Source organism: Cannabis sativa, chromosome 5 (genome assembly GCF_029168945.1).
Source record: "Cannabis sativa cultivar Pink pepper isolate KNU-18-1 chromosome 5, ASM2916894v1, whole genome shotgun sequence".
In the NCBI taxonomy this organism is placed as follows: domain Eukaryota; kingdom Viridiplantae; phylum Streptophyta; class Magnoliopsida; order Rosales; family Cannabaceae; genus Cannabis; species Cannabis sativa.
This window is the reverse complement of record NC_083605.1, coordinates 65,380,261-65,524,439: the sequence shown is the minus strand read 5'-3', so window position 1 is coordinate 65,524,439 and position 144,179 is coordinate 65,380,261. Positions and strand designations below refer to the sequence as shown.

General features: G+C 32.3%; 5 protein-coding genes, 2 long non-coding RNA genes and 1 pseudogene across 7 annotated transcripts; 4 read left to right on the top strand and 4 right to left on the bottom strand.

Annotated features, from left to right (window-relative positions):
• The first annotated feature begins 31,100 nt into the window (after window positions 1–31,100).
• Window positions 31,101–32,704, top strand: LOC133037984 (uncharacterized). The gene is made up of 3 exons (XR_009687947.1): window positions 31,101–31,531; window positions 32,001–32,086; window positions 32,598–32,704. It is a non-coding gene; the product is annotated as an uncharacterized LOC133037984 (long non-coding RNA).
• A 647-nt stretch (window positions 32,705–33,351) lies between these two features.
• Window positions 33,352–34,550, top strand: LOC133037985 (uncharacterized). The gene is made up of 2 exons (XR_009687948.1): window positions 33,352–33,619; window positions 34,336–34,550. It is a non-coding gene; the product is annotated as an uncharacterized LOC133037985 (long non-coding RNA).
• A 20,279-nt stretch (window positions 34,551–54,829) lies between these two features.
• Window positions 54,830–57,385, bottom strand: LOC115715702 (flavonoid 3'-monooxygenase CYP75B137). Its single transcript, XM_061116595.1, has 3 exons — window positions 56,573–57,385; window positions 56,088–56,420; window positions 54,830–55,617 (listed from the first exon to the last, which is right to left on the bottom strand). The coding sequence occupies exons 1-3, from the start codon at window positions 57,341–57,343 to the stop codon at window positions 54,973–54,975; spliced, it is 1,749 nt and encodes a 582-aa protein (XP_060972578.1). The 5' UTR covers window positions 57,344–57,385; the 3' UTR covers window positions 54,830–54,972.
• A 14,144-nt stretch (window positions 57,386–71,529) lies between these two features.
• On the bottom strand, window positions 71,530–74,366 carry LOC115715965 (amine oxidase [copper-containing] gamma 2). The gene is made up of 5 exons (XM_030644643.2): window positions 72,897–74,366; window positions 72,665–72,778; window positions 72,102–72,554; window positions 71,907–72,004; window positions 71,530–71,798 (listed from the first exon to the last, which is right to left on the bottom strand). The coding sequence occupies exons 1-5, from the start codon at window positions 74,211–74,213 to the stop codon at window positions 71,573–71,575; spliced, it is 2,208 nt and encodes a 735-aa protein (XP_030500503.2). The 5' UTR covers window positions 74,214–74,366; the 3' UTR covers window positions 71,530–71,572.
• Window positions 74,367–76,581: 2,215 nt separating this feature from the next.
• On the top strand, window positions 76,582–91,747 carry LOC115717978 (uncharacterized). The gene is made up of 2 exons (XM_061116594.1): window positions 76,582–77,181; window positions 90,068–91,747. Exons 1-2 carry the CDS (start codon window positions 76,582–76,584, stop codon window positions 91,745–91,747), a joined length of 2,280 nt encoding a protein of 759 aa, XP_060972577.1.
• Window positions 91,748–115,871: 24,124 nt separating this feature from the next.
• On the top strand, window positions 115,872–118,047 carry LOC115716429 (UDP-glucuronate 4-epimerase 2). Its single transcript, XM_030645219.2, has one exon. The coding sequence runs from the start codon at window positions 116,305–116,307 to the stop codon at window positions 117,613–117,615; it is 1,311 nt and encodes a 436-aa protein (XP_030501079.1). The 5' UTR covers window positions 115,872–116,304; the 3' UTR covers window positions 117,616–118,047.
• Window positions 118,048–122,071: 4,024 nt separating this feature from the next.
• On the bottom strand, window positions 122,072–123,193 carry LOC133037670 (mitochondrial import inner membrane translocase subunit TIM22-1-like; annotated as a pseudogene).
• Window positions 123,194–130,383: 7,190 nt separating this feature from the next.
• LOC115716597 (probable calcium-binding protein CML13) lies at window positions 130,384–131,378 on the bottom strand. The gene has a single exon (XM_030645427.2). The coding sequence runs from the start codon at window positions 131,160–131,162 to the stop codon at window positions 130,719–130,721; it is 444 nt and encodes a 147-aa protein (XP_030501287.1). The 5' UTR covers window positions 131,163–131,378; the 3' UTR covers window positions 130,384–130,718.
• Between the last annotated feature and the right edge of the window lie 12,801 nt (window positions 131,379–144,179).

Sequence of the window (144,179 nt, the reverse complement as noted above, 5' to 3'; positions counted from 1 at the left end):
TGTTTGATGTTTTGGATTGTATCATGTTGTATTAAGTGTTATTTGATGATTGATTGATGTTTGTGAATTTTCGTGAAAAATAATTGAATATCTGTTTCTGGAATTATTTTTATTGGATAGTATGGAAAAAATTAAGCAAGTTACTTTTTTACAGAACTCAATTTCGATTTAATTTGAATTAGTTATGATTTTTTAAAGTTTCGAAAAAAAAATCAGGGTCGAGCAACGGGGACATGCGCGCGGAACAGGCTGCATGCAGCCTCCTGCACCCACATCCCTCGCCCATGCAGCCCCTTGCGCGCCCATGGACAGTATGCTCAGCATAATGTCCGTACAACTCGCATTTTTTTTTTTCGTTTTTCTTCGATTTTTCATGCTTTTTGATGGATTTAACTTCCGATTTTTTGTGTAGTTCTGTATTTATACATTTACTATTCCTAATTCAATTCTAATTATCATAATTAAATTAATTAATATTTTTTAAATTTAATTCATGATATTAGTGTAATTTAAATTTGAAAAATAGTAAATATTTATCTTTTTTGCTTAATTATCTATCTTATTTTTAAATTTGATTATATCTTATCTTATTTTTAAATTTAAGGTCAGATATTAAATTTTTTAAATTAATTTTTTTTAAAATAATTTGACCTTATTTAAATTTAAAATAAGATAACTATAATCATGTAATTTTAAATAGATGTAAGATATTTTGCTAACTTTAAAATTTTGTTATTTTATTTATTTAAATTATATTTAAAATCTGAAAAAGATATTCATTTATCTTTTTTAATTTTTTATTTAATTTTTATTTATAAAATAACATTTAATTTTTAAAAGTAGTTAGCAAATTTTGAAATGATATTTAGGTTGGTTGAAACCTAATTTCTCAAAATTGTAGGTTTAATTTTAATTTTTTTAAAAAAATATTTCGAAATTTTTTTAAATTTTTTTTAAATTTTTGTAATTTTTTTTTATTTTTCGAAATTATTTATTTAAAATTAAATAAATCCTACATCCAAATATCCAGCTAACCTTGTTGCAGGAGTATATGTTTTAGCTTGTTTGTAAGTTTTTAAAACCTATTATTGCTTGATTGCAAATAGCCATGGTTAACTTGTTGACAGATCCAATGATCTGATTTTAACTCATGGCTCCCTTGGTCAAGTAAATAATTTGTAACAGGTATATTTACAATCTTCTTTCATCTGTGTATGACCTAGCAACATGATAGGACCCATCCAAAGTGTGCCTGTGTGAGCCTATGTGTTTAATTTCATTATAGATGCATATAGGTTGTTCTTGCTAAATAAACATCATAGTTTTTGATATATTTTATTTAGACCCATTTAGTTTTGGGCCTATTCAATTAATAATAGTTGTTCATTTTAAGGTTAAATTCCTCTCTTTTGGGCCTTGTGTGAGAGTTGGGAGCCATAGTAGTGGGTACGACATACTGAACCCAGCACCCCCTCACATGAACTACCCCAATTGTGAAGGCCCATTTGCCTGATTTGAATAACTGTACTAGGTTAATTAAACTAGTTTAACCTAATAAAATTGATTAGCAACATAATTAATTTCATTTATTTTGAAATTAATTTAAGAAAACCATAGTTTAAAGAATTTTATATTCTAAGCTAAACTATGTGTATTTTCTTGTATTTAATTAAATATAGAATTATAACCATCTAGATTCTTTCTGAAGCTTAATTTAAATTTTTCATTAAACATTCCTATTTAAGTTGATATTTAGTTATCTCTAACTAATCAACTTAAATCTGAATATCTTTTGGATTTAAAATTTCAAAATTAAGTTGAGGAATTTTAGGAATTGGTTATTAAGATTCTTTAGATATTTTTTTTAAGTTAATATCTTTTCGAATATTAACTTAAAATGGAATATTTTCAAATTAAGTGGTTACAACTTAATTTTTGATATTTAATTAAATTTGAATTTGAAAATATTTAAGTTCTAGATTTTTTCTAATACAACTTAAATTAGATATTTTTTCAAATTTTGTGGAAAAGATACTTAGTCAAATAAGATATTTTCTAGATAGTTATTTCTAGACTACTTATTATTTCTAATATTAAATAGGAAAATATTATACATTGTGCAATTAATTATTTAAATAATTAATTTTGGTACAATTTAATTTAAGTATATTTTTTCCTAGTATTAAACTAGAGATTAATAATTAAGCCTTCCCTACACTTAATTATTTATTTCTTGAATTTAATACATTTAATTAATTTGAAAATTAAATATCTAAGTTGATTTTCATCATGATACTTAAATATTTCTTTTTCATGACACTTAATTAAATAGAAAATTATTTTTAGTTGAAATTTATTTTTTCAACTAAATTTAAATAATTTTGAAAATATATTTTTTCTTTATTTTATTAATCAAATTTCAAAATTGCATTTCTTAAATGCTGGAATTTCAAATTTTATTTGAAAAATAGATTAAAGTTGTAAATTATTTATTTTAATTTTGGACCAACTTAAATCAATGATTTTTTCATTAAATGATTAATTTAAAATAAATGAATTAAAATATATTATTAGAAATTGAATTAATTACTCCATAAAAATCTAGATAGATATTATCTGTTTTTGCTTGAATTATTTTTCTAGTGTATTTAATTAAATAGAAAATTAATATTTAAGTTGATTTTCATCATCATACTTAAATATTTGAAAATTTTCTTATATATTTAATTAAATAGGAAAATTATATTTTTTGTTGTAAATTAATTTTATTAATTAATTTTGGGCCAACATTAAATTAGAATAATTTTTCCAAGATTTATTTTTTTTATTTTAACATGCATTTTCGAAAATTGTATTCTTAAATACTTTAATTTTTCGAAATGCAATATATATTTATAGAAAATTAAATTTGAGTTGTAAATTAATTTAAATTAATTTTGTAACAACTTAAATTGAATATTTTTCTAAATATTTATTTGAAATTATTACTAAGATGGAAGAAATTCATGTTATTTTCATATCCATCTAAGTAAAATTTATAAATATTAAATTAAAATTTATATTTAGAATTTTTCATTCTAAATTGCAAATTTTAATTAAATAAATATATATATATTTAAAATAAATAGATTAAAATAAGTATCAAAGAAAATACAACTCTCTTTAAATAATGAGCTTTATTATTATTAAGATATTCGATCTCCATTGTTGGTTTTACATCGCGTTTGTTTTAGTGAGTAATCCTCCCTAATGGAGGAACGTTCATTAGCAATTTCGCACTGTTTAATCTCGAAAGATAAGTAGTTTGTAAGTGTTTTATATGGTATGGATCACCCTAATGGTGGCGACCATATTTGACTTGCAAATTATGAAACAATGGTGGAAGCTCATAAGATAGAATTGCCTTGACTCTCGCCTAAACGAGACAACGCTGAATTCAAATCTTGATCGAATAAAAGGTTGCTAGAATGTTTAACATTTTAGATGAGCTGACAACTCTATTCAATGAATGGTAGCTTTGACTCTCGCCTAAACGGGACACTGATATCAGTTTGTTGAAAACTTTGGAAATTATTTAGGATTGTATGTTTTAGTATTTTCACTTGTCATTCCTGCTTGCTATATGTTTAATAATTTCTGAATTGTGTATGAATTTATATTGAACCATGATATTTTCTGTTATTAAATTGTAGTTTAATTTCGAATCTTCATTGTTGGTCTAACTTGGTTTGTTTATCTAATGAGATAAATCCCTAATGGATTTTCACCATTAAACATACATAATAGTGTTAGATCTCGAAAGATAAATATTGTATATGCGATATCTAGCTGTTCATCAATTGATGACACCTTAGACTAGTATTTTTACGATATGAAATAAGAAGATTATATAAATAAGATTACTTTGACTTTCGCTAATCGAAGCATCGTTGGATTCTTATTTAAACAACGAAATTATCGTAATTCCTCTTAGCTTATTCATTGCGAATTAGCTCAATAACATATCATTGGATGAAGGGTCTATAAATCATTTCATGTCATTCTATATTTTCTCTTAAGAAATTAAATGACGCATATGATTATAATCCTGAAATTCTATTTCCAATTGATATAAATCCTCAATCTTAGAAATCTCCTACTTGTATGGGCAAATCAAACTTAGAGTTAAATTAGTAGTGGTGGTCCAAGAAAGAATTACTCATTATATTTGGTATAAATTTAAGTCTTTGACTTTCATTTTAGAATCCAAACAGAAATTTTCTTATATTTCTATTTCTAGGAAGCAATACAGTTACACTTTCCAAGTGTTTAATAACCATTTTCTATCAATGGATTCAAACTGTATGGAATATGAGTTTGGTATTCTGTGACCATGATCCACTTGCACTATTCTAAGAACTCTTTGATGTAACTATACCTAAGTCATCAAAAAGACACAACCACATTTTTATTAATCTATGGCATTTGTATCTTGTTCATAGTGGATTTGACAAGATCAATCTCTGCAAAGAGTTAATATGCATATATCCACTGAAAATAGTTCATCTCATTCGCAGATGGATGTACATTCAGGGGTGGATATGAGTTTTTCGTTGTATTCTTAAAACGATCACTCTTGATTATACCTTATGCAAAGAAATTTGAAATGTTTGAAAAATTTTCATTAATTTCTAGCAATGGTTAACACCATTAAGGTAAGTGGTTATAGATCTTGCGAACGGATAGGGGTGGGGAAATAGTTAATAGATATGCAGTTCAAAGATCATTAAATTGATTTTTGAATTATATCCAAACTTACCTCCCCAGAAATTTCGATTTGCATATTGATGATTAGTTACTAGTCGTTGCCTAAATCCTTCTATGGTAATACAATTTCAGAATGATGCAATGGTTGTATACTTAATGTAAATCATTACTAGATTCATGGATGACCTAATCAAAATCTTAAGAAAAGCTAGAACTGTTTACCATGGTTTGTTAGCTATTCTAAGTGATTATGGGTGGACCATCCCATAGTCAATAGATAAGAAAATGTTTGTTCAAACAAATACTACTTTTCTAAGATAATGACTAAGTCTGAAAATAAAGTAGAAAATAAAGGAGATATTTTTCTTGATTCCAAAAGTGTTCTATCATCTTATATGACATATGATGATCCCACTGCCTCTGTTGTCTTGTCACAACCGAAGAGGTCAATACCATTTAGTTTTCTTAGACATAATTCACGGTACCTTGTCGTAGTGGGAGAGTTTCTAGGAACTCACCTTCTTATGACTTGGGAGACACTAGTGATTAAAATCCATTGTGAGTTTAAACAATTAATGGATTGTCAAGATAAGAAACTAAGAAGAAAAGCCAATAGAACTATGGTTTAATCCATTCACATGGAATAACCTAAATTTTTCTATTACAAGGACATAAAAGGAAATTTTCGTTTATAAGTCTATTCAATGGACTTAACAAAACTTCCTGTTCCTAGTATTATAGGTTTGAGTTTATCTAAACCTATGGCTTGTGGTATACCTGGTAATTACTTACTCTAATGCAAGCAACTTACTTTAGTAAGATGCTGAAGCATTTTCTTTCTAATGGTAATCTATAGAAGCTTCACAACTTCTTAAACATAGATTTTATTTATCTAAGGAAAAGTCTCAACTATTCCAGAAAAGATAAAGCCATTCTTAAATCAACAGTGAGAGGTCTTAGATATGCTTTTGTATGCCTTAGACCAGAAACCTGCTGTTGAGTGGGAGTAATGAGTAGGTATCAGATTAATCCAGGAGAAGAACATTGGAAGACAATCAAGTAAATCTTAAGATAAAGAAGAGGAACTATATGTTAGTCTATAAGGGTGTGTTTAAAACTCTTAGACTACACCACATCAGATTTCGAGACTTGCCTTTGTGCTAGAAAATCTTTCTGATAAGATGGTGATTACTCTAAGGGTGGAATAGTGATTTTGAAGAAGTATAAAAACCTATCTGAAGTCTCTAGGTCTACCAGGATGGGACTGAATGTTAAAGTTGCAGGAAAGGTACTTATTCACTCTAAGGAAAGTTCTATACATTTTTGGCACCATTCCAAATTGACTTAACTACTAGTGTTATTTCCTGATTAACCAAAAGTAGTTGCCAAAGGTATAGAATCTGGAATCCCAAGAGAGTAGACATATAGAGAGGAATTTCACATTATCAATGATTTTGTGATTAAGGAAGAGTAATAGTGGAGGAAAGGTTGTGTTTAATTCAACCTTTCAGATCCTATTACGAGGAGTTTACTACTACTACACTTGATTTGTATATCAAGGTGTTGAGATTATTTGAAACACACTTTTTGTTTTATATTAGTGCAAGTGGGGGTTTGTTGGGTTTTATGCCCTAAATAAAACCCATTTCAATATAATCAGATTTACTTATTAATATAGATCAGAAATAACATTTAATGTTGCATGGTTCACATGATTTATTTCATGATTATATGTACATAATGTATGAATTCATCTGAAACCCTTTTCACATACTTGATCTTGTTTATTGTGTCGTCAACACATTGGAAAGTAAACATGACTATGTGAATAAAGTTTCCTAGATTTATCAGACATAGGGTTTTACTGATATGATAATCTACAACAAGAGTTTACTTGCATTTGGAGAAATGCTATGTTCTTTCCAGAGCATTTGTTAAAGTAAAGCTCAGGTTGGATGCATGGAGTATGCAACGGAAGGGACCGATATTGAACTTTGACTTAGATTTATTAAACTTACCGTAATATCTATTCAAGTCAATATCGCCTAGTTGATCCTAGATCAAATGATCTTAATCCTGTTATGATTAGGCTCAATCTCAAGAGGCTATTCGTGTTCTTTGATTTGTTAGTTCAGCCTACTTTTAGGTCAGGGTGATACGTACATTTTGGGAACACGGTAGTGCAATTGAGTGGGAGCGCTAACATGAACATAGAATCTATAGCTTCTATCTGGCGAATAGTAAGTAAAGGATGATCTCCTTCGAGCTTGACCAAACGAAAATAAATGGTGGAGATCTCATTTCACATAAGCTGAAATATCATTTATACGGGGTTAAGTGTTTTAAGGATTAAATACATTGTAGGGTGTAACGGTAATCTAATCCCTTTACAGTGTAGATCATTCATATGGAGGATCATTGATCATATTAGGATTATAACAATGGATAACTAATGATGTGTCTATATGGTGGAACATATAGAGCATTCTATATACTGAGAGTGCAATTCTAAGTTCTATGCGTGGATTCAACGTAGAATTAATAAGTTAGTAAATTTTAGTAATAAATTCTTGATCTACTTATTGGAAGGTCGGTTATATAGACCCATGGTCCCCGCACTAGTTGAGATAATATTGCTTGTAAGACTCATATAATTGGTTTTTATTAATCAATTATAATTCTCAAATTAGACTATGTCTATTTGTGAATTTTTCACTAAGTAAGGGCGAAATCGTAAAGAAAGAGTTTTAGGGGCATATTTGTTAATTATGATACTTTGTATGGTTCAGTTAATAAATATGATAAATGAAAATATTATTTAATAATTATTTATTGTTATCAAATAGTTAGAATTGGCATTTAAATGGTTGAATTTGAAAATTGGCGTTTTTGAGAAAATCAGATAGAGAAAAGATAAAACTGCAAAATTGCAAAAAGTGAGGCCCAAATCCACATGTATAGGGCCTGCCACTTTTGTAGGGTTTTCCCTCTAATATTTTTATTATTTTAATGCCAAATAATTCAAACCTAACCCTAGTGGATGTTAGGTTTTATGCCCTAAATAAAACTCTTTACAATCTGATTAGTTATCAATATAAGAAATTTGAAGTGATTGATGTTTGCATGAATTTTACATGCTAATGGTTTAATATGTTTAATATGTTTATTACATTCATACACACAAAATCAGTTAAATCCAGATCATATGTTTATTCACAATTACAGTATCGTCAACACAGTGGAATGTGATTGTGATCATATGAATCAAAAGTTTTGGTCCCTGTTTCATCAGTGTTATTGGATTTACACTAATGTGATAATCAGCGATGATGTGTACTTACACTTGGAGTAAGTGTTATGTTCTTTCCAGGACATTAGCAAAGTATACTAGTTTCGAATGTATGGAGTATACATTGGACTGGACCGATATTGCAACTAAGTTAAGATATTACAAACTTACCGTTATACATATCTTTCCAAGTCAATATCAGTAGTTGATCTTAAGATTGAAAAGAATCTAAATCCTGATATGCTTGGGCTCAACTCAGGAGTGCTATTCATGTTCTTTGATTTATTAGTTAAGCCTACTTTTGGGTCAGGGTGATACGTATATTTTGGGAACATGATAGTATGATTGAGTGGGAGTGCTGAACATAAATATGGAATCTATAGCTTCTACTGGTGTATAGAAGTTAAGTGATGATTCCCTTCGAGCTTAGCAAATAGAAGTAAATGGATGAGCTCTTGTTTAACTGACTAATTATTAGATCATTAAACACCATTTACAGGTAGCTAAGTGTTTTAAGGGGCAAAATACATTGAGGGGTGAGAACGGTAAAGAAATCCCATCTCGATGTAAATCATCTATATAGAGGATCTTTAAATCACAATAAGATTATAACAATGGTTAAATGAGATAGTATATTGGTATCGTGAAACATACAATATGCTCTATATAAGTCTGAGAGTGCAATTCTAAGTTCTAAGAGTGGATTCAACGAAGAATTAATAAGTAGGAATTTACTTGGTAAATTTGGTTCACTTATTGGAAGCTCAGCATATAGATCCATGGTCCCCATTCTAGTTGAGAACATTCTGCTTGTAAGACTCATTAATTGATTCGTGATTGATCAATTATAATTCTAAAGTTAGACTATGTCTAATTTTATGAATTTTCACTAAGCAGGGGTGAAATTGTAAGGAAAAGAGTTTCTAGGTTTATTTATTTATTAATGGACTTTATATGTCTAATTAATAATTAAATTAAATGACAATATTATTTAATAATCTATTTTAGTTATTAAATAATTAGTTTTGGCATTTAAAAGGTTAGAATTGGAAAATTGGCATTTTTGAGAAAATAGAGATAAAATTTGATAAAATTGCAAAATTAAGTGGGGCCCATTACAACACCTATGGCCGGCCACTTATAAGGCTTTTTCAAATTATTATTTTCATTATTTTAATGCCAAATAATTCTAAACTTAAACCTAGTAAGTTGCCTATAAATAGAAAGTGATGGCTCAGTCAAAATACAAGTTTTCAATAAGCCTTTCTGACAGAAATTTCTCTCTTCAGAAAAACTGAGCCTTCCCTCACTCTCTACCTTGGCCGAAACCTCTCTCCCTCTTTTCCTTCATCTTTTTCGTGACCCTAGTGAAAGAGTAAGTGCCCACACACAGTAAGCAGTAACTCAATCATAGATTGGAAGGCTCGTGAAGGATCAAAGCTTGAAGAAGAAGGAGATTCGGGCTCAGATCTTGATTATACTCTGCTACAGAAAGGAATCAAGGGTTAGAGATCTGAGTGGAAGGAGACATTTATTCCGCTGCATCAATGTAAGGTTTTCTTAACTTTATATGTGTTTATTTTATCGTTTTAGAAAGTTCATATTTAGGATGTTAATAAACATACTTGTGAGTAGATCTAAGATCCTGGTAAAATAATTCCCAACAACTGGCCTCAGAGCCATGGTAATTGATTTACTTGCATGTAATTTGGACTTTAAAACGATTGTTTGTATGTTCTTTGGATGGTATTATGTTGTATTGAGTGTTATTTGATGATTGATTGATGATTATGAAATTTTCGTGAAAAATAATTGTTATTTCGGTTCTGGAATTATTTTTATTGGATAGTATGGAAAAAATTAAGCAAGTTAGCCTTTTACAGAACTCAATTTGGATTTTATTTGAATTAGTTATGATTTTTTGAAGATTTGACAAAATCGGAATAGGGGCAGTGATTATAGTTTCCTGCGATCGCAGAACTGTCCGTACAGTTTCGAATTTTTTCAATTTTCTTCAATTTTTCATACCTTTTCATGGAATTAACTTCCAATTTTTTGTATGGTTTTATATATATACTATTACTATTCCTAATTCAATTCTAATTATCATTTTGAATTAATTTAATATTTTTTAAATTTAATTCAAGATATTAGTGTAATTTGAATTTGAATAGAACTAGTATTTATCCTTTTGCTTAAAAATTTATCTTATTTTTAAATTTGATTATATTTTTTTTAAATTTAAGGTCAGATTTTTTTTGGATATTTAAAATATCTTTTAAGATATTTATAATATCTTTTAAGATATTTAAAAATATCTTATCTTTTAAGATATTTATAATATCTTTTAAGATATTTATAATATCTTTTAAGATATTTAAAAATATCTTATCTTTTAAGATATTTTAAAAATATCTTATCTATTAAGATTTTTTAAATCTTTTTAGATATTTTGATCTTATTTAAATTTAAAATAAGATATTTATAATCATGTAATTTTAAATAGATATAAGATATTTTGCTAACTTTTAAATTTTGTTATTTTATTTATTTAAATTAAATTTAAAAATCTGAAAAGATATTTTATTTATCTTTTCTAATTTTTATTTAATTTTTATTTTTAAAATAACATTTAATTTTTAAAAAGTAGTTAGCAAATTTTGAAATGATATTTAGGTTGGTTGAAACCTAATTTTTCAAATAGTAGGTTTAATTTTAAATTTTTTTTAAAATAATTTCGAAATTTTAAATACTTTTTTATTATTTTATTTTATTTTTTCGAAATTAATTTTTTTTTATTTTTTCGAAATTAATTAAAATATTTTATTTAATTATTTATTTTTCGAAATTATTTATTTAAAATTAAATAAATCCTACTTCCAACTATCCAGCTAACCTTGTTGCAGGAGTATGTGTTTTTAGCTTGTATGTAAGTTTTAAAAACCTATTATTACTTGATTGCAAATAGCCATGGTTACTTTTTGCTGCATCTAATGATCCGATGGCTCCCTTGGTCGAAGTAAATAATTTGTAACGAGTAAATTTTACAATCTTCTTTCATCTGTGTATGACCTAGCAACATGATAGGATCCATCCAAAGTGTGCCTGTGTGAGCCTATATGTTTATTTTATTATATAGATGCATATAGGTTGTTGCTAAATAAAATGTCACACCATGATAGATTTTATTTAGGTCCATTTAGTTATTGAACCTATTCAATTAATAACAGTTATTCATTTTAAGGTTAAATTCCTCTCTTTTGGGCCTTGTGTGAGAGTTGGGTGCCATAGAAGTGGGTACGACATACTGAACCCAGCACCCCCTCACATGAACTACCCCAATTGTGAAGGCCCATTTGCTCGATTTGAATAACTGTACTAGGTTAATTATAATAGTTTGACCTAATAAAATTGAATTAGCAACATAATTAACTTTTAAAATATATGAAAATTTATTTTCATTTTAATATTTTAAAGTTAATTTTAAGAAAAACACTTTTAGTTTAGATATTATTTCTAGATAAACTATTTGTATTTTTCTTGTATTTAATTAAATATAGAATTTTAACTAACTAAGATTCTTTCTGGAGCTTATTTAATTAAATATTCCTATTTAAGTTATAAATTAGTTGTATCAACTGATTTTTCTTAACTAACTTAAATTTGAATATTTGATTTAAATTTTAAATCAAGTTGAGGAATCTTAGGCATTAGTTATTAAAGATTCTTAAGATATTTTTTAAGTTAATATCTTTTCAAATATTAACTTGAAATGGAATATCTTAGATATTTTTTTTGTTAATATCTTTTCAAATATTAACTTTAAAAGATATCTTCAAATTAAGTGGTTACAACTTAATTTGTGATATTTAATTAAATCTAGATTTGAAATTATTTAAGTTTTAGATTTTTTCTATACAACTTAAATTAGATATTTTTCAAATTTTGAAAAGATACTTAGTCAAATAAGATATTTTCTAGATAGTAATTTCTAGACTACTTATTATTTCTAATATTTAAATAGGAAAATATTATACTTTTGTGAAATTAATTATTTAAATAATTAATTTTGGTACAATTTTATTAAGTATATTTTTCCTAGTATTAAATAGAAATATATAATTAAGCCTCCTTTACACTTAATTATTATTTCTTGAATTTAATACATTTAATTAAGTTGAAAAATCTAAATATCTAAGTTGATTTTAATAATGATACTTAAATATTTATTGATTTTTCATGACACTTAATTAAAAAGAAAATTATTTTTAGGTTGAAATTTAATTTTTCAACTTAAATTTAAATAATTTTCAATATATATATTTTTCTTTATTTTATTAATCAATTTCGAAATTTGCATTTTAATTATGCAATATTTTCGAATTTTTTTTTGAAAAATAGATTGAGTTGTAAATTAATTATTTATTTTAATTAATTCTTGGACCAACTCAAGTCAATGATTTTTTCATTTAATTGATTAATTTAAAAATAAATGAATTTAAAATATATATATATATATATTATTAGAAATTGAATTAACTAGTCAAAAGAAAATCTAGATAGGTGATATTTTTGCTTGAAGTATTTCTTTTCTATTTTTATTATTTTCGAAAATTGTATTTTTATATACTTTAATTTTTCGAAACCCAATAAATATATTCTCAAAGGAAATTTTTAAGTTGCTAATTATTTATTTAATTCAACTTAAATTAATTTCCTTAATATTTATATTTAAGATTATTACTAAGATGGAAATAATTAATTTTATTTCAATCACCATCTAGTATAATTTTATAAATATTATATTAAATTCTTATTTTTGAATTTTAATTCTTAAATAGAATTTAATGAGATTTATTTATTAGAATAATAAGAAAATACATTTTAAACAATGAGCTTTATTATTATTAAGATATTCGATCTCCATTGTGGGTTTTACACCGCGTTTGTTTTAGTGAGTAATCCTCCCTAATGGAGGAACGTTCATTAGCAATTTCGCACCGTTTAATCTCGCATGATAAGTGGTTTGTAAGTGTTTTATATGGTATAGATCACCCTAATGGTGGCGACCATATTTGACTTGCAAATTGCGAAACAATGGTAGAAGCTCATAAGATAGAATAGCCTTGACTCTCGCCTAAACGGGACAACGCTGGATTCTGATCTTGATCGAATAAAAGGTTGCTAGAATGTTTAACATTTTAGATGAGCTGACAACTCTATTCAATGGATGATAGCTTTGACTCTCGCCTAAACGGGACACTGATATCAGTTTGTTGAAAACCTTGGAAATTATTTAGGATTGATTTTTTTTTTTTTAAGTATTTTCTCATATCATTCCTACTTGCTATGTGCTTATAATTTCTGAATTGATTTTGTATGTTAAACCATTATTAATTTCTATTTGTTGATTTCTATTATTTTGTAGTATCCTGTTTGTCAAAATGAATCCCATGTTATCACTGTTGACTGAAAATAAGCTGAATGGATCTAACTTTAATAAATGGAATGAGAACATTAATATTGCTCTCATAGGAGAAAGTGCCTTGTTTGTTTTAACTGAGCCGTCACCTGAAGTGCCTGGGGATAATGCATCCAAAGCTATGAAAGAAAAGTATGAGCGTTGGCAGAAGGCAAATGACAAAGCTCTATACTTTATGCTTTCTAGCATGGTTGACACCCTCAAAACTCGTTTTTCTAAAAATGAGAAGGCTGCTGAAGTTATGACGAAGTTAAATGAGCTATTCGGTAAGGCATCACTTCAGTCACGCTTTGACGCGACTAAGAAGTACATTAACGCACGGATGGAACCTCATCAAAACGTGCGTGATCATGTTCTCCTCATGTCCAGTTATTTCCAAGAAGCCCAGGATCATGGTGCTGAAATGGACAGTGCTACTCAAGTAAGTCTTATCTTGAACAGCCTGACTCCAGCATTTCTACCATACACATCAAATTATGTCATGAATAAGAAGGAAATTGACTTTCATGAATTAGTCAATGACCTTCAAACTTATGAAAATTTGATTGGAGGACCCAAGAAGAAAGGGAGTAAACCTCATCCTGGTAATGGTAATGGGACGATGAAACCTGAAGCAAATGTCGCCTCTGCTTCAAAGCCCAAATCGAAGAAGAAGTGGAAGAACACCAAGAAGCGAACAAAAGTCATGAAAAAGGCTGCTTCTTCTGGTGATGCTACACTTAAAGGAAAATGTTTCCACTGCAATGAAAAAGGTCATTGGAAACCCCAGTGTCCTAAACTTCTTGCAAGGAAACAAGGTATTTCCTTTCATAAACTTTAAGAGTTTTAATGAATTATTATCCAATTGGATTTATGATTCTGGACTAGCTTTGTTTATTTTCTTCTTCTAGGCCAAGCTACTTGAACTCATATGAGTTCGATCAGAAAGCTGGACCAAAGGGTGAAATCGTCCAGATGAAGATGAAGCTCTTCAATTTATTTTTTGAATTAATTGTTTTAGTTTAAAGACAATTTGGATTTCAAATTTTAGTTAGGGATATTTATCCCTGTTTCTCTCATATTGTTGCAATACTTTTTTATTATTAATAAAGTTTTATTTTTTTTCGAAATTCACTATTGCAATTTATGAGATTGAGCTTCATTTAATTTTATCTTCATCAATTATTACCACATTATATTTGTATGTTTGTATGTGTAAGTGTTTTTATTATTGATGCAAATTCTATAATATATACAACTCTTCATAGAGTTATATTATATAAACACTAGAAATTATTTCTATGTTTATTAATAATTGTTAATTCTCATACAATTATTAAGAATTTGTTTAATAAAAGGATCTTATGATCTGATAGGGGTGGAGAAAAGTTAAGAAAACTATGCAGTTCAACGATCTTTTATATCTAATGAACTCTGGATAGTATTCAACTCCACATAAACTTTATCACACAGAGAATCATGATCTTTACAACCTTTAGGGGTGGATCATAATCTCTATATACTTAGGGGTGGAGATTTTCCATAGTACCCTATATGTATATTCTTAGGGGTGGAGTCTATTCCACAATTCCCTATGAAACACATATCTTGTTTAAACATAGAAGTAATATAATGAGTCAGCTATTGTCAATATAAATTCTTGATCTTGATTGTATGTTCCATTTCGTTTTTACTGTTGTAAGTAAAAGTATGATACCTTTGAAAGTTCTTTGTTAAAGTTTCACACTACCTTAATTGAGTGGGAGAATTTTAAAGTTCTATACCCATCTTCATTAGGTTGATAATTGTGATAGGTACTTAAGAACACTACTGAAAAGCAAATCTAACCATTCACATGGATAGGTATAGCTTATCAGAATTATGAGAATAAGATAAAGAACTCTAGTTCAGTCCATTCGAATGACTTGAACCAAGAATTCTTAATCCTCATAAAATTTGATGGTATCTTAATTTTGACTACTTTATCTCTGGCATGTATTTTTCACTTCAAATACTAGTCTGCTATGTTGATGACTTAGTCTTAACTTAAAGTTTCAGACTAACACAAAAGTCACAACTAGGTAACTCTACAAACAATCAGAGGTTAAAAGTATTATTTAACCAGACATCTGCTATTGAGTGGGAGCTATCTGAGATGTAATCAAATAGGGAACATTAGAAGATATTCAAGAAGGATTTATGAAAGTGATCTATATGTCAGATATTAAGGAACTGTGTATCAGTTGTCTTTGTATCACACCATCTAATTTCGAAATTCTTAAGATGGTGCTTACTTTGGGGGTGGAGGAATTATTGTATAATAATTCAAGCTCTACCAGAGAAGAACTATAACTTGGTCTATTCGAAAATACCAGAAAGTTATATCACTGAAGAAAAGTCTACACTGTATTATCTCAATTACATATTTTAAAATATGAGAGATATGTCCTCTCGTTAATTCGGATGTACTTTTAAAACGAGTAAAGATTTCGGTATCCCTTGATGAGTAAAGCATATAGTAAAGGATGTTTCATAAGAGTATTTATGAACTTGTTTCCAGAAGTTTGGGTGGATTCAAATATACTACACTTGATCTAAAGATCAAGACATCAGATTGACCTATTTGCACAGTTTGTTTTATATTAGTGCAAGTGGGAGTTTGTTAGGTTTTATGCCCTAAATAAAACTCTTTACAATCTGATTAGTTATCAATATAAGAAATTTGAAGTGATTGATGTTTGCATGAATTTTACATGCTAATGGTTTAATATGTTTAATATGTTTATTACATTCATACACACAAAATCAGTTAAATCCAGATCATATGTTTATTCACAATTACAGTATCGTCAACACAGTGGAATGTGATTGTGATCATATGAATCAAAAGTTTTGGTCCTGTTTCATCGGTTGTTATTGGATTTACACTAATGTGATAATCAGCGATGATGTGTACTTACACTTGGAGTAAGTGTTATGTTCTTTCCAGGACATTAGCAAAGTATACTAGTTTCGAATGTATGGAGTATACATTGGACTGGACCGATATTGCAACTAAGTTAAGATATTACAAACTTACCGTTATACATATCTTTCCAAGTCAATATCAGTAGTTGATCTTAAGATTGAAAAGAATCTAAATCCTGATATGCTTGGGCTCAACTCAGGAGTGCTATTCATGTTCTTTGATTTATTAGTTAAGCCTACTTTTGGGTCAGGGTGATACGTATATTTTGGGAACATGATAGTATGATTGAGTGGGAGTGCTGAACATAAATATGGAATCTATAGCTTCTACGGGTGTATAGAAGTTAAGTGATGATTCCCTTCGAGCTTAGCAAATAGAAGTAAATGGATGAGCTCTTGTTTAACTGACTAATTATTAGATCACTAAACACAATTTACGGGTAGCTAAGTGTTTTAAGGGGCAAAATACATTGAGGGGTGAGAACGGTAAAGAAATCCCATCTCGATGTAAATCATCTATATAGAGGATCTTTAAATCACAATAAGATTATAACAATGGTTAAATGAGATAGTATATTGGTATCGTGAAACATACAATATGCTCTATATAAGTCTGAGAGTGCAATTCTAAGTTCTAAGAGTGGATTCAACGAAGAATTAATAAGTAGGAATTTACTTGGTAAATTTGGTTCACTTATTGGAAGCTCAGCATATAGATCCATGGTCCCCATTCTAGTTGAGAACATTCTGCTTGTAAGACTCATTAATTGATTCGTGATTGATCAATTATAATTCTAAAGTTAGACTATGTCTAATTTTATGAATTTTCACTAAGCAGGGGTGAAATTGTAAGGAAAAGAGTTTCTAGGTTTATTTATTTATTAATGGACTTTATATGTCTAATTAATAATTAAATTAAATGACAATATTATTTAATAATCTATTTTAGTTATTAAATAATTAGTTTTGGCATTTAAAAGGTTAGAATTGGAAAATTGGCATTTTTGAGAAAATAGAGATAAAATTTGATAAAATTGCAAAATTAAGTGGGGCCCATTACAACACCTATGGCCGGCCACTTATAAGGCTTTTTCAAATTATTATTTTCATTATTTTAATGCCAAATAATTCTAAACTTAAACCTAGTAAGTTGCCTATAAATAGAAAGTGATGGCTCAGTCAAAATACAAGTTTTCAATAAGCCTTTCTGACAGAAATTTCTCTCTTCAGAAAAACTGAGCCTTCCCTCACTCTCTACCTTGGCCGAAACCTCTCTCCCTCTTTTCCTTCATCTTTTTCGTGACCCTAGTGAAAGAGTAAGTGCCCACACACAGCAAGCAGTAACTCAATCATAGATTGGAAGACTGTGAAGGATCAAAGCTTGAAGAAGAAGGAGATTCGGGCTCAGATCTTGATTATACTCTGCTACAGAAAGGAATCAAGGGTTAGAGATCTGAGTGGAAGGAGACATTTATTCCGCTGCATCAATGTAAGGTTTTCTTAACTTTATATGTGTTTATTTTATCGTTTTAGAAAGTTCATATTTAGGATGTTAATAAACATACTTGTGAGTAGATCTAAGATCCTGGTAAAATAATTCCCAACAGTGGAATGCTATAAATAGATAGTGAAGGCTTCAGGAAAATTACACTTAAATTTTCTACTTTTTCATTTAGAAAAAATTGAGCCTTTCTCTCTCCCTATCTTTAGCCGCCACTTCTTCTCTCTCTTCCCTCTTGAATTTCGAAATTCTTAGTGTGAGAATAGTGCCCACACACAGCAAGTGATACCTCAATCATAGTAAGGAAGATCGTGAAGAAAGACTTTCAGCAAGAAGGAGTTTCAGCATCAAAGGTTCAAAGAAAGAGATCCAGGTTCAGATATTGATAATGCTCTGCTACATAAAGGAATCAAGGGCTAGATATCTGAACGGAAGGAGTCATTATATTCCGCTGCACCCAATGTAAGGTTTCCTAAACTTTATATGTGTTTATTTTATCGTTTTAGAAAGTTCATATTTAGGGTGTTAATCAACATACTTGTGAGTAGATCTAAGATCCTGGTAAAATAATTTCCAACAGCTATGTCCTCTTTGTGGCTTTTGTAATGTGAGGTGATCTTTTCGCTATATGTAATGCGAGACAGTTTATGTTGATACATTTATTCTGCTCGGGTGGATGAATATCCCCTTCTTGTTTGTATATTCTGAGGCATGCATACGTCTCGTAAATCTCATATAAGTAGTTATTATTCTTGTCTCGTTTTTGATTCTAAAGCCAACAAGTTTTGAATATCATCTATTTATCCTTTAAATAATAACGAGTTATTCAATATGCATTTAATGATGTCATTATATCACTTAGAATCGATTCATATTCCATATATTGGACACGTGTCAACTTCTGAAGAGTAGCTAAATTTCGAGTATAACAATTGCCCCTTAAAAAGTATTTTTTAATTAATAAGAACTTTTTAAATGATTAAGAGGGTATTTTTGTCTTAATCAAATTTTGAAAAAAAAATGCATGCTTTGGGTTTTGGCAGTTTGATCAAACGATTATGAGTGTTTAGGTATAAAAAGTAGAAGTTGTTAGCCCAAGATATGTTTCCAAGAGGGGGGTGAATTGGAAATTTATACTAATTTCGGTAAATTAAAACTTTTAACACAAAATTAAGCAATTAGCCACTTAATCAAATAAAAGCAAGTAATATGGCAAGCAATATATTATGACAAATAATCAAACTTGTAAAGTAAAGAGTTTAAGGATTAGAAAATGCAAACTCTCGATTTTTACAAGGTTCGGTAGAACTATGCCACCTACGTCCTTGGTATTCAAAGCTATGGACCTAGCTTTGAGTTCCAATATCGAGCCAAGTTAACGGGCTTGACTAACCCTTACAACCGGGGAATTTTTCACCAAGGTTTTTCCCAAACCTCTCACAATAGTTTTCTTCCAAGGACTATCAACCTCGCCGGATTGTTGAAGTGCCAATCTCACTTTTCTCGGGTTGTTTACAAAATCGGTGTCAACCTCACCTACAACCGAGTTGTTTTTCTACCGGTGCCAACCTCACCTCTCAATACAATGAATATGTAATTTTGAAATACAAAGCAAACTCTCTTTAATAAGATGGAAAATAATGTAAAATCCTAGAGAGAATTGCAAGCACACTAGAGAAGATAAGAACAAGTTTGGCTCAAGTGTGTGTAGTTGGTGTGTTTATGAAAAGATGATAACTCTTTAGTTTAGAACACTTAGAATGATGTTACATGATGAATAGAAGCTCAACCAACCTGCATTTTTGAGAGAAAAACGAGTTTATATAGTGTAGGAATGAAAACTAGCCGTTTATAGCCGTTAGCATATTTTTCGAGGCCAATTCAGCCGTGATCCAGAATTCCGGATTGGTTACAACCGGAATTCCGGTTGGCAACCGAAATTCCGGATGGGAACCGGAATTCCAGATGCAAAAGGTCATTTTTTCCGAACTAAAACGTGCATAACTTTTTACTCGTTAATTCGATTTTAAAAATTCCAGTTGCGTTCTCTTAGTTAAATGATATGTGATCTTAAAAATAAATATAGAAAATTTAGATATCATTTTTGGTGAAATAACTTGTCGCACAAGTTAGTGAGCCAAACTTTTGAACTTATAAATCCTAGTGTACTTATGCAAATCACTTTAACAAGACTAAAGCAAATTTATACCATTTGATTGTTTTTAGTCTTGATGTAGATGAGCTTCCTAGCTTGATTTGCATGTTTTGATCCAAAGTTGACTTTTCTTGAGAGTTGACTTTGACTTTGACTTTGACTTTGACTTCAGGTTGACTTTTGACTTTGGACTTTTGAAGACCTCTTTTGAATAGGGTCTTGGGTTGTTGATCCCTTGATGAATCTTTTGCTCTTATGAAGTATGAAGTAGTTGATATACTTGTTGAATCTACTTCTTTGATTATGTTTGACTTTATCGAGCAAATATTGATACTTTGTGAACTTTGCTTGCAAAATGATCAAGAAAAGATTAGTAACAAATAATAATCAAATATTTGTTTATCATCAAAATAAATGAGTGATTGACTTTTGGTCAACATTCTCCCCCTTTTTGATGATATCAAAATATTTGATTATTTTAAAGGAAAGAAAAAGTAAATTGAAACATGTTGAGTTTAGCTCCTCTTTAATATATGCATATATTGTTTATACCGTTTTACCTTTGCATATTTATTGTTATCTTTTCTTAACATGACAAAGCTCCCCCTTAATCATATACTCAATAAACTTGTTAATACTTGAAAACATAATATGATTAATGCCAAAATAATCAATTCTAATATTTCTCCCCCTTTTGATATCATCAAAAAGGGTGGCATAGGAAGCAAGGTCAAGCTATTTCTCCCCCTTAATCATACAGGAGATGAATTATATCAATGAAGCACAATAGGTAAAGAGAAATTTCAAAATGCATAAAAAGATGAAAGTTCATATAGTCAAAACAAGTTTAAACATTCAATCTACAAAAAAAAATATGTCAAAAACCTTGAAAGTAAGAGATGCAGGTAAATAATGGCATGGTTATGATTTCAAACCTTTTCTCATACCTCAAGTATGATAAAACAAATGTGTTCATGCACTTAAATCAATTAGATGACAAGAATTGAGACTTTTTGGTAAGTTTTTCAAAAATTTAAGCAAAAACAACATATGTACCAAAAAATAGTTTTATGCATCCTTTTTGAAAAATTCTTTTTGTATTAGCTTAAACATGATTAATACTGAAGTGTACAAGCTGGAAAAATAGAAAAAGCTTCAAAAATGAGAGATTTTGACAAGTTTTTGCTCGTTTTGGTCATATAAGGTCATTTTAAGCAACTTACTTACTAAAAATTGATTTTATGCAAAATTTTCATGCAAAATCTTTTTTGACAGCTGATATATGATAAAACAAACATGCTCAAACAAGAAAATCAGAAAAAAGTCAAAAATCCTAACTTTTCGGTAAGCTTTTCGATTTGCTCAAAAACTAGAAATCTACCAAAAATGAGTTCTATGCAACCAAATTGAAAAATTCTTTTTCCAGTAGTTTGATGATGCAAAATGTGAGGTGTACAAACTTACGGAATTGAAAAATAATGAAAATTGAGCACGTTTGGAGAAAAATACTTTTTTAGGTCTTAAAAAGTCAAAATTATGCAAAATAGTACCAAAATCAAGATTTGGGCATTATTTTTGAAAAATTCTTTTTGAGACAGTTTATATATGAGTATTTAGAGATGTAAAAGCTTTCAAAACAACAATTTTCTCAACAATATGAAATTTTGGCTAATTTCACCCATTATGGCCTTAAAAAGTTGAAAATAAGCAAATGACATACCAAAATTTTGTTAAAGTATATTTCAATCAAGAAAAACCTTTAGGCGTGCTAAATACACTCATTTGGACATGTTCAAACATATAAACACATATACTAGCCAAATATGTAAAAATTCACATATTCACTAGTTCAAAGGTATGTCCAAAGTTCACCAAAAATTTGCATAATGACCTATAATGTGAATTTTTCACCATGTATAGTTCAAGAATGTCAAAACTCAACTAATCAAAAATTTTATTCATAGAAATAGTATTTGACATACCAATTAAGCATGTATGCATAAGAGAGTGAACAAGAAGGATCAAAAGCAAGTCAATTAGCCAAACACTTCAAATTTCATTTTCTTTTCATCTAGGCATCTTAATCTCATCAAAATAAGCAGAATGAATAAGAATGATATTAACGATTCCCAAATTTGTTAATTTAGGTTGTGTTCAAGATTTGACACGCTATTTTTCTATGCTTTTTGAGACTTGTTGGTAATGTAGGAACTTGGCATTCTTCTTTAAGCATCAACACCCAAGAGCCAACTTTGGTTCCTCTTTATTGATACCTATAAAACAAACTTATGTCTTTCTTTTTGGTACCCACATGACTTTGGGTCCTTTGATGTTAGTCTTTAAAACCTTTGGTATCCAAATAGCCTTACCAAAATAGGCATTCTTTTTCACATGGCAATAGGATTTAGTGTGACCATCTTGGTTACAATAAGTGCAAGTTAAGTTCAAATTACTAGATGATTTGACAAAGAAATTCCTAAGAAATTTTTGTTTCACACTAGTGTTATATCCTATACCACTTTTTGAAAAAGCACATTTTTGACTCCCAAGCATCATTTCGAAATTCTCTTTTCCTTTTGTAAAATTGTAAACCACCTTGTTTAAATCATCAATTTTAGCTTTCAAGTTTACAAGATCTTTTTCAAATAAGGAACAATTATTGCATTGGGTTTCAATCAAAAACTCATTTTCTTTGACTTTCAAAGCCTCAACTTCTTCAAGCAATAAACTTATTTTCTTTCTTTGAGTTGAGTTCTTAGCAAGCAATTTTTCAAAATCAACAAACAAATTATTGAAGGATTTTGATAATTCATCATAAGACATATCAAGTGCATCATCACCACTTTCACTTTCAAAATCACTTGTATGGTTAGGATTACTTACCTTATCATCAATGGCCATAAAGCAAGTGTTGGCTATCTCATGTTGTTCATCTTCGGAACTTTCTTTCTCGCTTTCACTCCAAGTAGCCATCATTTCCCTTCTTCTACTCCTCTTTCTCAAAGGACAATCCGTTTTCATATGACCGGGCTTTTTGCATTCATAGCAAATAATTTGATCATCTTTTCTTGAGCTCTCCCTTGAGTTACTCCCTATGTAAAATCTATTTGCATTCTTCTTGAACTTCAAAAACTTCTTAAAGTTCTTTGTGAGTAGGGTTATATCCTCCATATCACTATCACCATCCTCACTAGCTTCACTATCATCATGTGAAGTGGATTTGAATGCAATTGTGTTCTTCTTCTTTTTATCAACTTCCTCTTCTTCTTAAGCATTCATGAAAATCTCATGATTCATGAGAGAACCAATGAGCTCTTCCAATGGTAGAGTTGAGAAGTCCTTGGCTTCTTGGATGGCAACTACTTTGCCTTGGTAGGCCTTGGTGAGACTTCTCAAAATTTTGGTCACCATATCCTTTTGTGTAAGTACCTTGCCAAGAGAGTTCAAACCATTAGTAATAGTTGTGAAACGAGTATACATGTTAGCAATGGTATCATGTTGTAACATCTTGAAATTTTCATATTGAGTAACTAAAAGTTGAATTTTAGTTTCTTTCATGGCACTAGTTCCTTGATGAGTTACTTCTAACATTTTCCACATGTCATGAGCCGAGGAGGCATGCTCAATATTTTTAAATATATCTCTATCTAGTCCACATATTAAAGCATACTTAGCCTTAGCATTCTTAGACATAATCTTCTTATCATTTTCATTATATGCATCATATTTCCTTATAGTTTCTACACCATCTACAACATGCATAGGAATGTAAGGACCATAACATACAATATGCCACAAATCATAATCAACGGATTGAAGATACGTTTCCATTCTAATTTTCCAATAAGGAAAGTCTACCCCATAAAAGAATGGTGCTCTACTTGTGCTTAAACCTTCTAGCATGTTATTGTGAGAATCGCTTGGAAACGCCATGCTCTAGATTGTGAAATCTAATCAAATAATTTGAACCCTTGTTCTGATACCAATTGTTAGCCCAAGATATGTTTCCAAGAGGGGGTGAATTGGAAATTTATACTAATTTCGGTAAATTAAAACTTTTAACACAAAATTAAGCAATTAGCCACTTAATCAAATAAAAGCAAGTAATATGGCAAGCAATATATTATGACAAATAATCAAACTTGTAAAGTAAAGAGTTTAAGGATTAGAAAATGGAAACTCTCGATTTTTACAAGGTTCGGTAGAACTATGCCACCTACGTCCTTGGTCTTCAAAGCTATGGACCTAGCTTTGAGTTCCAATATTGAGCCAAGTTAACGGGCTTGACTAACCCTTACAACCGGGGAATTTTTCACCAAGGTTTTTCCCAAACCTCTCACAATAGTTTTCTTCCAAGGACTATCAACCTCGCCGGATTGTTGAAGTGCCAATCTCACTTTTCTCGGGTTGTTTACAAAACCGGTGTCAACCTCACCTACAACCGAGTTGTTTTTCTACCGGTGCCAACCTCACCTCTCAATACAATGAATATGTAATTTTGAAATACAAAGCAAACTCTCTTTAATAAGATGGAAAATAATGTAAAATCCTAGAGAGAATTGCAAGCACACTAGAGAAGATAAGAACAAGTTTGGCTCAAGTGTGTGTGGTTGGTGTGTTTATGAAAAGATGATAACCCTTTAGTTTAGAACACTTAGAATGATGTTACATGATAAATAGAAGCTCAACCAACCTACATTTTTGAGAGAAAAACGAGTTTATATAGTGTAGGAATGAAAACTAGCCGTTTATAGCCGTTAGCACATTTTTCGAGGCCAATTCAGCCGTGATCTGGAATTTCGAATTGGTTACAACCGGAATTCCGGTTGGCAACCAGAATTCCGGATGGGAACCGGAATTCCAGATGCAAAAGGTTCATTTTTTTCGAACTAAAACGTGCATAACTTTTTACTCGTTAATCCGATTTCAAAAATTCCAGTTGCGTTCTCTTAGTTAAATGATATGTGATCTTAAAAATCAATTTAGAAAATTTAGATATCATTTTTTGTGAAATAACTTGTCGCACAAGTTAGTGAGCCAAACTTTTGAACTTATAAATCCTAGTGTACTTATGCAAATCACTTTAACAAGACTAAAGCAAATTTATACCATTTGATTGTTTGTAGTCTTGATGTAGATGAGCTTCCTAGCTTGATTTGCATGTTTTGATCCAAAGTTGACTTTTCCCGAGAGTTGACTTTGAGTTTGACTTCAGGTTGACTTTTGACTTTGGACTTTTGAAGACCTCTTTTGAATAGGGTCTTGGGTTGTTGATCCCTTGATGAATCTTTTGCTCTTATGAAGTATGAAGTAGTTGATATACTTGTTGAATCTACTTCTTTGATTATGTTTGACTTTATCGAGCAAATATTGATACTTTGTGAACTTGCTTGCAAAATGATCAAGAAAAGATTAGTAACAAATAATAATCAAATATTTGTTTATCATCAAAATAAATGAGTGATTGACTTTTGGTCAAAAGAAGTGATAGCTCATTTTGCTATTTTCGCTTTTCAAACCTTCAAATTTTTCTGCAAAAGGTTTTTCCGATTGCTTTTCTCCTCCATATTAGCATGCCCTCATTATCTTTGACTTACTTCATGCGTAGTTCAACGGATGATCACCTTCAATCTTAAAGATTATCGGAACACATTAATTCACTCATCACAATCTCAATCACGAAGTTCTTCTTTGTCTAAAAATCTTCATCAGAACAGTGAGTGGTTCATCTCCTTCTCCTTTATACCTTTTTTTATATTTGCAATCTGATTTTTGTAGTTGATTGTCTTCTTTTGTCCACTTTGTTTGGTTATTTCTCTTTAGGTAATTTTTATTCTGTTAGTTTGGATAATTTTAGGGTTAAGTAAAATTTCTAGGTTATTAGGTTCTTAGATTTTTGGGTTAAGTTGAATTTATCTTTTTCAAAAATTAGGATTATACTAGTCTATAAGTAAGACCCAATTTTTTTTCTGAAACTACAACCCCAGAATTTTTTCATTATAATCTACCTTCCGTAAAGGAATTTTGTGCGCAAAATTTACTTACTAGAGAATAACTCGGGGTACTGCTTCCACATGTCCGTCTCCAACTCCCATGTTGATTCTCTATTAGAACTATCACTGCACAGGATTTTGACTAAGGGTATAGTCTTATTTCGTTAGACTTTTGTTCCCTTTTCTATCATGCGCACAGGGCATGCCATATAACTCATGTCATGCTCGAAGTTCAAGTTCTCGTACTTAAGCACATGTATCGGATTAGGTACATACTTTCGTAACATGAAAATATGGAAAATATTGTGTGTTTCTACTAATGTTGACAGTAAGGCCAAGCGGTAAGCTACATGACCTACTCTGTCTATTATCTCAAAAGGACCTATAAATCTTGGGGTTAACTTTTCCCTTTTTCAAACGCATAATCCCCTTCATTGATGTACCTTTAAGAACATTAAGTCCCTTACAAAAACTCAACCTCCCGTCTCTTTAGATTTTGCATAACTAGTCTGTCTACTTCGGGCAGTGAGTATTTCTTGTCGTATCTTTTCAACTGCTTCTAAAGCTTCTCTTACTACTTTTGGACCATTTATAACATCTCCGCTTCAAGCCTCCATTGGGCCTTCTCCCACAGACTAATGGCTCTTATACACGGGTATGTCACTTTTGGTTGCTTTTTGGATCTAAATACTATTTTTCTCCAACTTTATCCTAGTGAATCGGTGATCTTCATTTTCTCCCATACAACATCTCATATGGTGCCACTCCGATTGTGGCTTGATAACTATTGTTGTAAGAGAATTCCATTAGTGGTAAATACTTACTCCACAAGCCAGTGAAGTCTAGCGCACATGCTCGAAGCATATCCTCGAGTATTTGGATGGTGCATTTAGATTGTCCACCTATTTGGGGATGAAATTTCGTACTAAGTTTTAATCACGCCCCCATTGCTTTATGTAGACCATCCCAAAACCTATGGAAATTTGTAACGTCCGCACTTCAAGCGTCCATTGGACCCTTATACCCATGGAATGATGGCTCTTATACACGAGTACATCACTCTAGCTACCTCATGGAACACCAATATCTCTTGAACATAGACGTCAACGTATTGCTCTGTGCTATAAGTAGACTTTATCAAAATAAAGTGAGTTGACTTTGTGAGTCTTTCTATAATTACCCAAACTGAGTCATCTTGCTTGGTTATTCGGGGTAATCCTATCACAAAGTCCATGGACATATCTTTCCACTTCTATTCCATGATTTCCAAGGGTTGCAACATTCCTACTGGTCTTTGATGTTCATCCTTAACTTGTTGACATGTGAGGCACCAGGCTTCAATTAAGCTAACTCCTTCTTCATTCTTTTAAGTTCTAAGTCGTTTGCTAGACACACTCTTCCTTTATACCTCAGCAAGTTGCTTGAACTTTGGAGAAATTATTCGCCTCCTTCTCCAACAAGCGGAGTTCCCATTGAAGTGGCTTTTCCATTTGTGCTAGTATTGCAAAGTTAGCATAACTGCGTCTACTTAGCGCATCTGCTACTATGTTGGCCTTCCCCAGGTTGTAGTAGATTTCAAAATCATAGTCCTTAACAAGCTCTAGCCATCATCTCTTCCTCATGTTGAGTACTTCAGACTCTTATTGTTTAGGCATTGGCCATCTCTTGCCTGTTTTGATATTTCTTTAGAAACTATATGGCCTAGAAATGCCACCTTCTCTAACCATAACTCACATTACCTAAATTTGGGCTATAGTTAGGTCTCCTTAAGTCGGTTCAAAGTCAACTTCAGATGTTCCTCATGTTCCTCCACAGTTTTAGAGTAGATAAAAATGTCATCAATGAGAACGACAACAAACTTATCCAAGCACTCCTTAAACAATATGTTCATCACATCCATGAAGTTTTTACATGAATGTTGTTGAGGCAATGGTCAGTCTGAAAGATATTACCAGAATATCATTGTGTCCATAGTGTGTTACAAATATCATCTTGGGTCTGTCTTCCTTTTGTACCCTCCCCGGGTGATACACAGATCTTAGATCTATCTTTGCAATTGGTCGAAGGGATCATTAATTTGAGGGAAATGTACTTATTATTTATTGTTGCCTTGTTAATCTCGTGGTAGTCTATGCACATCCTTATGATTTTGTCTCTCCTCTTAATGAAGAGTATCGTTGCACCCCAAGGTGAGTAACTTGATCTGATCTTCCATTTGTCTAGGAACTCTAGTAGATATACCTTAATTTCCTTCAACTCATTAGGTGCTATTTTGTATAACGCCTTAGAAATTGAAGCGGTCTGGGAGCTAACTTGATGATGAACTCTACATCTTTGTCTGGGGGTATTCCCGTTAGTTCTTCTTGAAGAACCCCTTGGAATTCATAGACTATGTGCATGTTCTCCACTGTTAGTTGCGTCCCACTTCCTGGTCCACTACTCCATAGATGGCTACCTTTTAAGGAGGGGATTAATAAAGTCTATATTGGTAGCTTATCTTCTTTAAAAGTAAACTGGTCTCTAACCTTTGTTTCCAAAAGCTACCAAATACTTTCTGCAATTGATGAAAAGCTAGCCAATCCATATCAAGTGCAGCACTATGATTCCTCGTTTTTAGCTCTATAAGGTCATTAGTCAATTTTTTTTGATATTGAGTTCCATATATTCCAATATGGGTGCTACAATCCTTGGCCATATCTCCCCATTCAATGGGGTAGAGCCTCCTTCAAATGTCAGTAGTTTGTTATCAGTTGAGCTGAATTCCTTGTTCTTTGCTGCTTATTGTGATGACCTTAGAGTTGTTCCCTAAGTTTGGTGTTCTTTTGCCCCAACTACTCGCGAAATGATCTTCCTCTCAAATCATGAGCTAATGCATTATTAGCTGTTAGAGATTTTATAACAATGGAAGAAAATCAAGATTTATTACAACTCTATTGTAAAATAATACAAGGACTAAAATAAGAGATTGATTAAATATATGGTACAATACATATATATACACTATATATTACATATATATATATGAAAGGTAGAAGAGAAGATTACAACACATGTAATATAATATATGTATATATATAACAAGAGAATAATATATATATAAACACTCACTCACAACCTTGAGTGTAGATTAGTGGGGATCACCATGACTTGAACAAGGTATTACACCTTTGTCCAAAAGCTTATTTCCCCCTATCTCTAAGCACTAAGGGAACTCTCTAGGAAATAGCTTTGGGAATTATTAAGCCTTTTAGGGTTTTCTAGCAAAGTACTTTCTTGATAGAAACTTCATCTCTTAAATGAGCACCTTAGACCTCTTTATATAGTGTTTAGGATATCATCACCATTTGAAATTCAAACTCATAACCCCATAGATGTTGTGGACTCAAATGTAACTCCTACACACACCATAACTCCTATAGCATTAAGAATTTCAAATTAAGAGGTGTAACATCTTTTTACACTCTTAATGTTGGTGATGATGGTGGAGGTTACTCATAGTAACAAGTAACTCCCAAATGTTACAAAAAGATGACAACTAATATACATTGTCATATGTTACATATTATTAGTTTATTACACATATTTAATCTATATATTATATTATTATAAATAATATAACAATCCCCCACTAGATTAAATATTATCTCTTTAGTAACAAACTTGTAACTTTTGTAACATTTATTTAATCAATCAAAAATATTATATCAAAATATAACATTCCCCCACTTTGATTGACTAAATACACACTTTTAAGAAGTCTTGCTTAGGTGCATTAGATAAAATGTCTTTCGACTTGAATTTTATTTTAGTGTAATTACCACAAAGTTTGATGAAATTTTGGTTGCCGTAGCATTGAACCATTATTCCTTTAATACAAACCGGTGATAACACACACACCCTCGCTAATGCTCACTTGAGACCGCATGTCTCGCTCTTGCACCGTTAATGGCCATGTGCAAAATTCCAATTCATGGACTCTCTAGAGATTAACTCCCAATTCTCATAAGAGGCGACACCACCTCTAGTCCATATAGGTGGATTTTTAGTGTCTCACCACTGTTTAGACACTTCTTAAGCTTAAGTGAGTTTTCTTAAGCTTAAGCTCCATTAAAAAACCTTTCGGTTTTAACCCTCAATTTTCACCACATGTACTCATTCATAGATGAGACAATTGAGTACCATATTTACTCTATTGACTTGTTATTACCTATTGAACTTAAGACTAGATGTTTACAAGTGTTAAGATAGGTTACCATCAATGAGCAAAACACTAAGGGAGTTTAGGTCTCATCCCTCAAAAATTCATGCTTTAATCTTGTACGGAGATTAAGCAATTTGTTATAACCTCTCACTATTGATTCCATGTGAATCATGCATGCCAAAATATAGTGTTCACTTTGTGACCACTTTTCTCCTTAAGTACTTAAGCTTTGAAAATTCAATCATAAAAGATTAATTTTCACACAACTCAAATTCTCGATAATTTTGATACCAAACATATCAAAAATACACCAATTTAGACACCAAACATGTCTAAATTTTCATATTTTATTTTTAGACACCAAGTATGTCTAAACTTTCTCATATTAGAGTATACACCCCCACACTTTCACATTTCATTATCAAGACAATATCTTGATTTTAAAATATAGAAGACCACTTTGTCTCTATAATTCTTTTAATTAACTTCCTTCTTGAAATTATTTTCACTTAACTTTCACTACTACAAATTATACTATTTATGTCGGTCAACGCTACTGTTCATGGCGTTGATCGACGTGAATAGTACCCAAATTATTAGACGCGTCGTTTTAAAAACGACACTAATAATATATAATTAGCGTCATTTCTTAAATGACAATAAAAAGTAAACCGACGAAAAAACTAAAAAATTGTTGAAAACTTCTTTTATTTTGCGTCTGTTATTAACTGTGGAGTATTATGTTTGCGAGGGTTTAAAAGTGACGCAAAATAAAAATGTGAGAGATATAAACAGACGAAAATTTAATAAATATCCTAAAACTCTTCGACCCTAAATTATTCACATCCAACCCTAATCTCTTCGACTACACACAGCGAAACCCCAGGGGGTGGGCAGTTCTTCTGCTTCTCGGTTGTTCTGCTTCCGTTAATGGCAGCTCTCGTTTTCGATTTCCTGCCTTTCGTTGCTTCTCCTCCTCCGTAGATTCCCAATCGTTCCCCAATCAAACCCCTAATCAACACCAACACCACCATCACCATAAGTTTCAAAACACTAGCTCTTCAGATTTAGCTTCGTCCACGTCCTCGTCTTCGGATTGGATTGTTGAGGATGCTTCCCACCATCGCAGCCAAAACCAGATACCGGACTACCAAGAGGAGCAAGCTAGGGTGCTTCGTGCTTCCCTTTGCTGTTTATCTGCTCTTCATAGCTATTAAGGTATCTTAGTTTAGTTACTGTTTATTTTTCATTTCTATATGTGTTCCGATTAGAAATTTTAAAAATGTAAGTACTGAGCAGATTCGTGAAAATGAAATCATGGTCACCATTCTTTAATTTCTTATCGAATCTCAATTATTTGTTTTCTTCCAATACCATGTATTATTTTGCTCTTCTCATTTTCGAAAGTATTATGTATATAAATGTAAACAATTTAGCCAAAGCCCCGACACATAGCTTCGCCCCTGTTTGCTTGAGAAGTTTCTTTCTGAAAATTGAGGAGAACATGGTTTCTTGATTATTTGTTATTTTTATGATAACGGGATAACCATTTTAATTTATTGTTGAAGTTTTTGTTTGAAATCTTTAAGATTTGGTTCTATATGTTTTTGGAATATATATAATGTATATGTAAAGTCAAAATTGGGGGTGAATTTTTAATTGTAGCGTTTGTGATGAGTTGGTGCAGCTGCAATGGTTGCAGGTGCCAGAGACGCCGATGTGTCTCCCACTATAATTGGGTCACTTCCCAGGAAAGAGGCTGCTCTAGTGGAGGTATTTATAAATATTTATTTGTGTATGTATGTATGTATATTGTATAGCATCCACGCTTCCCATTTGTCCAATTTCATTGTATGTTACTTTATTGGTTGAATTCAATATCATTCAGTTAATATATATTCTTGATGGTTTTGTATTCATTTTCAGTCTACAATAGATTAATATAATAAATTTTATTAGGATTATTGGATTGGATTTAATCTATATAGATTTAATCATCAAGAGCTGACAAAATGTGAACCATAAAAATGGCAGGCATGCATATACTAAAATTTTGTATAACCTGATTTTGGTTCTCTGAATTAATGGTTGATTTTCTGCAATTATAATTTTGCTTATGTGTTTGTGAAATCTTAAACTTGTTTGGGGAAAAAAATATACTGATTTTTGCTTGATGTCAAACAAATGATTTTTCAAAAATTTCTTGTCAAAGTAAATACACTGGCACATAAAATTACACTTTCCCTATTGGAGATTCTAATTTCATAATAGAATTGATCAGCAGATTCATGACTCCATACAAGCTCTATTTCCAGATAGAGAATGTTTCACCCTTGTGCGGCCTTTGAACAATGAAGCTGAGCTCCAACGACTTGATCAAATTTCAATAAGTATTTATGGCTCTAATGATTTCTCAGTCTATCTTTTGGTAGTAGTTTCTTTTAATGATAAACCTTATTGGTCGGTTGGTTTTATAGATCTTAATGGTTTACAATTTTCTTTTATTAAGAAAAGTTGGTAGTCATGCAATTCGCTATGACTGTTTTCAAACTTTTTCTTTTGGTAGTCATGCAATTCACTACGATTGTTTTAATAAATTTTCTGTTAGGGGTGTGTGCTGAAACAGTCTTTTTATATGCAGTTGAACAAGCTAAGGCCTGAATTTAAATCTGGGCTAGATGCATTAACAAAGTTTATTTTTGAAAGAACAAGGCCTAAATAAGTTGGGGCAACCATAATGGCTGGTCCAATTCTTGTTGGTATTACGCAGTCTTATCATTTTAATACTACTGCAATGGTAATATTATTTTATAGTGTGTATATAAACTTGAAATGCAGATTCTATTGTTGTTTTTTGGTCTATGTGGAGTTTTTCTAATATTTATATATACAGTTTTCATAATGAGTATTAATATATAATAATGAGTTTATTGTTTATTGATATTTGCTTGTAATGATTTCATATATATATATGTATATATATATGCAGGGTGCTAATTGGGGCTCAGGGGAGATTATAATGTGATAATGAGGTAATTGACAAGTTTGATTTTAGAAATTAACAATTAATTTAGACTAAATGTTGTTACTTGTTTTACTAATATTATACATATTTAGGACAAAGACCACAACATCAAAAGAAGAATGTGCTTTAGTTTTTTTACTGTATGAAGTTATTATATAACCTTTTCATCTTACTATATTTGTGTTAATGATAGTTTATCTTTTAGTTCAAAAAAAAAAAAGAAACTTTGAGTTTGAGCTTCCTTAAATGAAGTAGGAAGAGCATGATGAAGAAAAATAAAGGTATATGGGATAAGTGATATCTAAACACTTCTAAGAGTTTTGTTCTAATATGTGTTTTTTTGTTTCCTCAAATCTTGATCATAACTGTTACTAAATTATTGATGCTAATTGTAAAGTTTTTATTATTGATTAAGTACAATGTTACTATTTTTGTTATAATACATGAGTAATAAGTGTTATGATTGTTGCTATTAAATTTTGCATTATGTAATTATAGTTAATTTTTAAGATACATGATATATAAGTTTTAGGATTGTTTATATTGATAATTTTAGTATTATATAATTAGTTAATAGAATCGATTATTAATTTTATATAAGTTTTATAAATGTTATTTAAACTTTTCTTGTATTATTTATTTACTATTATATAACTTATTTCTATTTGTTATGATATATTTTCTCTTGGTAAAAAAGACTTGGAGTTGAGTGAGCCAATGTTATTATACTGAATAGTGTCTCTAAAGAGACTTTGGATTGGATTTTCTTAAAACGCAGGCTTCTTTCTTTACATATATATATATATGTATACATTTTGCTTGCCCAAAATCCCAAAAGAGGCAAGTATGAGATTATCACATTGGGTCATTCTTTGTATTGTTTGTTGATAGACTGTGCAACTTCATCATATATTAAATTCGTTTATGTTGATTGTTGCATTCCATTCTTTCTTCTTTTTCTCAACTTGAAAATGTTTTTTTATCTTTTGTTTTACAGTTGAAGTTAGACGCTCCCTATAGTAACGAGGAGATCAATGTCGTACGGGATGAGTGGGCCGAATTTGTGAAGCCTTTGATTATAGATTAAGTACTTAAGGTTACTACACTTTTGTTATAATACATGAGTAACAAGTTTTATGATTATTGTTATCTTTTGCATATGTCATTAGTTTATATTTAGTTTACGATATATATGGAATTTAAGTTTTAGAATTGATTTTATTAACAATTTTGGTATTGTGTGATTAGTTAATAGAATCGATTACTAATTTTATGTAAGTTTTAAAAATGTTTTTTTTTTATTTTTTTGTATTATCTATTTACTATTATATAGAATTATTCTAAAATTTGATAATGCAGGTGGGGAAAATTGCATGAAAAATTTGCAATTTTCTCTTACTTATATTTGTGCTTCATTTTATAAGTGACGCAATAGGTAAAAAAAAAAGTATTTTCGTAATAGATATGACATTTTTAAACTGACGTAATAAGTTTTTTGTGACAGTTTTAAAATGCTATGAAACATTTAGCGTCATTTTTTAATCGACGCTAAAAATAAAATAGAAAAGTAAGTATTTAGCGTCGGTTCATAAATGTCGAAAATTGTTTTTTGCATCGTTTTAAAAATGACGCTAATAAAAAACTATTTGCGTCTACGGTATATACGTCGGTTTTATAAACCGACGTAAATTCTTTAAGTGACACTTAAAAACCGACGTGAATTTTACTTTTTGTAGTAGTGTTTGACACCAAAATATGTCAAAATTTTACATATACACATAGCCAAATTTGATTTAGAATTTGAATTCAAAATCAAATAAATTAATCAATAATCTCTCAACACATTTTGATTAAATTTGTGGCTCACCCCCACATTTTTACCAGAAAGTGTATATAAAATATTACTTTTGTGTATTTTCCTCTTCAAATGACTCTTTAAGGCCACTTTAAAAATACCATTTGACATTTTTAATTTTCTCAACAAAACTAAAATATCAAACTCACATTACTACTCATAAAATAATGTGATTATTTTTACTCATAATTTTAAGGTTATCTCCTTATTGAGATTAGCCCAAAATTATACCAAAGTTAACAAAATTCTCATCAATTTTGTTCACAACTTTGATCATTTAAGATTCAAAATTGCTTCTCCAATTTTGTTATCTTTTCACTATTTTTGAATCCACATTGATTCATTTACTTTTGAGTCCAAAATTGCTCTTCCAATTTATGGCTCATTTCACAAGTTTGGATTCACTTTTAATCCATTTGTTCTTGCTTATGACAATGCAAGTCCAATAAAAGTGTAACTCTCATAGCCCACTTTTTCTTATCTCAAATATGAGATGCTTATCTCTTATAACCCAATAAAAGATGTAACTTCTCAAAAACCATCTTTTATTATCCCATAAAGTGAGATGTTCACTACCAAATTGAAAAAGAATTTAAAATATTCTTTATTCACAAAATAGATGATAATAATTTCCACATCAATAGCAATAAACAATATTATATTATTACTATCAACATTATTATCATACTATATAACTCATACATTAATATAATATGTATGTTACTAATCAACATCTTATATGTAACATACACATAATATCAATATTAAATTCAAAAATACATATGTTACATATCTCATATATATATAACATATATACTATAATATACATATAAATCATATAATCTCACACATATATATAACATATATATACACATTAATATATATGATATATATTATATACACATATATAACATATATACACTTTAATATACATGGTATATATTATATACTCATAATATATATTATATATGCATGTCTCATATAAATACATAGAAATAATTATTTCTACATATTTAATCTCACTAATATATATTATATCACATGCTCTACATATATATAATATATATTACTCATATATATACATGTTATATATTATATATCTCACATATATACATAAAATAACATGATATAAATTTCAAACATAATATATATAATATGATATAAACACATGATCACATATATATATAATATATATATTACTATTATATAAAATATAGTAAATCACATAATATACACCACCATGCTCACCCATGAATAGTTTTTACATAAAATCTCTTATCCTTGTATTCTCACAATCTTGATTTATCATCTCTTCCATTGAAAAGGGATAAGCTTTTGATTGTTAGAGATTTTATAACAATGGAAGAAAATCAAGATTTATTACAACTCTATTGTAAAATAATACAAGGACTAAAATAAGAGATTGATTAAATATATGGTACAATACATATATATACACTATATATTACATATATATATATATGAAAGGTAGAAGAGAAGATTACAACACATGTAATATAATATATGTATATATATATAACAAGAGAATAATATATATATAAACACTCACTCACAACCTTGAGTGTAGATTAGTGGGGATCGATCACCATGACTTGAACAAGGTATTACACCTTTGTCCAAAAGCTTATTTCCCCCTATCTCTAAGCACTAAGGGAACTCTCTAGGAAATAGCTTTGGGAATTATTAAGCCTTTTAGGGTTTTCTAGCAAAGTACTTTCTTGATAGAAACTTCATCTCTTAAATGAGCACCTTAGACCTCTTTATATAGTGTTTAGGATATCATCACCATTTGAAATTCAAACTCATAACCCCATAGATGTTGTGGACTCAAATGTAACTCCTACACACACCATAACTCCTATAGCATTAAGAATTTCAAATTAAGATGTGTAACATCTTTTTACACTCTTAATGTTGGTGATGATGGTGGAGGTTACTCATAGTAACAAGTAACTCCCAAATGTTACAAAAAGATGACAACTAATATACATTGTCATATGTTACATATTATTAGTTCATTACACATATTTAATCTATATATTATATTATTATAAATAATATAACATTAGCTACGTACGTGGGTGCCCCTTTCCCAATGGTGCAGTTGGTGATCCTTATCGTCCACCACGACTACTTTAGACTCCTATTTGATATCTGCCTCAGCCTCCTTGCAGGTGCCAAAGATCCTCCTTCTTGGTCATTTCAGTTGAGCCCACTTGATTGTCTAGGCAGCATTGTCTCTTGATACTTTGTACAATTTTTTTTCTAGAATAAAATTGCTATAGAAACTAGCCAACTTGTTTCTCTCTATACACTAAGATAAATTCTATAGCTCTTTTATTATTAGCAACAAATCGTATGTAACATTCTCTACGTAAAGTTTAAACAAATTAATGGAGTAATGCTAAAACTACAAATATTATTACTTAGATGTTACACTTAAATCTTGTCTTTAAATAATTTAAACAAATAACAGAATTAATCATATGCAAAATATTAATTAATAATTTAAACAAATAACATAACAGAATTAATCATATGCAAAATATTAATTAATAACCACTATATATGAATCTTAATTCTGACATATCATACATCAATACTATGTTAACTTGATGAAAAAAATTTCAAAGCTTGTTGCTTAAGAAAAGTTTAAGAATTTATATTAGTTAAGAATTTTTTAAGCTTTATTTTGTGGTATTCTAGTTATGCAAATTTAATATATATATATATATGGAATACTTTTTAATGGGTATTACCTATGAATGATTACTAAGCAAATTTAACTATAAATATTAATTTTAAAAATATCAAACCATCGAATTTTGATCTAATAACGAATAATGAAATCACAAATTTGAATTTCTATGCTTAATTTAACTACTTAACTAAAAAAAATATCAAAAAATATTTCTTTTTACACTATATCAAAAATATGTTCATACAAAAATATTTCACTCAAACTTAACTTTTTCTTTTGTTATTTTTCTTGCTAAAAAACGTTTTTTAAATTTTTTTTTTTTTTTTTACCGATGGAAAAATTCTCAGCCCATATGATATAAAAATGAGAGATTTTTTTAAGTGCTTTTTTCATAAATGTACAACAAAAACAAAATAATTACAAAAAATGTGCAAAAAAAAATTATTTGAAAAATTTGTACATTTTAAAAACTTATTACATAAACCATACATTTTAATTATTAAATAATATATCATTAATGATTAAACTAATTACCATAAATAGATTAATGTAATTAATGTTTGTAATATTATTTTATAATATCTTATCATTATGTTTATTATATTACTGTTTTAAAAATTATTAATAATAAAATATGTTTATTAAAATTCAAAATAAATAATTCCGTAAAATTAATTAAATAAATAATAAATAGTTTTATAAAAATAAACAAATTAAATATTTATTTTATTAAATAATAAATATTTATTATCTATTTTAGTATGAATTATTATAATTTAATAAGTTTTTTTTTTTTTTCAATAAAATACAATATAAAAATTATAAACATTATTGTACATAAATATAAATCAATGTTTAAAATTCCTAAAAAAAACATGACACACATAGAGTGATATAATAAACATATGTGAATGTTATTATTTTGTTTATTAAATTAGTATGTTTAATATATAGAAAACAAAATAAACATATATATACAAAGTATTTTATACCATTAGTATGTTTATTATAATTGTAAATATAAAAATAGACATAGTCAATTTATACTATACTAAAATAAATATATTTTCTTTCTATTGTTTCTATAGAAATATAATTTTTTACATCAAAAAATAAATAAACAAACATAACTTTATAAACTCTAAATATTATTTAATTAGAAAAAGTAAACAGGACACAAAAAAAAAAAAAAAAGATAAACAATTTTTTTTTATGTATATTATTTATTTTCTAAAAAATTACTAAAAAATAAACATGACACACATAGAGTGATATAATAAACCTATGTGAATATTATTATTTTGTTTATTAAATTAATATTTTTAATTAATAGAAAATAAAATAAACAGATATATACATATAAAATATTTTATTATTGGCATGTTTATTATAATTGTAAACATAAAAATAGACATAGCTAATATTTATACTATACTAAAATAAATATATATTTTTTCAATTGTTTCTATATGTTGATTATTTTCTAATGAGTTAGTGAACGAATTTATCTATTAAAAAATAATTCTTACATCAAAAAATAAATAAACAAAGATAACTTTATAAACTTCAAACATTATTTAATTAGAAAAAATAAAATATAAATTGTAGATAAGTATATATGCATATAATTTACCTAATGAACACAAAATTATTTATGGAAAAAATCAATATTGAGAATCATATATTTTACAATAAATAAAAATGTGATAATATATCAACAAAATATAAACAAAAAAATTTGCATACATTTATAACACAAATAATAATAAAAAAAAATACAAATCAAAAGAAAACACTTGAAATAAATAAATAAAAAAAAACTAATCTTCTTATTATAATTTTTATAAACATAAATGTTTAAAATTTGAGTATATTGTATTTAGATATAGTATGCATTTGAATAATAGTTTTATAGGGAAAAATTAAATAGTAATTTAATCTAAATACAAACTTTCAATATTTGTAATAATGGTTGATTTTTAAAATTATATATGTTGCCCCTGAATTCGCCCAAAATACGTGGACTAGTCGAATTAGGACACGTGGATCAGATAACATGTAAATATTTGATAAGTCTTTGTGCGCCACAAGGAAGCGCAGTTAGCGTGGGTCCCGGAGGAGGCACCCGGAGTACAAGGTACTCCAGGAAGCTCGCATGATGTGAAGCCTCTCCGGGATGTGTCAGATCTCTCTCGAGCAATCAAGTCGCATTTAATGCCGCATGGGAGGAAGCGTGTTGGGACTGTAACACGCAATAAAGTCTGACGGCACAACCCCCAAACAGCAGCGCTACAGTAATGATCATTTAAGTCTAGCGACGGCTACTCTGCGAAGAGTCACGTCAATCACAAGGCAAAAAGGACATTCTTCATAAAAACCCTACAACACCTAGGGATTTAACCATGCATCACCCATGGTATATTCATTGGAAATGCCCAACTTTATGGATACTTATAGATATATGTGTAAGAACAATTCTAGGGATTACCCCACCAAAACACTATAAATACCCCCTCAAAGCTCATTTAATGGGGTCGAGAATCTTGGTTTGCAAAAGAGCAAGAAGAGAAAATACTCACCAAGAACATTCTCTGTATTTATGAGAAAGACATTCTCTCAAGTGTGGAATCTGTATTAAATACATCCATTAATAACAAAGACTCGTGGACTAAGGCTCATTAACGCCCCAACCACGTAAAAATCTTCATCTCACTTTCTTACAGCTCTTTATTATAATCGTATTTTAATAGTTGCCGAAAATCTCGGTCAACATTTTGGTGCTTTCATTGAGAGCTGAGGAAAGCTACTGCATAACAAGCATTTGACTTCACAACAATGGTGGAGACAAGAAGTACACGTCACCCTCGCCCTCTGGAAGATGCTCAAGATCCAAATGAGGAAGATGTAGCCTCAAGAGCAGCAGAGGAGTCCGAGGAAGAAGAAGAAGAAATAGTTCCCGACGAGAACTACGAGGAAAACCTCGACGAGTATGCCTACGACGGAGGAAGTTACTCAGAGTTGGTGCTCCTTAGACAAAAAGCTATCGATCATGAAGCTGAGATCGAAGCTCAGAAAGCGCAAAATCAAAAAATGCAGGAAGTGATGCTGGCCATGCAAAAAGCCATGGAGGCTGCTGGTATTCACGTGCATCCCAAGGCAATGGCCGCTGGGCTCGACGGGGAACCAGCGACGTCCTCGCCTAATTCCCAAAGAAGAAAGACCTAGGGAACCTAGCCCTATAAGGCACCCCGCCGAGGAAAATCAAACAAAAAACCCTACTTCTACCCCTGGGCGAAAGAAAAAGGTGCAGGATCCGCGAAGGGTCCGCTCAGATTTCTCTAAAGGGAAAGGTCCGCAGAGGGGCAAGCCCCAAAGAGGGAGTCTTGGCCCTCAGGATCGAGGGGACCGGAAAAGCGTTTCTGTGCACCAGGAACCAGGGGGTAGAGGAAGAAGAGGACAGAGATGTCCTCCCATTGATCTGAGAAATCAAATCAATGGGAATCAAGGTGACCTCCGGGATCACCTTGACCAAAAAAGATACAGGCCCGTGGTCTCTTCGGCATGCGTAAACGAAGGGATTATGGCGGAACTTGCCATACTTCGAAAAGATATTGCTCGAGTCTCTCGGAGGCAGAAGGGAGACGACTCCGACTCGGACAGTGAGGATCGGGAGCCATGTGCCAAGCATATCCTGGAGGCGGAGCTCCCTAAAAACTTCAAGATGCCCGAAATGGCGGCATACACTGGGAACTCCGACCCCAGTGATCACTTGTCACGGTTCAACCGTGTCATGACAGTCATGCGGGTCAGCAATGACGCCAAATGCTTGTGCTTCCCCCTCACTCTGAGCGGATCAGCAGAGGAATGGTTCAAAAAGCTGGAACCAGGATCCGTGGGTTGTTGGAACAAACTCCAAACCAACTTCTGGAGACAGTTTTTCGCCGCCAGGAAGGTTAACTTGGAGGTTAGTGCCTTGACCAACATCAAGCAACTGCCCACCGAGACCTTGAAGAATTACATCAAGAGGTTCCGAGAGGAAGCCTCGAAGACCAAGAAGGTCGATGACGGACAACAGCTTGCGCTTCTCCAAGCAGGAATCCGCACTGGGACTCCCTTCTGGAACGAGTTGCAGCAAGAAGGCGCTGCTAGCCTTCAGGACTTCCAGAAGAGAGTCCAAAAATATATTAACCTCGAAGAAGCCCAGATCGTGGCTTACGGAGGCTATTATCCCACCGGGATAGCAGGATACATGCCAGGAGTGTCGCCCTCGGGTACTGTCCCGACCGCAACTCCACAAGTAAGTGGCATACAATTCTCTGCTACTCCCGGGTACAGCCAAGGCCAAGCTTTGGCACCGGCATCTTCCCATTACGGCAACCCGTCCGGGGTGAATGGGCGAGCTCCTTCACAGGCGGCCCCGACTGTTAGCTTGACAGGCCTGACCCAGGGGTCGAGGAGCAAAAGGTCCTCCAAGGGCAGCACCCGAACGGGAGAGAAGCGCCAAAAGAAGGGGTACACACCCCAATATACTCAGTACACAGAGCTCACGGACTCCCAGGAACGTGTATATTTTGCCACTAGGCAAAATACGCACTACCGGAGACCACAGCCATTGTACAAGGATAGCTCCCGGAGAGATCCGAGTAAAAGATGCGAGTACCACAACGACATTGGTCATAGCACCAATGAGTGTAAGAATCTCAAAGACGAGATTGAAAATCTGATCCGCTTGGGCCACCTCTATGAGTGGATCAAAAATAGGTTGCCCCACCTTAATCCAGGGCAGGTGGCCGGAGGTATGCCTCCGGGAACGCCAGGGGGTACAGCAGGAGTATTGCCTCCAGCTGCTCCCGCAGGCGACACCCAGCATATCCCCGGGCTACCGCCCCGGCCTAATGGACGGGTAGCTATGATCTCCGGAGGTCCCCATATCGGAGGAAACACTCGCAAGGAGCGAAAACGATATGCCGAGGCAGCAAAACACAGTGAGGTGTGGGAGGTTACTCAACTCCTAGCTCAAAGGCCTCGGCTAATGGACCAACCCATAACGTTCACGGAAGAAGACGCCAGGACGGTGCGTTTTCCTCACCACGACCCGTTGGTCATAGAGGCCCCCATCGCAAATAAAGTGGTGGCTAGGGTCCTGATTGACAATGGGAGTTCCGTGAACTTGCTCTTCAAAGAAGCCTTCACTGCGATAGGGTTGACCGACCGGGACCTCTCGCCTAGTGGGTCACAGCTCACAGGGTTTAACGGGACGACGCTAATCCCGATGGGAAAAGTCAGGCTCCCGGTTACCCTGTGCCCGGATACCCCCCAGAGCACATTTAAGTATTGCACCTTCGTGGTGGTAGACTGTCCAACAGCCTACAACGCGATCCTAGGCCGACCGGCCCTAGTCGACTTTGGTGCGATTACTTCAATCCGACATCTATGCCTAAAGTTCCCTACCCAGGAAGCCGGAGTCGGAACTGTGAGGGGAAATCAAGGAGAGGCCAGGCAATGTTACAATGTTGCCACTCACCTACCTGTATTCACGCTCCGGGAATCCCCTGGAATAGAGAAGGCTGAAGAGGATGAGTTGGATCCGCGCATAGGATCCGAAAGGGTCGTGGAACCAATGGAGGACGTCGAAGAAATACCAGTGTGCGACGACGACTCCACAAAAGTACTCCGAATAGGGAAGAGCCTGGATCCGGAGGAAAAAGAAAAAATAATAAAAACACTGAAGGGCGCCATCGACATCTTTGCATGGCGCCAAGGAGACATGACCGGCATAAGCCCTCATGTCATCACCCATGTACTCAATGTCAACCCGGACATGCCCCCTGTACAGCAAAAGAGACGCCCGCTCGACTCGGTGAAAGCCGAGGCCTTAGAGAAAGAGGTGGACAAACTTTTGTCCAATGGCATGATCCGCGACGTGTACTATCCGGAATGGCTGGCCAATCCGGTCCTGGTGCCCAAGCCGAACGGGACTTGGCGAGTTTGTATAGATTTCACAGATCTAAACAAAGCTTGCCCAAAGGACTGCTTCCCGCTACCCAGGATCGACCAAATGGTAGACGCCACGTCTGGATTTAAACTGTTGTCCTTCATGGATGCCTATGCTGGGTACAACCAAATAAAAATGCATACGGCAGACCAGGAGTGCACTAGCTTCAGGACCGATAAGGGGGTATACTGCTACCTAGTCATGCCTTTCGGACTGAAAAACGCCGGAGCAACCTATCAAAGAATGGTTAACCGAATGTTTAAAAGCCTCCTGGGACGGAACATGGAGGTATATGTGGACGACATGCTCGTCAAATCCAAAGCGTGCAACAGCCATGCAAGCGACTTAGAAGAATGTTTCGAAGTCGTCCGGAGATACGGCATGAAGCTCAACCCGAAAAAATGCACCTTCGGGGTCAAGTCGGGAAAATTCTTAGGCTTCATAGTCAGCCAAAGGGGGATCGAAGCAAACCCGGAGAAAATCCAAGCTCTCCTGGACATGCCATCCCCCAAGAAACATAAAGACGTGCAGAGCTTGACCGGAAAGGTAGCTGCACTAAGCCGCTTTATCTCACGCTCCACGGACAAGTGCATACCCTTCTTCAACATACTGAAGAAGTGCCAAAAGTTCGAATGGTCGGATGAATGCGAGGAGGCATTCAAGAGGTTAAAAGACCACATGGCAAAACCTCCTATCCTATCAAAACCCGTCCTTGGAGAAGACTTGTTCCTTTACTTGGCCGTCTCCGAGCACGTGGTCAGCGCTGCCCTGGTCCGGGAGGAAGAAAAAACTCAGCACCCCGTATACTATGTCAGTAAGCGCATGATAGGGGCCGAGACAAGGTACCCGGTCATTGAAAAATTAGTATTCTGCCTCCTGATGGCATCAAGGAAGCTGAGGCCATACTTCCAAGCCCATCCGATCAAAATCTTGACCAATCACCCGCTCCGGCAAGTTCTCCAGAAGCCTGAAGCATCAGGAAGACTCCTCAAGTGGGCGATGGAGCTGAGTCAATTCGACTTACATTACGTGCCCCGGATTTCCATAAAAGGCCAAGCCTTGGCAGACTTCATCACTGAATGTAATGAAGCCGAGGCAACAGCCAATACACCAGTACCACCAATCCCCACTTGGAGGGTATTTGTAGACGGAGCTTCTAATGAGAACGGTTCGGGAGCCGGAGTGGCTATGATATCACCTACTGGATTGCGGCTCCAGGCAGCACTCCGATTCAACTTCACAGCTTCAAACAATGAAGCCGAATATGAGGCCCTGATAGCAGGGCTAAAATTGGCTAAAGCTGTAGGAGCCAAGAGAGTGGAAGTCTACAGTGACTCTCAGCTGGTCGTAAACCAGGTCTCCGGAGAATACCAAACTCGCGGCGAACGGATGGCCGCGTACGTAGCAATAGTCCGAGAACTGCTCCACGAGTTCACGGACTGTAAAATAGAAAGAATCCCCCGAGAGAAGAACGCTCATGCGGACTGTCTGGCTAAGTTAGCCTCGGACAGTGAAATCGAAGAGCTGGGGGTAGTGCCAGTGGAACGCTTGGCAGAACCAAGCATCAAAATAAAAGAGACCACGCTAACGGTTGGGCAAGAACCCAGCTGGATGGTCCCCATCATAAAATACATAACCACAGGTGAGTTGCCCCAAGAGAGGGCACTGTCTCGAAAGATTCAGTATCAGGCTCATCGTTATGTAATGATGGACCAAATTCTCTACCGGAGAGGACTCAGCATGCCTTATTTAAGGTGTGTATCGTGCCAAAGGTACGCGAACATACCGAGAGCTCCTCCAAATGAGATCACTTTGATGACCAGCCCCTGGCCCTTCACGGTCTGGGGAATAGATCTCATCGGGTCTCTACCTACGGGAAAAGGAGGGGTAAAGTATGCAATAGTAGCAGTGGACTACTTCACCAAGTGGACAGAGGTTGAGCCTATGAAGACAATAACTGCTAAGAAGGCATTGGACTTTGTTATCAAAAACATAGTGTGTCGATACGGCTTGCCTCACAAGATAGTCTCAGACAATGGAAAGCAATTCGATTGCGAGGAATTTACTGACTTTTGCAACCAACACGGAGTGGTAAAAAGCTTCTCCGCGGTAGCCCGGCCTCAAACAAACGGCCAGGCGGAAGCAGTCAATAAAATCCTAAAGGTCACTTTGAAAAAGAAGCTGCTGGCCTGTAAAAATAACTGGCCTGAAGAATTGCCAAGGGTATTGTGGGCCTACCGGACGACCCCCAGAACCACAACCGGTCACTCGCCGTTCTCAATGGCGTACGGTTGTGAAGCAATGGTCCCGGTGGAAACATTATTCCCATCCCACAGGAGGATGACTTATGATCCGACCACCAATCAGGCACTGCTCCAAGAGGCTTTGGATCAAGTCGAAGAACTCCGGGATGAGTCTCAAATACGGATGGCTGCTTATCAAAAGAAGGTGACCAAGTATTTTAACTCCAAGGTTAAAAACAGAAAATTCGCTATTGGGGATATGGTCCTAAGAAGGGTTTTTCCAGCCACCCAAGAACCCGGAGTGGGGGTACTTGGACCAAATTGGGAAGGACCATATGAGATCGAGGACGAGATCGGTTCTGGCACTTACAAACTAAAAAGAATGGACGGAACCACCGTCCCAAGAGCCTGGAATGCCGATCACCTCAGAAAATATTACCAGTAGCGAATTAAAACTTAGATTTTTGTTCAAAGGGTTTGTACCGTCCAAATGTATACCTCCTCTATATTAAATAAAACTGAGTGCCTTAAAAACAAAGTTTCTATGCCACTCAGGGGGGTACTAGGGTATACCGCATGGACAAACAAAAAAACAAACTAAGTAAAATATCCTGACCCAAAGGGCAGGTCAAAAAGTATGCACAAAAATAAAAAGCATAAGTATAAAAACCCTGAGCCAAAGGACAGGTTAAAAAATATAAGTGTGACAAATAAAGATCGCATAAAAAAAAATATCCTAGCCCAAAGGGCAGGTCATATACATATAAACGGCCCGGGGACAGGCCTTAAAATATAATTGTCTCCCCTTCAAATGAAAGCTGCTACCTATATGTAAATTGTTCTAAGGCAGCAGCAAATATGTACAAACAACAACAAAAAAAAAAGAGTTGTAAAAGAAATGGGTAGAATCTGGGTCAATAATACGGCAGCTCAGTCGGCCCGCGGAGGAAGACGAGGTCCAATCCGTGCCTCAAGCGCGGCATCAAGCTTCTTCTTCTTTTCCCGAAATTTGGCAATCATCTCCTCGGGTTTGGGATAAAAAGCAAGCTTGATATTCTGATCATTGGTGGCCCAAGCCATGTAGACACCATCATCGAAGCGCTTCGGGCACCGGGCGCAGGAAACGGGAGAAAGGAGCTCGGCCCTCTTGGCCTTCCTGATGGATTGTTCTTTAAAGTCCCTCAGCTCCTTCAGCTCCGCAGCTAGAGCGGCCTTGGACTCTATGTCCGCCTGGTGAGTTTCCTCTAAAGATCTCACTTTGGCGACCATTTCGTCCAAAGCCTCCCTGGCCTCCCGGAGGTCTCGCCTGGCCTTCTCAGCAGCCTCGGTTTGAGCCCTTAGTTCCTCCTGATGATGAGCCTCCATCCTGTCCCTCCGCTGGGCCTCGTCCCGGATCATGGCCTCGGCCTGGGCCTCCCTCCGTTTGGCCTCCTCTTCCTTGGCCTTGGCAGCCGCCTCCTGGCGCTCGGCAGCCTCCTGGTAGATCTGCCTCTCCGCTGTGAGGTCCTGGAGGACCTTCCTGACATCATTCATGTCCCCAAAGTCGGACAGAGTGAAGCCATGGTTTATGATGTTCTTGGAGAGGCGGCCAGCCTCAGCAGCAAGCTGAACCATAATGAAAGGATAAGAAGGAGGAATTTCTCAAAGGAGAAAGTAAAATACAAACAATAAAAGGAAACGCAAAAATTGCAAAGTACTTACCACCGTGAGAGAATGGCTAAGGTCCTGGACCTGGAAGATGGAGTTCAGGGAAGCGCAAGTGGCAAACCGCTTAGGCGCACAACGGGTGAGCTGAGAAGCGAACTCGCCGGTCATCTCCGCGGCAAAAGGAGCCAAGGTAGGCCCTAGGAAGCGACGGAACCAGTCCGATAAGGGGTCCAGATTAAGGTCCCACGGATCCTGGTATTCCGGGTGGTTGATGCTCGCCTCAACCTCGGCTCGCAGAATCCTCCTAAGGGCCTCCACCTCGGCATACCCCCGGGAGTACTCGTCCATGGCATAGTTGTGTTTGGCTATGCGAAGCTCCTGCCTCACCTCGTCCCCCGGAATCGGGGTAAGCTCGATGTGGGGAGGAGCAGGATTTTCCTCCATCGGGGAGACCCCGCCGTCCAGACCATGGGCAGGAGTGTCGGCTCTCCGAGGCCTCTTTGGCTCATCCTGGGCAATCATCTTGCCATTGCGCTTACGAATCAGGGCCACCTCAGGCTCCTCCTCGCCCTCCTCTGCTTCCTCCGGAAGGGCTCGAGGCTCTCCCGCACCCTCACCGGCTTCCTCCGAGAAGTCCCACCCCTTCCTTTGGCCTTCTCCCGGAAGCACCTCCTCGTCATCCACTAAGTCAATAGTGTCGGGGGGAGCGCTGGAAGAAACCTTCAATGAAGGTGCCGGGGGAGAGGAGGTAAAGGACGGAGGAGCCACGGGAGTATGAACTCCAGCAGGCTGGTCCAGGATGGCATCCATGGAGATACCTGATTCACAAAATAAGCAAGTGTTAGAAGACTGTGAGGAACCGCTTATACAAGACATAACAAATAAGCTACTCCTACCCGAACTTCCTAATTCAGCCCTAGCAAAGTCCTGTACTTTAATGTTGGCGGCGTCATCTCCGAGATAACTGTCCGAGGGCCGGAACCAGCTGGACGTTATGTAAGCTGATGGACCTAAGGGAATAGGTTCCGGAGGGCCGGAGCCCATCCGGGACCGACCTAAGTAATCTCCTAAGTTCGAAAAATAAAATTCCTTCAAACGATCCCCCCACCGGGTCAACGGCATCTTAAATCTACGAAGACGCTCGTCGAACCCTACGGGCCTATGACTGGTGTATTCATCAACGGAAGGAACATAGCGAATTATCAAGAGAGACTTACCGCCGGCACTGGAGGTGCTAGCACCGGGAGCCCCCGAGTTTGGTTCGGGGGCCGAAGGCTGTGGCCGGGAAGTTTGCTTCTCGGAAGAATCTTCAATACGAAGGGGCCTCCTGGCAGGACGATCCCCAATCTCTTCTTGAAGAATCTTGTCAAAAAATTTAGCCTCGGACTTCCCGGCAATGGCTTGGCTCCTTCGCACCACCAGACTCCCCACGTGGAGTCCTCTCCCAGAGGCAGCCTGAGCCTGAGAGTATGCTTTCTCCTGGGCCTTCCGGTAGAGATAATCTTGGTACTTCTTCTCTGCAGTGGCAATAAGCTCGTCCCGGAAGGCCTTCTCCGCAACTGGCGCCCTCACGTTGGGGCAGATGACCCGTGAGAGGTTGGAGTCATCCACGGATTGGTGAGAAAGGATAAGTTTGGCCTTCCTACAATTCTCCGTGGTGACTAGGCCCCCGACATCAAGATCGGCGCGGTCATAGGAGGTAAAGGCTTGGGCCCTTCGAAGGAAAGCCTGAGTGGGAAGCGTCCGCTGGTAAGGTGGGATCCGCACCCACTCCGTGAGAAGCTCCGGGTGGTCCACGGCCCTGAACCCGGAAGAGAAGAAAAAGCGGTGGCGGTACTCCTTAACGTGAGTCTGCCTATTATACGGAACCACCCCCTCGTTAGCAGGGTGGATCCGGAACCCATAAAAACCATCCTTAAGTTTGTCCCCCTTCTTGGGGACGGATACAAGTTCATAAAAATATAAAATTTCCGCCGGGCTGGGAGACCTCAGCCGCGGCGGTGTAAAAAATAAATAAGCCTGAGAGCAGGCGGTAAGCTTGAGGAATGAGTTGGTATGGCGCAAGGCCGACAAATACAAGGAAATTAACAAAGTAATCTTGGAGCGGGAGCATGGCACCGGCCATCAAATGAGTCTGACTCCAAGCCCCGAAGCCATCATAGTTATGATTAGGCGTCTCCGAGTCATGAGGAGGCCGGTGATAGGTCCCTGAGGTGGAGGGTTTGATCCCAGCGACTTCTATAATATTCTCCAGCTGGTGAGGACAAGTCAAGGTGGATCGAAGCTCAGCCGCTTCCCACCCCGTCGCACGAGATTTATACCCCTCCTGGGCAACAGGTCCCAGGGAAACCTCCTCCAGCGTGGCCATGTCTTTTCCCTTCTTCTTCGAAGATTTTGAGCCAGAAGCAGACATTTTGTGTTCTGAGAAAAACAAAAAGGGAAAAAAGAAAATTCCAGCAGTTAGGTCCCATACCAAACCCTAAGTCAAGAAAAAGGGAGTGGGGGTCCCCTAACCGCTGGAAAGAGGCCCCCTCCGGACACGTGTCACATGAGAAACCCTAGAGAGAATCCCTGAACAAGTGTCGGGTGCAGTGAAATCGCAGAAAGTGGTTTTGCAACAAGAAAAAAAAAAAGAAAAACCATTCTATGCCCTAAGCAACTGTTGAACGAAGAACACATGACTCTCTTCAACAAAGCTGTACGATTATAACAGAGGCATGATAATGGCGATTCTACAACTAACGCAGTAAACATAAAGCAGAACACCCAAAGAACTTAAACACTCACACACCCAGAAATCTCTAAGTGCGAACCCAGAAAACGAACGAAGTAAATATAAGCATGTTATCTAAGGATGCAAGAAACTTACAGTAGATCGTTGAACTGGGGGTACTGGATGTGGTAAAGTGAAAGTTGAGAAGAACTGGCGAAGTCAAACACTAGAAAACTGAAAGAAGTGTCTAAGTGTTAAGACAGTTCGTGCTACTTTGAGGAATTTTCTCTCTGGGAAATTCGAGCAGAAATGGCAAGGAATGGAAAGTAACCGAAATGAAGGAAAGGTGGTGGCTTTTATAGGCAAAAACGCATGAGGAACAGGCATCATCACCTACCAATCGCACGGTGGGGGAGATGCACGATTCGAATTCTCGAAAATCAACGGATCAGATCAATCTGCCATAAAGGCGATGGAAACGTTTGAGTATCCGTCTGACACCATTAATGCGCCGCATCAATCAAAGGGCGTGAAACGAATCGACCTCTGCAAAAGCGAATCGCTGTATTTAATGCCATCATTAGACTCGCCTTCACGCGCCCCAAGCTCGTGTCAAAAGACCGAGGAGGCGGCTGGAGACATTCCTGCAAAAGGCGAATCGCTGCATTTAATGTCATCATTAAATGTGCCCCCACGCGCTCAAGGCTTGAGCCAGGGAAACGAGGAGTCGACCGGAGGCACCTAAGCAAGCCTTGGTTTATTTTTACTAAGTAAACAAGGCTTGGGGGGTAAATGTTGCCCCTGAATTCGCCCAAAATACGTGGACTAGTCGAATTAGGACACGTGGATCAGATAACCTGTAAACATTTGATAAGTCTTTGTGCGCCACAAGGAAGCGCAGTTAGCGTGGGTCCCGGAGGAGGCACCCGGAGTACAAGGTACTCCAGGAAGCTCGCATGACGTGAAGCCTCTCCGGGATGTGTCAGATCTCTCTCGAGCAATCAAGTCGCATTTAATGCCGCATGGGAGGAAGCGTGTTGGGACTGTAACACGCAATAAAGTCTGACGGCACAACCCCCAAACAGCAGCGCTACAGTAATGATCATTTAAGTCTAGCGACGGCTACTCTGCGAAGAGTCACGTCAATCACAAGGCAAAAAGGACATTCTTCATAAAAACCCTACGGCACCTAGGGATTTGACCATGCATCACCCATGGTATATTCATTGGAAATGCCCAACTTTATGGATACTTACAGATATATGTGTAAGAACAATTCTAGGGATTACCCCACCAAAACACTATAAATACCCCCTCAAAGCTCATTTAATGGGGTCGAGAATCTTGGTTTGCAAAAGAGCAAGAAGAGAAAATACTCACCAAGAACATTCTCTGTATTTATGAGAAAGACATTCTCTCAAGTGTGGAATCTGTATTAAATACATCCATTAATAACAAAGACTCGTGGACTAAGGCTCATTAACGCCCCAACCACGTAAAAATCTTCATCTCACTTTCTTACAGCTCTTTATTATAATCGTATTTTAATAGTTGCCGAAAATCTCGGTCAACAATATAAAAATATAAAATAATTATTGATATATCATCATTCAATAACTATAATAATGAGTGATAATAAATTAAATAATAAAATACTTACCATTTATATATTGTATAATAAATTGAAAATAATTTTTTTCATAATAGATAAAATGTATGATTATATGAAAATAAATTATTATGCACATATATTGTAATAAAATTATATAATGTATATATTAGTGTAAATTGTCCTTTTTTTAATTAGGAAAAATCAAGCATAAAAACTCAAAATTTTCTAATTTTACCTATTCATGGGTAATACCCATTAAAAGTACACCCATAAATATATATTTCAATAACTAACATGGAAAAAATTAAAATCATATTTTAAAATTCCACCTAATTCATTTCTTAAACTACCTTGAAATATATCCTTCCCAATATGTTAAAAAATATTTATTTCATATGGGTAGTACCTAAATTAAGATATTGGTACTAAAACTTCTTAAATAAATGTAGATTTAGAAATTACAAAAATACACATAAAAATGCAAAAATATAATATGAGACTTAGTTGGTAGCAAGTGGAGTCTTTTCAGCCAATGTGTGTAACTCGTGGGAACATTCGGGTCCAATATAACTATGACTCTGATACCATTTGTAATGTCCCCATTTCAAGCCTCCATTAGGTCCTTACACCTACACAATAATGACTTTTATACACGAGTACATCACTCTAGCTGCTTCATGGACTGATGACTGTCCCTACAGACCAACACGAGTCTTTCTAGCGTGCTTTGTCCTCACTCGCACACTTCTTAGGAAAATTTCCCAGGAGGTCATCCATCCTGAAATTATTACCCCAAGTAAAGCATACTTAATTGTGGAGTTTTTTCGAGATGGGCTACCAAAAAACAAGATGCACCTTGTTGATATAGGTAGTACCAATCAATCTATTTAAGGCTTCTTCAACCGTGTATACCTACACAGTCCCAGAATCATAACACTTGATCTTCCCCAGGCAATGTTGGATTGTTCAACTTATCCAGTATTTTTTCTTACGGATCACAGGACTATTGACTATCACATTACATTTCTTAACTTGTAATAATAAGTTAATTTTTTTTTAGATTTAATTGATTATAACAAACTATATAATTAACAAAAATGAATTTTTATTTTAAATATTTAATTATATCATCTTTAGCAATTAATAGTTATACATAATTTTACTTTTATATTTAAGTCCTTATTATATTTTTTTTAACAAATAAATAATTTAATTATGATATTTGTAAGAAAATATATTTTTTTTTACAAAAAATTAGACGTCTACCCTTTTTAAATTAATTTTTTTTTGAATAATTAATTATTTTTATAATATTACATTTACGTAATTAGTCTACATCAATATTCTTATTTTTTTTAATTAAAAATTTCATTTAAAAATATATTTTTAAAAAATATATATTTAAAATTTATAAAAACATAAAAAAAATTAAATTGAAAATCATTTATTAAAAATAACTACAAAGTAAAATTAAAAAAATCAACAAAATAACATAAGCATATTTTTCTCTATACATTCTTATTCTTCTTCATCTTCTTAGCTCTTATCTCTCAGTCATGCCAAATAAAGTCATTAACTTCTTGGTTGTGTTTATCAGTGAGGCCCGTATAATGCTTTCTATTTGATTATTTTTCTTTTAGTGTTTTGTATTTGACTATTTTTTTTAGTGTTTTCTATTTGTTTCATGTTTTTTTTTTTTTTTTGATTTGGGTAGGATTCAAAGAGGACATAGAGAAAGTATATTAAATTAGGAAATAATAATTCACATCATGAAATTTAAAAAAGCTTTGTAAAAGAAATATGACCATGTTCTAGAAGCAAATAAAATGCCCTAATTTTAATTTTTTCTATATTTAACAAAGCTTGATTATACGAGATCATGACCTTAAGTGGTATAAGGAAAGTATGATTGCATATTTATATTTTCATTAAGTGATGTAAGTTTGAGTTGACAAATAGTTTTAATATTAATTAGTTGTATATGATGGTTTAGTATCTGTCACAACTAGCTCAATTCTGTTACATGCACACATCCATGGCCCCATCTTGTTATTCTTGTCCTTAGATATACTTCTTGCTAAAATGTTTATCTTATGTTTAACATCTTTGAAATCTTTCTTTCGATCTCATCTGTAGATTTGCTTGTGGCAAAAATATTCAAGTTTTTCAAAAATAATATTTTTTTAATCTTCAACAATGAAAAGTCATATATTTTTTATTTTAATTTTCATTAATAAATAATAAGAAAAAATAAAGGAGGAGGAGAGAGAGTAGGGGAAAAAAATTAACTTATCTTTACTTCTATAATTATTTTATTAATTCTCTAAATGTTTTAAATTTTTTTATTAGATTTTCAACTATCCTTTATTTGATTTTGATATTTTAAACGAAAAAATAAAAATAAAACTTAAGTCTAAAATTATTTCTAACATTCTTAAGTTTTTTAATTAAAAATATGTGTGTAATAATTCAAAATTATAATGAGTTTTCTTACAAGTATTTCACTAATTTTAGTGTAAAATTAATTTAATTGTTAAAAGAGCTTTATTTAGTAATAAATTATAAAAAATAATTAGTAATTATTATTAATTTAATTTTTAATAATATTCATCATAATGAAATTTTATAAGGAAATAAAATATTAGTGTACAAATTATTTATTATTTATTTTTATTTAATTTTTAAACTAGTCACAATGACCATAGATGGCTTCAAATATAATTAGTATACGTACTCATGCCATCTTATAAGTATGAGATATATGAGAGTAGTAATAGTAGTTATAGATTTACAAATAATATTAAGGCATAGTAGTATATAGATGATCAAAGTTTGGATGATTCAATCTTAAAGCATAGTAGTATATAGATCAACATTAGATAGCCTAGGTGTGGGAATAGCTTTTAAAGGATTTTTTTTGTTAACAACAAGTCCAAACTTGTCTGATAATTCAATCTTGGTTCCACTAGGTAATTTCCAATCAAAATAGTGCAAGAATGAAGCCAGTATAAGCATCACCATCCTCTCTACTAGGGAAATTCCAGCACATATTCTTCTTCCTGATCCAAATGGAAAATAATTTAAATTGTTACCTAAAAAGTTATAATTATTGCCTGATGCTCCACTTTCATCGAACCTCTCAGGTTTAAATTCCAAAGGATTTTCCCAAATGCTAGGATCTCTATGTATAGACCAAACATTTAGAAAAATGGTACTTCCTTTAGGTATGGTATAGCCTCCAACAATGGTAGATTGGGTTGGAGAACGAGGTAATAGAAAAGGAGCTGGTGGGTGCAAACGTAAAGTCTCCTTAAAGACATTATTCAAGTAAGTGAGCTTAGTCAAATGAGATTCTTCTACGTTGTTGTTTAACCCCACAATTTGTTTGAGTTCCTCTTGAACTTTAATTAAAACACTTGGATTCTTCAACATCTCTGCCATTGCCCATTCCACTGTGGATATTGTAGTGTCTGTTCCTCCAACGAACAGATCCTATGTATAACACATCAATACACATCAAATGTAAGGAATATATTATTGTATCAAATGCATGAAAATATCAAATATGTAATAAACGTTTAAAATATATGTTAAAAATTCCTCCTGAACTATTGAGATTGTTAGATTTAAGGATTTTTGTTTAATTTCATTCAATTTTATTATTTCAATAATTGTTTATGTATTAAATTATGCTCCCCTGACTTTGTTATCTACCAAATAATGCCTCTTGAACTTTGACATATACTAAATCATGCCCTGAATTTTCATTTAGACTTTTTTTAACTAAAAATAGACAAAAAAATTTTAAATCCAATAATGTCAATAATTCAAGGATATTTTTAATGACCTTAAAAGTTCAGGGACATGATTTGGTACATGTCAAAGTTCGGCGGCAAAAATCCTAATTAGCCATTTTTTTAATACTATAACCATCATTAAAAATTCCATTATATCTATAATACCATAAGCAAGCCTTTGATTTCGGATGTGGTAATAGGAGCCTCCTCTGTATTTTGATTCTCACAAAGCTCCATAAGGAATTGGAGAAAGTCTTTCCTGGAAGACTTAACAGCTAAAGGATTACTCATAACTTTCTTCCTTTTAGCCATGGCGTTTTCAATCATCACTTCGAACGCTCGATGAATCTTCCTTGTATCTCTCTCAATTCCTTGTAAATCAAACCACTTTAGAGCTGGAAAAATATCAGAGACATTAAGGTGGCGTTTGGTTGGAGGTAATGAAATGGAATGGAATGGAAATGAAATAATTTTCATTCCATTCCTTTGTTTGGTTGCATTTTAAAGTATTGGAATGACATTCCAATGGAATGCTCTTTCCACCATTTTGGTGGAATGGCTATTCCATTTTAAAAAGGAAGGAATGACCATTCCAATGTAACAAGAAAAAAAATTAATTATTTTTTTATCAATTTTTTTTATACATTTTAAATTTTATTCCATTCCATTCCTATTCTCATTCCCATTCCCATTCCTATTCCTATATTTTCATTCCTCCCCACCAAACGCCTAAGTTTCGCTACTAGCATCATGAGATCCTCTGTCATCTTTTTAAATTGATCAATGTCACGACTAACAACATCATCTCCTTCTAATGTGGCACCAATTGTCATGCGCATGACATTGTTCATAGAAATTTGATACGCCAACCTTCCTATATCGATTGGGGTATTAACGTTTTTGAAAAGCCATCTCACTGATTTTCTCACTTCTTCTTTTCTGAAACAGTACAAATTACTGAGCACGGTTGTACTTGACATCTCCTGGACCATGATTTTTCTATAGTTTTTCCATTTTGGACCATAAGGTGCAAAGGCAACATTGTTACCGCCATGTGTGTAGATAAAGGCACTTATACTAACATCACGGTTGGCGAACACTTTGTCTTGTTGACTGACCACTTCGCCAACGAGTTGTGGGGAAGTGATCACCACATATAGTTTGGTTCCCATCCATAACCTGAAAATGGGACCATAAACCTTAGCCAACTCTGACAAATCTATGTGAAGGTTTGGACTTAGAAAAGGAAGGTATCCAACTATTGGCCACCCACGAGGGCCTGGCGGCAGGGGTGGTACTGTCGATGATCTTTTGGTGGTCAACCAAAACCATACCAAGCTCAAAATTGCAAAAAAGAAAAGAATGAGAATGTGAAGATGAAGGTGAAGCCCATAATATATGACGTTATTTAACAAAGTCATTGATGTAATGTACCTTTGTGTTCGATGAAAATTAGTTTGTTGAAGGCCTATTTATAGTCTGAACATTCATTGATTATTGCTTGTATCATCATCAACTTGTTGCATTAAAATCTTATTTCTTAGCACGTAAGTAGAAATTATATAGATATCATACCTAGATATCACTGTCCATAATTTTTTGGCCAAATTATAAATACCAAAAATTAATTATAGCTTTATTTATACGGCAAGTCCTAAAATTAGTTTCTCGAATGCCTATTTATTGTCTCGACATTCATTGATTATTGCTTGTATCATCATCAACTTGTTAGCACATATATGTAGAAATTGTATAGATGTCATACCTAGATATCATATAGATATCCTGGCCATAATCTTTTGGCCAAATTATAAATACCAAAAATTAATAATAGCCTGACTCAAAAAAAAAAAAAAAAAAAAAATTAATAATAGCCTTATTTATAAGGCAAGTCCTTAAATTATACATGTTTTAATAAGTTAGTTTCTAAATTTTATTATTTAGCAAATTGGTCCCAAACTATATAAATTCTGATAAGTTGGTCGTCAAACTTTATTTTTTAGTAAATTAGTCCCCAAACTTTTTTTTTTGAAAATAAAATCGTCACTCTTAAATGATGGTATTTTATTTATTTATTTGTATTTATTTTAGGCTAATTAGGAATTTTTTCCTCCCGAATTTTGACATGTACCAAATCATGGCCCCTGAATTTTTTTTGCCGTTAAAAATTCTCCCTAACTATTGAGATTGTTAGATTTAAGGACTTTTGTCTAATTTTAGTAAAAAAATTCTAATAATCACTGAAACAGTAAAATTGAATAAAATTAGACAAAAGTCCTTAAATCTAACAATCTCAATAGTTCAGGGAGGAACTTTAACTGCCAAAAAAGTTCAGGGGCATGATTTGTTACATATCAAAGTTCGGAAGAAAAAATCCTGATTAGCCTTTTATTTTAAATAGCTTCATATTAGTATATTATCAAATTAAATATAAATATTTTTTATTTATATGTATTTTTTAAAAAATATGTCAAAATAAGAAGAAGAAGAAGAACAATTGAAAAATGCTTAAAGTCATTTTTTTTTTATAAACTACCAAAATAAATAATATTTTAAAATTTATTTTTAACTTATGCTCCGCGGCGAACTCATAAAATAATTTTACCATTGTTGATGTAAAATTTAAATAAGGGGCTATTTCATTTTTACACTTCAAAACAGTTTTTTTTTTTTTTTTTTTTTTTTTTTTTACGAAATTCTACATAGAAACCCCTATTGCAACTAGCGCTGCAACCTAAATTGTAACAAAAAATCGTACATAAACTCCTATTGCAACTAGCGCTGCAACTACTTTAGAAATCCAAACCGTAAATTTGAAAATAAAAAGTTAAAAAAATAGTATATGGAGTAATTCCCCTTTAAATAATCAATAAATATATATACAATTAAAAAATTATTAAATTATACATATAAATAAATCAACAATAAAATATACTATAAATGTTAAATTATAAAAATAGAAGAGGGCTAGAATTCTCTAGTCATTATATGAGTCAGTGTTTATATTTTTTTTTATTAATAATATTGATGAATAAAGTATATTTTAAATATTTCTTTTAAAAATTATTAAATATTATAATTAGACAGTATTTTTATATATTAAAAGTGACTAAATAACGATAATTCTTGATTTAACGATTTGTTTTTATTTTTTTCTATTAACTTTCACAGAGGTTATCAGATCCGTTAGTTTATTTAATTAATATTTATTTTAATTTCTTATTTTAAATTAACCTGTTTTTAGTATTAAATTTTAAAATAAATAATAGGCTAATTAGGATTTTTGCTCTCTGAACTTTGACATGTACCAAATCATGCCCCCTGAACTTTTAAGATCGTTAAAAATACCTCCAGAACTATTGAAATTGTTAGATTTAAGAACTTTTGTCAATTTTCATTCAGTTTTACTATTTCAAAGATTGTTTATGTATTAAATTATGATCCCAAACTTTGATATCTACCAAATCATGTCCCTTAAACTTTGACATGTACTAAATTATGCCCTCTGAACTATCATATCCATGTTAGACTTTTTTACTAAAATTAGAAAAAAAAAGTCCTTAAATCCAACAATCTCAATAGTTCAGGGGGCATTTTTAACGACCTTAAAAGTTCAGGAGCATGATTTGGTACATGTCAAAGTTCAGGAGGCAAAAATCCTAATTAGCCTAAATAATAAGTATAATAATAGTTATGTTTGTTTATATTACCGAAAGAAACTAATTTAATCACATCTTACAAATATTTTTTTGTTTATTTCTTAATTAAATTAGTCGATTAATATTAAGTTTGATATAAATAATATTAATAATACTTAATATTTGTTATATTAACGAAAGAAGCAAACTGCAAGGTATCACATTCCACTATTAATATTCCACCATACTCAATTTAGGTTCTCTCATCTAAATTCAATAATTTGACTTCTTCATGCAGAGTATTATTCAATATTTTTCACTATAAACCAAAGATATTTCACATAGTATTATTAAAAATATTGGTGGCACGTATACTTAGTTGATGAAGCTTCTTGGGTTCTCTCTCTACTTTAGGTAGGTGTTAATCTCTCTTCATTGAGAGAACCATTATTAGTAATTCTCATTTATCAATAATATTTCAGTATTTATTTTTATTTGCCCATTTCAATTTGCATTAAATTAAATTATACAAATGAATGTTTATGTTAGGTGTTTTATATTTATCTTTTGAAGTTGAAATGGGTACACTTTATTTTATTTTCGTGTTAGAAGGTATAAATGAAGATTTTTGTGACACATGGAATATGATATAGTTGATTGGATGTGTAATATATACAATTTTCAATGTAAATGAAATATACATATTTGACAATACCCTCCTTTAGTTGTTAGGATATTGTTTCAAAGCTTAGTTTATATATATGTTTCGAATAAAAAAATTAATTTATATCTATCCAAATTTCTTTCTTTTTTATTATTTATTTTTGAAAAAGTCTATTTTATCTCTCTTGTTAGAAGCTTAGAGGAATGTGGAGATTATAAAAAGTGTATGAAAACAAGTCTGCAGATATTATACAAGAACAAATGGATACAAATTATTTATTAGATTATTGTGAACTAATTTATTGAACACAAATTATCTCAATACGATTTGTAGTTGAACCATACTCTCACTACAGTTCATAAAGTCAACAAAATTGATGTAGTAACACTTAGAACAACATTTGAAAGAGAATTAAGCTTCCTTACACAAGGAGAATAAATATTAATATCATACTTTATATTAAGTATTCATAATATAAATAAATTAATATATTACTTAAAAAAAATTGATCATACGACTAAGTAGTATGTGCATTGCACGTATCTTCTACCTAGTATATTATATGAATACTTTAAAAATAAAAATAAAAAATATTAATATGATTATTTTTATTAAAGTATGAAAAAAAAAAGAAAATAAAATTATTTGAATTTAACAGAAAATAAATTAAATTATTTGAAGTAAATAAAAATTAATAGAATTGTCAATATCTAATAGTGGGGACTTAATATTGCTAAAGAAATAAAAGTTTAGGGACCAATTTACAAAACAATAATTTTGGGAGATCAATGCGCCAAAACTTATATAGTTTGGGGACAAATTTACCAAAAAATAAAATTTTAGGACCAATACTTGGCAAAATGTATATAATTTAAGGAGCTGCAGAACATATAAACCTAATTATAATCTGTCTATAAATAAGTAATGGTCCTTAACAAACACTAAATTCTTGTATTATCTCCTTTTCCATTGAAAAAACTACATAAAATATATATTTCTATAGTGTATTCTTGAAAAATTATAACATTAATTAACAATCTTCAACTATTACATTAGATTGGTACTTCTGCTCATCACATATATATCTTCTCTTTCTCTTATTTTATTTAGCAAAGGTTATAAATAGAGTAATTTACGGCATAAATACTTATGTTTAACTCTCGAGTATAAATAAATACTTTTATTTAATTTTTGGCGTAATATAATACCTAAATAATATTTTTAGAACATCATAGGTACCTGACCGTTAAATGTTATGTCATTATCCCCTTATCATTTTGTTATTTGTATATTTAAACTATTTTTTTTAAAAAAAAAAAAATTTAATGACCTAGACCAATCATGAATTCTCACGTAATAATTTACTTAACACTTAACAACCAGGTACCTACAAAAGTTTTATAATTATAACGTAGGTATTATTACTACAAAAAAATAAATTGAGGTATTTATTTTTAATTAATTAGGAATTAAACTTAGATTTTCATACCGTAAATTACTCTTACAAATATGACATAGGATTTTTAATTTTAAAGCATGTTTAGAAGTGGGATTATATGTGTTTTTTTTTTTTTTTTTTTATATGTATTTCAAGCATGAATTGATTGAAAATTGATTTATCATTCATGAAATTTGAAAATTTCTGAAACTAGGGTAGCCTTACGATGATCTTACGATCATTAGTATGGGTCCCAAGATGATAAAAGCCTCCTGCTCCATGCTTCCTCGCAGGACAGGCCTTGGCAGAGTAGAAATATAAGATTTTTAGGGGTGTTGGACACTCCCACTTTAAGATATGGTACTGAGATTTCAGACTAGCGAGAATCATGTAAATATTTGAGCCGAATTAAAATGGTGCAATACCGAGATAGTTGTAGAATTTTTTGAAATAGTCCCTAAAGGGAAGGACTGCTCAGGCCCCGATGTGTTCAACACTCCATACACCAATTTTAAGAGGCTTATTGGTGATGTAGCCTTTATCTTGAGCCAAACATTTAGGAGGGTACCAACTGAACTCTCCCTGGGCAACTGATCGAATTTAACATCCTTTCTAATTCCTAATGCTGCACAATCTCAAAATATTTCCAATATAAGGGCCTATAGACCTGACCCTAGACTCAATAAGTTTTGCCTCGAAGGTGGTAGAACGGTTTTGTGGAATCATTGATTTGCGAGCTTTTTGGGCCATAATTTTAAAGTCCAAGTCATGTGGTGAAAAAGCAACATTGACTGGAGGTAAAAAATATTAGTTTCTCTAGGGAAATATCAGCTAAATAAGGTGGTTGTAACCAAGCTTTTTCTCGCAAGAAATGACGGTTACCCTCAATAACTTCTTGTAATAATCACCTATAATTGTTTGAAGTTTCCTCTTGGTTAGACTTTATAAGGTGGCTTTGGATTTTTGCATCATTAATCTGAAGTAAAGTTTGGGGTTTCTAGATTTGAGGTTTATAAATTAAGGCTAGAAATAAGGGACATTCAAATTCTGAGGATTCTGGGAGTGTGAAATCTGAGTTTAATTTGTACATGATTTCAGAAAAAAAAAAAAAAATACTCCAATTCCTGGAAAAAAAAAACAAAGCACAAAAGCTAAACCCAAAACCTTCAAATCGTGTAACCCTAAGATTTATAGGCCCTAATTTACTCAAACATTCATACACAACTTATTAAAAATAGACTAAATATGCAACGTACCACACTCATAAAGAAATCAAGAATACCTATGAATCAAAAAAAAAATGCAAAATTCACTTATTGGCTATTCTAAGATTTTTAGAATTGGAAGAACTTCACGATGAAAATTCAAAAGCAAAAATTCTGGGTCTCAAAGTTTCTAACATCATAGGACGCAGGATGATAAAACACGAAGGAAAGATTAGAGATAAAGTGGGCATGCGAATTCTGGGAATAGGTTGGTTGAGAGGTTTTTGAGTTCTAAAGGTTTCGTGGACTGTAATGGCAAAGATGAAGGGAACTTTGAAATTTATACCCATACAGTGGTAACTGCTCGATCAAAAGAAAAATAGATTAAATGGATGGGAACTAACTGAGAAAGGAACAATCTAAGCATTAAATGGAGAAATGATTTGCCTCAAAGTTTCGAACAGCTAAAATAAAAGCATGCAAAATTTGAAAAGAAAAATATAATCATACCCTTGAGGTATTTAAAAAGTTATTTTCTCTAAAAAGAATTTTTTAAGGGGGAATTGTTATACCTGTATTTCGGGTAGCAATAGGAAACTGACACGTGTATCAAGGCTAGAATATCAACCAGCTCAAACCATGCATTATTAAATGCACTTAAATGGCTCGCCTCGAGAAATACAGCTAATAGAAATATTCAAACTCACCGCCATATAGGCAATAGTGAGACATGAGTAATAACTATTGACTAATGGGACCAGCAATACAAACAGGTCCATCTTGGGATAAACATAATACACAATGAAAGTTGTTCAGAACGAGTAGACAACGAGGTTGCAGCTCATTGATCCACATACTCGTGAGTATGAGATTGTAGATTGATCCACATACTCGTGAGTATGTTTAAGGAATGAAGACAACTTCATCATTCATTCGCCTCGCTTTTGACGTGTTGAAGTAACCACCTCGATAAATACCCCTCTCAACGACAAAGGAAGATTGGGAGATGCATTGTAACTCAACACTTAGGAAGATTGGGAGATGCATTGCAACTCAACACTTAGTATTTTTCTACGAAGATTGTTAAGAAGGATAACATTCAAACGGCGAGAACCATCTAACACAGTCAGCATAACTATCTATAAATAAAGACAATGAGTGGTTGGGCGGTTATTTGTTATTATCCCATATGCACAAAGATGAAACGTGGAGAATGTCCACGTTTTATGAACAGTTACAAATAATTAGATTCTTAGGGAATAACTGTCACCCTATATATCTATAAATAGGGACAGAATCCAAGGTAAAAGGGATGACCAATCTTGAGGAAAAATAGATAATATTACTATTACAAAATTGTATCATTGTGTTCTGTATTCAAACACATCTATCTACAATAAGATAAACTTGTGGGCTATGAAGACTTAACTTTAAAACCACGTAAAAACCTTCTTGTTATTTATTACTTTCTAGATAATTAATTACTATATAATTACTTCTGTAGTTTATGTATTACAAAAAGGCTAATAATTTAATTAACGAAAATCTGTGATAATAAATATAAAAAAACTAGAAAATATATTTAAAATCATAAATTTATTTTATTTTATTTTTTCTTTTTTTGGTTTTAAAATCATAAATATTTTCTTTTACTTTGTTTTTTTTCTTCTAAATATACAGTGACACTCTGATCCCCACCCACCACATCCTAACTCCAACACCCATTCCCAGCCAACCCAAACTCAACCCCATCCATCCCACCCCACATTTAGCCACCAAAAACCTACCCATTTTAGTTTTCTATTTTATTTTAAAAAATAATTTAAAAATAAAGTAGAAAACCCTAATTTTTATCAGGCTACACTCTCTATACCACACTCTCTACCTTCTCCCTTGCAGTGCCAACTTAACATCTTCGGTGGTGGTGGTCCAAACAAACCAAAAATTCAAAATCTCGTTGTCTTGAATCTCAAAACCCAATTCTTCTTACTATCCCTGATTTGTCGAGCTCTCTCTCTCTCTCTCTCTCTCTCTCTCTCTCTCTCTCTCTCTCTCTCTCTCTCTCTCTCTCTCTCTCTCTCTCTCTCTCTCTCTCTCTCTCTCTCTCTCTCTCTCTCTCTCTCTCTCTCTCGTGAACACCCACGACCAAACCCGACGCCGGCGATTATAAGTCCTCCAAGCTTGAAATGAATCTCAAAAAACTCAAAACCCAAACCCTGACCTTCCACTCTCGAGCCCCTTGGTTGTACCTCATTCTCCCTCTCTCCTTCTCGGTCATGCAAGGCATGCGAGCTTTGGTCACCGCATGCCAAAATGGAGGCCATGGATGACCTCTCCAGGTCCTGAGATCTTGTGGTGGTACTCCGGTGGAGCTCTCATGGCTGGGTGGAAGAAGGAGAACAAGAAACAAAAAAATAGAAAAGATAAAATAAAATAAATTTATAATTTTAAAATATATATCTTAGTTTGTTATTTTTATTTTAAATTTCTTTAATTAAAATTATTATTAAGACTAATAAAAAATCGACATGCTGCATTTTATTTAGGTTTAACGGACCAGTTAGAAAGTGGGACCAACAGACTTACAAAAAACGTGATCTTGGAAACTATTTTTTCAATTTTCAAAATTGAAAATTAATCTATATCAACCTTAAGATTTTAAAAACTTTTACTGCAATTATCTTTATTCTTTAGTTGAAAAATTTGTTAAATTTAGATACCTAACCTACCTAGTAGCTGCAAGTATTAGACATGTGTTGCGTGAAAATTAAAATAAAATAAAGGCTTATTATATATAAAAAATTTCAACAAATAATATTTTATCATAGTACATTTTTTTAAAAAAATTAATAATACATGAATAGTCAACTCAACAGTGTTTCTCCAAAGCAAGCAAACTTTTTAAGTTGTTCGTTATTAATTATTGTGTAATATAAGGAAAAAATACATTTAGTTTTAGGGAAATTATTACTTTTTGAGTTGTTCAGTCATTTTTATGTGAGTTGCTATTTAATTTATTTTGTTAGTGACTACGTGGGGGTTGTTATATGGATTTTAATAAAAATATATATAAAAAAACTAGTTTGAAGTGTAAAAAAAAAATACCCTTTCATTTTATTAGAACAATTGCACAAAAAATGAAAAAAAAAAAAAAAAGTGAAGAACAATTGCGTTGGTCGTAGTTTTTGTTAAATAAAAATAAATAAAAAATTAATTAATAGACTTGCCGTAGTTATCTTCAAAAAAGTAATAATTAATGTATTGCAAACATCGTGTATGCTAATGTATACGCCATTAATAGGTTTAGTTAATCATTGTTGCAAGTAAATATTATGAGATTGAGTCTCACTTTCACCTTATTTAATTACAAATATAAATTTCTTTGAGCATTTAACAAAACATGGTAAAAATTAAAAAAATAAAAAATAGTTTGTGCAATTTTTTATCGGCAAAAATTACTACGTACGTAATGGTATGTCATACTTAAGAGCATGTTTAATGGGGTAGCTTGGAAGAAGCTTGAAAGAATGTGGAGTCAATGAAGGCTGAGATGGAAGAGAGAGAAAAAAAATATTGTGCGACTGTAGTGACCTGCAAGCTACGTGTACCAATTTTTTTTGTATCTGTCGTGTAGAAATGTATTTTGTAGGGGCGAAACATTTTTGCCACTAATAAGTAATAGCATTATTGTTTATTAGCGACAAAAATGAAATTCTACTTCTAATAATCGGTAGAGAGACTTAATTAATTTAAAATATATATTAGATGCTAATAATAATAATTTATATGACTTTAATATTAAAGACTATCCTGTCATCTTTCTCACCTATAGTTTGAAATCCCTAAAATTAAACTTGATTTCCTCTCGTGCTATGTCTCTCACTCTCCTCGTGATCTTATCAAATCCACAAAATAAGATTCGCAGGAGATCTTTCCTCTTCATTTACTCAGATTAGAATAGATTGAAAAATTTAAAATCATACGGATCATATATATAATATTACTATTTTAGTGGAAAAATATACAATTTATATAATATATTTAAAATAACTGATCCAATCAAATTCAATATACACATATTTATATATATTTAAAAAAATTATATATACAATTACTATTTTAATATAAGAAATTGTACTTTAATAATATAATACATATTTTTTCAAAATAAAAAGAACTCTAATTCATATGATAAAAATATATTGAAAATTTAGTAGATCAAATGTATATTTCATTCTTATTTATAAGAAAAATATTGCGGTTGATAAGGTATGCTGCAGTCATTACACAGTCCCTCAAGAATTAGATAAGGAGTTTGGCCTGAAAATAAAGTGCTCTTGTAACATTTAAGAGATGTTGGTGTTTCCTTTCTACAATAGTATTTTGTTCAAGGGTTTCAACACAAGTGAAATCATGCATTATTCCAAATTTGGCAAAGAGGTCCTTGAAGATCAATTTAGGTGCATTATCGGACCTAAAACATTTGAAAGTGCAATGAAATGGGATTTGAACATATGACAGAAAATCAGGTATGATTTGAAAGATCAATTTCTAACAATGTGCTTCAAATGTAATTGTACTCATTTAATTTTTATAAAACAATACAGAAAAAGAATCTCGAGGTTCAAGATCCCCCATGCCACCATGTTTGGATCCAATCTCGGACCAAGAGAACGAAACTTGTCACTGATTACGACAAGAAAATTGACGAAAAGATAGTAAGTATATATTAATCGTTGATTAAGTACTAATAATGAGTTAATATATATATAAATCATATACTAATTGCTTGAATATGTGCATTAGGCTCAACTAGAGGAGCAAGTTACTCAGAGACAAGTTCAGGTCCATGGCCAAAATGACATTCTGGCGCAGGCGCTCGAAACACCAGGGCATCCTAGGCGTCTCAGGGCCGCTAGGTATGCTAGTACTTGAAAAATATTGTTTCCTTAATTATACAAAATAAATTATAGCTTATTTTATTTATTGATTTACAGGTTCTTTGCCAAGGCATCTAAACTGTTTGGCGCAAAGAAAAGAGAAGTTTCTGATGTTGTGGCTCAGAAACAGAGGGAGATTGAGAAATTAAAATCCGAAATTAAATCCCTTAAATAGAAGAAAAATATTACTGAACAAAAGTAGAATAAGATGAGGAAGGAGGAGAGGTGGTTCATCAAGCATATGTTCCACAACAATATGCTCATGAGGATAAGGGTTGACTACAAAATTATGTTGAGGAGTTTATTTCCTAAATGAGCCACTTCTCATGTACAATTTCACTAAACAAAGGGCCCTTAATCAGCTAGTATATCTCTGCTCAGAAAATATTGACAACATAGTGGCCCGAGCTTATCAATACGAACATGAGGGTCCAATAAAAGTTCACTGTAAAGACTACGATGATTCACATGCTCGGGTTCTGATTTTAGAAATGCTGCAAGAGGATGTTGAAATTCCAATCTCAATTGACGGGTGCAAATACGTCAAGGAAGTAGCAAACATGTTCCTTCCTTGGCCTAAATACCTAATTGTAACACCCGAGGTAACTTTTGTTATAAATTAATTATCAATGATTAGTGGAGTTTGAATATCTTAAATATTCAATAATAGTGAAGTAGGTTCTGGGAATACATGTGCTGCGGTCGGATGGATGAATAAATAACTATTTTATCTGTTTTGTTTGTTATTAGGCATGTTTAAAATTTTGGGAGGCATTCAATTACAACCGTTATGCTACCAAAAATTCAGTAGAATTATGATCAAATTTGATATATTATATGATATTTTTATAGGGTCCACTAGCTCAACCACCATCAAGACGTGGTGTGTTAAAGGGGAAAGGTCCCATGCTTTCTCGAAAAGACGGTGCTCATCAAGAAGATAAATAAATAACACCAGAGATCGTAGCTTTGATCCCTAAGTCACTAAAATGGATGATTGATGAATTTGTAAGAGTCAAAGATAAACGTGATATAATCACAATTCAGGTACCCCGAGGATTCATGGCACCTCATACCCAGATCACGTTATCTAGAGAGATTTGCAACGGGTGGTGTTGTGTGACTTCATCGACAACTAGGAAATATTTTTTGGAATGATGTATACTCTTCTTTAATTTAGTTAACCTTATCTATCAAATTCTAGTAAAATTATTATAAAACACTAATATTTAACAATTTAATGCATAAATAATTTGAGAAGAATTTTCAAATTTTACGACCCATAGCTTCTCCCAGTGAATGGTATCAATGATGAAGAGAAAAATGGGTCTTTTAAGTATGTGTCAAATCGATTGGCTGTTTGGCTATAATCGATGAATAACAGCCACCAAATATTCTTTATTCCCTAGAATATCAGGTAAATACTATTTAATTTTTTAGTGCTAATTGTTTATTTCTATATTATAATTTGAAATTATTTTTATACTATGTTACATGCATCCTAATATAATTTTTAAGTGTGCATTGGATGCTAGAGGTCGTTGCGCCAAGGGAAATTATTCATTTAGACCCTATACGTGGCCACAAAGTTTCCTTATAAATTACTGCAATTTTGAAAGGTAATAATTTAATTACTCTTTATGTAACAAATTTTTTAATTAACTAATGAATTGAAATGTTAATTTTCAAACAGAGCATACCAGATTATAGGGGCAGCAAATGCGTACGTATCTTGGGCCGTGGCCAGAAATTTTACTAGTAAATTGTCCAAGACAACGTAAAAATCAATAATGTAGTCTTTATATTTTGAAATACATGACTGACATCGTCACACGTTCAAACCCAAACCGTTATATACAAAATCAAAAAACTGTAAGTTTATTTAATTATTAATTATCGTATTTATTATATTAACAAATAATAATATGTATATAAACTGATATACTTTTTACTTCTTTTTACAGGTTGGAGAAAAGAAGACATACAATCTAAAAACTGAATTATTATTATTACAGCGACAGTGTATAGAACGATTGATGGCAGTGATTCACGAAGGCTTGAACGAATGATGTTGAAAGGCCTAAGAATTTTTCTTCACTAACTTATTTTTTTAGGTTAACTTGTAATTAGATTTATTAACTTGTTAATACTTGGACTAATTTTACAATATTTGTGTAATATATAATTATAATTTAACTAAATGCTTCAATGAAATAAAATTAAGTATATTGGCTAATCATAAAATTAATTTAAATTTTTAAAAAATAAATATTTAATTTAAATTTAAACTAAATAATATTTAATATAAATTAATAAATATATAATTTAAATAAATTAAAATTCTTGATTTATAATAGGTTTTTAACAGAAAAAAATAATTATTGTTGATTTGGCGTCAATTTTTAGGCCTATAACGTCGGTTATATGTGCATATAGCATCGGTTATTTGTATATAACCGACGCCATAGTGTACATATGGCATCGGTTATTTGATAGTAACTGACATCATAGGGTAACATTTAGCGTCATTTATTTCTAATCCTACAACATCACTTAGATCAGTGTCGGTAGCGAATTTTTCCAAAACTGATGCTGAAAGGCCTTGAAAACCTCCTCTAAAGTCCAAATTTATAGAAGTGTAAAGTTCAATTTTGTATTAGTGCATGCTAGGGTCTTACTATATTTGGTATTAAATTCCTATTTGGAGTGTCTGCCTTCGAAAGTGCTCTGTGGCAGTTTTAGTTTTGTACTGGTTTTTATTAGTTTCTTCTCTTGTTTTTACAATAACCACCTTCTCAACCATGGATTTTCTGGATCATTTCTAATCATTGTGGTCCTTTATCCTTTTCCTTTTCCTCCCATCATTTTTCTTTCAATTGGTAAAGTTCGAGTTTCTTTGTTTACAACATATAAAAGTTGCTTTTAGTTTGCAACAATGAAAACTTTGCCTCATTTTCTCTCTACACAATGCTATGATTTACATTCTTCAAATCAATATATAAAAATAGATTCTTTATTAGCCAAATGGTGAAATGATTTTCAATCTCCTATCCTTGTGATTATCTTTTTGTATCACAAGAAGATTTTGACTGCTGTCACTTGTTCTTTATGCTACAATGCTTGGGAATTAATTGGTAAAGTTTTGCTACTTGGCAAGGCAATTAAAAAAGTTTGGAAATTCTCTCTATTTCTTGTAGAATTATGTGTTCTTGCTGCTACGTTTGGTGGGAATTTTCTCCATCACTTGTCAAAGACAAAGTTTTAACTTTTCATTTGCACCATGTGTAGTATCTGGTCTATATAGAAATCAAGAGTTCATGGCCGCATAACAAAAGTCTTTGTTGCAGTGGGCTCTCCAACATAGTTTGCAAATTTAACATGTTGAAATAATGTTCGTTACTAGTTTCTTTAATCATTAATGGGTACACACATCTCAATTATCTTGTTTTCAAGATTTTATTGTTGATGTTTATGAACTTTAATCCTTTTTCCTAGAAGTGAGTTTTTTCAAAATTTGCTCTTGGTTGGATAAGATTTGTATGTATCGGAGGTTGTTCTACTTCCAATTTAAACTATTATTATAATGGTTTGTATTCATTAATAATAACAATAATAACAGTTTCTTTTCCTCAAAAAATTAAGTCTTATTTTTAAACTAATATATATTTTTTAAAATCAATACATATATAATTAATTTATATATTTTAAGGATTTTCATTACCTTTATAAATCAATTCTCAACCTTTTTATTTGCATTATAAGTAATTAAACACACCACAAATGTTTCGAGACTGATTGTTTACAATTAGGTAAATCATCTTCAAAAGTTGGCGGAACACGTAAAATAGGATTGAGTTCGAAAAAATTCACTGGTTTGAGATCAAAGCTTGCTGACACCGTTGGCATTATAGGAAAATCTTCTTGACATGGTATATGATGGAATCCCAATGTGTACCATAACACAATGTCCTTCTTCTCTATTTTACGGTTCCTATTAAATATTATCAAACATATATAATATATATCACGTTCAATAAACATTAATATTTTTAATGAAATTATTTTTGGTTTTTATTCATTCAATTATTTGTATACGCACCTATCTGACCACACAGCTAATGTGTCATCTCCTTTGCTTTGGTATGCCAAAAATCCACCGGCCCATTGCTCGCTCTTGTTATAAGGTGTCACCCATACCTGTTAAGACACAAAACAAAAATGCTCGATAATATTTATTAAACCCAAAATATAACAGTACTGCCAATTATCAATATTAAAATAATAAATAAATAACCTGATTATTTGTGAAAGCACCCCTTAATTGTGGAGGATCGTATTTATCAAGCAAACTAGCAGCAGTTCTCCCAGGGACAAGTTTATAACCAGTTGGATTTCCCAGCCTAGACAGCTTAGATGGATTCACAACATGAAGTTCTGAAGGCTCGGTGAGCTTGAGGTTAATTTTGGCCTCATTTTCAGTCTTGGCTATGTGTCTCTTGACTTTTAAGTAACTCTTTCTTGGTGATGAGTCGTAGGGATCAGTCTCTTGTTTCACCAAACTAACCTTAGCAAATGAGTTGTTTGGTCCATCCACATCCATGTCAAGGTGGAAAGTAACAAAATGATCATGAACAACTCCAATTAGGTTTTCAGACACTAAAGGACCGCTCATTTCTTCTTCGTTTGGGATTTTTTTTACGTTGTCATATGGAGTCCCTTTTACCATCAACATTCCAGATGTCTCTACCTGTATATTTACATTTTAAAGAAAAAATTATTACATAAAACTTATTACTCTCTTACATACACTTGATATTTTTTCATGCCATTATAACTCTTAAATTAATGTATACTAACCTTGACTCTAATCAAACCATCTGTCTGAAATTCCCAGTCGAATATATAATCATAGTTTCCTACCGAAGCAGTCATTCGAGCTACAAGTGTCACTTTCCTTCTAGATTCTTTGATCTATTACATATCAAATAACAAATATAAAATCATCAGTTTCACCCAGTTTATAAATGAACATCTTTAAAAAAATAAAAATATGGGATATAAAGGAAGTAAGATTATATTAAAAGCATACCTCGGAACCAGGCACAAGAAAATCGGTGTGACGCCAGCTAATATCCCCAGCATAACGTTCAAAGATACAAATAATATTGGGCTCAATATAGGGCATGCCATCTGAGCCCACAAACACTCCATCCATATAGTAAGAATATTTTGGGCAATCATTTAGTGCCACAAGTGACTTAGCCGTGGCCCCAAGTCCAAATTCACCAGCGTCCATATAACCCCTAAAGTACCAAGCCTCATCTGTATCCATATAAGGCACAAACAACTCTGAAGCAAACCCTTTGTACATAACATTTCTAAACTCACCACTCTCACAATCCTGAACCATAGCCCTAGAAATCACCATCCCAGCTCTTGGGTCTGGCTTCAGGTGAAACTGCCAGTTGGCCCATCTCACCATGTGCCCACCTTCAATGCTAAAACTGGGCCCATCGGGCTGTTCCATAGATATGGAGTTTAATGGCTTCATTTTGGGATAATTCTTCTTCGTTTGGCCATCTTTATTGTATCGATAATCAGTGTTGGTCTCGCTTGCAATTGGTATGCTTTGACCCTTATCAACAAATTGAACAACTTCTCCTTTGTCAAGATCTATTGTCATGACCAAGCCTTCAATGGGCCTCATGTAGTAATTGGATGTGTTTTGACTAGAGTAACAAACGATCTTTGTAAGCCTTTTTCCTTCTTCATGGGGCCCAAACCAGCCCACCGAAAGAGTTATGCAAGCCAAGTCAGAGACCTCAATACCTCTCTCCACTGCAGATTTCTTCAAATTTGGATACGAAAGTGCCACTTCCAAGGCCTTGGACAAATCATCTACGGTCACTGCCGGGTACCCAGAAGTTGTGCTTATAAAATGGGTTGTAACCCGACCCAAGTCCAAATCAACAGTTACGACGTGAGACGTACCACTAACAAGTGCAACCACAGTAGCCTTTCTAGGTAGAAACTGGTCACCCGTTTTCCAGCTGGACACCCGATTCTTGTCGGGTTCGTCTAGTACCATGGACTGGATTGGCGGGAAGGCAGAGACGAAAGGTGGGTAAGAAGAGAGAATGGTTCGAACCCTCTCAACCTCTTGTAATGTAAGCGGGTCAAGTGGGTGTTTTGGTTTCCGGGTCAAATGGTTTATAGACTTTTGAGTGGTTTCAGGTCGAGTATGGAGGTATACAGAGCTATAACTAAACCTACTTACCATGGATTTGAAGCAACATAATTTGGGTTGGAATGAGAAAGTGAGCTTTGGATTGAGTAGAAGATGATATGATTGTAAGACAAGGAGAATAAGTGCGAAAGAAACGAGTGACAAGGTGAATTTCGCCATGAGAGTAAGAGAGTTAAGAGTATCATGGGCTAGTCAATTTATCTGTAAATATGAATATATATACATAAATATATAACGCTCAAAATATGCTGTTCAAAAAAAGTATATACGTTAAATATTAAAGGAGAGAAAAAGAAAAGAGTAATTGGTATAGGAATCTCTTCTCTTCCCATTGCAATACATTTAAGACGACCACATGTATATCATGTGGTGTATGATTAATGATATATTTATTTACAGATGAGCAACAAATATAATTTTGGGTGAAAATGAAATTAAAATCAAGTCTATTATATTACACATCGACTTTTAACGTTCCAAATTAAAATGTTTATTAATTATGTGGGAAAGTAGTAATGTTTATTAATTATGTGCATGCAGACATATAACGCTCAAAATATTTTAGGAAAGAAAAAAATAAGTACCACGGGAATTCGTTCCATTTCAAAGACCACCACATGTATACTCATGTTTCCAATTAATAGAGAGTATTAGTGTTGATTACTTATAAATTTACAAGTTTACAATAAATACAGCTTTCTGGAGGATAAAGTTTATAATATATAAAGTTCATAAATTTATAATCCATTCTCATTTCTTACACATAAAACATATCACACCAAAAATAATATGCATCTCACCAAAAATAATATATATGGATTTTTTTCTCAATATATTTATATATTAAAAGTTATTATTTAATTGGTTTTGGTCTTGTCCTTTGACATGGTTTAAGGTTTCTCTCTGTTTTGTCTTGATATTGGTTGGTCTGTTTTTGTTCCGTTAGGATGGCGTCCATAAAGGCTCTAGAAGAGCAGCATGCAGGGGCGGCGATTGATGGGAAGGAGGATAATGTTTTGTCCTATGATGTTGTGGAAACAGAGGAGTAGGTTCTTGATGAACGCTGGTGTCTTGTTGGGCGATTTCTCACTGAAAGATCAATTGATTTTGATACTAGGCATATGATGGCATCTCTTTGGCAACCGAGAAAGGGTGTGTTTGTTAAAGAATTGGATCCTAATCTTTATCTATTCCAATTTTATCATGAACTTGATATACAAAGAGTGATAACTGGTAGTTCGTGGACGTTTAATCGGATTCATTTTATATTTGAGCGAATCACACCATGGGTGGATCCACGCTCGACTGTCTTGCATCGATTGGATCTCTGGGTTCAAGTTTTTGGTCTCAAAACAGGATTCAAATCGATGTTGGTCTTGAAGGATATTGCTAAGTTTATTGGAACCTTTGTTGAGACTGACCCTAAGAATTTCCAAGGGCTATGGAGGGATTATCTAAGAGTCAGAGTCAAAGTGGATATCACTGTACCGTTGAGAAGAAGAATGAAAATTCTTCAGACAGGCAGCAATTGGTTTTAGGCCATGTTTAAATATGAACATGTACTCTAACCTTTTGCTTCCTATGTGGTATCATTGGACATTCTGAACGATTTTGTTCCAAGTTGTTTACGACACCATTGGAGGAGATTGAGAAGCCTTATGGAGAGTGGATGTATGCTCAGCCGCGTAGAAGAAATAACATGGTCGGTTCTAAATGGTTGTGCATAGAGGCGGATGGAGCTGATCATCAGTTTCTCAGTGGTCCTGATGCTGGAAGAATTTTGGTTCCAAATATGGTAACTACTCCACTTACGGAATTGGTGGGAGATGATGGAGGTAATCGTGGTGTACAGGGTAATGGACAATCAGTTGAGCTTAATATGGAAGGAAATTCTCAATTTACTTCTTTTTCAAATGGAAAGTCAACTATTAATATTGAAGAATTTAAAAATACTCATGAGCATTTAATTGGTGCTAATCCTAAAAGAAAAAGGCCTAATGATATGTGTGTGGATGAGAGGAGTCACGTGGCCCATGAGGATAATGCTAGTGGGCTTGTTCAAGATGATAATGATTCAATGGCACAATCAGGCTCAAAAAATGGGCTTTTGGTGGGTACTGGTTTCCGGGCCCACCGCTCATTATGAGTATTTTAAGCTGGAATTGACGTGGACTTTACAATTCTTGAAGGATATTGTTATCTAAAATAAGCCCAATTTTTTATTTTTGCGTGAGACTTTATGTCATCGTGATACGGTGGAGAGGGTGCGATTGGCTTTGGGTTTTGAGGGGGTTTTTCAGTCGATGTTCATGGTAGAAGCGGGGGTATAGCGATGTTATGGAGGTATGAAGAAGAAGCCATCTTGTTAGGATACTCAACTGATCATATTGATGTCCAAATTCAAGTTGATAATAGTCCAAGTTGGCGATTGACGGGAGTTTATGGTGAACTGAACAGGAGTCTTTGACAAAACACTTAGGACTTACTTCGTCGATTAGCTAATGATTTCACCCTACCCTGGTGTGTAATGGGAGACCTGAACAATACGCTCTCGCATGAAGACAAGCTTGGTGAAAATCCTTATCCTGAGTGGCTGCTGCAAGGTTTTCACAAGGCTATTTCAGATTGCAACCTTATCAATTTTGATTTATCTGGTTATCAATACACATGGGAAAGAGGCAAGGGCACCGCAAATTGGATTGAAGTAAGGTTAGACAGAGCTCTCACTACTCAAAGTTTGATGGATTTATTTAATGATGCTAAACTTTTTAATCTTAAACTTTCTTCTTCTGACCATTACCCTATACTTATGGAACCTTTGCATAAGTCTTTTGTCCCCTTTGTAAGGAAATTTCGGTTTGAAAACACTTGGCTAAGGGTGCCTATGTGTATGAAAATTATCAAGGACAGTTGGGAGTCTTGCAATGAGTTGGATATTCAACAGAAAATTATTAATTACAGCGAAATTCTTCAAGTTTGGGAAAAGGATTATACAAGTAATTTCAAAGATAGAATAAAAGAGTATAAGGCTGAGATTAATCGTTTGAAAAAGGAGAGGGATGAGGCCTCGCTGTCAAAGTTTAAGGAAGCTAAGAAGAAACTTTTCGAAGTTTTCACTCAAAGAGAGGTGTTTTGGAGGCAATGTTGGAAATTATTTTACCAGGATCTTAGATCTACTCACAAGTATGTTTATTAACACCCTAAATATGAACTTTCTAAAACGATGAAATAAACACATATAAAGTTTAGGAAACCTTACATTGGTTGCAGCGGAATAATATGACTCCTTCCGTTCAGATATTTAGCCCTTGATTCCTTTCTGTAGCAGAGCATTATCAATATCTGAACCTGTATCTCTTTCTCTGAATCTTTGATGCTGAAACTCCTTTTGCTGAATGTCTTTCTTCCCGATCTTCCTCACTATGATTGAGGTATCACTTGCTGTGTGTGGGCACTACTCATACACTAAGGATTTTGAAATTCAAGAGAAAAGAGAAAGAAGAAGTGGCAGCCAAAGATAGGGAGAGAGAAGGCTCAGGTTTTTCTCTGAAGGAAAAATAGAAAAATTTAAGTGTAATTTTCCTGAAGCCTTCACTATCTATTTATAGCATTCCACTAGGGTTAGGTTTGAATTATTTGGCATTAAAATAATGAAAATATCAGTTTAAATTTCCTACAAAAGTGGCTGGCCCTATACTAGTGGATTTGGGCCTCACTTTTTGTAATTTTGCAGTTTTACCTTTTCTGCATCTGATTTTCTCAAAAACGCCAATTTTCTAATTCAACCATTTAAATGTCAATTCTAACTATTTAATAACTATAAATAATTATTAAATAATATTGTCATTTATCATATTTATTAATTGAACCATACAAAGTATCATAATTAACAAATATGCCCCTATAAACTCTTTCTTTACAATTTCGCTCTTACTTAGTGAAAAATTCACAAATAGACATAGTCTAATTTGAGAATTATAATTGATTAATCAAAACCAATTACATGAGTCTTACAAGCAATATTATCTCAACTAGTGGGGGGACCATGGGTCTATATAACCGAGCTTCCAATAACTAGATCAAGAATTTAGGACTAAAATTCACTGACTTATTAATTCTTCGTTGAATCCACGCATAGAACTTAGAATTGCACTCTCAGTATATAGAATGCTCTATATGTTCCACCATATAGACACATCATTAGTTATCCATTGTTATAATCCTAATGTGATCAATGATCCTCTATATGAATGATCTACACAAAAGAAAGTGGATTAGATTACCGTAACACCCTACTATGTATTTTATCCTTAAAACACTTGACCCCGTATAAATGATATTTCAACTTATGTGAAATGAGATCTCCACCATTTATTTTCGTTTGGTCAAGCTCGAAGGAGATCATCCTTTGCTTACTATTCGCCAGATAGAAGCTATAGATTCCATGTTTATGTTAGCGCTCCCACTCAATTGCACTACCGTATTCCCAAAATGTACGTATCACCCTGACCTAAAAGTAGGCTTAACTAACAAATCAAAGAACACGAATAGCCTTTCAAGATTGAGCCTAATCATAACAGGATTAAGAACATTTGATCTAGGATCAACTTGGCGATATTGACTTGAATAGATTTTACGATAAGTTTAATTAAATCTAAGTCAAAGTTCAATATCGGTCCCTTTCGATGCATACTCCATGCATCCAACCTGAGCTTTACATTAACCAATGTTCTGGAAAGAAGATAGCATTTCTCCAAATGCAAGTAAACTCTTGTTGTAGATTATCATATCAGTAAAACCCTGTGTCTGATAAATCTAGAAAACTTTATTCACATAGTCATGTTTACTTTCCAAAGTGAAGACAACACAATAAACATGATCAAATATGTGAAAAGGGTTTAAGATGAATCTATACATTATGTACATATAATCATGAAATAAATCATGTGAACCATGCAACATTAAATGTTATTTCTGATCTATATTAATAAGTAAATCTGATTATATTGAAATGAGTTTTATTTAGGGCATAAAACCCAACAAACTCCCACTTGCATTAATATAAAACAAAAAGTGCGTTTCAAATAATCTCAACATCTTGATATACAAATCAAGTGTAGTAGTAGTAAACTCCTCGTAATAGGATCTGAAAGGTTGAATTAAACCTTTTCTCCACTATTACTCTTCCTTTAATCACAAAATCATTGATAATGTGAAATTCCTCTCTATATGTCTACTCTCTTGGGATACTGGATTCTATATCTTTGGCAACTACTTTTGGTTAATCAGGAAATTAACACTAGTAGTTTAAGGCAATTTGGAATGGTGCCAAAGATGTATAGAACTTTCCTTAGACTGAATAAGTACCTTTCCTGCAACTTTAACATTCAGTCTCTCTCTGGTAGACCTAGAGACTTCAGATAGGTTTTTACACTTCTCCAAAATCACTATTCCACCCCCAGAGTAACCACCATCTTATCAGAAAGATTTACTAGCACAAAGGCAAATTTCAAAATCTGATATGGTGTAGTCTAAGAGTTTTAAACACACCCTTATAGACTAACATATAGTTCCTCTTCTTTATCTTAAGATGTACTTGATTATCTTCCAATGTTCTTCTCCTGGATTAATCTGATACCTACTCATTACTCCCACACAACAGCAGGTGTCTGGTCTAAGGCATACAAAAGCATATCTAAGACCTCTCACTGTTGATATAAGAAATTCTTTCATGGCTTTATCTTTTCTGGAATAGTTGAGACTTTTCCTTAGATAAATAAAATCTACGTCTAAGAAGTTGTGAAGCTTCTATAGATTTCCATTAGAAAGAAAATGCTTCAGCATCTTACTAAAGTAAGTTGCTTGCATTAGAGTAAGTAATTACCAGGTATACCATAAGCCATAGGTTTAGATAAACTCAAACCTATAATACTAGGAACAGGAAGTTTTGTTAAGTCCATTGAATGGACTTATAAACGAAAATTTCCTTTTATGTCCTTGTAATAGAAAACTTTAGGTTATTCCATGTGAATGGATTAAACCATAGTTCTATTGGCTTTCTTCTTAGTTTCTTATCTTGACAATCCATTACTTGTTTAAACTCACAATGGATTTTAATCACTAGTGTCTCCCAAGTCATAAGAAGGTCAGTTCCTAGAAACTCTCCCACTACGACAAGGTACCGTGAATTATGTCTAAGAAAATGGTATTAACCTCTTCGGTTGTGACAAGACAACAGAGGCAGTGGGATCATCATATGTCAAATAAGATGATAGAACACTTTTGGAATCAAGAAAAATATCTCCTTTATTTGCTACTTGTTTTCAGACTTAGTCATTTTCTTAGAAAAGTAGTATTTGTTTGAACAAACACTTTCTTATCTATTGACAATGGGATGGTCCACCCCTAATCACTTAGAATAGCTAACAAACCATGGTTAATAATTCTAGCTTTTCTTAAGATTTTGATTAGGTCATCCATGAATCTAGTAATGATTTACATTAAGTATACAACCATTACATCATTCTGAAATTGTATTACCATAGAAGGATTTAGGCAACGACTAGTAACTAATCATCAACATGCAACTCGAAATTTCTGGGGAGGTAAGTTTGGATATAATTCAAAAATCAATTTAATGATCTTTGAACTGCATATCTACTAACTATTTCTCCACCCCTATCAGTTCGCAAGATCTTTAACCACTTACCTTAATGGTTTTAACCATTGCTAGAAATTAATGAAATTTTTCAAACATTTCAAATTTCTTTGCATAAGGTATAATCTAGAGTGATCGTTTTAAGAATACAACGAAAAACTCATATCCACCCCTGAATGTACATCCATCTGCGAATGAGATGAACTACTTTCAGTGGATATAGGCATATTAACTCTTTGCAGAGATTGATCTTGTCAAATCCACTATGAACAAGATACAAATGCCATAGATTAAAAAAAATGTGGTAGTGTCTATGATGACATAGTTTTAGTTACATCAAAGAGTTCTTAGAATACTGCAAGTGGATCCTGGTCATAGAATACCTAACTCATATTCCATACAGTTTTAATCCATTAATAGAAGATGGATATTAAACACTTGAGAAAGTGTAACTGTATTGTATTCTGGAAATAGAAATATAAGAAAATTTCTATTTGGAATTTAAAATTAAAGTCAAAGACTTAAATTTATACCAAAAATAATGAGTAATTCTATCTTGGACCAGCACTACTAATACAAACTCTAAGTCAGATTTGCCCATACAAGTATGAGATTTCTAAGATTGAGGTTTTATATCAATTGGGAATAGAATTTCGGGATTATAATCATATGCGTCATTAAATTTCTTAAGAGAAAATATAGAATGACATGAAATGATTTATAGACCATTCATCCAATGATATGTTTTGAAGATAATTCGAAATGAATAAGCTAAGAGGAATTAGGATAATTTCGTTTATAAATAAGAATCCAACGATGCTTCGATTAGCGAAAGACAAAGTAATCTTATTTATGTAATCTTCTTGTTTCATATTGTAAAAATACTAGTCTAAGGTGTCATCAATTGATGAACAGCTAGATGTTGCATATACAATATTTATCTTTCGAGATCTTACACTATTATGTATGTCTAATGGTGAAAATCCATTAGGGATTTATCTCATTAGAAAAACAAATATGTTAGACCAACAATGAAGATTCGAAATTAAACTACAACTTAATAACAGAAATTAACATGGTTCAATATAAATTCATACACAATTCATAAATTATTAACATATATCAAGTAGGAATGACTAGTGAAAATACTAAAACATACAATCCTATATAATTTCCAAGGTTTTCAACAAACTGATACAGTGTCCCGGTAGGCGAGAGTCAAAGTATCATTTATTGAATAGAGTTGTCAGCTCATCTAAAATAGAAACCATTCTAGCAACCTTTTATTCGATCAAAATAAGAATCCAACGTTGTCCCGGTAGGCGAGAGTCAAGGTTATTCTTATTTTATGAGCTTCCACCATTGTTTCATATTTTATGAGTTTATCTCTAAGTAGTCACCGTAGGGGAGAGTCTAAATAGAGACGAAAACTCACAAAACACTTATCAAATGAAATCTTATGGTGTTAAATGCGTTCAACGAATAACCATCCATAGGGGGACGAAGTCTAGCGTCTCAAGGTTATATTGAAAACATTTAACTTTTGTAAGACCAACAATGGAGATCGAATATCTTAATAATAATCAAGCTCATTATTTAAAGTGAGTTGTATTTTCTTTGATTCTCTTTATTTAATTTATTTATTTTAAATATATATTTATTTAAAATTTCCAATTTAGAATGAAAAATTCTAAATATAAATTTTAATTTAATATTTATAAATTTTACTTAGATGGATATAAAAATAACATGAATTATTTCCATCTTAGTAATAATTTTCAATAAATATTTAGAAAAATATTCAATTTAAGTTGTTACAAAATTAATATAAATTAATTTACAACTCAAATTTAATTTTCTATAAATATATATTGCATTTCGAAAAATTAAAGTATTTAAGAATACAATTTTCGAAAATGCATGTTAAAATAAAAAATTAATCCTGGAAAAATTATTCTAATTTAATGTTGGCCCAAAATTAATTAATAAAATTAATTTATAACAAAAAATATAATTTTCCTATTTAATTAAATATATAAAAAAAATTTCAAATATTTAAGTATGATGATGAAAATCAACTTAAATATTAATTTTCTATTTAATTAAATACACTAGAAAAATACTTCAAGTAAAAATATCATCTATCTAGATTTTCCTTTGACTAATTAATTCAATTTCTAATAATATACTTTAATTCAATTTATTTTAAATTAATCAATAAATGAAAAAATCATTGATTTAAGTTGATCCAAGAATTAATTAAAATAAATAATTAATTTACAACTTAATCTATTTTTCAAGATAAAATTCGAAATTCTAGCATTTAAGAAATGCAATTTCAAAAATTGATTAATAAAATAAAGAAAAAATATATTTTGAAAATTATTTAAATTTAGTTGAAAAAATAAATTTCAACTAAAAATAATTTTCTATTTAATTAAATGTCATGAAAAAGAAATATTTAAGTATGATGATAAAAATCAACTTAGATATTTAATTTTCAAATTAATTAAATGTATTAAATTCAAGAAATAAATAATTAAGTGTAGAGAAGGCTTAATTATTAATTTCTAGTTTAATACTAGGAAAAATATACTTAAAATAAATTGTACCAAAATTAATTATATAAATAATTAATTTCACAATGTATAATATTTTCCTATTTAATATTAGAAATAAGTAGTCTAGAAATAACTATCTAGAAAATATCTTATTTGACTAAGTAACTTTTCCACAAAATTTGAAAAAATATCTAATTTAAGTTGTATTAGAAAAAATCTAGAACTTAAATATTTTCAAATTTAAATTTAATTAAATATCAAAAATTAAGTTGTAACCACTTAATTTGAAAATATTCCATTTTAAGTTAATATTCGAAAAGATATTAACTTAAAAAATATCTAAAGAATCTTAATAACCAATGCCTAAAATTACTCAACTTAATTTTGAAATTTGAAATTCAAAAGATATTCAGATTTAAGTTGGTTAGTTGTAGATAACTAAATATCAACTTAAATAAGAATATTTAATGAAAAATTTAAATTAAGTTCCAAAATGAATCTAGATGGTTATAATTCTATATTTAATTAAATACAAGAAAATACATATAGTTTAGCTTAGAATAAAGAATTCTTTAAACTATAATTTTCTTAAATTAATTTCAAAAATAGATGAAATTAATTATGTTGCTAATCAATTTTATTAGGTTAAACTAGTGTAATTAACATAGTACAGTTGTTCAAATCAGGCAAATGGGCCTTCACAATTGGGGTAGTTCATGTGAGGGGGTGCTGGGTTCAGTATGTCGTACCCACTTCTATGGCTCCCAACTCTCACACAAGGCCCAAAAGAGAGGAATTTAACCTTAATAAGAACAACTGTTATTAATTGAATAAGCCCAATAACTAAATGGGCCTAAATAAATTCTATCAAGAACTATGATAATTTATTTTAGCAACAACAACTTATATGCATCTATAATAAAATTAAACATATAGGCTCACACAGGCACACTTTGGATGGGTCCTATCATGTTGCTAGGTCATACACAGATGAAAGAAGATTGTAAATATACCTGTTACAAATTATTAACTTGACCAAGGGAGCCATCAGATCATTAGATCTGGCAAAAAGTAACCATGGCTATTTGCAATCAAGTAATAATAGGTTTTGAAAACTTACAAACAAGCTAAAACACATACTCCTGCAACAAGGTTAGCTGGATAGTTGGATGTAGGATTTATTTAATTTTAAATTAAATATTTAATTTCGAAAATAATTAATAAAAAAAATTTCGAAAATTTTAAAAAAAAAAATTGAAAAATTCAAAATTTTAAAAAAATTTAAATTTAAAATTAAACCTACAATTTTTGAAAAATTAGGTTTCAACCAACCTAAATATCATTTCAAAAATTTGCTAACTACTTTTAAATTTTAAATGTTATTTTATAAATAAAAAATTAGAAAAGATAAATAAATATCTTTTTCAAATTTTAAATGTAATTTAAATAAATAAAATAACAAAATTTAAAAAATTAGCAAAATATCTTATATCATTTAAAAATTACATGATTATAATTATCTTATTTTAAATTTAAAATAAGATAAGATATAATCAAATTTTAAAATAAGATAGATTTTTAAGCAAGAAGATAGATACTAATTCTATTCAAATTCAAATTACACTAATATTTTGAATTAAATTTAAAAAATATTAAATTAATTCAAAATGATAATTAGAATTGAATTAAGAATAGTAATAGTATAAATACAAAACTATACCAAAAATCGGAAGTTAATTCCATGAAAAAGCATGAAAAATCGAAGAAAAACGAAAAAATTGTGAACTGTACGGACAATTTTGCGATCGCAGGAAAATTTCAGCACAGCCCCGATTTTTTCAAATCTTCAAAAATTCATAACTAATTCAAATAAACTCGAAATTGAGTTCTGTAAAAGGCTAACTTGCTTAATTTTTTCCATACTATCCAATAAAAATAATTCCAGAAACAAAATCGCAATGATTTTCACGAAAATTTACAAACATCAATCAATCATCAAATAACACTCAATACAACATGATACCATCCAAATAACATACAAACAATCGTTTTAAAGTTCAAATTTCTTGCAAGTAAATCAATTACCATGACTCTGAGGCCAGTTGTTGGAAATTATTTTACCAGGATCTTAGATCTACTCACAAGTATGTTTATTAACACCCTAAATATGAACTTTCTAAAACGATGAAATAAACACATATAAAGTTTAGGAAACCTTACATTGGTTGCAGCAGAATAATATGACTCCTTCCGTTCAGATATTTAGCCCTTGATTCCTTTCTGTAGCAGAGCATTATCAATATCTGAACCTGGATCTCTTTCTCTGAATCTTTGATGCTGAAACTCCTTTTGCTGAATGTCTTTCTTCACGATCTTCCTCACTATGATTGAGGTATCACTTGCTGTGTGTGGGCACTACTCATACACTAAGGATTTCGAAATTTAAGAGAAAAGAGAAAGAAGAAGTGGCAGCCAAAGATAGGGAGAGAGAAGGCTCAGGTTTTTCTCTGAAGGAAAAATAGAAAAATTTAAGTGTAATTTTCCTGAAGCCTTCACTATCTATTTATAGCATTCCACTAGGGTTAGGTTTGAATTATTTGGCATTAAAATAATGAAAATATCAGTTTAAATTTCCTACAAAAGTGGCTGGCCCTATACTAGTGGATTTGGGCCTCACTTTTTGTAATTTTACAGTTTTACCTTTTCTGCATCTGATTTTCTCAAAAACGCCAATTTTCTAATTCAACCATTTAAATGTCAATTCTAACTATTTAATAACTATAAATAATTATTAAATAATATTGTCATTTATCATATTTATTAATTGAACCATACAAAGTATCATAATTAACAAATATGCCCCTATAAACTCTTTCTTTACAATTTCGCCCTTACTTAGTGAAAAATTCACAAATAGACATAGTCTAATTTGAGAATTATAATTGATTAATCAAAACCAATTACATGAGTCTTACAAGAAATATTATCTCAACTAGTGGGGGGACGATGGGTCTATATAACCGAGCTTCCAATAACTAGATCAAGAATTTAGGACTAAAATTCACTGACTTATTAATTCTTCGTTGAATCCACGCATAGAACTTAGAATTGCACTCTCAGTATATAGAATGCTCTATATGTTCCACCATATAGACACATCATTAGTTATCCATTGTTATAATCCTAATGTGATCAATGATCCTCTATATGAATGATCTACACAGTAAAGGGATTAGATTACCGTAACACCCTACTATGTATTTTATCCTTAAAACACTTGACCCCGTATAAATGATATTTCAACTTATGTGAAATGAGATCTCCACCATTTATTTTCGTTTGGTCAAGCTCGAAGGAGATCATCCTTTGCTTACTATTCGCCAGATAGAAGCTTTAGATTCCATGTTTATGTTAGCGCTCCCACTCAATTGCACTACCGTATTCCTAAAATGTACGTATCACCCTGACCTAAAAGTAGGCTTAACTAACAAATCAAAGAACACGAATAGCCTTTCAAGATTGAGCCTAATCATAACAGGATTAAGAACATTTGATCTAAGATCAACTTGGCGATATTGACTTGAATAGATTTTACGATAAGTTTAATTAAATCTAAGTCAAAGTTCAATATCGGTCCCTTCCGATGCATACTCCATGCATCCAACCTGAGCTTTACTTTAACCAATGTTCTGGAAAGAAGATAGCATTTCTCCAAATGCAAGTAAACTCTTGTTGTAGATTATCATATCAGTAAAACCCTGTGTCTGATAAATCTAGAAAACTTTATTCACATAGTCATGTTTACTTTCCAAAGTGAAGACAACACAATAAACAGGATCAAATATGTGAAAAGGGTTTAAGATGAATCTATACATTATGTACATATAATCATGAAATAAATCATGTGAACCATGCAACATTAAATGTTATTTCTGATCTATATTAATAAGTAAATCTGATTATATTGAAATGAGTTTTATTTAGGGCATAAAACCCAACAGGCAACGCTCTAAATATTATGGCTTCAAGAAGGTGATCAGAATACTAAATACTTTCATGCTGCTGCTAATGCTAGAAGAAGAAATAATGCAATAGTGAAGCTTCAAGGGCCTAATGGAGCTTGGTTTGATTGGGAAAATGGTTTGTCGGATGTGGTAATCAATTATTTTCAAGATATTTTTTTGGCTTCGGGGGTGGACGATTCTGAAGTTATAACTTGCATCAAACCATGTATTACTAAGGAACAAAATTGCTCTCTTCTTCAGCCGGTTATAGAGGAGGAGGTTCAAAAAGCTTTATTTCATATGCATCTTGATAAATCTTTGGGTCCTGATGGAATGACTCTAGCTTTTTACCAGAAGAATTGGGGAGTTGTTGGGGTGGATGTTGTAATGACCGCTTTAGTAATGTGGATTAGAAAAGGCAATTAGCACTAATTTTTATTATTTTATTATTTTATTATTATTTGTGAATTAATTTTGAATGTGGACCCCAATATTTAGAAATAAATATTAGAGTTATAATTTCTCAATTCTGGAGATTTTATTAAACTCTAGGGGTATTATTTAGCTTATATGTGAAATATGTTAATTTTGTAATTTTTGCTCGGCGACAACGGAAAATGCGATGGATGGCTAGATTGATCACATGGGTAAGTTTAGAACCTTATTTCATAGTGGGAAATATTTTAGAGAAAATATTTTATCGGGATTGAGCGGGGTTATGGAATTGACCATTTTACCCCTAGCTTTAAAATTAACTAAGTTTTAACCTTAAGGGCCTTTTAGTCATTTTTATTGGGTAAGGGGTAGGTGGCTGCCCTTAGTGAGTGACACATTGCAAGCTGGTTTTCAGCAAAGGATTAATTAAAAATCCTTTTGTCTCATTTGAAGAAAAATCAAGAAATTAGAAAAAAAATACCAAAAAAATCAAGAAAAAGCTCTCTTTCCTTCATCTCTCTCTCTCTCTCTTCGAACCAGCTAGGAACCAAGGGATTACTTGCTGAATTTGTGATTTCTACCAAGATTTCAAGGAGAATCAAACTAAGGTAAACCCTAGAATCCTTGTGTATGTGAATTTTCAAGTTTATGATAGTTTGAATTAATGAAATTGTGATATAGTGGCTGTTAGGTTTAGGTAAGTTTAAGGTTCGAATTTTAGGGTTTAGATGAGTTGATTCTAAGTCCTAGCTACTGGTTTTAATGGCTGTAGATGGTTTTTATGCAATTTTAGGTTTAAAGTTCAAGCTTTGTTCATTAATGGCAACTTGAGTTGTGATGGTTTATTCTGAGAATTATTGCCTGGAAATCATTGTATATGCATTGTATAGGTATACTGGAGAGTTTGGTAAAGATTGGGCTTGATTTGAATTAAGGGGGAAGATTTTTTGGTTCCCAGCAGATGAACCGGAATTCCGGTTCTGGGTGGTCTGTACCAACCGGTCGACCGGTTGGTGACCCAGAACCGGGATGCCGGTTGGGAACCGGTCTACCTGTTGGGGGATTTTCCAGAACCCTAGTTTTGGCCAATTTTGAGTTATTTAGGGTATTGCCATGAGGTTTATTGATAGGGAAACTTTTAGTTTCGAGTTTTAAGTCCCGGAAAGTGATTTGGCGAGTCACTCATCTGTGTTACCATTATTGTGATTAGGGCATCCATCTAGCACGTGAATTCCGTTCAGGTCGGCCAGCACACTTGAATTCGGAAAACAGGTAAGAACTGTGTATAATGTATGATGTGATTATCTGAATGTATGTATATGTGTTTATATATGCATGCTTGAATTATGTTAAACACTACCAACACTTGTATGATTAAGTTATAGAGTGTATTGGTACAGTGATTGTTGTTGATTTGAGTACGATACAGTGATACCAACACAAGCATAGGAAAATGCTAAGGTGTGTGGTACATCACTCAGTGTTACTCAGTGATCGGGATAAACCCTACCAACACTCGTACAGCGAGGTACGATGTGTATGTGGTATAGTGGTTGTACCCTGGTATTGAATGTTCATACTCATCTGTTAAGCTCTGTAAATAGGTGTATGGGCGCCTATTTACAGGTCGGAAATTATATGATATGTTATATGCATTTCTTACTGAGTCTGTTGACTCACAGTTTCTGCTTCCATGTGTAGGTAAAGGAAAGGCGAAGGCTGAACAGGAGTGAACCTGAGCTCGGGTGAGATTGTACATGTCAAGCAGCGCGACCTGGAGTGTTCGGTCTCGGGACATCTGGGAGTTGTATTTTGAAAGTCGCTGTGCGACCTGTAAATCTGTATATTTTGGATTGTATACTTGAAAAGTAAAGTTTGTAAAGTTTTTTAAAAAGAAATCGGGATCCCGGCACATGTAAATATTTTATTAAATTATAAGTTTAGTATTTAATGCAAAAGTTTTAATTTGACACGTTTTTCGAGAAATTTCTTTGATTAGCAAAGATTGCATAATTATTGAAAAAGCACTGTAGCGTGCCTTAGCATTAGGGCGTTACAGATGTGATCAATCAAGTTTGAAAGTTCTTTGTCGTGGGCTATTTGCCTATGGGGTTGAATGATACTAATGTTGTTCTTATTCCCAAAAAGAAGCATCCTACAACCATGGGCGATTTAAGACCCATTGCTCTTTGCAATGTCCTTTACAATGTGATTTCTAAAGTTGTTGCTAATTGTCTTAAAGGTGTCCTGTCTACCGCTATTTCAAATAGTCGAAGTGCGTTCTTTCCTAGAAGATTGATCTTTGACAATGTTATGGTCTCTTTTGAGATTATGCATTATCTAAAGTGAAAGCAGAATGGCAAAAACAGCTCTATGGCCTTAAAACTTGATATGAGCAAGGCTTACGACCGTCTAGAATGGTCCTTCTTAAGAGCAGTTTTGCAACGGATAGCCTTCAGTGATACTTGGATTAAACTTCTAATGACTTGTGTGTCGACAGTCTTTTACAAGTTTGTACGTGGTGGAAGGGAAATTGGTCCTTTGATACCTTCTCGGGATATTCGACAAGGTGATCCTTTGTTGCCTTATTTGTTTATTATTTGTGCAGAGGGGCTTTCCTCCCTTTTACATAGATATGAGATGAATGGCTCTATTCGGGGTTGTAAAGTGGCTAGGGGAGCTCCGGTGGTTTCTCACATGTTATTTGTTGATGACAGCTATGTGTATTGCAAAGCTACTAAACAAGAAGCTTCGAATGTCCTTAGTCTTCTTAGGGTGTTTGAAGGCGCCTCTAGTCAACAGGTCAATTTTGCAAAGTCTTTTAGTTTTTTCAGCTCTAACACGGAGGCAAGTTTCCGAACTAGGATATGTGGTTTATTGGGGATTGAGGAGGTTGGTGAAAATAGTTCTTATTTGGGTCTCCCTAATACTATAGGTCGTAAGAAGACTACTACCTTGGGCTTTCTTAGTGATCGATTGAAAAAGCGAATACAAGGGTGGGAGGGTAAGATTCTTTTTCGGGCCAATAAAGAAGTCCTTCTAAAGACGATTGCCCAATCACTTCCAAATTATGCTATGAGAATTTTTCTTTTACCATTGGACACATGTAAAGAACTGGAACGACTCATGGCAAGATTTGGGTGGCAATCTGATTCTTCTAAACAAAAAGGCATTCATTGGATGAGTTGGTCGCGCTTGAGTCGTCATAAACATGTTGGAGGGTTGGGTTTTTGTAATCTACATGATTTTAATTTAGCCCTTTTAGGCAAACAAGGCTGGCAATTATTGACTCAAAGTAATTCTCTAGCTGGTAAGGTGTTTAAGGCTAGATATTATCCACAGAGTTCGTTCCTTTTAGCTACACTTGGTGATAACCCGAGCTTCGTGTGGAGAAGTATCTTTGAGTCACAACAACCTCTTCAAGCTGGTATTCGTAGATCCATTGGTGGGGGTAGTGAAGCTTTCATTTTGAATGAGACTTGGTGGCCAGATAATGAGCACCCGTATGTGATCTCTAATCATCCTGGATTAATTAACAAGGTTGTCTCTAGTTTGTTTCAATTTAATGATCGTGCTTGGGATGCTAAAATACTACAGGATCTGTTTGACACCAGAGACCGTGAGGTTATTTTGAACATCCAGCTGAGTTCTACTGCTACACATGATGAGTGGTATTGGAAAAAAGAAACCTCAGTTGTCTATTCTGTGAGGAGTGCATATCGTTTTCTTCAAGAGTTAAAAGGATCGTGGTCTTTAGACAATAATGCAGGCTTTTGGCGCAAACAGTGGAATTTGAAAATTCCCCCAAAAGCTCGAAACTTTCTGTGGCGTGCCATTTCTAATTGCCTTCCTACACGAACTCAACTTTGCACTAAACATGTTGAGCTTGTTAATGTGTGCCCAATGTGTAATGCCTTTGCTCAATCTAACTTTCATGTTCTTGTTGGCTGCACTTTTGCAAGATCATGTTGGCCTAGATCTTCTATTTCTGTGGAAGTGTTACTTCAAGTTTTGGAGATTGGTGGGCCAACTTGATGTCTCAATCAAGTTCTGGTGTGATTGAAGAAGCTGATGTGATTGCTTCAGCAATTTGGAGTGCACGAAATGAGTTGGTATGGAATGATAAATCATCTAATGTAGCAACTGTAGTGTTATCTGCTAGAATTTCACTTGAACAATGGAAACATGCTAGTCAAAAAGGCATGATGCCTTTCTTGTTGCTCTAAGAGATGAGCACTGGAAAAAACCAGCATTAAACAAGGGGAAAATCAATGTGGACGGGGCTCTATTTGCTGCAGAGGGTCAGTTTGGGATGGGGTTGGTAGTTCGAGACAGCAACGGAAAGGTCCTAGAGGCATTTTTTCGTGGCTGGACTGGGAGAGTTGATCCTTTAATTGCTAAAATCTTTGGTGTCGAGGAAGCATTAAGTTGGGTTGATAGGAATGAGTGGTCAAATGTTGCTATAAAAACTGATAGTCTTGTGTGTGTTCAAGCTCTTTATTGTAATGTTTCTATGCCTTTTGAGTTTGGCCTATTGGTTCAAGATTGTAGAGCTATTTTGCTCAATTGTCAAAACGTTGTTGTTTCTTTTGTTCAGCGATCTGCAAACAAAGCTGCCTATGATATTGCTAGGGGGTCTTGTTTCTCGCCAGGTCGAGTTATCCGGGAGTTAGATTTCACTCCTGAGTTTATTTCTATTGTATTGGAAGATTGTGTTTGTTAATGAAAGTTTAACTTATATTCAAAAAAATAAAAAATAAATAAAAAAAAAAGTTATTAATTAACTACAATTTTAAGTTTAAGATTGTTATTTCGTTTAACTTTAACCTTAAACATTAAGCACGTTAACTCTAAAAAAAATCAAAATTTTAAAATATTCTGTTGGATTAAAATTCTCAATATGCGCTCATATGTATATTAGTGTATTGCTATTTGAAGTTTGACCCAAAATAAAGTGATCATTTTAGTAATTGTGGGTCATTATGTATTAAAGTGTCATGGGCTAAATGTGTAGATACCCTAGGTGATATTTCTAATTGATAGAGGGTCTAAATTAGAAATACATAAAATTAATAACCTAGCTATGAGGTTATAAATTGGTAGTGGTCCTCAAGAAACAAGTTAAAAATTTCTATTCTCATCTTCCCCCATCAAGAGAGAAAATTAGAAAATCCTAAGTCTTATTTTCTTGGATGATCATTACTCAAAATCACCACAAAGATTATCTCTACAAGATGGATTAAGATCATGACGATCTATGGATTAAGGTACGCTTCTGCTATTTGGCTTCTTCTTTTTAAATCAATAAAGGTATTCTTTACATCTATGGTTATATACTTTTAATTATATGTAATATGATTATCTATAAAATTGAATATTGTTATTACATATTTTATGAGTGATAAAGAAACTAACAAGTGATATCAAGAGCCAGCTTTAATTGATTCTTTGAGGATTTAAGGTTCGTCTTTAAAAATTTGGGGATTTCTAAATATCTGAAAAATTAAGTTTTGTTCTTCCATTTATGATTTGGGGTTATAATTTTGTGATTTGTGATTATATATTTGGTATTTATCTTCCAAAATTGTTATAGTTAATTGATATGAATATATTAACCATTCAATTTATTGGGAAAAGAGAACTAGTTATATGCATGCGATGGGATCTGTTATTTATTTTTTCTTTCTAGAATTAATTTTATGAAGTGATGAGATAGTGGTTGTTTGAATCTTATTGCTTCATTATGTCTAATAAGGTTTCAATCCCAATTTTTTTTTTTTTGTGACATGATGTTTTTATTAGAATATTTCTAATTAAGGAAATAAAATAATATTATTGATTCTGATAAATGAATATTTTATATTCATTGAATCTGGACAGAATCAATTACGTAATATTCTATATATGGTCAGATTTCTATATTCATTACCTGATTTGATTTCCTGAATTAATTGTCAAAATATTCTGACAATTAATGTGGCACAGATACTGATGGAGTATCTCACCTATAAATATAGGGTCTCGGTCCCCGAGCTCCTCACTCATTCTGTTCATAACAGCAAAATCCATCTAAAGAGAGTGAGAGAGCGAGGAAGCTCGATTACCCACATCAATCGGTTTCTTTTGCAGATCAAGCTTATGTGGGACTAAAGCTCAAAGATTCAATGGCTGGAGGTATTTCGATCCTTAAATTATAGTGCATATATGATTTATTAATTCCGCACTTTATACATTATCATATATATTTCAGTTTATACATATAAATGTCTAACAGTTGGTATCAGAGCGGATTATATATCTCTGCCTTGATTTAGTTTGAGTTTAATATATATATACGTATATACGGTGTTCATATATATATTATATATTCGTTTTCGGGTTCGTATATACATTCATATTATATATATATATTCATATTATATATATATTTTCATACGTATATATCTATATACATTCAGTTTATATATATATTCATATTCAGTTCATATATATACATATATTCATATACATAAAATTTATTCATATATATATTCATATATATATATATTCATATACATATATACACCTTTCATATATATATTTATGTATGCTTATATATATACAAAATCATCATTTTGAGAGTTCGTATATATATGTATTCATGTATATATGTTTATATATAATTATTATGAATTTATAATTTTATTGTTTATCATTCATTTGAATGCTTCATTATCTCTATTTCTGTATTTAAATAATTAAATTACTATATATAATTATGTATGTATATATATTCACGTGTTTACGTGTTCTCCGGGATGGTGGGTTCAAAAATTTATTTATTTTCTTTGAATCTTTGATGCGTTTTTCAATATTAATAGCCTTATCATTTTCATATGATGTTATACATTTAATCTATACATGAAAAGGTTTTGAAAACCATCAAAATTTGGAAATTTTTTTTGTAGAACACATTCGGACCCGACCCATTTTTATTGAAATTAAAGTATACATTTTGCGTGTTTTCAATGCTTGAAATCAATATAGATCTCTTAATTTTTTCATTTAGATCATTTTGTAATTGATTTCATGATTTTTAGAAGTTTAAGGAAAATTTCTTATGTCGTTTTTCAGGGCAGATTTTTTTTTTTTAAAAAAAGGAAAATTAAGAAAAATTTAAGAAAATTCCGAAATTTTATTATTTTGATTTATTTTTGGAATTTTATTTTATTTCCTTATTTTGTTTATTTAGTCAATTAAATTACATTTGTTTAAACTTTCCATTCTTATTTAATATATATCTTCATATATTATATGTTATTTAGTAATAAATTATTATGGAAAGTTTTTAATTTGGTAAATTAATTACATGCTTTATTTTTACATGTAATTACAATAATTGTGATATTTTAAGAATGTGAATATTTAATTATTCTACAATTAAGTGCGCAATTATTATATTTATTTACCAATTAAGTAATTTATTGATTAAATTAATTGATAATCTGCCATTAAGTATATTTTTTAATTTTGTATTTAATTCATTTCATATAATTAATTGTACTAATTTGTATATTTACCTTATTTATACAAATTAATTATTAGTGCAAATATTTAAAATATTATATGGTCATAAATGCATAATTAATTATATATTATGGAATTAAGCATTTAATTTATTATCATACAATAATTGTATTAATTTGTATTTATTTGGCAAATTTATTTTTAATACAATTAATTTTGATTTGTATGATTTAAATGCTATACATAAATTCCTTTTATAGTGCTAGATATATTTAGAAATATTCAAACATTAAGATAGGTTGAATATTTTATATAGCACATTAAGTTTCATAAAACTTCATAAAATTATTCATAAAATATTCATAAAACATTCCTAAAATGAATAAAATATGAATAAAATGTAAGTAATTTTGTGATTTGACATAAGAAAACATGAACCTGGGACAAATGCTCATATCTAGAACGGTTTTTAATGATCTTCGGACGACCACACTAGGAGCACTAATCTCAGTGATTGTCTATTATGTTAATAACGAAATTACTTTTAGGTAGAGCCGAATACTTAATGTCAAAGTGAAAAATATAATTTTATATAATTAGGGAGTAGCCACAGCATCCTTGTTTGTATAAAATTATATATTAATTAAAATTCACCTTAATGGACATAACTTGTAATTAATTATATAGGTATAATAATTTTACCCCACAGGGATTTTATTATATTTGTATAATTAATTAGGATAATATGTTAAAATAAATTCTCTTAATTTACCCCACAGGGAGTTATGGGGATTTAATTTAATAGTGTTATCACAAATTTAATTAAAGATAGATAATAAACCTTCATTTTCCAAAACTAATTGTTTAATTAAATCTATCATAAAGTTCATCTAATTTTATTAAATTTAAAATTTAGCCCACAGGAAATTTTGGATTTAGTAAAATTTTAATCTTCAGTTTATACTTTGGTGTCTAGTGAACCACATAATTTTAAATAATTAGGGAGTAGCCGCAGCATCCTTAATCATATAAAATTATATATATTAAGTGGATTAAGATAACATAATGGACATGAATTATGTGAACATAATAATCTTACCCTACAAGGATTTTATTATATTTACATAATTAATATATTAAATTAAATTCTCTTAATTTATCCCACAGGGAATTATGTAGATTTAATTTAATAATTTTATAATAAAGTATAAGATTTTGAAACATTTATAAATAATTAAATGTTTCATACCTTTCATTGAGATAGAAATATTAAACTTTAAGTTTTTCATAAATTGTGTAAATCTATCATAATCTACATCTAAATCTTATCTTATTAAATTAAAAATTTAGCCCACAGGCAATTTTCGTTTAATAAGATTTCATATTTAAGCATCTTTATTCATTGGTAAAAACATGATTCATTTAAACCTCAAAACTTTATATGTAATTTTATTACATCACTATTCATAAATTTCTTCCATACCAGTAGAAATTTCCAAAATTTATTCTGATAACTTCATCAAAAATGTACAGTTTTTACTGTATAATTAAGAAAAATAAATCACACTTTATTATCACCAATAAATTTTAATTTATTGTGTATGAATTCATTCTAATATAGTTAATGTGATTATTAACACATAGTGGATTATTTTAGATTGTTATTCCACATTCATAATTTCTTGCAAGGTTTACAAATAAACCTAAGAAAGTCACTAACTGTGAGCAAATCTTATCCATAGACAAGATAAGTTCTCACATTTAGAAGTTTAAGGAACAAGCAATATAGTAGTGACTTTGTTTTAAAATTAGCAAAGACCTTTTATGTTCCAAGATTCTATTGAAACTTGATTTAGACACATTTAGAGGTCTTTACTACAAAATGATGTCACTCATAAAGATATGCAAGTTCAATCTGACAATAAGAAATGTGTTATTAATAAGAATTCTTCTACATTATAGCACCAAAAATTATGGAACATATATCCATAAATAGAATAAATGTTAGTAAATGGTGGGGATATTCATTACACTTTATTTTACTAACTTTATTTAGAACTGCTGGAATTTTATTAAGAATATGTATTCCAACAAGTCAAAATCGGTGCACATTAGAATTCTATCATATTAGAAATCATACAAGTCAATTAATTTTGAAGACATGGACTCAAATTTTGCATCTCATTTTTAACGATTACTCACATAAATTATTTTTCTACAAAAGTATAGATTTATATGTTTCAAAGACATTTAAATCTTAAGTAGAGAAATAGTGCATTTTGCATATTAAGATAGTGAGATCAAATATAAAATAGAGAATACTACATTAAAATTCGTGAGTATGGATAAACTCCCAGTCCATTTGCAAAGTTTCTTTAAAAGCATGGGTTCATTGCCCAATACATATGCCTGGTACACCTAAATCATAGTGTGTAACAGATTTAAGAAACTAAGCATTTTTTGGATATGGGGTGGAGCCTACATAGCAAACTCCAATCTTTCCTAAATCTTTGTCTATTGATACTCAACAATGGGGTGTACATAACGAATTGTGTTCTAACCAAAGTTGTTTCTCAAACATATTTTGAGTTGTGATAAGGTTGAAAACTGACTTGATGACATGTACACATTTTATAAATACCCATATATAGTTAGAGTACAATTGTCAAAGAAAAGATCTGGGCCCAAAACCATAAATGAGCAAATTTCATTTGAAAAGCTATAAGGTTTAAGGGTTACATATTTTATTATCCATCTCACAACACTAGAACTATGGAATTAAGAATTGACTTGATCAGTGGGAGTGATCAATCTAGGAACCTAGTTTCTAAGAAAGATCATTCATATTTTCTCAAACTTCCACCTCAAGTGTTAGATTAATTATGATTCACAACAACCCTTAAGGTTAATGGTTATTGAGAATTCATAACTAATTATTAATAATCTACAAGTCATTGATAAAATTCTAATAAGTTATGTTATTTAGTAATTGCTTATAATTTCTAAAATAACATATATATTGAACCATTTGCTCTTTTAAGAGTTTGTTGGTCCATCCTTAAGATGACTTATTAAAATAATAAGATCAATGTTTTCTAGTGATTACATTTTGTACAATAAGAGTTCAACTACAATATTAATTTGAGACACAAATTAAATTATAAAATGATAAAGAATTGAAGTTGTAGTACAATATGTCATGAATGAAGAAATGAATATCTTAAAGAGTAATAAAGTTTATCTTTAGTAAAGTTGCCTAATGGGGTGGAGAACATTAATTAAGCATAAGTTTTTTCACCAATAATATTCATTAGGCAACATTGAAAAACATAAAGATATAAAAGAATATTCATTACTAAGAAGTTCATTTTGAACTAAGAATCAATAACAAATGAGATTTACATTCTCACTTGTTTTTTTATAAATAATTCTATTATAGACCTTGGCATTTATTGCTTGTTTTAATTCATTAATCAATTCCAAACAGTGAACTAGAGGAGAAGGTATACAGACTGCCATAAAGATTTTCCTCTAATAAGTGGTGAACATATGCAAGCTTAAAGTGTCTACCTATAGATTAAAACAAACATCTCACAAATTGGTATTATATCATCTTTTCCTTTAGGTTTGAAAAGAGAATTATGGAAATAATCATATACCAGAAGGTTAGTGGGAGTAATATTTGTTTTATACGTAGACAATATGTTACTTGCAAATGATGATAAAAGTTTTCTATATAAGTTGAAATAATTCATATCTCAAATTATTATTTTGAGATAAGGATTATAAATAATATATATAATTTTAATTAATTAGAGAGTAGCCACAGCATCTTTGATTAAATAAAATTATGTATTATTCATCTGATATATAACTTTTATCTTTAAGTGTGATAAATTCAACTCGAACCAGCATCTGAAAAATGATCTGGAGTGAGAATAAATTAAGAACATTCATTTGCTTCTATTTTAGAAGCCTAATGTATGCCTAAGAGTCTGAATAAGACTTTGCATTACATTTGTTTCAGGATCGTTAAGTAGTATCAGAATAACTAAAGTTAAGACCACTTTATTCTTCATACAAAGTGATGAGGTGTCTTAAAGATACTAAAAATTATATTCATACATATTTTGTTAAGATGAATTGATCATTTGGAAATATAGTTAACCAATTAGATTCTAATGTACTTCACTGGTTGTATTGATTCACGTAAATCAATATTTTATTACAACCTTAAGATTACCAGTAAGATTATATTATGGAGAATCTTGATTGTTATTTCTACTATAGAAGTTACATTAATTTATTGTTTTGAGAATACATCTCGTATGATGTATTATAGAGTTTCATAGTAGGCCTAGAGTTCAGAATTACAGTTTCATTAGGCCATTAAGAAAATTTTGCGATAAATTCGGCTACAATATTTATGGCTAATAACTCTAAGAGTACTGGTCGAAGCTAGCATATCGACATTAAGTATTTAGCCATAAAAAGGTGTGATAAGTGGTCATTAATCACGCAAACTGAATTGGGTGATCGCATATATCCTTGACTAAAGGCATGCCGCAATACAAATTCAAGGATCATAAAGTAAATATGGGATTCAGTTAACCCATATGCAGTTTTTTATATTTGTACAACCAAAAATTATTCAATGAAACTCTAATTTCGATATTTTCTCATATTTATGTGCACCTTAATTTCATCTGAGAAAATTATCGTAAGCGGACCTGAATAAACATAAGGGTTAGGGTTTATTCACTTAAGTACATTGCCACATAAAGTACATTGTTATATAATAAATATATCGTAATACATGGAAGATAATACTCGACTTATAATGAGGACATATCGCTATGATTCGTATGTTTATTATATAATGAGGAACGTTTGGGTTTGAATGTTTTAGTTTAAATGCTGACCAAGTGGGAGAATATTAGAATATTTCTAATTAAGGAAATAAAATAATATTATTGATTCTGATAAATGAATATTTTATATTCATTGAATCTGGACAGAATCAATTACGTAATATTCTATATATGGTCAGATTTCTATATTCATTACCTGATTTGATTTCCTGAATTAATTGTCAAAATATTCTGACAATTAATGTGGCACAGATACTGATGTAGTATCTCACCTATAAATATAGGGTCTCGGTCCCCGAGCTCCTCACTCATTCTGTTCATAACAGCAAAATCCATCTAAAGAGAGTGAGAGAGCGAGGAAGCTCGATTACCCACATCAATTGGTTTCTTTTGCAGATCAAGCTTATGTGGGACTAAAGCTCAAAGATTCAATGGCTGGAGGTATTTCGATCCTTAAATTATAGTGCATATATGATTTATTAATTCCGCACTTTATACATTATCATATATATTTCAGTTTATACATATAAATATCTAACAGTTTTCTTTGGATCGACTACTAATATATCATATAATATATGTCACCGAGCTCATCTTATTTAGCATAAAGCCACTATCAGAATTAAAGTTTATGCCTCCTTTTTATGCATATGTACTTTATATTTGACATATGTATTCATATGTGATGTGATTCTAAGTTTTCACTCATATATTAGATCTTTTAGGCTTTTAGATTAAGTGCACTATGGCTATGGGTGTGATCTTCTTATTAAAACTTTTCAATTCATATTTTGGTTAAATATTCATAGTTATGTATATGAGGTATTTATTAATAATTTTAAGATTTTGGTTTATAGGCACATATATATTATGCAGTTTTGATATATATAATTAAATATGGGCTATTATTATTATGTATGAGTTGCATTGGAAAGATATAATCGGATATAATATATGTGTACATGTATGAGGTTCATGATAAAAATTCAAGTCTAAATTAAATATATATTTTATTTTATTTTAAGTTCAAATTTAGCATACTAAAATATTAAAATTTGTCTTTATTCTAAATGAATTGATTGAAACATGATGTCGCCAAAGCAACCTCTCTTGTGTAGATTTCTCATGAGGAATGTTAGATGTTTTTGTTGTTAGTTCTTTATCACTCATAAAATATGCAATAACAATATTCAATTTTATAGATAAATATATTACAAATAATTATAAGTGTATAACCATAGATCTAAAGAATACTTTTGTTGATTCAAAGAGAAGAAGCCAAATAGCGGAAGCGTACCTTAATCCATATTTAGTGATAATCTTAATTCATCTTGTAGAGATAATCTTTGTGGTGATTTTGGGTAATGATCTTCTAAGAAAACAAGACTTAAGGTTTTCTAATTTTTTCTCTTGATGGGAGAAGATGAGAATAGAAATTCTCTTGTTTCTTGGGGACCACTACCAACTTATAACCTTATAGCTAGGTTATTAATTTTAAGTATTTCTAATTTAGCCTATCAATAAATTAGAAATATCGCTTAGGGTATCTACACATTTAGCCCATGACACTTTAATACCCAATGAATCATAATTACTAAAATGATCACTTTATTTTGGGCCAAACTTTAAATATCAATACACTAATATACATATGAGCCCATATTGAGGATTTTAATCCAACAATCTCCCACTTGGGCTACATATGTTTTCTGATAGTGTATAACCTTATAAGTGCTTAACTTTTGCTATAATAATTATAGGTATTTCAAAACAATCTCGTCCATTGATTATACTGACATAGGATCAAAGCGGCTTTCGCAACATTTAACGTAGCTAAACCCATCAATGATCACGTATATTAATATAATCAAATGACATATATCAACCATGGATGCGTAGCATGGAAATTACATGTGAATGTGATCTTAGCATACCTATTTCCAACTGGTCTTTCTTAATTGAGATCAATTGTTTATTAATTCTTTCTAACCTTAATAGAAAGAAAATATTCAGAGTACCCAAAACTTAAGTCCATACTTTATCTGCAGAATTAAACCATAAATATGTGTCAGCTTGATAGAACATCTCAAATACAAACTTCCACTAAACCAGTACAATCTTAAATAATACAACATCTATATATGAGCAATAAGCTCCTGAAAAGCCTTAAATGGTATATTCTTAATGATCCAGATCACACAAAATATGGAGTTACAATCTGGAAGGATTATTTTAAGATTTCAAGCTTACAGCAGAGCTAATTAAGAGGAAGTAATGAGCTATGTGAACAAGCAATTGATAAACTGGTTTCCAAGAGCTGAAGTTACAGTTGAATACAACTTTAATGTTAACATGGCTATTAAATCAAGAAAAGTTCTTGGTCTTTTGTGAGGCAGTCAGAAAGGATCTAGAGGGTGATTTAAAGTAATTGATAGAATAACTATTTATTCACCTTGTAAATTAAAGAAGTATAAGTAGCAATACCCAAATCACTACCCGGAACTTGTGAACAGGGGTTCTGTACTTAAGAATTTGGCTAAGTTAACTCTATGGAGAAAATTTAAAGTATTTAGTTACTCGAAAGGATTGGGATGTAGATTAGAAGTAGTGGTTGAAGCTAGCTTAAGATTGGTACTACATAACCATTTATTACTCCAAGAAGGCCAATGCAGTGGCAGAAGTCTTAAGCAGGAAATGTTTCAGTTAGTAAATGTCATAATCGAAATTAAGATCAGAGTTTATGTTAGGCGAGTTCAGTAAGTTAACAATTCAACCAGATTTAATCAATAAGAACAGAAATGCTAAGTTAATGGATATTAAACTTTGGGAAAGCCCTAGCAGATATAGCTCAGAATTATGCTTGCAATTGGATTATGGAATGTTACATTATAAAACTCAAGTTTGTCTTTCGAACAATTTTGAGCTCAGAAGTTATATTTTTAGGGAAGTTTTCACCACTCCTTCATTGTAGTATTCAAATATTTAATTCGTTGTGGATTAGGGTTAATCTCCAGAAGTTTATAAGGTGGATTTGATGGGTTTAATTTTTCAAGTAAAGTGAGAAATGTTGCTGAAAATCTAGTATGGAAACCATAAGGGAGATAGTATGACTTTATGCGACTTTATAGTCCATTATATCAGATAAGAAATTGAAATTTATCTCCCAGTTTAGTGAAGTCTTCAGAGAACTGACATATTGTAGTTAAAGCTTATATAACTTTCTACTCTTGGACAAATAGCTAATTCAGAGGGACAATTAGGTATTACAATATATACTATAAATTAATGTGGCAAATCGCAAGGACTTATGGAGCAAATATCAAGTTTGATCAAGTTTTCGTGTAATCAATAGTTACCATAGTGTAACAGGGATGGGTCCCTACAGAATACTAAATGGTATGTGAAGTTGTTTTGTTTTAACCCAGAACAGGAAGCGTCTAAGCCTGAGGTTAGTTCAATAATTGACAAGACTATAGAAAAGAATATGGATAGGATACTTGTTTCTCAGCATTGATAATAAGGACATGTTAATCTGAAATTCAACAATGTAGAATTCTCAAATATGGAGAACAACTTTGAAGACAAGGATAAATATACCATAGGTTACTATGAATTTCGGAATTTCCCGAAGGAATCAGATTGTTATTAATTTCTCATCTAAACCCTACAAGTAACCTTTGCAACACATAAAATGTTTTTCAAACTGTATGTGGGGGAGTTTGACTCATATCTTCAATTATGAAATTTGAGAACTTCACTTAGGCCTATCTTATTGAGGGAATAAGTTATGGATCTCGATAAGAAAGACAAAGTTATCTGAAATTGAACTTTTGTATTAGATAAGATACTTAAGGAAACAATAAGGTGAAGGGAAACACCTGGAAACTAGAATCCAATTTGTGGGCTCAGTGTCCAAAATTTTAGACTTGATTTTGAGGAAAAAATCTTTTTAACAGGGGGATCATTGTAATGACCGCATAATTAAATCATAGGAATTAGCAGAAAATTAAGAGGTTCAATAATTATTATGTAATTTTGTGTTTCTAAGTAGGAATTAGGGCTTATTGTCTGAAATAAGTCTTAGAAAAATATTTTCTCAATTACGGAGATATATTTGAATACTAGATGCATTAATTATGTTATATGTAAATTTTTATGAATTTCATGTTTTATGCTCGGTAACAGTGGAATGCGACGTGCGGCCTATCGAGTCACTTAAAATTAATTTAGTATTTTTGTAATAGCGGGGCAAATTAGATAGAGATTGGAAATTTCAGAAATATTCAAGGTATTAGAAATGACCAAATTACCACTAGGTGGTAAGGAAGCCTTTTAGTTTAGGCAAGGGCAAAATAGTCTTTTTGCCAGTTGAGTTCTTGTCCTTTAGTTATTCCTATTAGGTTTATTAATCTGAAATTACTTTTTAATTTATATGATAAGTATTTTTTTTATTATTATTATTCATTCATTTATTTAAAAATCAAAGAAAACACTATTTCTCTCACCAAAACACACACACACTCTCTCTCTCTCTCTCTCGATTTATCCAAGAACTTACAGCTAGTAGGGTTTCTTCAGCCTCAATACAGAATATTTTAGCATAATCTTTGTTACTCTAATCCTGGGTAAGCTCCCAATCTCTTCTCTTGTTGATTTCTTGAAGTTTCAAGTTAGGTTTCAAGCATGATTTTTAGGTTTAGGTTGTTGTAGGTTTATGTTGCTGTTGTTTCTGTTTTTTGAGATGATTTTAAGGATATATGTGTTAGATTAAGTTGAATTAGAGGCTTGTTGTGAGGTTTGGTCAAGGTTTGAGCTTAAGAGCTCAAACTTGGCTCTTCCATGGTGATTTTCATTTCAGAGGTTATTTATTGAGTTTATTGCCTAGAATATGTTTATTATGGTGTGTTTAGGTATTTTGGAAAGTTTGGTAGCATTTGGGATTGATTGGACCAAGTTATGGGGGTTGGAAGATTGGAATTTTTCGTGTTTTTCTACCCAGACAACTGGAATTCCGGTTGGTTTAGGGCTGTACCAATCGGAATTCCGGTTGGACTGTATCGGGTAGGCAGATTTTAGTATTTTGGCCATAACTTTTCACTCGGGTGTCCGTTTTAGACGTTCTATATACCATTTTAAAGCTTATGAAGAGCTCTACGATATGGTATATAAATTAGAGCAAAATTATCTATTTTATTTTAGGGTGTCTCCACTACATAGTTTAGTAGAAAAAACTTAGGTTCTTTTCAGACATTAGAAAAGTGTTCTAGAGTACACACTTATCAGCTCTACGTATGTTGTGACCGTCGTGCAACAACGTCCACTCAGGGTTACCGACATACTTTCATTCGGAACTAAGGTAAGATTAGTATAATGATATGCATATGTGTTTACATGTTTAGTATACATGTTAGTTATGCTTGTTAAATTACATTACAATAGTGGTATCAGTATATTTAATATTATATTGGATATTGATAAATGTATGTTGGCATTTGTACTACTCGACAGTATCACATCGGTACGACTAGAGTACGACTAGCATACCGAGTATAGGCTGATAGTATAATCGATAGTACTGTGCTACTTGACTATATCACGTCGGTACGACTAGAGTACGACTAGCGTACCGAGTATAGGCTAATATTATGGTCACTAGTACTGTCGTTTGAACGTTCAGAACTCAGTACCGTGTTGGACACGGTGAAGGGTTACGGTTAGGGGTGTGGGCGCCTAATCTTTATCCTATTTACACTTATGTTATGATTATGCTTTTCTTACTGAGTCTGTCGACTCATAGTTACTATGTGTACGTGCAAGTATGAGCTAGAATCGAACCAATGAAGAGTCTAAAGCTAACGATGAAGATTGTACATATCACGACGGTTAGACCTGGAGTGTTCAAAGTCTTTGGAGTGGTGTTGACTCTCTTTTGTAGGTCGCTTGACAACGACTTTTGAAATATAAACAGTTTATAAATTTTTGTAACTTTTTAAAAGGGGATCCTGAATCATGTAAATTATTATGTTTAAATATCAAAGCAAAGTTATTTAATTAAGTTTTAATCGTTCACATTTTTATTAAACCCTTTGACTAGCAAAGGCGTGCACAACATCTAAAAAACACTGTAACACGTCTAATCTAGTAGGGTGTTACAAGTGAAACAAAGAATTGGAATTAGAATGAAAACTCAAATCTTTATTTAATGGATGATTCTTTACACAAGAAGGATGGTCCAATCTATAGTGCCAAACTTTATCATTGGAAATTTTTGAATCTGAAATTGAAGAAAAAACATAACTGAAATGGACATTAGAATGACTCAAACTCGGATAATAGAGGCTACCACATTTCTCACCCATCCCAATCATCTTGCACTTGACAATGTCCTGAATAACACATTTATCATGAAAGAATTAAAAGGTGCAATTAGCTGTTGCTGTCAAAGAATTAACAGATAGCAAACAACATTGAAAAGTAGGCACACATAGGACATTTTTGAGGACAAGATCATCAGATAAAACAATAGTTCAAGTGTAGGAAATGTCAGCATATGAACCAGTTGGTAATAACACAGATTTGAGATTGGAATCATTGTGAATATCAGTAAAAAAATGAAATATCAGGACACACATGATGTGTGGCTCCTGTATCAATGATCCATTTAGATTTATGAACATGAAAATTCTTACCAGAAAAGTGTGACACAACTAGTTGTTCATCAGAAACTTGAGGTGATGTCTTATCAGCAGCTTTCTGAGCAAGAAGAGCCATGAGTTTTGGACACTGAATATTAGACAAGCTATATACAAGATCCTTATCCCCTGGTGTATACTCATTTTTCTCCTCATCTGTCCCTGTAAAATTTGCAGAAGCATTTTTACTTGGAGGCCCTTTTGCATTTCGATTTGGGAACTTTCCATGTTGCTTATGACCAGGAGGATACCCATTCAGTTTAAAGCATCGATCGATTGTATGTCCATTCATACCACAATGTGTGCAATTATACTTGGATCGAAAAGGTTGTACAACATCAGCAAACTCTCCTGTAGTGTTGTTCGATGAATTTTCAGCATCATTAGACACACCTGATCCAACAGATCCAGATGTTAAATTCCTTTGTCTTTCTTCTTAAAAAACTGAAGCATAAGCCTGGTTAACAGTGGGAAGAGGATCTCTCATTAGAATCTGAGATCTGACATTGCTGAAAGAACCATTTAATTCTACTAGAAACTCAAGAAGTCGATCCTCTTCTTGATATTCAAGTATAACTTTCATAGCACCATAACTACAAACAGGTTGTGGTCTATATTCACGAATATGATCCCACAGAGACTTCAATCGAGTGAAATAGGTAGTAACACTGCTTGATCCTTGTGTGAGATTTTGCATAACCTTTTTTGCTTCAAAAATTCTTTGAGTATTTCTTTCATTAAATCTTTCATGGAGTTCAGACCAAATTTCAGTCACATTATCGATATACATAATTCTATCATCAATTTCTCCAGAAATTGCATGAAGTATCCATGAGATTACAGTGCTGTTACATCTGCACCAAGCATCATAATCATCATGCTCCTCATCTGGCTGAGGCAACTTTCCATTAACAAACTTCATTTTGTTTCGAGCTACAAGAGCAATCATCATAGACCTCCTCCAAGTACTGTAATTCTCACTTCCTGTCAGAATCTTAGGTACAAGTACTGCAGCTGGATTATCACCATTAGAGATGAAGAAAGGATTTGAAAGATCATTTGTAGTGCTAGATCGTGAATTTTCACCAAGAACAGAGTATCTGTTTGATTCATTTGATGTATTAACAGTACCGCGAGTGTTTCGAGTTTGAGCTCTACCACCGCGCGCCATAAAAAAAGATCAGAGGATTAATAGAACAAAATAGAAGAAAGACAATGAAGAAGACCACACAACAATGGTGGCTCTAATACCATATCAGTAATCCATTGAGAGAAAACCAGAAAACAGAGGAAGAAGAAAATGGAACAGAATATTCATTAATTGTTCAATCTGTTACAGTATAGGAAAGAAATGCATATAGTAGCAAGAATCAGTTACATCACACCTAACCAACACTTATGGAACCAACATTTGAATAACGAACTAAACACAAAGCTTAACTAACTTGACAGCAGCTAAACTAACTTGATAGAGTTAAACTTAGGTATTTATGTCCCAAATTACTCTATACTTAATATAATATTTTTGATATAGTATAAATGATATATATATTAATTATGTAATTAAATTTAATATAAAAATTAAAATTTCTTTTTTATTATTGGTCAGTAAATTAAAATTTATTTTTAAAATTGATATTTATAATTATTTTTATAATGATCATCAATAAATAATATGTATTAAAAAAAGTTTTTCATATATAGAAATTTATATATGCATTTAAAGCTTACCCAATTTGAAAAGAAAGAAAAAGGAGAGGGACTTGATTTTAATGAGTTCATCTGGAAGTGGAACTGTTGTGAGCAAAGACATTAATAATTAAATAAGTAAATATGTGTCCACAAATTGAATATTGAACATGTCTCCTTATACTTTTTTTTAAAAAAATTCCAAGTAATAGCAAAGCAGCCACCAATAATCAATACGTGTATCATATGTTTTGAAATTTATTAAGTTTGATTTTTCTTCACAATGTTAAAATTTCAGTAGTGGAGACCCAACATGATATCAGAAGAATAAATAATAGTATAACACATGCACAAAATTTTTTTTATATATATATATAAATAGATTAATAAGAGTATATTTAGATATATACATTGGAATATTGGATATATTTCTTAAGAAAGAAAAAAGAGTATTAATATACGAAGATGGTGAGATAATCATTCAAATGGTCATCTAATCTTGTAATAATTATATATCATGTTTAAGGATTAAAAATTGTGGACTCCAAATTAATAATACTAAACTTAAATTTAAGAGCTCAAACTAGAAGAGATGAGCTCACAACCATGTAATTATGCATCTTCAACTTTAACCTTTTCAATATAGGTGTCTATAGCAAATTAGGTGTGTGATTTGTTTATTACATAATTTAAACATAGAGACAACCTAGCCTAACCTAACTTGAATTAGAAACCAAGACACCTCAAAATCACAATTCTATTTTTATCTTGGTTTCTACTAAGTTTGCCTTCTATTTAAGTTAATAGTGTGTTACTATGATGAACTTGAATTTTTACTAGTTTTGTCCCTTTCTCGATGTCTAACCCATCTTCTAATTATTTATTGATCTTTTTTAAAGTATGAAAAAGAAATGTATAATATTTCAAAATTATTTGCAAAATTAGTGACAATATTTTCCATGAACATTGATTGGAGATACTAGGAAACAAATCATGTAACAAACCAAAAATTATAAAATCTTTTTCCAATTATAATTTTGTTCAAAACAATGTAATTAAAATTATCCGTTTCAAAATATATAATTAAAATTATTGAACCAATATAAGTAAGCAACCCCAAATAATTATCTTTCCTTTAATTTTATCATATTTTATATTATGTAATCTCCCCATTTATATTTTTGGTGATTTTTCTAATTTACGAAGATATAAGAAGACACTAAACTAGAGATCAAGAGTTTATGTCAAGAATGAGAAGAAATTCATAATTGGACTTATTTCCAAATAATTTTTATGAATTTTTTAATGTTTGAAAGATGGATTATAACTTTTTTTTTTTAAAAAAAAAATGTGAATATTATTTGTTAATTTTGTTCTATGGGCTTAAGGTCATAACTATTTTTAATAATATGGAAAAATTATTAAGGTTATGATAAATATGACATAAAAAGTAAATGTCATTAAATATGATATTATTTAACCAATCAAACTAAAAATATGATTTTTTTAAAAAAAAAAAAAACCATACAAAATATTAAAAGAAGAGAATTTGAATTTAAGATTCATAAAAAAAAATAAAAATTTAACATATATGAGATTGAATTACCATAAAAAATATTAAAATTTCCTTCATATTTATTTTTTTAAAAAAATAAAACAAATGAAACTACAGTGATCGCCGGAGTTGTCACTCGTGCTAGAAAAGTCACTGGAGTTTGTTATTGCACTGGAAAATTTGTCGAAATAGCTGCTAGTGCCAGAAAGTCGTCGGAGTTGCCGCCGGTGTCGAAAAAGTCGTCGAAATTAGTATTGTCGCCGAAAAAATCACTAGAAAAATTACCAAGAAAGTAGTTTCTTCATCAAGAAACCGATTTCTTCACCAAGAAAGTGATTTCAAGAAAGTGGTTTCTTCATCAAGGAACTAGTTTCTTCACACAACATTAATAATGATTATGAAAATAAAATAAAAATGATATACAATGAAAATAATTGAAACTAGTTTCATCAATCAATCAAATGGAGAAAAAAACACAAAAAAAAATACTCATAAATATAAACAAAACAACACACAATGCACAACAATAATCTAAAATAAAATATAAGTGTGAAAAATAGTTTCAAACCTAGAAACAAAATAATAAAAAGAAACTTAAAATAAAAAATATACAATAATATCATAAAATAGAGCAACCTCATTACAAAACCCTTAAAACCTGTAAAACCAGTTTCGAACTTATGAACCCTGTGAAACCATATTCGACACTATGAAAAATTATAAAAAAATAAAAATGCTAATCAATAAAGTTAACTGAAACAAGTCATCGGAATTGGCATAGTCGCCGGAGTTGCTGCCAGCACTGGGAAAATCACCAGAGTTGCTGCCGGCGCCAAAAAAATTATTAGAATCAGCATTATCGCCTTCTGAAGATTGAGAGCAAGGAGGTATACAAGTAGCAACAACAATGGACTGGCAAGGCCTAACGACCTGACCAAGGGTACGCTGCACCACTCTCCTACAACCTGTAGTTGGGGACCAGGAACCACCTAACACGAGATAAGGGTACCAGGTGTCAGACTACCCCCAGCACCTGCAGCATGCAGCAAGAAAGCGATATTTTATCCCCACGGGATCACTTTGTACATCAGGCCATTAGAGCCTATAAATACCCCCATCTCATATGTGAAGGGGATTGGAAAATCATTTGGTGTAACTCAGATCTTGAATTCAATAGAGAGAGCAATATCTAGAGATTTGTTCACCTTCATCTTTGTCTTTATCTTTATCACATTTTTAATTAGCTTTGCATTTTCCGACCACTAACTTAGTTGATGAGTTCTCACCGTCAACAATTTTCAAGTATTTTCTTTTAGAGCTAGTGAGGATATGGGACTTTTGACGTTGTGCTCATAGTTGATTGGTTGCTACTTCTTCTCAAGGTTTTCAATAACCTTTTCTTCCATTAAACCTTTATTTTCAATATTAACTTTTGGAGCAGGAATAGGCTTCTTCACTAGCTCTTCTACCTCTTTACCACTCCTTACAATTTTCTTTAAGATTCACCTCTGTATTATTTGGAAGATTTCCTTGAGGTCTGTTATAAGGCATATTGGCCAACTGTCCCACTTGTATCTCAAGATTTTGAATGGATGTTCTTATCTTAGTCATAAACTAAGTCTGTGCATTCGTGATAATTAACAAAGTAGCTTATAAATCATTAGATTGACCATGTAGAGCTTGTTGATTCAACTGCTGAAAAGTAGAAGCTTAATTTTTTGGTGGATTAGCTTGATGTTGATGAGGCATATTCGATTGGAATTGATTATGATTAGGCTGATGCCCTGATTATTTATCCAAGAAAATTTTGGGTGATTCCTCCACCCATGATTGAATGAATTAGAGAAGAGATTGTTGAACTGCCTCTAAAATTAGCTATGGCTTGAGCTTGTTATTAGTTGACATGCATTTATCAAGAGTATGAGGACTTCCACAAATTTCACACCTATTTGACGCTTGTGAATTGGTTTGATTTCACTAACTCTCCTATTTCTTTCATGGATTGGAAAAATTGGATAGAAAAGTTAAGGAATGGTTTGTAGAATCAAATTTTTGATGTTATTATGGTTGTTGTTGTCTATTATATTTGGCTAAACAAGAATCTTTATGTGTTTGTTTGTCGTTCTTCACTATAAATTATGTTAATGACTTGATCATACATGATATTATGGTTAATTTTGGGAGTTTTAGTAAGAACAAAAGTGACCCCTCTGCTCATATATCATAGCAGTTATGAATAGTTTGTACCTTAGTTTGTTAGAGCTTTTTGCTGAGCTGTGGTTGTTTTTTGGCTTATTGATTTAATAAAAATTATTCTCCTTTCATCAATATTGTTGATTATAGTGACAAGTTTTGTCTTTTGGGAAGTTATGTTACTCCAAAATAGAGTTACAAAAAGCTTGGTACTTATTTAGAAGCTTTGTAATTAAAGTTGTGGCCGATCAGATGGTTCTTTCGTGAAGTTTGTCTCATGTAAAGCAGTGTCTTCCGAATAACTTGTCATTAATCCAGAGATGCATTACTAGATAGCTTACTATCAGTCAAGGATGTTCATTCGGGAGCAGCGCTTGTACGTATCCAGATAGCTTGTCCGTGTTAAAGCTTCCAGATTGTCTGTACTGAAAACAGATTATCAAAGCTGACATGTATTATTGTTGCTAGTGATGAGCTGGAACATTTAAGGCATAATAAATGTGCCATGATTGTTTCAAAGCTTTTCTAGGAAACAATGCAAATCTATAAATATCCATCAACTTTGTAATATGTATCCGTTTTTTACCATAATTGCTTGAGTAAAATTACGATAGTGTAAGGTTGAGAGAGAGAGAGTCTAAATTAGAAAGAGAAACCTTTTCTTGTAATCTTTGAGAATTCGTAAGGATTCTTGTAACATTGATAAACACTGATATCAATAAAGATATGACTGCTGTTGTTCCGACTGAGACGTAGAGCATTGCATAAGGCTTGAACTCGTTAAAGTTGGTATTATTCTTCTTTGTTTTACAACTTTTATTCATTACTTGGTTCTTGTGATCTCTCGATATATTGTTCTTAATTGTATTGCGTGTTTGTTAGCCTAGTATACTGAATTGTAAGGTATTGATTATTTCTATTTCGCACTATATATATGAAAGTAAAAATTTCAATTTTCTAAAGAAAATTTCCAAAATTGTCCCTTCCAAAATTGTATTGAGAGAGTTATTTATTGACCATTACTATTAGGCAAAGTGCCTAGCACCTCTTGACATGTCACTTTGCGATTGGCTAGCGATACTCTCTAAAAGTTATTTTATTAAACTTTATGAGACCCGATATTTAATTAGAGTAATAACGATATTAACACATAGAAGAGTGCTAAGTACCACTGATCCCTTCTAGCATTTTTCTTATTTATTAGTATGTAAATAAAAGTTTGTATTTCATTTTCAACAAATAAATAGTCTTTTGTTTTTTTGTGCTCGTCACGCAATTGAACGAGATTTGCCATTTTTTTTGTAATCGTTAAGTTGTTCAATGAATTTCCTTTTCTCAAAAAAATAAAATATATAAATAAAGAAACAGTGAAATGGAAATACCTAAAAATAAATAACTTTTACATTTTAAAAAGAGTTTTTTGCGACATAAATATTTAGATTTAACTCACAGTTGCAAATAAATATCTAAGTTTAATTTTTAACGGTAATAATACTTACAACATAAAACTTGAGGGAAAAGAACCGAAAAATACAAAAAAGGGAAAAAAAATTACAAAAATACTTTGGGCCGGCCCATTAAACATTTATACAGTCCACATACAAATATTTACAAAAATAGCACATGCACTAAGCCTTCAGTTGTACAGAGCGAACCATGAAGATGAAAATACCTCGATCGTTTCAAAACCGCAAAACAACCAAAACGAAACCAAAACGAGGAAAATACAACTATTAATTCTAGCGAAATCAACTGGAAAAGAAGACCTGCAATGATCTAAACAGAAAATGACGAAAAAAATCAGAAAAACTGTGAAGAAACTGAAATTACACATTTGTTTTCTGTTTTATATCAAAATAACTCCCCCTAATATCAAAATCTATATTCATGAAATGTAGATCTGCAACAAACAGATCTGGAGCTCCCACCAAATCCAAAACAATGTATGATGTGAAATTTTTTTTTAAAAAAAAACCTCATGAATAATACATCTACGTTATATACAGTTGCATTTTGATTGATTACTAGTTTCCAATATAAATATATTTTTTTAGAAACACAATAAGAAGAGTAAATTCGAATTAAGGTACAACCAGTTACGTATAAGTCTGTGTATTTTTTGTTTTGGTTGCCTTATAGTTGCATTATCGTTTTATGATAGTTTATATATTATGCAGGAATTTAATTTGATGGGGACTAAGAAATAGTAGTTATACATAGTAAGTTTTGTGCAAATAGTTGCACATTAGTTTTATAATGAAATAACATATGGAAGTAGCAAAACTATAATAAAACTACAAAACAACTGTATACAAACTAAAATACATGAAAAACTCTTTGAACATCAACATCCATGATAAATCTCATTGTTACCCATTGATGATATAAAAATGGACAGGAAACAACTAGATAAAAAAACATATTAAAAAAATACATACAGAAGGTGTTTACACTATTAAAAAACTATGAAAAAACTATTACAAAATGAGAAATCAATAAACACAAAACCCACAAAAGTTGAATATGAAAAAATTTCAAAAATGGGGGAAAACCTAGAATAGCACAAACGAAATACACAAAACTGAGAAAAATGCAAAATACAACAAAATCTAGAAAAAGGGGAAAACTAAAAAGAAACGGTAAACAAACCTCAGTTCGAAGACCACCACCAATATTATCGTTTTTTTTCAGCAACATCTTGAGCCATTTTTTCTTGGGCACCCACCTTCGATTTCTTCTTAGGAGGAGCTCAACCACGCTTAGATAATGGAGGAGCAAAATCAGAGTCATCCCCCCTCCATAACAGGTCGTTTACCCTTGTTCTTATTAGCTAAGGATTTCAAACCCATTTTAGAGCTTTTCTTTTGAACGGGAGAAGGAGATGATGAAGAACAGGTAATAGCCATATATATACGGATTGAGAAAGAAATAGAAAGAGGGAAAACGATTATGGGATTCGGTTACTGGGATTTAAAAAAAAATTGAAGAACACAAAGAGGAGGGAAAATGGTGGGATCGTGGAGAGCAGTGACGAACCCAGGATTTTTACTTTGTGGGGGCTTATTTATCATAAAAAAATATTTATAACTACATTATAATCACTCTTATTAAATTTATCTAATTTTATGGGGGCTATTCTACTATTTTGGTTTATAATTATTAAATTAAAAAATTTACATTTAATTTTTTAAAAGGCAATATTTTTGTTAGTGGGGGTTATAGCCCCCACATTATTGTGAATGGGTTCGTCCCTGGTGGAGAGAGAATGTTCAACAATGGAGGTTATTAAATTTTTTTTTTAAAAAAAAAAAACTAAAAAGAAATGGAAAATAAAAGGAAAAAAAAAAAATGATGGATGGTTGATTGATTGATAGTGGTCACACACATATTTGATGCATGAGAAGAGTGTAATGGATGTTACTAAATTTTTTAAAAAAAATAACTGAAAAGAAATGAAAAATAAAAGGAAGAAAAAAAAATTAAGAAAATGATGGATGGTTGATTGATTGATAGTGGTCACACACATGCTTGATGCATGAGAAGAGCGTGCATGTGGTAAAATAATAATAAAATAAAAATGAAGGATATAAATGTTTAGTTTACCGTGTAGTGGTATTTAAGTCATAAAATTATCATTTTATATTTTTGATGTAAAAATTTCTTAAACTTAAACTTAAATATTTATTTAATATTTATGCCGCGAATAATATTAATATTAATAATAATCCTTGTCATCCACTGCCAATGAAAACAAAAAGATTTTTTTTTTTTAACAATATTGGTTTTTTTCTTTTCTTTTTCAGTGAACTTTCATTGAAGAACAACATTGGATCTTATAATCATAGATAGTACCCAAAACCAAAAACCTCTTTCCCTCCATTAATTCCTAACCAGAGACAGGAAAAGAATCCTTTTCCATTTTCTCTCCTACCAAACGTTCAAAACCCTTCCATTCAGATTGCTAATTAGACCAATCTGAACAAATTTAAGGCCAACCCATTTCAATTCTCAATCCAAGAAGTCAAACCCTAACTCCCAATTGTTTTTTGTGGAAAGAAAAATTGGGAATTTCAGTAAAATTGGCAAATGTCCCAGTTAAAGCCAATCTCACACCTTGATAGCGTGTTGCCATCCACGCCGGGAAAGTTTAAGTCGGAAAAGTCTCCGTCATACATTCACCGTCTCCGATTTCACACATCCATTTCTAAACTCACTCTCTGGTCTTCTTTCTTCCTTGCTTTTATACTAATATACTACCTTTGCTCTTCGCCTTCGCCTTCTCATTCGCCTCGTCGAGCCCTCGGTGTCTCTTGGGGCGGCAAGGAGTGGGAACGACGCGTTACTCGATCGACCCAGAAGCATTCGAAATCTGGGTTAACGGTTCTGGTCACCGGTGCCGCTGGGTTTGTGGGCACACACGTCTCGATCGCTCTTAAGCGGCGTGGAGATGCGGTTCTTGGGCTTGACAATTTCAATGACTACTACGATACGGGTCTCAAGCGCGATCGTCAGAAGCTTTTGGAGCGTACTGGGATTTTCGTGGTAGAGGGAGATATTAATAACACTTTGCTTATTTCGAAGCTTTTCGAGGTGGTTCCCTTTACCCATGTGATGCATTTAGCAGCTCAGGCTGGAGTTAGGTACGCAATGCAAAATCCCGGGTCTTATATTCATAGCAACATTGCTGGGTTTGTGAACCTTTTGGAAGTTTGCAAGGCGGCGAATCCTCAGCCGGCGATCGTTTGGGCTTCGTCTAGTTCGGTCTATGGGCTCAATTCTAAGGTACCCTTTTCAGAAAGGGATCGTACGGACCAACCGGCGAGTCTTTATGCGGCGACTAAGAAGGCTGGTGAAGAGATTGCTCATACTTACAATCATATATACGGACTTTCTATTACTGGGTTGCGGTTTTTCACTGTGTATGGACCATGGGGTCGTCCTGATATGGCTTACTTCTTCTTCACTAAGAATATTCTCAAGAGGAAGACAATCTCAATCTTTGAAGCGCCTAATCATGGAACTGTTGCCAGAGATTTCACCTACATCGATGATATTGTAAAGGGTTGTTTAGCAGCCTTGGACACGGCTAAGAAAAGCACTGGAACTGGGGGAAAGAAGAAGGGCAATGCTCAGTTTAGGATTTTCAATCTTGGGAATACTTCACCTGTGCCAGTGACACAACTGGTGAGAATATTGGAGAAGCTTTTGAAGGTTAAGGCTAAGAAGAAGATCTTGTCCATGCCAAGGAATGGAGATGTGACTTTTACTCATGCCAATATAAGTTTAGCGTACAGGGAACTCGGTTACAAGCCTTCCACTGATTTGGAGACTGGTTTGAAGAAGTTTGTGCGTTGGTACCTCAATTATTACCCAGATGCAAAGAGGAATTCCTGGTGAATTTGTCTAGACTTTTTCTTACTTTGAGGCATCAAAATTTGTCGCTTGCATTTGCATTGATTGTCTATATCTTTCAATTTTATAATTTTGATGAGCAGTCTCAGCTTTGTTACACTCTCATGATACTGTCATAAACAAATTAATCATGTCCTTCAACGGGTTTTTGTTCCCGTTTGCAGTGAATACTCGATCTATATCATCAAGTGCATACCAGCAGGATCTTCATTGTTTTTACTTTCTTACATGTTTTTTTAAGGATGTCATTTCCAGTTTAGGTGATGTACAGTTCATGACTGATAGACCTCAATGATATGCTCTGATTGGTGGAGTAATTTTTATCTGGAGCTCACTTTACTTCTAAACTTTCATCCTTACTGTTGTGGTGGTACAATTTTTAATTCACATGAATAGACTTGTTGTGACTTGGAAGGACATTGAGTTTGCCTTTTTATTATAGGACAAGTATGCATAAGTTTCTATTTTTCTTTAATGCTGTCTTGTGATGCACAGATTATGATGCTGGACTAAAAAGAGTGATGAAGATAGTAATAAACTTCTTTAATGGATCTTTCGTCTACTTTAGTTGCTTCTAAGTTTTCTGCAATTAACATGCTTGGCTAATTTATGTGTTGACTTAGAAGTTAGAAGAACTCCTTCAAAACAAACTCTCTTTGCTTTTCCCAAGTTTCATTAATATTATTTGGGTTGATGTACATGGAAATAGCGGTTGTTGATGTTGTATGATTTGGTTTTAAAGTAATAGATATGACGTACCCATTTGGATTTACTTTAGATGCATGTTTCTGATGAGTCCAACTTTACTTGCCTTTCTCCATTTCTTTATTAAGTTTAGTTCGTCATGAGTTTGATATTCAGTTTGTCTTGATGTCTAAGAGAGTTCGATAATGAGTAGCTTACTAGCTTGTGATGTAGAGTTGTTGGTAAGCTACGTGTCAATCCATAATAGGGTCAATAACACGGACATATATTAATTCATATGTCATTGGAAAATGATTAAGAGAGTTCAAATTTACATGAATGTGAAGATGACTTCACTTTTCATATCAATTAATAAGATATTCATGTCTTGATGTTAGTGCAATTGAATATTGTATGGCTATAACTTTTGTACTAGAATGCTCATTTCCTCTCGGAATAGGATCTAAGTTCCAAACCCGAAAATTGTTGGCACAAAATCTGTCACCAAACTCAATTTCGAGAATGTACAGTAACAGTAGAACAAAATTAACTCAATTGACCATTCGTTTAATTAGTACAATGCTCATTTGCACCTGGACAGATCCAGGTTTCAAGTCCAAACTTCTTTAAAATCATTGATGCGATTAAGCCAATATAAATTAGGTTAGCTTAATCAAACTCAATTTTCACAATACATACAAGCATTGTTTTGGTAAGATGGAGCGAATGTAACAAAGTAGAAGCAAATGGAAGAAAATGTTTTCCTTAATTTTTCTAAAATATAATTTCTTAAATTCATTTTTCTACCCGTGCTCTGATACTATTTGAGCTACAGGGATATGATAGAAAGAAATATAACGCTAATCCATATAGTTAGAATCAACCTCAATGCTTTTCCTAACATTGACTTTTTCTCTTAACCTTTGTAGGTTGTGCTTGAGATCGACACTTACTATAGAGACTTTGCTTTTATATATCTTCTAGGTGGTAATCTTTGAACTAATTATAATATATTTATGATCTATCCTAATTAAAAAATAGCCTGGAGAGGAAATTTAGAAAGACATTTTTGGAAAGATAAATAAGATTTTTATTATTTGAAAACTTGTGCCTTTAACTGAAAATGAGAGGCCATATATATAGCCCCCCTACAAATAGAAAAACGTTACAAACCTTAATTCCTATAGACAAAAAATATTAATGATTTAAATTACATCTTTTAATAGTTAGGGAATCTCTGACAATCCAAACTCTTTTTTTTATATATATAAATATACTAGGTAGGAGTTACGTGCCGAGGCACGTAAAGATTAGTTTTAGGTAAAGTTTAGTTATTTTTTTTTATTTCTTCTTATTTAGATTGTATGTAAAGGTATGATCATACGAATAATTTGTTTTATCAAATTAATATTTGTGCTATTATAATTGGTTGGTAAAATATAATTAGGTATATATAAATCATAATAAAATAATACTTATTATTTACTTTTAGAAAATTGGGTATATGAAATACTTGCATACACTACTCCATGTAAATCCATAAATAACAAGTCAAGAGAAAGAAAAACAAGCTCAGCAGCAAGAAAAGTCTCAACACTAAATAAAATAAAATTACTGTAAAAAAAAAAAAAAAGGTAACTTCTTCCTAATCTTCCATTGGTTCAACTGCTTGAATGGTGAACTGATTGTACTTTGAAGTCATTGTTCGGTTTGCATCTAAGTTTTTTGGACAAACAACTTATGTTCGGTTTGCATCTACGTACAACTGAATTCTCCATTCTAAAAATATATACTTGTCGAGTATAATATTATTAAGTTATTGTTTAGACACACAAGGATATATATAGTTAATGGCCTAATTAATTAAGAGATTAATTATTAGATATATGTGAATATGAAATAAGAATGCGTAATGACCTTTCTTGAGAAAATTATTAAAAAGAAGATTAATTCAAGATTACGTATGATATGTATAGTTAATGGCTTAATTAATTAAGAGATTAATTATTAGATATATGTGAATATGAATGAGTTAATTAATAGAAGATCTGTGGAAAATTGAAAAACTAAAAATTAAGAGATGGGAAGAGAAGAAAGGGTACCTATGCAAGAAGAATGACCTTTTGCTCAAAATCTTTAAGTTGGAAGAGACACTATAGTCGATGACTTACTGAGCTATATATATAGTAAACATACATATATGCTAGAGTATAGGATTAAACCATAGAGTATAATTGGGTAGACATACATATATGCTCGGCACGTAACCATAGAGTATAGTTTACTGAGCTATATATATTACTAACAGGAGTAGAAATAAATATCAGGTGATATTATATTAAAATATCACCTGATATTTCATCTAAATAATATAATTTGTTTTATTTTAAACAAATTTATATTTATTTAATACAAAAAATATATATTTAATTCAAATTCATATTTAAACAAAAACAGAAAAACAGAAAAATCTATATCTTGTTACATAACGTTGTTTCCTGAAAAATCTATATCTACTATCAAACCACGTATATTATAATTGGACAATGACAATTTAAAACCCAGCAAATCCCTTTACAAAATTCTGGGTAAGAAGTGCCAATGACTTTTCCCTTCTATTTTCTGCCAAGAACAAAAACTGTACTTAGTATAAGGAAAAAAATTACAAGTAAAACCCAAACTAAATGCAGTAATTGGCAATATCTATCAATCTTTGATTCAACTCATATGAATCTACGGGTGAAATATATTAATTAATCCTTTAGACATGACTAATAGTACATAGCCAATTTCCAACCAGCTTATTCAAAAGTGTAAAATATTGTGTAGTAATATACAAAATATAGCTTCATCAATAAAAATGAAAAGCATATGTATGTATAAAATTAAAATTACGGAATTACCAACTATTGTTAATGTCTTGTTAGTTAAAACATAATTAGTGTACTTAATCAAATATCTACATTAACATTTCAAGGAAAATATTGAGAAAAACAAGAAACAATTCATCATCAAACTGTTTTCAGAGCATGAACGCATTATAAAGCCCTAATCATAGTCCATTACGCTATATTAACTCGTTTGGTTGCTAAGAAAATACATATTTTCCCGGAAAACCAAAGACAAATTTCTTGAACTCAAAAATATATTTATACAAAAACATATATGTATGTGTGTTGGAGCTCTTACACTTCCAAAACGGCCATAACTCGATGAAGAAGAGGTGGAGCCTCCTAAACTTCAATAAACCTCAATCTGAACAGAGTAACCAATAATAAAAACACGATAAGGATCAATAGGGCAACAATACTACAAGAAATTCAACAAAATAACAAAATCACAACACAGAACTCTACAAAAACAAATATACTGGTCTAGGATCGATAGCAATTTTCCAAAGCCCCTCTAAACAGCTAACTTCACCACATTGTTGATTTGCAAATAAAAAAAATTCCACATCTCTTTTACCAAGCTCCTCTATCGAAAGCTCGGCACCAATTTTCTCCCAAAATAAGATAAGGAACAATGCCAAAGAACTTCAAAGTACACAACTCCTAATTACTTGCTACTGTAAATAGTATCAAGGTAAAGCATATCAAGCAATTACTAACTGCGAGATGAAAACCAAAGTATTGAAGGAAAAAAATACACAATGTGTAAGTTTTTACTGTAAATTGCTATAACCTCATCAGAAAAGAGAAACATGTTACCTTTTGCCGATATTGTACCCCCAAAGAATACGTACCCAAAGAACAACTGTATTTGTTGTGTCATGCTTTGCTCGCGCCTAGATACAAATAAACAAAGTCAGCCACCATAACAAAGATATCGAACCTCTTATATCACCCATGAGAGTTCAAGATTTCCATAACCAAGATACCTTTTCAATAACGCACTCGGCCGCAGAGAAAACAAATCCCATAACAGCAAATGCCTTTGCAGAACTCCGACCCGCGCCCCATCTGCTTTGCCTGATAAACAAATTGCTGCTTACCACTCATCTCATCTCGAGTTATAGGATTATCTAGGGAACCTATAAACAAACCCATGGCCAACCCAAGAGCGCCACCTACAAAATTTACACCATCCAACATAATTAAGTAAATCTAACTTACTGAGTACAATGTTCTTCAATTAACAGAATCAAATAATACACAAAAATTGACATGTTAGCAGAAAAAAATAAACAAATTGAGGTTCCAACATGAATCAAATTCTTGATTGTCACGAGTTTGTAAAAGCTAAAGTTACAAAACAAGGTTTTGCAAGCATTGTTGATAAATCTAATTCCACAAACCATAACAAAACTTGAAAAGGGAACATACTCCTGGTGTTTAACAATGGTATTAATTTTTTTACATCTTTTAATAATTGTACATAGTTTAAGACACCAATATAACACCGAATACAGATTCGGCTACAGTGAGATCAAACAAGCCAAACTTTTCCAGGTAATGAAAGCATAAAGAAGTATAAAACTGAAACAAAGGAGCAAATAAACAAAAACAGATTAGAAGAAGAAAAAGGGTTTATTTTGGGGCATACCCATGACTCCACTAAAGACACTACGAACGACAAGCTTGTTCCAAATGTCTTGGCCGCGAATTTCCTCAACAGTGGGCAACCTTATGGGCTCAATCGGAGGCTTCTCTACTTCTTTGGGGATGGGAGAAGCGTTGGGAACTTCATTATCGGGAGTAGAAGTAGCCATTAGAATACGAAGGAGTCAAATATGGCATCAAAGGAAAACCCAGGTCAAGAATAATATCAGAATTCAAAAGAAAAGGAGGGTTTTGGAGTTGGCCGCCAGTGAAAGTGAAGGGTAATAATGAGTACTGTGTGTGTGTGGATCTCTAATCTCTTCTCTTTATAAGGAGGGTTTTGGAGTTGGCCGCCAGTGAAGGGTTTTAAACGTGGACGATTATTTTTAGGGTTAAATTTAATTATTTTTGGGGTTAAATTTAACAGAATATTCTTTTATTTGTAAAGCATATTCTGTTAAACCAAGAATTGCCGTTACATAGGCACTTTTAATATATAAAGATATAACTACAAACAGACAAAATTTTTAAATGGCCAGAGGAATCTCTGTCGTCTGAATGATTCTTTGTCGTTAGTTGTCATTTTGTTACGAGAAGGAGTCTCTATTAGTCTTGTAAGTAGTCACCGGTCAAGGCACACGAAAGAATGGACTGAATTTTTCAGGAGTCACATGTCCACTTCATTATTTACATAAAACAAACACGACATAAACATAAATGGGTATCTTTGCAGTGGTTTAGGAGTTTGACCAATTTTTTTTTATGGGTTCATGTGAGGAACTGATATTCATATGCTCATCTATGTCACTATCGTCTTCTTGCCACGCTGATGAAGGACTTGCTCTTTTGTTGCCACTTGTTGATGCAGTAGGTTTGTTGTTGACAGGTGGAGATATACACAATCCCCTACATATTTCTTCATCAAGGTCATTGAGTGAGAATAGGCAGTTACAAGCAGTTTTTAGGTATTACGAATCTTGAAAGATTGGATCATTATAGTTAGCCTCGTTTTCCTCAGTGTAGTGTTTTTTATAATGATTCATATTTTCTTCCAGTCTTTGGAGATACTTGGGCGGATGATATTCTCATGGTGCGTCATTTTCGGGTTTCGGCAAGATGGCGTTTGGAATCACCATGTTAATGGCAAATAGGTGTTTTTCCAGGTGTCTTCCTTCTATGCTACCTATCACGACAAGTGGGTGTTCATTTGACATGTGTATTTGACACTTGCCGTAAATGATAAATCTAGATTGACATGTAGCCTAAGTAGCTAAATCGTAAAGAAACGCAATGGGTTTGCCATGTTTTCAGTGGTTGGGCAATTGAGTCCCACGAGTCTCTAATTGTCGACATTTTCCCACTCTTGTGTAGGGAGTTCATCCCATTCGGGCAAAGTTTTGAACCATTACAAAATAGCCATTGGATGATGCTAGACAGGCCTAAGGTCAGGGCGTTGGATATAGCTACGGACGGATGTCCGGAGCCCTATTGTGTGCATTTCTATCGCAATTATGAACTTGCCAGATATCAATAGAGACCTGTCTTTTTTTGGCATGAATATGTTTTTTTTCATGTGTAAGAGTTTGCCAAACGAATAGTCTAGGTAGAAGCCAAATTCTTCAAATATTATCTTTCCATATCCCCTGACGAGAGTGGAATGAACTTCCAGGGCTCTTTGAATTGCTTTAACCCTATGGTTTTTGTGTTTGACAATTATTTTAGCATCATTGGGAAATGTAGGGATGATAAGCGATAAGTTGGCCATGTAGATCAGTGGGATTGGATTCTTAGTGTGTGAATTTATGTGAATAATGTATATTAGGGTGTTGGTAAATAAATTATATAATTTATGATTTATTTAATCTACATATTGTAAGATGGAGATGAGTTACAACTATATAATGTTAGGAATAATAGAAAGTATTCCAATTCCCCTTCAGGATTAATATTTGCAGAAAAATACAATGGGGACTTCAAAATTCTTTTCTGATGAGAAAGATCAGTCATAGCTTCAATCACAGAGCATATTTAAAATTTTAAAATATTTTCTAATGTAAATAGTACATTACGAATAATAATTAAAGCACTAAATGCACACTAAAAAATTATCTCGTGGTAAATAAAAATTACAGTAAATCTTTCACTATAACAATAGTAATGGGTACACAATATTACACTCTCAAATTTTGACAAATACTTGAGGAATACACTCAAAACTCTCACACTCCCTAGCACGGTAATCTCACCATCTCTCTACAAAAGATTTCTCACAATTTGGTAGGAACTCTCTTTTTCCTCTCTCTTAGATTTCTCTCACTTAGATGTATTCTCTCAAGAGCCTCACTCTTCACTCTTGGAATAGCTCGTGATGGTTGTGATGTGATAAACAAATGAAAGCGATGAAGCTCTATTTATAGGCCTCCTTAGATGTATGAACAAGATACAAAATATCAATCTTGCATGAAATGCATAGTTGAATATATGCATATCCCTCAAGAAAAAAAACTACCATTGTAATATTCACATGGTTAAAAAATAAAATCCCATTTTTATATGGTTGAAAATCAACCATTACCTATCAAATCTCCTCCTTTTTCAATCCATGAGGAAGAATTGGTCTTATGTCTTCATTATCGAGAACTCATCTGAGCAAGCTTGGAACACAACTCAAGCTTATGCCGAGGAATCACCTTCGTTAGCATATCTGCTACATTTTTCTCTGTATGAATTTTTTGCACTTAGAATAACTTCTTTTCAAGTTCCTCACGAGTTAAATGATATATAATATCAATGTGCTTTGTTCTATAGTGGTAAGTAGTATTCTTGCTTAGGTCAATCACACTTTGACTGTCGCAATGAATCACGTACATTTCTTGCTTTAAATCCAATTCTTGGAGAAAATTATTTAGCCATAACATTCCTTTTCCATATTCTGTAAGAGCGATATGCTATGCTTCTATGGTAGATAAAGCAACACATTTTTGTAACTTGGACTGCCATGACACAACTCCCTCTACGAAAGTAAACATATATCCACATGTAGACTTTCTACCATCAAGATCGCCGACCATATCTGCATCTGCATATCCTTCCAAGATTGGTTCTCCTTTCTCGAAGATTGGTTCTCCCTCTCAGATATTTGAAGATCCATTTTACAGCTTCCCAATGCTGCTTGCCTAGATTCGCATACATCAAGCATCCAACTGTTGAAGAGTAAGGAATAGCTAACATCTTCCTCTTTTCTTTTTTCGAAGAAGGACATGACTTCTTAGTGAGTTTGAACTAGCCACCAAAGTGGAGAAGAAACTAGCTTTGCATCTTTCATGTTGAACCTCTCAAGTACCATAACCTTCAATTAGGCCTATCACGAATGATTTCCATTCCTAGGATTTGTTTTGCTGCCCCCAAGTCTTTCATATCAAAGACTCCTGATGATTCTTTCTTCAGTAGATTTATCATCTTACAATCCTAACCGACTATTAACATATCATTGACATATAGTAATAATATGACAAATTTCTCATTAGGAAATTTCTTGATGTAGACACACGAATCTGCAACTAATCTCTTATAGCTTCAATCCACCATGAATGAATCAAACTTCTTGTACCATTGTCGTGGAGCATGGTTTAGACCATACAAACTCTTACGCAGTCTACAGACAAGATGGTCTTTTCCTTTCACCTCAAAACCTTCAGGTTTCCGCATATATATATTTCTTCTTTGAAATCTCCATGAAGAAATATAGTCTTTACATCCATATACTCAATCTTAAGATCTAGACTTTCTGCTAGTCCAAAGATTATTTTGATTGATGACATTTTCACCACTAACAAAAATATTTCATTGAAATTGATCCCTTTCTTTTGACCGAAACCCTTGACAACTAATCAGGCTTTGTACTTTACCAGGTTTCCATGCCCATCATCCTTTAATCTAAAGATCCATTTGTTCCTTAGGGCCTTCCTACCTTTTGGAAGTTTCACCAATTCATAGGTGTTGTTCTTCGTAAGGGAATTCATCTCCTCATCCATAGAATCTATCCACTTGTCTTCCTCTTTATGAGCCAATGCTTCATGGTAGTTCTCTGGCTCCCCCTTTTCAGTTAAAATGATATACTATGACTGTAGATATCTTTGGATGGAATTAGTCCTCTAGTCGACCTTTTGCGAGATTGCTCATTTTTTAGTTGCTAGTACTGCTCCCCTTGATTAATATCTTCTTGTGTTGGTACATCTTCTTCAACATTAGTATCATCACCATGGGACATCTCAGCAACTTCTTATAATTTATCATCTGACCATTGTTGTTATGGAGGAAACAACTCAATTTTAGCCTTTTTTGGTTCTCTTTCCTTCACTCGTGCTTTCAATTGTTTAATTTTCATAAAAGACCACACCTTTGCTTCTTATGACCTTCTTGTAACTAGATCCCAAGCCTATACCTGAATTCTTCATCTCCATAGCCGATGAAGATGCATGGAACTACTTTATCGTCAAGTTTGGACTTTTTTTCCTTTGGTACGTGCACAAATGTCTTGCATCCAAACAGCTTAAGATGTGAGTATGACACATCTTTTCTTGTCCATACTCTTTTTGGAATATAAACTTCAAAGGAACTGATAAGGATCTGTTGATCAGATAACATGCATCTGACCCTTTCTACAATGGTGTGATTCATTTGTTCTACTACACCATTATGTTGAGGAGTTCCAAGTATTGTCATTTTATGATGAATCCCATGTTTAGAGCAATAATTTCTAAACTCATGAGAAGTGTATTAGCCTCTATTTCTGTTCTGAGGAACTTTAATTTCTTCCCAGTTTCTCTTTCAACCATATCATGAAATTGTTGAAAAAAACCCAAACACTTGATCCTTTGTTTTTAGCATATAGACCCACACCTTTCTTGATGCATCATCTATGAAAGTTACAAAATACCTGGCTCCTCCCAAGGATTCAACTTCTGTGGGACCACAAACGTCAGAGTAAACTGGCTCTACTACCTCCTTTTTCTTAGCAGAGGAACTCATAAATGAAACTTTATGTTGCTTTCCAAATAAGCAATGCTCATAAGGATTTGATATGATATTTTTCTCCAAAGGATCGAACTTCTTCTTTGTGAGTAGTTGCAAACCGTTTTCACTCATATGGCCAAGTCATTTGTGCCATAAATTTGGTGAAGTGTCGTTTGCTATATTAATACCGTTGTTGCAAGCCTTCCCATAAGTCTTGTACTAGGTGTTGTATACTATCTTCTTCTCTTGTTAAGATTGCACTCACAACATGTTCTATGATAGCTAGGTACATGCCTCGCTCTTCATTGTCTAGCGGTTTTGATAGGACAGGAGGTTGAGCAAATTATTTTTTCAGCTCTTGGAGTGCTTTTTCACACTCCTTTCCACTCGAAATTTTTGTTCCCTATGAGAATGTTGAAGAAGGGTATGCATTTATCCGTAGATTTGGACAAAAATCTACTTAGTGCAGCAATTCATCCCGTCAAGCTTTGTACTTCCTTGATTGTTGTGGGTGACTTCATGTCTAAAAGGGCTTGGTCTTTGTCTGGGTTTGCTTCTATTCCCCTAGTGTTGACTAAAAGCCAAGGAATTAGCTTGAGCCTACTCCGAAAGAACACTTGAGGGGGCTGAGCTTCATGTTGTACTTATAGAGGATCTTGAAGCATTCATCTAGATCTTCTACATGCCCCTAGCCTTTTTGGACTTGACTAGCATGCCGTCCACATACACCTCCATATTGCGGCCAATGAGATTCTTGGTCATTTTGTTCACAAGCCTCTAGTAGGTGGTCCCTGCATTTTTTAGCCTGGAGGGCATGGTTTTGTAGCAGTATAGGCTTTAGTCTGTCATAAAGCTTGTGTGCTCTTTGATCAGTTCGGTTCAAATTAGATATTACCCACCTTTATTGTAAAGTAATATATTTGACTAAATTTTCGTCAAAATAGAACACAATAATAATCTAACCTAAACAATATTATCATCAAGGTTGTATTAAATCTCACGGCTAACTAAGTTTTCTTCTTTTTTCGATTATTATATTAACATTTTACTTTACAATTTTATTTATTAGAAAAAGCTATATTCTTAACTCTATTCATTTTTTTAGGTTGTACATCATGTTTCACTTTGCTTAATGCTAGAGTTGGCTAGAGTTGGAGGGATGATTTGTTGAGGCCAAATTATCTTTGAGCAGATTTTATGGATGCATCGCTTGGTCATCTTTTTTTTTTTTTTTTTTTTTTTTTTTTTTTTTAAGTCGTTCGTTTAGCATTGAATGTTTTCTTTAAGTATACTGTTTTTCAATTTTTCATTTTTGATTTTTTAAGTTTGCTATATTCATTATTTTGAAGCATCCATAATTTATATCATCTCATAAACGAGTTGTGCATACATTCAAAGTGAATTAGAAACTTATTTGAATAAGTTTAATCTATCTTTTTTGTACACTCTATTTACTTATTTTTCATTTTAATGATACATTTATTATTAGAAAAAAAAAACAAGGTTGCATTTTTCACAACTGTCCATAATGCTCAGTTAAGAAAACAAATATAGCATCGGTAATTTTTGATCCACAATAACATTTACCCTTGTTTTTAACATGATCACAATTCGCGAGTGGAGTAAAATAATATAAAGAAAAAAGCTTAGTCTCGATTACAACTTTTAATTCAGTCGTACAATTGCACCCAAGAAAATAATAATAATAATAATTAAAAAAAATATTTTTGTTGTGAAACTAAGTTATGATATACATGTCACCTCAATCAAACCAGTTTTGACAAGTGATGAGTTATTACTAACTAAATTGGCATGACTAGAATTATTATTACATCGAAGTGACACCTATATGCCTTAAAAGGAGCCAACTTGATAGAGACATCTCCTACTATTGGAGGTATTGAGATTTTAACTGTCATCACAATTTACAACAACAAAAGGCTGATAGTGATCATAGTTACACAACATGATACTTTGTTCAAGGTCCATCACTGAGCAAAACAACTTGTCTCAACATTAGACCTGTTCTTCAATCCAAAAATACAAAGCCAAATATTCATCAACCTGATTTCATAATCAATTTCCATAAAAGAAAAGAGGTTTATAAAGAAATCTATATATGAACAATGGCTTGCTAATTCATCTCATATCTTCCAGTTTCAAATGCCACACCAACCTCTAACATCTTCTTTTATTTATCAAACACAGCAGATACATTATAAGAGAAAGACAATAACAAGGTTCATCAAAAAGAGGGCTCTTATTCCTCCTTGAGTACACCTTGAAGCTCAATCAAATTTTGTTGAGTTCTTACTACTTACACTTCCATCTCCTGTTTTGAGAGCTTTAAACATTCATCCATTGAACAATTGAAGAGGTTTTGAACCTGAAATAAGCTTCTTTTGTCCTCCTTACACAAAAAAAAAAAAAGAGCAAAAAGACTTCTTTTTTTCTTCATCTTCAGCTCATCTATAGAATACACTTACACAAATATAACCCAAAAGCACAAATCTTTGAGAACAAAAACCATAAATTAAATCAAAACCCATCATGTCCATACAAGGCTACAACAAAATATGAACAAAAACAAAAAAGCAAACAAAATCCCCATAATTAGTATTACTTGAAGAATTCAATATCATCACCATTATCATCACAACAGAATCCAAACAAGCTCTAATTTTTTTCAAGCCCTAAAAAAAACAAACATAAACAACAGGGGATAATAATAAAGAAAAATCAAAGAAAACAAATAATAAAAATTACCCATATTACTTTATCATATCAGAAGAACACATCAGAGCCAAAAACACACACCAAATGCATCATCAACAACACAACAATGGTTTACTTGGCTACCATTCTTGCAATGAAATCTTCGTATCGGATCTTCCCATCGGAACCGACCTCAACCTCCCGGATCCACTCATCGAATTCGGCTGGCTCAAGCTTCTCGCCAATGCTGGTTAGGATGTGCCGGAGCTCAGTGACGGAGACGTAGCCGGTGCACTCCTTATCGAGGACCTTGAAAGCATCGCGGAGCTGGCGATCGAAGGGTTCGGGCTTCATGTGCTTAGCCATGAGGTCCAAGAATCGAGGGAAATCGAAGGGCGCAGTGAGCTTTTCTTCGGCGATAATGGATTTCAGCTGGGCTTGGGTGGGGTTTCCTCCCAGAGACCGCATCAGAATCCCTAGCTCCGACGGTGCAATCCGACCATCGCCGTCGGTGTCGAATAGGGTGAAAGCCTCCTTCATTGAAGATACTTGGTCGTCGCTCAGATCCTTTCCCATGGCTACCAGATTAACGGAGTGAGTGGGTCTGGTTCCTTTGTCGCTCTAGAAAAAGAAATCTCTCGACTTTCTCACTTTCTCTCTCTAAAACTCCTTCTTTGAAATGGTCGAGCGCTCTCTCTCTCTACATTCGTGTCTTCTTCTTCTTCTTTGTTTTGAATTCGAAACCCGTTCTTACGGCGTCGTTTCAGTGGGGGCTGAACTTGTCATTTCTCATCCTCAAGAAAAAAAAAACTTTTAAAAAGCTTTCAGAAATTTTATTTACACCCTCAAAAATTTTAAAGGCACCCATTTTGAAAATTTTTATTTTATATAAAATTTATCTATTTAATTGTACTAATTTTTTTTAACTTTTTTCTTTCCATTCATATTCTTAAAAAATATATCTATCAAACAAAAATAAAGTGTATTTTAAATATTATGACAAAAAAATTAAAATAAAAAATTATGTGAAATTTTTTTAGAAAAAAAAAAATACACACGAGCTAGAAAAAATTATAAAAATGAAATCAAAATAAGCATTGAAATTAACATAAATAATGTGAAGAAAAAATTTAAAAAAAAATATTAAGAGTAATTTTTAAAAATTATTTAAGTTTATATATTTTTTTTTAATAATGGGGTGTATTTATAAGTAGGGGTGCAAATAGAACTCCCCAAAGCTTTTTGTGTTTACTTTTTAATGCATTCTCTTCTTTAAACAAACTAATATCTATTTTTTTTTTTGGGTTTTTTTCATAAATATACAACAAAAACAACATAATTACAAAAAATGTGCAAAAAAAATTATTTTAAAAACTTATACATTTTGAAAACTTATTACATGAAACCATACATTTTAATCATTAAATAATAAAATATTTTTATTAAAACTCAAAATAAACAATTTCGTAAAATTAATTAAACAGTTTTATAAAAAAAATTAAATATTTTTTTTATTAAAAGATAAATGTTTATTATCTATTTTAGTATGAATTATTATAATTTAATAAGAATTTTTTTAATAAAATACAATATCAAAATTATAAACACTAATGTATATAAATATAAATCAATACTTAAAATTACTAAAAATAAACATGACACATAGAGTGATATAATAAACATATGTGAATATTATTATTTTGTTTATTAAATTAGTATATTTAATAGATAGAAAACAAAATAAACATATATATACAAAGTATTTTATATTATTAGTATGTTTATTATAATTGTTGTTGCCCCTGATTTTGCTCAATATACGTGGACCAACCAGACAAGGACACGTGGACACAAAAGGTTTAGCACTTAAATTAATAGCTAAGTCTTTGTGAAGAAAGGCATTATCTTGGATATGCCTCCCAGAGAAGGCATGTAAGGTTTTATATGCTCCCGGAGAGCAAGATAGCATCACAGCATCTCCGGGTGGTGTCAGGCTTCCTCTGAGCAGTCATCTCGCATTTAATGCCGCATGGGAGGAGGCGTGTTGGAACTGCCACACGCAATAAAGTCTGACGACACAACCCCCGATCTGCACCTACAAGGCTATGACCAATAAAGTCTAATGACGGCTACTCTGTGAAGAATCACATCAGTCAAAAGGGAATAAGGACAGCCCTCATAAAATCCCTAAGGCACCTAGGGATTTGACCATGCATTACCCATGGTATATTTATTGGGAATGCACAACTTTATTGATAGTTACAGAAATACATGTACCTTAATTTTGGGGATCACCCCATGAAAATACTATAAATATCCCCTCAAAGCTCATTAATGGTGGTCGAGAATTCTGAGTTGCATAAGTGCAAGAAGAGTAAATACTCACCAAGAATATTTTCTGTATTAAATACAATCATAAATACACAGACTGGTGGACTAAGGCTCGTTAACGCCCCAACCACGTAAAAATCTCTCTCTTAATTTCTTACAGCTCTCTAAATTAATACTATTTTATTGGTTGCCGAAAACCTCGGTCAACATTTTGGTGCTTTCATTGAGAGCTGAAGAAAGCTTCTGTAAACACACAATACATTACAACAATGGTGGAGACTCGAAGCACTCGTCAACCTCGCCCTCTTGAAGATGCTCAAGACCCAAATGAGGAAGACGTGGTCGCAAGGGCAACTGAGGGTTCCAAGGAAGAAGAAGGAATTCCTGACGATGATTACGAGGGAAACCTCGATGAATACGCCTACGATGAAGGTAGCTACTCGGAATTGGTGCTCTTAAGACAAAAGGTTGTCGATCATGAAGCTGACATCGCAGCCCAAAAAGTACAAAACCAAAAGATGCAAGAGGTAATGCTGGCCATGCAAGAAGCCATGGAGGCAGCTGGAATCCACGTGCATCCTAAAGCCATTTCTGCTGGACTTGGAAAGGAACCGAAGGAATCCTCGCCAAGTACCCAAAGGCAAAAATCTAGGGAACCAAGCCCTATAAGGTATCCCGCTGAAGGGAACCAAAAGAAAAACCCTACTTCTACCCCCGGGAAAAAGAAAAAGGTGCAGGATCCGCGAAAGGTCCGCTCAGATTTCCCGAAAGGGAAGGGTCCGCAGAGGGGCAAACTCCAAAAAGGGAGTCCTGGCCCTCAGGATCAAGAGGACCGAAAAAGCGTTTCCGTGCACCAGGAGCCCGGAGGAAGAGGAAGAAGAGGACAGAAATGTCCTCCCGTTGATTTGAGGAATCAGATCAATGGGAACCAAGGTGACCTCCGGGATCACCTTGACCAAAAGAAATACGGACCCGCGGTCTCCACGGGAACATTAAACGAAGGAATCATGGCAGAACTTGCCATACTTCGAAAAGATATCGCCCGAGTCTCCCGGAGACAGAAAGGCGACGACTCCGACTCAGACTGTGAGGACTGGGAGCCGTGTGCCAAGCACATCCTGGACGCAGAGCTCCCCAAGAACTTTAAGATGCCCGAAATGGCAGCTTATACCGGGAACTCTGATCCAAGCGATCATCTGTCATGGTTCAACCGGGTCATGACGGTTATGAGAGTCATCAATGACGCTAAATGTCTGTGCTTTCCGCTTACTCTAAGTGGGTCCGCGGAGGAGTGATTCAAGAAATTGGAGCTAGGATCCGTGGGCTACTGGAATAAGTTACTGTTGGAAATTATTTTACCAGGATCTTAGATCTACTCACAAGTATGTTTATTAACACCCTAAATATGAACTTTCTAAAACGATGAAATAAACACATATAAAGTTTAAGAAACCTTACATTGGGTGCAGCGGAATATAATGACTCCTTCCGTTCAGATATCTAGCCCTTGATTCCTTTCTGTAGCAGAGCATTATCAATATCTGAACCTGGATCTCTTTCTCTGAATCTTTGATGCTGAAACTCCTTCTTGCTGAAAGACTTTCTTCACGATCTTCCTCACTATGATTGAGGTATCACTTGCTGTGTGTGGGCACTACTCATACACTAAGGATTTCGAAAATTCAAGAGGGAAGAGAAAGAAGAAGTGGCAGCTAAAGATAGGGAGAGAGAAAGGCTCAGGTTTTTCTCTGAAGGAAAAATAGAAAATTTAAGTGTCAATTTCCTGAAGCCTTCACTATCTATTTATAGCATTCCACTAGGGTTAGGTTTGAATTATTTGACATTAAAATAATGAAAAAATCAGTTTAAATTTCCTACAAAAGTGGCTGGCCCTATACAAGTGGATTTGGGCCTCACTTTTTGCAATTTTGCAGTTTTACCTTTTCTGCATCTGATTTTCTCAAAAACGCCAATTTTCAAATTCAACCATTTAAATGCCAATTCTAACTATTTAATAACTATGAATAATTATTAAATAATATTGTCATTTATCATATTTATTAATTGAACCATACAAAGTATCATAATTAACAAATATGCCCCTAATAACTCTTTCTTTACAATTTCGCCCTTACTTAGTGAAAAATTCACAAATAGACATAGTCTAATTTGAGAATTATAATTGATTAATCAAAACCAATTACATGAGTCTTACAAGCAATATTATCTCAACTAGTGCGGGGACCATGGGTCTATATAACCGAGCTTCCAATAAGTAGATCAAGAATTTATCACTAAAATTCACTAACTTATTAATTCTTCGTTGAATGCACGCATAGAACTTAGAATTGCACTCTCAGTATATAGAATGCTCTATATGTTCCACCATATAGACGCATCATTAGTTATCCATTGTTATAATCCTAATGTGATCAATGATCCTTTATATGAATGATCTACACTGTAAAGGGATTAGATTACCGTTACACCCTACAATGTATTTTATCCTTAAAACACTTGACCCCGTATAAATAATATTTCAGCTTATGTGAAATGAGTACTCCACCATTTATGTTCGTTTGGTCAAGCTCGAAGGAGATCATCCTTTGCTTACTATTCGCCAGATAGAAGCTATAGATTCCATGTTTATGATAGCGCTCCCACTCAATTGCACTACCGTGTTCCCAAAATGTACGTATCACCCTGACCTAAAAGTAGGCTTAACTAACAAATCAAAGAACACGAATAGCCTTTCAAGATTGAGCCTAATCATATCAGGATTAAGATCATTTGATCTAGGATCAACTAGGCGATATTGACTTGAGTAGATATTACGGTAAGTTTAATAAATCTAAGTCAAAGTTCAATATCGGTCCCTTCCGATGCATACTCCATGCATCCAACCTGAGCTTTACTTTAACCAATGCTCTGGAAAGAACATAGCATTTCTCCAAATGCAAGTAAACTCTTGTTGTAGATTATCATATCAGTAAAACCCTATGTCTGATAAATCTAGGAAACTTTATTCACATAGTCATGTTTACTTTCCAATGTGTTGACGGCACAATAAACAGGATCAAGTATGTGAAAAGGGTTTCAGATGAATTTATACATTATGTACATATAATCATGAAATAAATCATGTGAACCATGCAACATTAAATGTTATTTCTGATCTATATTAATAAGTAAATCTGATTATATTGAAATGAGTTTTATTTAGGGCATAAAACCCAACAAACTCCCACTTGCACTAATATAAAACAAAAAGTGCGTTTCAAATAATCTCAACACCTTGATATACAAATCAAGTGTAGTAGTAGTAAACTTCTCGTAATAGGATCTGAAAGGTTGAATTAAACACAACCTTTTCTCCACCATTACTCTTCCTTTAATCACAAAATCATTGATAATGTGAAATTCCTCTCTATATGTCTACTCTCTTGGGATACTGGATTCTATATCTTTGGCAACTACTTTTGGTTAATCAGGAAATTAACACTAGTAGTTTAAGGCAATTTGGAATGATGCCAAAAATGTATAGAACTTTCCTTGACTGAATAAGGACCTTTCCTGCAGCTTTAACATTCAGTCTCTTGCTGGTAGACCTAGAGACTTCAGATAGGTTTTTACACTTCTCCAAAATCACTATTCCACCCCCAGAGTAACCGCCATCTTATCAGAAAAATTTACTAGCACAAAGGCAAATTTCGAAATCTGATATGGTGTAGTCTAAGAGTTTTAAACACACCCTTATAGACTAACATATACTTCCTCTTCTTAATCTTAAGATTTACTTGATTGTCTTCCAATGTTCTTCTCCTGGATTAATCTGATACCTACTCATTACTCCCACTCAACAGCAGGTGTCTGGTCTAAGGCATACAAAAGCATATCTAAGACCTCTCACTGTTGATTTAAGAAATTCTTTCATGGCTTTATCTTTTCTGGAATAGTTGAGACTTTTCCTTAGATAAATAAAATCTATACCTAAGAAGTTGTGAAGCTTCTATAGATTGCCATTAGAAAGAAAATGCTTCAGCATCTTACTAAAGTAAGTTGCTTGCATTAGAGTAAGTAATTACCAGGTATACCACAAGCCATAGGTTTGGATAAACTCAAACTTATAATACTAGGAACAGGAAGTTTTGTTAAGTCTATTGAATGGACTTATAAACGAAAATTTCCTTTTATGTCCTTGTAATAGAAAACTTTAGGTTATTCCATGTGGATGGATTAAACCATAGTTCTATTGGCTTTCTTCTTAGTTTCTTATCTTGACAATCCATTACTTGTTTAAACTCACAATGGATTTTAATCACTAGTGTCTCCCAAGGCATAAGAAGGTGAGTTCCTAGAAACTCTCCCACTACGACAAGGTACCGTGAATTATGTCGAAGAAAACTAAATGGTATTAACCTCTTTGGTTGTGACAAGACAACAGAGGCAGTGGGATCATCATATGTTATATAAGATGATAGAACACTTTTGGAATCAAGAAAAATATCTCCTTTATTTGCTATTTGTTTTCAGACTTAGTCATTATCTTAGAAAAGTAGTATTTGTTTGAACAAACACTTTCATATCTATTGACAATGGGATGGTCCACCCCTAATCACTTAGAACAGCTAACAAACCATGGTTAACAGTTCTAGCTTTTCTTAAGATTTTGATTAGGTCATCCATGAATCTAGTAATGATTTACATTAAGTATACAACCATTACATCATTCTGAAATTGTATTACCATAGAAGGATTTAGGCAACGACTAGTAACTAATCATCAACATGCAACTCGAAATTTCTGGGGAGGTAAGTTTGGATATAATTCAAAAATCAATTTAATGATCTTTGAACTGCATATCTACTAACTATTTCTCCACCCCTATCAGTTCACAAGATCTTTAACCACTTACCTTAATGGTTTTAACCATTGCTAGAAATTAATGAAAATTTTCAAACATTTCAAATTTCTTGCTAAAAGGTATAATCTAGAGTGATCGGTTTAAGAATACAACGAAAATCTCATGTCCACCCCTGAATGTACATCCATCTGCGAATGAGATGAACTACTTTCAGTGGATATAGGCATATTCACTCTTTGCAGAGATTGATCTTGTCAAATCCACTATGAACAAGATACAAATGCCATAGATTAAAAAAATGTGGTAGTGTCTTTTGATGACATAGGTTTAGTTATATAAAAGAGTTCTTAGAATACTGCAAGTGGATCCTGGTCACAGAATACCTAACTCATATTCCATACAGTTTTAATCCATTAATAGAAGATGGATATTAAACACTTGAGAAAGTGTAACTGTATTGTATTCTGGAATTAGAAATATAAGAAAATTTCTATTTAGAATCTAAAATTAAAGTCAAAGACTTAAATTTATACCAAATATAATGAGTAATTCTATCTTGGACCACCACTACTAATACAAACTCTAAGTCAGATTTGCCCATACAAGTAGGAGATTTCTAAGATTGACGATTTATATCAATTGGGAATAGAATTTCGGGATTATAATCATATGCGTCATATAAAATGACATGAAATGATTTATAGACCATTCATCCAATGATATATTATTGAGCTAATTCGAAATGAATAAGCTAAGAGGAATTAGGATAATTTCGTTTAAAATAAGAATCCAACGATGCTTCGATTAGCGAAAGTCAAAGTAATCTTATTTATACAATCTTCTTGTTTCATATCGTAAAAATACTAGTCTAAGGTGTCATCAATTGATGAACAGCTAGATGTCGCATATACAATATTTATCTTTCGAGATCTAACACTATTATGTATGTCTAATGGTGAAAATCCACTAGGGATTTATCTCATTAGATAAACAAGCCAAGTTAGACCAACAATGAAGATTCGAAATTAAACTACAACTTAATAACAGAAAATAACATGGTTCAATATAAATTCATACACAATTCAGAAATTATAAGCATATAGCAAGTAGGAATGACAAGTGAAAATACTAAAACATACAATCCTAAATAATTTCCAAGGTTTTCAACAAACTGATATCAGTGTCCCGTTTAGGCGAGAGTCAAAGCTACCATTCATTGAATAGAGTTGTCAGCTCGTCTAAAATGTTAAACATTCTAGCAACCTTTTATTCGATCAAGATTGGAATTCAGCGTTGTCCCGTTTAGGCGAGAGTCAAGGCAATTCTATCTTATGAGCTTCCACCATTGTTTCATAATTTGCAAGTCAAGTATGGTCGCTACCATTAGGGTGATCCATACCATACAAAACACTTACAAACTACTTATCATGCGAGGTTAAACGGTGCGAAATTGCTAATGAACGTTCCTCCATTAGGGAGGATTACTCACTAAAACAAACGCGGTGTAAAACCCACAATGGAGATCGAATGTCTTAATAATAAAGCTCATTATTTAAAGAGGGTTGTATTTTCTTTGATTCTCTTTATTTATTCTATTTATTTTAAATATATATTTATTTAATTAAAATTTCCAATTTAGAATGAAAAATTTTAAATATAAATTTTAATTTAATATTTATAAATTTTACTTAGATGGTTATGAAAATAACATGAATTATTTCCATCTTAGTAATAATTTCTAATAAATATTTAGAAAAATATTCAATTTAAGTTGTTACAAAATTAATTTAAATTAATTTACAACTCAAATTTTATTTTCTATAAATATATATATATATATTGCATTTCGAAAAATTAAAGTATTTAAGAATACAATTTTCGAAAAATGCATGTTAAAATAAAAAATTAATCCTGGAAAAATTATTCTAATTTAATGTTGGCCCAAAATTAATTAATAAAATTAATTTACAACAAAAAAATATAATTTTCCTATTTAATTAAATATATAAGAAAAATTTAAAATATTTAAGTATGATGATCAAAATCAACTTAAATATTAATTTTCTATTTAATTAAATACACTAGAAAAATACTTCAAGCAAAAATATCATCTATCTAGATTTTCCTTTGACTAATTAATTCAATTTCTAATAATATACTTTAATTCAATTTATTTTAAATTAATCAATAAATGAAAAAATCATTGATTTAAGTTGATCCAAGAATTAATTAAAATAAATAATTAATTTACAACTTAATCTATTTTTCAAATAAAATTCGAAATTCCAGCACTTAAGAAATGCAATTTCGAAATTTGATTAATAAAATAAAGAAAAAATATATTTTGAAAATTATTTAAATTTAGTTGAAAAAATAAATTTCAACTAAAAATAATTTTCTATTTAATTAAATGTCATGAAAAAGAAATATTTAAGTATGATGATAAAAATCAACTTAGATATTTAATTTTCAAATTAATTAAATGTATTAAATTCAAGAAATAAATAATTAAGTGTAGAGAAGGCTTAATTATTAATCTCTAGTTTAATACTAGGAAAAAATATACTTAAAATAAATTGAACCAAAATTAATTATTTAAATAATTAATTTCACAATTTATAATATTTTCCTATTTAATATTAGAAATAATAAGTAGTCTAGAAATAACTATCTAGAAAATATCTTATTTGACTAAGTATCTTTTCCACAAAATTTGAAAAAATATCTAGTTTAAGTTGTATTAGAAAAAAATCTAGAACTTAAATATTTTCAAATTTAAATTTAATTAAATATCAAAAATTAAGTTGTAACCACTTAATTTGAAAATATTTCATTTTAAGTTAATATTTGAAAAGATATTAATTTAAAAAATATCTAAAATATTCCATTTTAAGTTAATATTCGAAAAGATATTAACTTAAAAAATATCTAAAGAATCTTAATAACCAATGCCTAAAATTCCTCAACTTAATTTTAAAATTTGAAATTCAAAAGATATTCAGATTTAAGTTGGTTAGTTGTAGATAACTAAATATCAACTTAAATAGGAATATTTAATGAAAAATTTAAATTAAGCTCCAGAAAGAATCTAAATGGTTATAATTCTATATTTAATTAAATACAAGAAAATACATATACTTTAGCTTAGAATAAAAAAAATTCTTTAAACTATAATTTTCTTAAATTAATTTCAAAATAAATGAAATTAATTATGTTGCTAATCAATTTTATTAGCTTAAACTAGTTTAATTAACCTAGTACAGTTATTCAAATCAGGCAAATAGGCCTTCACAATTGGGGTAGTTCATGTGAGGGGGTGCTGGGTTCAGTATGTCGTACCCACTACTATGACTCCTAACTCTCACACAAGGCCCAAAAGAGAGGAATTTAACCTTAATAAGAACAACTGTTATTAATTGAATAAGCCCAATAACTAAATGGGCCTAAATAAATTCTATCAAAAACTATGATAATTTATTTTAGCAACAACAACCTATATGCATCTATAATGAAATTAAACACATAGGCTCACACAGGCACACTTTGGATGGGTCCTATCATGTTGCTAGGTCATACACAGATGAAAGAAGATTGTAAATTTACCTGTTAGATCTGGCAAAAAGTAACCATGGCTATTTGCAATCAAGTAATAATAGGTTTTGAAAACTTACAAACAAGCTAAAACACATACTCCTGTAACAAGGTTAGCTGGATAATTGGATGTTGGATTTATTAATTTCGAAAATAATTAATTAAATAAAATAATTTTCGAAAATTTTAAAAAAAATTTAAAAAAAATTCGAAATTTACAAAAAAAAATTTAATTTAAAATTAAACCTACAATTTTGAAAAATTAGGTTTCAACCAACCTAAATATCATTTCAAAATTTACTAACTACTTTTAAATTTTAAATGTTATTTTATAAATAAAAATTAAATATAAAATTAGAAAAGATAAATGAATATCTTTTTCAAATTTTAAATGTAATTTAAATAAATAAAATAACAAAATTAAAAAATTAGCAAAATATCTTATATCATTTAAAAATTACATGATTATAATTATCTTATTTTAAATTTAAAATAAGATAAGATATAATCAAATTTTAAAATAAGATAGATTTTTAAGCAAGAAGATAGATACTAATTCTATTCAAATTCAAATTACACTAATATCTTGAATTAAATTTTAAAAAAAATATTAAATTAATTCAAAATGATAATTAGAATTGAATTAGGAATAGTAATAGTATATATATAGAACTACACAAAAAATCGGAAGTTAATTCCATGAAAAAGCATGACAAATCGAAGAAAAACGAAAAAATTGTGAGCTGTACGGACAGTTTTCGCGATCGCAGGAAAATTTCAGCACAGCTCCGATTTTTTCAAATCTTCAAAAATTCATAACTAATTCAAATAAAATCGAATTTGAGTTCTGTAAAAGGCTAACTTGCTTAATTTTTTCCATACTATCCAATAAAAATAATGCCAGAAACAGAATCACAATTATTTTTTACGAAAATTTACAAACATCAATCAATCATCAAATAACACTCAATACAACATGATACCATCCAAAAACAAACAAACAATCGTTTTAAAGTCCAAATTTCTTGCAAGTAAATCAATTACCATGGCTCTGATACCAGTTGTTGGAAATTATTTTACCAGGATATTAGATCTACTCACAAGTATGTTTATTAACACCCTAAATATGAACTTTCTAAAACGATGAAATAAACACATATAAAGTTTAAGAAACCTTACATTGGCTGCAGCGGAATATAATGACTCTTTCCATTCAGATATCTAGCCCTTGATTCCTTTCTGTAGCAGAGCATTTTCAATATCTGAACCTGGATCTCTTTCTCTGAATCTTTGATGCTGAAACTCCTTCTTGCTGAAAGTCTTTCTTCACGATCTTCCTCACTATGATTGAGGTATCACTTGCTGTGTGTGGGCACTACTCATACACTAAGGATTTTGAAAATTCAAGAGGGAAGAGAAAGAAGAAGTGGCAGCTAAAGATAGGGAGAGAGAAAGGCTCAGGTTTTTCTCGGAAGGAAAAATAGAAAATTTAAGTGTCAATTTCCTGAAGCCTTCACTATCTATTTATAGCATTCCACTAGGGTTAGGTTTGAATTATTTAACATTAAAATAATGAAAAAATCAGTTTAAATTTCCTACAAAAGTGGCTGGCCCTATACAAGTGGATTTGGGCCTCACTTTTTGCAATTTTGCAGTTTTACCTTTTCTGCATCTGATTTTCTCAAAAACGCCAATTTTCAAATTCAACCATTTAAATGCCAATTCTAACTATTTAATAACTATGAATAATTATTAAATAATATTGTCATTTATCATATTTATTAATTGAACCATACAAAGTATCATAATTAACAAATATGCCGCTAATAACTCTTTCTTTACAATTTCGCCCTTACTTAGTGAAAAATTCACAAATAGACATAGTCTAATTTGAGAATTATAATTGATTAATCAAAACCAATTACATGAGTCTTACAAGCAATATTATCTCAACTAGTGCGGGGACCATGGGTCTATATAACCGAGCTTCCAATAAGTAGATCAAGAATTTATCACTAAAATTCACTAACTAATTAATTCTTCGTTGAATCCACGCATAGAACTTAGAATTGCACTCTCCGTATATAGAATGCTCTATATGTTCCACCATATAGACGCATCATTAGTTATCCATTGTTATAATCCTAATGTGATCAATGATCCTCTATATGAATGATCTACACTGTAAAGGGATTAGATTACCGTTACACCCTACAATGTATTTTATCCTTAAAACACTTGACCCCGTATAAATGATATTTCAGCTTATGTGAAATGAGTACTCCACCATTTATGTTCGTTTGGTCAAGCTCGAAGGAGATCATTGTTGGGTTTTATGCCCTAAATAAAACTCTTTACAATTTGATTAGTTATCAATATAAGAAATTTGAAGTGATTGATGTTTGCATGAATTTTACATGCTAATGGTTTAATATGTTTAATATGTTTATTACATTCATACACACAAAATCAGTTAAAACCAGATCATATGTTTATTCACAATTACAGTATCGTCAACACAGTGGAATGTGATTGTGATCATATGAATCAAAAGTTTTGGTCCCTGTTTCATCAGTGTTATTGGATTTACACTAATGTGATAATCAACGATGATGTATACTTACACTTGGAGTAAGTGTTATGTTCTTTCCAGGACATTAGTAAAGTATACTAGTTTCGAATGTATGGAGTATACATTGGACTGGACCGATATTGCAACTAAGTTAAGATATTACAAACTTACCGTTATACATATCTTTCCAAGTCAATATCAGTAGTTGATCTTAAGATTAAAAGAATCTAAATCC

Bases quoted from the DNA above. Each gene is read 5' to 3' on its own strand.
- LOC115715702 (XM_061116595.1), bottom strand. From the start codon at position 57,343: ATGACTTTGTTAAATAACGTCATATATTATGGGCTTCACCTTCATCTT. The intron at 56,421-56,572 runs TAAAATGTATAA...ATACTTTAAAAT, and splicing joins GAATGGAATGGAATAAAATT to GCAACCAAACAAAGGAATGG. The intron at 55,618-56,087 runs GTATTATAGATA...TGTTATACATAG, and splicing joins AAATCAAAGGCTTGCTTATG to GATCTGTTCGTTGGAGGAAC.
- LOC115715965 (XM_030644643.2), bottom strand. From the start codon at position 74,213: ATGGCGAAATTCACCTTGTCACTCGTTTCTTTCGCACTTATTCTCCTT. The intron at 72,555-72,664 runs GTTAGTATACAT...GTAAATATACAG, and splicing joins ATGGTTTGATTAGAGTCAAG to GTAGAGACATCTGGAATGTT. The intron at 71,799-71,906 runs GTGCGTATACAA...AATATTTAATAG, and splicing joins TTAGCTGTGTGGTCAGATAG to GAACCGTAAAATAGAGAAGA.
- LOC115717978 (XM_061116594.1), top strand. From the start codon at position 76,582: ATGGGAGACCTGAACAATACGCTCTCGCATGAAGACAAGCTTGGTGAA. The intron at 77,182-90,067 runs GTGTTTTGGAGG...AAGTGAAAGCAG, and splicing joins AAGTTTTCACTCAAAGAGAG to AATGGCAAAAACAGCTCTAT.
- LOC115716429 (XM_030645219.2), top strand. From the start codon at position 116,305: ATGTCCCAGTTAAAGCCAATCTCACACCTTGATAGCGTGTTGCCATCC.
- LOC115716597 (XM_030645427.2), bottom strand. From the start codon at position 131,162: ATGGGAAAGGATCTGAGCGACGACCAAGTATCTTCAATGAAGGAGGCT.